Below are 144,179 nucleotides of genomic sequence, written 5' to 3' on the forward strand. Positions count from 1 at the left end.
CGGGACATTGTACGTATTTGATGAAAAACGAAATGAAGAGAAAGGAAACTCTTTGAAATAAAATCACGTCTTACCGATTTAAGAGATTTTGCAATTTTACTTTGGTGCGTGCGAAAATTAGAAATTGAAAATTGAAAATTGTAAGTTTCAACCTTTTTCATTTTTTTGAAAATGGTCGAAAGACGACTCATTTGAATTGCTGTTCCCGGCCCTCTACCGGCCAGTGGGTGAGCAGCATCAATGCGTACGAGACTTCCAGTTTCCGCAACGCATACTCATGATACTTGTTCCCACGTTCACTGCATGTGCTGCGGAAGACTGGCCACCGAAGACGATATAAAGGAAATTGAGGGCACTCTAAACATTGGCCAAACTCTAAACATTGGCCCTACGAGTATGGCGAGAGTGTCCGGCTTTGGCTACGCCGCCTCCCACGGCGTAGCCAAAGCCGGACACTCTCGCCATACTCGTAGGACTACTCCACACATCGGCTCTACCAAGATTGTTCAGTATTACGATGTGGTGAATAAAAGGATCATTGCATTTATTTTGTGTGGAATACATGGCGAGACACCGGTGAATCGGGGTAAGCCTAATTCACGTGCCACGTGCCACGCGCCGCGAGCCATAAGTAGGTGAATTTTCACTCCAATTTAATTCATTAATTCATTTTCATGAACAAATCAACATTCGGGCTTCAACGCCGCCTTCTAAATGCATGAACTGGGGGACCAGCGAATGACCAGCGTGCATATGCAGAAAGGGACTCAAGAGAAATTATAGGGAGGGAGGCCAGTATTTTTCAAAATCACACTGCACGTAAATTTGTAACATTAAAATTGATCAATCAAATTCCGTACATCGATTTTGTCGACCATATGTTAAGGTTGCTATATTGCAAATATCTAGGTCCTATGGTGTCTATCGAACTGTGACTGGTATGGGCGTAAGCCTATTGACAGGTATCAATAAAAACGTTGCAAACAGGTTTATTTTGTGGACAAGTCCACCATCCTGCCAACCTGTATCAATCAAATGTTACCAAAACGCTGTATTTCGCACGCGTACAAGTAAACCACAGTCCCACCACAACACATGGGCTGCGGGCAGGCCTAACGTGACGCGAGAGGCTTACTCGTGTCAGGCCAGGTCAACATTGATTTTTCGAAACACGATACAGTCTTGGCCAGTCTTGGTGTCCTAATCAAGGGCAAAAGACGACTCTCACTTTATACCTCCATGCGTAAACAAATGTACTTCCTGTTAAACACTGTGACGCTTACCAGAGACTCTGCATGTAGAGGTGTCGAAATTGGTCAAACTCTAAAGACTTTATTCCATCTAATCAATTTCAATCCCCGACTTATGTAAGTTTGGCGCAACAAAGGTAGTGTTGAGATGGGTATTGTGGTGTTGCCTGAATATACTACGGGCATGTATAAACTAACGCAATTCCTAGATTCCGTATACTTTTTAATTAGGCCCTCCCTCCGTACAATTTCTCACGAGTCCCTGGCACGCGGCACGTGAATTAGACCCTAGTTATGTGATCTGGGTCCCCGGTAAACCGGTTTGTTGATTGAGTGATTCGTCTTAACGGTGTTTCGGAACCAAAAAGGGGTTCCTTCATCAGTCGCTCTCTTGTTTTGTATCCCCTCCGCTTGGTTGTGTGATGAAGTCATCTTCGTCCTCGAGGAGGAGAAGCCAGATTCGTTATTGAGAGAGTTCAGAGAGTTAGCCACTCTATTGACTGACTATAGTGAGCGATCTATTGACTGACTATAGTGAGCGATCCGGTGTGTGGTGTCATATTATAATTAACATGACCCAGCATCGACCGGAGTTTCTAGACGCTTATAAGGATTTTTGTTTAAGGGCATATTTTGAGCGTTGCTAGTGCTCGTTATGTTAACAGTATATGTTGTACTAATCATTGGTCATTGTTCGGCGTGTGGCGTCGCTTAATTTCATGTATTTCACAAAATCTGCGCACTGATCTCTCGCTTAATCCTGACAGATTATGATCAGGAAACAAGTCTTTCAAAGTACATGCTATCTCGCGGTGTGTTTTACCTTCAAAAACAACAATTTGCCGCATAAACTCTTCAGAAACTAAGGAAGACAACTCCATTATAATTTACCGAAGTTCTTGCGTTGACGGAAGCCGGAAATCTCGCACGCATCGCTGCTCGCCCACTGGCCGGTAGAGGGCCAGGAACAGCAAAGAAATTGAAATAACATGTAAGTCGTTTTTCGACCATTTTCAAAAAATGAAAATGGTTGAAACTTACCATTTTCAATTTTCAATTTTCGCAAGTAACAAAATGAACAGCGAATTCATTTTAAATTAGTTGTACATGATTTAGTATTAACGAGTTTCGATTCTCATCAGTTTTGTTCTCTTTGAATTTTCTCCTTCCTTTATTTTATATTTTACAAAAATCGGAAGAATACCATTTTTGTTATGTTAAGATAGAATAAAGTTGAAGACTTGAAATTATTTTTATGCTTTGTTGAGAATGGCAACATCATTTTTAAAAAATGAATTAAAATCAAAATATGAAACAAGGAACGTTCAATAAAAGTAAACCCGAACTTGTGTCTTCAAATCTTATGAATGAAACAGAATTAATTGATTAAAGCTTAATTTGTGTTTACTGAAAATTGCTTTTCGGATTCAAAATATAAAGAAGGCGAAACAGAATTATGTTTCATTAATAATGAAATAGCAGAAGCTTTATTTAAAACGGGCCGTCAATCCTTTTTTTTTAACGAGATAAAAATGAAAAATAATTTTCGATTTGAAACATTAAATGTTGCTTTCTATGCCAAAAGGCTGTTTAATATTTTTGGGAATTGATTGGCCGCGAAACCGTACCAAAAAATCGGTAAAATAAAAATTTTGTCTGCAAAAACGAATATTAAAAATTGGTTGTTATTTCATTAAAATGAAAATTGCATTTTGAAGGTGATTTCAATTTTCAATTTTCAATAAATTGGTTGGACGCTACGTACACGCATTCCGTAGCTGTCATAAATGCATTTTAAAGGGGAAGTTCACCAAGGATGATTTTTACATATGTGGTAGCTCTGTGGTCATTTACCCCAGAAAAGCTATTTTCACCATTTATAACTCGCCTTTTTTTTTCGAAAATGATAAAAATAGTACAGAAAATGCCCATGTAATTTGAATCATGGGAAAAAAGCCCCAAGCTTGGAGCTTGCATCATGTGATATGGAAGGGACCATCTTCGGATGGTTATGGCCCCCACATTGTCCACTCACAGTAGGACAGTAGTAAACAGCAACACAAAATCTGACAGTGGACAGTTTATTATAAGTGATTCACCGTTTATGCAAGGATACTCAGTATAAACAAAAGTTATGTAAATACGCACAGCCTGGTTTAAGCATGGGTGAGTGGACAATGCCATACCCATGGGAAAATGGTGCCTTCCATATCACATGATGCAAGCTCCAAGCTTGGCGCTTTTTTCCCATGATTCAAATTACATGGGCAACTTCCTGTACTATTTCTATCGGTTTTTGTAAAAAATCGTGCAAGTTATAAATGGCGAAAATAGCTTTTCCGGGGTAAGTGACCACAGAGCTAGCACATATGTAACCAGATATGAACTGAATATGCTCACGTGTTTTACAACAGGTTCATTAATAGTAGTACGCTTCACAGAACAATAAGATATATGTTATCACTAAAAGAAGCAGGTTTTTTTCAACATCGCACAGTACTCTCAGATTTTAATCACTAATTACAAAACTTTATTTAATATGCAAATGAGCTGTTAATTAAAATGACACTGCTTAATGCTTCATGGTAGCACGTTTTATTTAATTTAATGCAGTAATTTTAGAGTAATGTCACTAATTACAAAGTTCATTAAATATGCAAATAATCCCTATATTAACTTGACACTGTTCAATGATTCATAGCACAATTAAATATTTATCAAATCAATATCTGTAGCACGTTTTACAAAATTTGGTGCCGTTATTTCAGAGCTATATACCTAATTACAAGGTTTATTAAATATGCAAATGAACCCTTAATTAACTTTACACTACTAAATGCTTTACAACACAGTTAGATATCTGTCAGATCAGTATATGCAGCAGTTTTCATCACATTTGATGCAGTTATTTCTGAGTTATATGACTAATTATAAAACTTCATGAAATATGCAAATGAGCTAATTATTAACTTGACATTGTTCAATGCTTCTCAGTACATGGATATTTATCAGATCAACATTTGTTGCAAGTTTCATCGAATTTAACGCTGTAATTTTGGAGTAATATCACTAATTACAAAGTTCATTAAATATGCAAATAACCCCTTAAATAACTTCACACAAGTAAATGCTTTACACCACAATTAGATATCTGTCGGATAAGTATCTGCAACAGATTTCATCACATTTGGTGCAGTTATTTTGGAGTTATATCACTAATTACAAAACTTCATAAAATATGCAAATGACCTATTTGTTAACTTGACACTGCCAAATGCTTCTCAGTACAATTAGATATTTATCAAAACAATATCTGTGCCCAATTCAAATACTTTGGTGCCGTAATTTCAGAGTTATATACCTAATTACAAAGTTCATTAAATATGCAAATGAACCCTTAATTAATTTCACACTACTGAATGCTTTACACTACAGTTAGATATCAGTCGGATCAGTATCTGCAGCAGATTTCATCACATTTGGTGAAGTTATATCGGAGTTATATGACTAATTACAAAACTTCATAAAATATGCAAATGACCTATTTATTAACTTGACACTTCCCAATGCTTCTAAGTATAATTAGATATATGTCAGATCAATATTTGTTGCAAGTATCATCAAGTTTTGTGCAGTAATTTCAGAGTTATCTCACTAATAACAAAAGTTCATTAAATATGCAAATGAGAAGGTAATTGACATGACACTCACAGCATCATCATAATGTTCTTAGATTGTCATCCGTGAAAGTTTCATGAAATTTTGTGCAGTATTTCTTGATATATGTCTACACTGTCATTACCGTCTCCATAGGGAAACCATTGTACGTAAAAAACGATATTGCATAACTTCATTAATATGCAAGCCACACTAACCAAAATCTAATCAGTTCTTGCAAGTAGCATATGGTACCTGTGTACCAAATCTGACTTGAATCCGTTCAGGCGTTTTTGAGTTATCGTGTAAACAGACAGACAGACACACAGACACACACACACACACACTAACACACACACACACACACACGGACAGACAGACAGACATCGCTATGACAATAGCCCACGTGTTTACACACGTGAGCTAAAAATCATCCTTGGTGAACTTCCCCTTTAAGCATATTATCTTTTCCAATTTCAGAACATGATTCGTATTTTCATAATATGCTAGGCATTACTCCAAAGTCACTATGCATAGAGATGAACATTTTGACATTTACAATAACGTTATTGGCATTCAATAAATCATGTTAGGCATTTGCAATACGTTTGTACGCATCCAGTTAATCATGCTAGGCATTACTCTTACGGCATTAAGCATTGAGATGGTCATGTAAGGCATTTGCAATGACATTGTTCGCATTCAGTTAATCATGTTAAGCATTTGCAAAAACATCATTCGCATTTAGTTGATTAGTTTTGGCATTTTAAGCAACATCATTTGCATTTAGTTAATCATGATAGGCATTCACAATAGCTTTGTAGGCATTCAGTTATTTATATTGGCATTTTCATAAATGTTACAGAAAATTTAGTTGACTGTTAAATGCATTCAGTTTGTTATTTTAGGCATTTCAAACACTGATATAACCATTTTTAAATATTGTAACAATTTTTATTACTGTTATATCCTTGTGACTGATTTTTGAGGCATTTATTTGGTAATTTTACGAACATTTAACAATTTACCACTTTACAAACGTTGGAGTCATGTAAGGAATGATTTTAAGAATCAGCGAGATATTTAAGGCGTTTCATCTATTATGACAGGTATTTGTAATAATGTAAAAGTTACTATAGACACTTCGCCATTTATCTTAGGCATTAGCAATACAGGCCTTGGCAATAGCTTTGCATACAAGTATGACATCATGGTTGGTATTTTTAACATTCCGTTGAAGTATCTTTTTTCAAGGAGGGATGACCTCTAACCTCAAATGATTCTATTTTTCCGAGTGACCTCTGAACCCAAATGAGTCATTCGCGAAAAATGATCAGATCAACTAACAAAAACGTATGAAATATCTTCTTTTAGGCTTTCACATGGTTGACACTTTACTTTAGCAGTGGAAAAAATGACGTCATATGGTAGAATCGTTCTGCAGGCCGCATTTCACCACGCTTGGTCTCAAAACACCGCCGATTTCTTCAAGATGACGCGAGTAACACATTCATCGGCGTGATTTTTGAGAAAATGGTTAAATTTGTGATCCAACTAGGTATATGGGAGTGTAGTTCTGAATCTTTTGTGCGAGCGCACGGCCAGTTGAAAACCCGGATCGCGTGTTTTTGAGTGATTGTGTTGCACACCTTGTGAGTATTTAGGTTGCAGTGGCGGGCATATCGACTACGGGATCAATAGATCGATCCGAAAATCGATCTACTTAGCAGACTACCCAGCTAAGGAGCGCCTGTGGTTCTGAGTCACGAGTGGTTTGAAAAGGTACCCGTTTTGCACTGGGTAGATTAGAAGCCAAAGGAAGGTTATCAACAGCATCGATGAAATGCCTTTTTTCTCACCGTGTTTTGTCATTTCTCTGTATTTTTTCAGTGATGGCAATTTGAAAATAGTAATTTCATGTCCGCTGATCGTGACGATTTGATAGCTCTCAGAATTCGAAGTACGAAACGTCACTGCCTCCGGGCCATGCCAGGCCGCGGGAGACAAGACAACACATTTTCAAACTTTGGGTCATGCCAAGTTTACTTTCTCGATTGGATACGTTGAGGTCAAAATACAAATTTTGCCATCGATTAACGATTAAAAACTATGGCATTTCAGCATTCTTTGAAATTGATGATATGACTGTCCTTTTCCGTTTTACATTTCTTGAGAAAACTCTACTACATGTATGTACCCACTTTAGTCTGATACCCCCTATGAATAATGACATCATCCGTATGACGCACCCAAATAAATGTGACTGAACAGTGAAGTATGTCTGCTTGTGTCATGTCAAGGCCGAGACTCGTACAGGGTGTACGAGACGACAGCGACTTTGCCTCTAAGCCGAGGTTGTCAGAAATATATCCGAGAAAAAAAGGTCTTCTTCAAAACCACGAAAGCCGTCGATGAAAACTGTAGAGGTTATGGCTGACAGTTGAAGAATGTTTGTACGTGACAAATTCCCGCCACGCCGCGGACCTTACTGTTGGCTAATTAATTTGCGATATAGGGATATTCCCAGCGGTTTCCCTAAGTATATTGGGGCTTGGGCGTACCAACAATTATCGCGATGGCGTAGCTGGAGACCCATTGTGCCAACTCCCAGTCGCATGAGTTGGCCCTCACTCATAGATGGAACAAGCGTTGGATCGATTCGCTCAGCTTCAAAATTCGAAGCCAAAGTACTGAGAGACATTTGTTCGAGGATTCGTTTCATGGCCATGGCGAAAAGTTCGAGCTCAATGCGTACAATATCACGCGAATGCCCGTTGGAGACGATAGCAGTAAAAGTGGGTTAAAAGTGCGCGGAATTCGCGGGAGCGCTCCGTTGATTCGGACCTATTGCGCAGACTCGGAGTTGAGAACAGCGCCCTCACAAATGGGCTCTACAATGATGAAAATGCCTAAGACGATGAGCTGAATGACTTTGACTGTATTGTGCAAGCCTACTATTGACATGGTAATGAGTTGGTCAATCTAAAATAACAGAACATCGCCCGCACAGTACGTTTCAGGGTAATGTGAATGACGAATACTGCAATGTCAGTGGATTTAACGATAAAACCAATATAAAATAAATGATGCTAAATGCTTTCGTGTGAAGATATTGAGCAAATAAGGGACCGTTCAGTTTTTATGGCCGGTGGGGCGGCAAAATCCAGGGGGGTCATCAAAATTTTGGAATCCGCGAAGGGGGGGGGGGGGTCATCGCTTTTTCACTGGTAGGAAAGGGGGGGGGGGGGTCACCACATTTTCAAAAACATAATACCTAAAATAAAGTTCACTTTATGCCATGGCCATGATCGACCCTCTTTACCAGCGGGCCACCTTTGGTGGCCCACTAGAATAAAGTTGACTTTACGTAAGGGCCCATGGCCCTCTTAACCAGAGGGCTGCCTTTGGCGAACCACTACAATAAAGGTTACTTTATACAATGCCCATGGACATAAGTTGTCTATAGAAATGAAGTTAAAAATTGCCTTACAGTCATCCTAATTAACAGGCGTTTGCATGGATGTATCTGAGAAGTTTGTGCACTGGCATCTCTGCTACACAAATAAAGTGCGCCGCGTACCGGAGTTCAAATCCAAACCGTGCGGGTAAATTTGACATATGGTTTTGGTTATTTTTCAGCGGGGGGGAGGGGGGGTCATCAAATTTTTTCGTCTGACAAAGGGGGGTCATCTTTTTTTCACGAAAAATGCAGGGGGGGTCTATATTTTTTTGAACACCGGCGACAAGATTTTGCCGCCCCCCAGGCCGTAAAAACTGAACGGTCCCTAAGCCGTATTTAAGTGCCAAGACAAAACACAAAATTCGCAACTGTTGGAAAATAACCATAATACTATTTGAATTAACTAGCTTATATCAGTTTCGTAAAGACTGATAAATGCCATGAAACAATTAACTAAAATAAGTGACACGATTTATAGAATGAGGAACCCATTATAAAGAATCACTGAAATTATATAACAAGTGCCTGCAAAATAACAAGCACAAAGTCACTAAAAAAACATCAGATTAGTAAATATGAAGAGAATTAAATGACGTCATGTTTGTCTAAATTGATATAATACATGCTTAGAATACTACACAACACTTAAGCCAAATGTGAGTAAAGATTTGCATATACAGATGAATGCCTATGACGATGCCTTTAGTGCCTTGGACTTAAGTGTAATTGGAAATGCAACACATAATCCGCTAAATATCACAGTAAAGTTGCAAACACCTCAAATATTTCATTAAATGCCTATAACAGTATTACAAATGCCGAAAGTGAACAATCGAGTGCCTTCACAATCACCTTAATTGTCGATAACATTGTTTGAAATGCCTAACACGATCATTTAAATGACAGTAATGTTATTGCGAATGCCTAAAATGATAATTTCAATGCCTATAACATTGTTTGAAATGCCTTACACGATCAGTTGAATGTCAGTAATGTTATTGCGAATGCCTAAAATGATAATTTCAATGCCTATAACATTGTTTGAAATGCCTTACACGATCAGTTGAATGTCAGTAATGTTATTGCGAATGCCTAAACTGATAATTTCAATGCCTATAAGATTGTTTGAAATGCCTTACACGATCATTTGAATGTCAGTAATGTTATTGCAAATGCCTAGAATGATAATTTCAATGCCTATAACATTGTTTGAAATGCCTTACACGATCAGTTTAATGTCAGTAATGTTATTGCAAATGCCTAAAATGATAATTTCAATGCCTATAACATTGTTTGAAATGCCTACACGATTAGTTGAATGTCAGTAATGTTATTGCAAATGCCTAAAATGATAATCTCAATGCAGAGTGACGTGAGAGTAATGCCTAACATGTACTAAAAATGCGAAACAAGTTCTGAAAATGGGAAGAGAATATGTTTAAAATGCATTTATGATAGCTACGGCGTTCCATACTTTTCCACAGTAACTCTAGTCGGAGCCATTTAAAATTACAATTCGTTCATGACACCAAATTATCCCCTTTTTGTGTGTTCATTGAATTGATAAATCCCTCTATAGTCCAAGATGATGTAGCAGTTAGTGAAATTCCAACATACAGATATTCCGCACGTCGTCTGCTGCAATTTCCGTAAGCGGCGCTATACTACCTCACGATGTCGAAGGATCATGAATACAGCGGAAAACATAAAACAGTTAAATCGAGACTTGTGATGGATATTTTAGAGTGACTACGGCCAAAAAAATCATACGCTGCAAAGTATCATATTGATGACTTCAAAGGGATATTTCCGGAAGCAGACCCACAATGTATATAAAATTAACGCACAGTCTGGACAACGATGATTGCTGAATAAGAGAAATTACAATTGAGAAGGCTGTCAATATGCTATCCGAAAGGTTGCCGGGGCGATTGCCAATGCATGTAAGATTGCGTAGGTGCGCCTCTGTTCTATACTTAACGTTATAACACACCACATGCTCATTCTGTGTCGCGATTCGCCAGAATACGTCACGTGACGAGAAAATAGATATGTCTAGTCCCCACTGAATCGACAAAAGTGACGTCAGAGGTATTTTTGAAAAACTTTTTCCCCTAGGGAAAGTTTCGACTAAATTTAGAAAAGTGCCCGGTCACGTGACCGTAGTGTCGTCTGCAGCTGTGAAACAATGGCGGGTGACCAGGACGTGATATGCGCCCCGGATGAGCGACAAGACTCTCTCTTAGACAGATAGATTTTCCATTCCAACAGCGTCGGAACTTGAACAGTTAATCACGAAAAGATTCAAGAGCAACCAAAATAATTCAAGGTATATGCTTGGAATATTTTTTTGGAATAAAGTGGTACCATATACCACTGTAACCGCTGTGGAAACATCGCCACGTAAACTTATCACAATGGATTGTTGCAGTGTAAAATATCAAACACATCAAAAACAATAACATCATAAAACATGAGAGTGTTATGTGTTATAAAACACCTATAGCCTGGTCTTCATTCGGGATATAGCGCCCGTTTATACTCCTCATGGCCTTGTGTTACAAAGAAACACATCCCCTCGGCCTACGGCCTCGGGGAATAGCGATGTGTTTCTGGTAAAGCACGACCCCTCAGGTTAATAAACGGGCGCTATAGCCCTCATGACCGATTAATAGGTGTTTATTATCCATGTGTAGGTGTAGATCGCGTCAAGGGTCCTTCAAAATAGTCTATGCTTGGAACTACGTAATCAGACTGACGTGATTCACGAAATACATTGTAACAATATCTCGCTAAGAAGACTGATACATAATTATGAATTCGAGGTAATTTTAGTAAAAGTAAGCCAAATATCAAGTTTGCACCTATCTAATATTATGATTGAGTTGCACATCTTACACAAGTTTGTACGTCTGTAGTGAAGAGGTTACGGTAACACTGCCAGTCGTATTGACAACTAGTCAGTGCGTTCATGCAAAATCCCAGTGGACTAGAGTGACCTTTTTGAAAACATTGAAAGGAAAGCCCATAGTGTGTTTCATTGGAGAGAGAAACAAGAACGCCACACTGTAAAGTTAAGTGTTAAAGGATAGAACACCGATTAAACGCCTTTTTGTAACACTTTTTGAACGCGTCTAGACGTTCAGAAATTAACACTACGTGTTCAACTACGGCGCGCCAAATGTTACAAAATATTTATCGATTCAGTGCAAAATAAACTGTCTTTCTCAATTGAAATAAAAATTCGGTCTCATTAGGAAGGAAAAGTAAGAAAAGTATAATTAAAAAACAAAAGACAAAAGACAGAAATGTCATTTAATACTTCATTTTAACTTGAGAAAAAATCTTTAAGCGTAATTAGGAATAAACAATTTTCAACGATTTGAAAAAGTCATACATCCATACTTATCGACATACATACACGTATAATAGTTCGCGAAAAAGGTGCAATGAGTGCTGATTTTACAAAAAGAAAAAAGAAAAATATGTTATACAGTGATACGTCCACAAAAATTCACAAGAAAATCACTAAAAATCACTACTACCACCCGGAAAAAAATAGTACAAAAAATAAAAACGTGAACCACATACAGAAAATAATTGAAAAGAATCAGACAAAAAAAGCCATGCATACATAAAATTATTTATGTACTTAAGAAAATTAAAAAGCACTACGTCTCATAATAAACGTATTATAGATAATCAAAATATAATATGAATCACCAGCCGCTTTGACAGTAAGAGAGAAAATCGTGAAAAAATTCGGCAGTGATGGCTCTAGACAAAAGTGGATCTCATCTACAAAAAATAAAATTAAATAAAATAAAAACGAAAAAAATAAAAAATGCCATGAACAGAGATACAAAAAAACGCGTGGGCCTGTGGAAAGAAAAAATAAATGAGGACTCGCCACAGCAAAAAAAAAAAAAAAAAAACGAAAAAAAAACGAGCACTCGCCACAGAAAAAACAACAAGCCCGAAATTACAATTATTTTATTCAAAAAACTCATGGTTCACGTTCAGTTTCCTTCGATCGATGAATCCCCAACAGCGGGGAATCCGATCACCACATACTCCAATGTTTGACGAAATATTAATTGAGCATTTCAGTGATAACGTGACATCTTGAAACCTAGCTCTGTTTGGCTGGCCCTGCTCTACTTGAAACCATACTTGATGAAATGAAGTGGGCAATATTTTCTAAAGAACGTCCAAGTTAACAGTGAATAGTTCCAGCGAGTCAAGTTAATTTCAGGCAGTCCACAGGTCAGATCACGAGCGAGACGTACAACCCATGACCCTTCATAGCAACACTGCGAACAAATCGATGCCTTAGGCGCGGTATGGCAGGTAGCCCACTGCAGGCCTTCCACCGAGCCGCACTGTCATCGCCGTTTGGCCTACATGATTTCTACACAGTTTTATACGTATGGTTCGATACATCGGGTTCAAATACCATGATAATAAACCACCTCGTTGTTTGCTAATTCCTCGTCTATCCTCAAAGATCACCCAAATCATGATAAAATGAATAGTTTTGAAGAAATCTGCCGCATGTTGAGAGAACGTCCATCGTTTTCCGTGTTCAACAAGACGAGCGACGCAACTGTACAAGCCTTACGACTACGAGTATGGCGAGAGTGTCCGGCCTTCGCAATGCCAGACACTCTCACTATACTCGCAGGGCTATACACGACATGTCGATCCCAATTGCAGAAATCTTTATATCCACACAGTCCAATATATGGAGCTACGATATTTGTGCAGTAGCCTATACATAGCTCTGGGTGGCAGGGCAGGGCTGTGAGTTACCGGCGTTATACGGCCTGGCCGTATCCGGTAACTCACAGCCCGGCCTTGCTGCGGATCCGTAGCCCTACCACTCCCTTTGCTGGTTGTGTTGAGCTACAGTGTACAGAGAAATAGCGGCTGCTTGATCAGTGTTTGTCAAGTCGGGCGCGTTCGCGTTCTACAGGTACTAGTAGTACTACTATATATAGTGAAAACGTTGCCTCGAATTTAGACGGAGTGTTTCAGCCGATTATTTTTGCCTTTGCCACACTCCGTTTAGAGGCTAAACCCACGGGATACGTGTGTGGCTCAATACATAGCGGCCGCTGCTAGCTTTGCACGGCAGGGCTGTGTACGTGTTACCGGCGTTATACGGGAGGCCGTGTCACGCCGGTAACACACAGCCCTGCCATGCAGAACTAGGCCACAGAGTGCTGCGTAGTATGCAATTTTACTATGCATACCCACACGGCGGCCGCTGTGTATAGAACCACACGTAACTGTGGGCTAGCGGCAAGCCATCGGCAAGCCATCGTTTTGTTGGGGTTGGGCACAGACTGTCTATGATTTGGGAGAGGCGGCATACACTTTACAGCGAGGGGATCGCTGGTTGCCGGCGTGTAGGCCTACTGTACTAGCGACGGGACCGCCGGCCACTGGCTTACCACCTCGAGTGTACATTGGAGCGAGGGGACCGCTGGCAGCCGACGAACCACCAAGAGTGTTTTGTCCATTTTTAACCAAAACTGGTAACTGTTTAATATAGAATGGGACGTGTCGATAGCTTGGACGTCCATGAGATGATATTGAAGACTAGAAGCTGAGAGTTATCGCTGAAATACCCCAAATATCATGTCCAACATCCGAGTGTGATGATCAAAAACCCTCTGGCATTAAACTGTAACAATCATGACGTTGACAATTATTCAATTTTCATGCTGGGCTTTTTCTGCGGGGTGTCCCACTCTGTTTTCTTTTCTCGAACGGGCCTCTTTTTTTTTCTACTGAGTTTTTTTTTTTTTTTTTTTTTGGTAACCTCTTTTTTTTTTGTAACCTCGCTTTGGTTTTTTTCCCAAGCTGACCTCGTTTTGGTTTCTTTACAGCCTCAACGCCGGCGCGATCTCGGTCGACTTTTCAATTGTGATTCTCTTTCTTTTTTTAGTCAGACCTGATGGTGGTTCGTTTTGTTTTTTGGTAGTAGTGCAAGTACTATTTGTGGTTTTGTTTTTAATCATTTCAATATTTTTTTTGTGTGTGTGCTTGATTTTTTTTTCTTTTTTCCTTATAATCAGCATTCATTGCACCTTTATATCAAATACACGTGTACGTGTACGTCAATAAGTATGGGAGTGTGGTATTTCCAAATTTTTGAAAAGTTTATCTTCTCATTACGGTTTAAAGAATATTTTACAATTAAGCATTACATAACATTCTGCCCTTTTTTGCAATAATACTTTTCTCGTTTATTTTCTTCCGTAATTCCATCGAATTTTTATTTCAATCAAGAAAGACGGTTGCACGTAATCTTTATCTGTACAGGCACATTCAAATATTTAATGACACGTATTTCAAATGAATGCTATTTTTATGAAAGGTACATTAATAAAATGCAATGATATGGACGAAAGAACTTTTTTCTTTATTATTCATACACGTTTAAGACTTAAATTTTTAGAAAGAAAATTTGACAGTTTATTTTTACTCTATGACGATAAATATTTTTGAAACATTTGGCGCGCCGTAGTTCAACCAACGTTCAATTTTGAACACACGTGTGCAGATTTTGAACGCTACGTGTTCATCAGATATCATATTGAACACCATGGTGTTCCATATCTGAACACACGTTGCACATGAAATGTGTTCAAAAAATTGAACGCATTTACGCGTTCAAAGGACTGTAACACTTTTTGAACGCATGGACGCCGTTCAACGATAAGTGTGTTAAAGGCTAGAACACATGATGCGCGCTTGTTGAACACCTTTAATTTTGGGCGTTCAGGGGTGTTCAAGCCTTGAAATAACATTACAGACCACTGATATTCAATAAAATTATTTTATTCTAAAAATACACAAAGCATTTCTAGAGTAAAATACAATTACTGTAAAATGGGCAAATAAACATTGGCCAATTTGTATGTAAAGTTTGTCAGAGGAAAATACCAACGGTGTTAACACCCTCCTATCAAAAACATAAGCATTAAAAATCACCATAAAAAATGTAGATCGTTTTAAAAAATATGAACAAAGTAATGACATTACAGGTTTTTCTTAAATATTGGGGATTAGGTTTTAAGGTTCATACTTGTTTAAAATGTACAAAAAATCAACTGAAAAAGCTCAAAATTGTTGTAAGATGGTTTCTTAAAGACATTTCCTCTTGTATAGACAATTGTAAATTTTGAAGAAAAAGAAAGTTAGTCAAGGATTCTCCAGTGCACATGATACATAGTTGTCCACATTAAAGTAAACACAACATGTCAAGTTGTCAAAGTGTCACAGTAAGGCACAACATGCAGAAAGTGGGGAAAGTTGGTCCTTGTTAGGGTAAAACCTATTTCCTTGTCCAACAAAGTCCTTCATGAACAAAAAGCTTTGTTTGTTTGTAATATCTTTAAATAAACAATGACATAAATCGGTGACATTTCAAAAATCTACTTCTCAGAAATTAAAAACATATTCGTAAAGACCTTTCAGATTCTGGTGTACCTTGCTATTAATTTTTATACAAATGTTTTTACCTAAAGTGATAAAAATCACCCTTAAAATAAAAAAATGTAGATTGCATCATAATGTGAATATATCACATTCTGGTAATCCCTCATATCTTAAAATGTCTGAAATGTCTTTAATGTCTTAAAAATACAAAGTTTCAAATTTCTGCATAATTTGAACAATCTGAAAAAGGCTATCAGTAGAGATCTATGTCCTAAATATAAAGCTGTTCAATAAGCAGTTTTGAAAAAGATTTTTCAAGAACTTTCGACCAAAAATGACGAAAATTGCCATGAAATATAAAAAATTGAATATTTCATCACAACTAGCGCAAATTTGACTAGGGTCATTCTTAGCGATATGTTTACCAAATATTGAAGACGTCAGTAAAAGAGAAGATTTTTGCCAAAAATAGCAAAATTAGCCTCAAAAATATAAATTCGCATAGTTCATCATAATTTGAACGTATGTGATTAGGGTAATCCCTGGGGACCTGTAATCCAAATATTAAAGGATTTGTACATGCTATTTTAAAGAAAAACCTTGGGATGTACAAATTTGAGGACAATGCTACACATCCACCTATTTAGCTGACGGCAAAGCTAAAAACCAGTTGCTAAGAACAAGAGACGTGTTAAGGTACAATACAAAATTCTCTAAGGTTTGGTAGCATGCTATGATCAACTAAATTTTATAGGGGCATAAGTTTCCAAAGACGTGAAGTCTCCTTTATCAGATGCAAGGGGGAATGAAAAATTGAAGCAGAAAGTGACAGAAAATTCAGAGTGAAAATTTCAGAAAATTCAGTAATTCAGAGTGGACATTTTTACTCTGAATTTTCCGTCGCTTTCAGCTTTAATTTTTCATTCCACCCTTGCATCTGATAAAGGAGACTACACGTCTGTGAAAGCTTATTCTCCGGCAACATTTAGTTGATCATAGCATGCTACCAAAGCTTAGATTAATTCAGAAAAAAATACAGAAACTTATCAAAATTCAGTTACTGACCCTTGGAAGTTTAAATCTACATTAGAGATGAACTGAGGTTCTCAAGCTCGTTTCAAGACAGCTACCTGTACACTCATCTTCTTCATTATCTGTACCACGTGCACCAGCTTCTGTAACAACTCTTCGATTTTCAGTTAAATCCAACTTCCAACTTTTTACATCCTGGAAATAATGCAACAATAGGTAATATGGCGAGATGAGACTTTAAATGAAAGACAAGAGACTGATTAGGTTAAGGAAGGGAGACTTTCATATACAGTGCCTCTTTCCAAAACTGTTTCAATACTGTTACAAATATTGGTTTCTTCTTGTCATCAATTGATTAAAATAAAAAAGCCAAATTCTCATATGCTGAAACAATACATTGTATACTCTACGATGTTTAATTGATTTTTACATGCGATTGTCTCTACTAAAATACATCAGCTGTGATTACGCTGCGGTACTATCCAAGGCGTATCGATCGCGCTCAGGTCAAGGTTATCGCTTAAGTTGGTGTTGCGATGACCCTTGACCCGAGTGAGATCGATCGATAGGCCATGGCCAAAAGTACAATCGCGTATCACAGCTTGTTGTTGGTATACCAGCCACTGAAAGAAAAAAGGATTCTTCACGTAGTTAAGCTATTTCAAAGTACAATACGATTAATTTCGAAGGATATTAATACAGATGCTTCAAAATCTAATACCTTTTACTATTTTGGAGAGAAAACTTACCCTTTCTGGTCTTGCTTCCGCACGATCACGACTTCAGGGTGCGCTTACAAGAAAAATGTCGCAACTTCCGTTTTGATGCATCATGGGATAGGAAAAAGCACCAAACTTGACACCAAGTGTTTAGAAATAGAACGCCTCTTGCACGCCGATGTTAAAATTAAAACGTTCATGGTGGTTTTCTTATTTTATTTTCAAATTTTCAAAATTTCAACACGTAATAAACGTGTAAAATTATTTTGTATACTTTCGTTTTTAGAAAAAAACATGCTTTAGCAATTGTAGACAGGAAATATTTTTCACTAGTGGGAAATTCGTCACACCAAAATCCGTGTACGTTTGCCAGACAGTGAGGCAACAGTAAAATTAATATAGCCATTGTACAGTAAGAAACACAAAAGATTGTTAATTGTTTCACAGTATTGTAAAATTTCTGTGATGCTGAGTTTTTGAACACTTGAAGGAGATGGTTGTTAACACATCGTGTTCAGGTTAAGAACATCATTGTTAATAATATGAACACTAGTGTTAACAATATGAACACTAGCCGTTCAAATTTGAACACCGACATGTACATTTTGAACGCGTAAAGACGCGTCTAGCGTCCGCTATTTTTACAGTGCAGTATGAAAACTTTCAGAGATAGTTTCACGGTAAAAGCTTTATCGAAGGTTACTTAGGGAGATATCACATAATCGCGCTGTCTGTACGTTAGTGAGACCACAATTTTAACTGAGTTAAATGAATTATTCAGTTTGTCACCTTGCAAAGTCCTTCGGTAAGGACTTATGTGAAATTTTACTAAAAATCCTGATATAATCACCACTATTTTTTTCTATACGACAGTAGTATTTTCGTCTCGCTTCTTCTTCCCTTTCGTCTTTTATTGAAACTAAAATAGTAATTTACGTGACTAGACGATATACCATAATAACGATTAAGTGTGACAAGTAACGTGCTTGTTTCTCTTTTTAAAAAACGTGTTCGCTCTCGTAATTTAGATGAATTCAACTAAGTTAAGTTTAAATCTAACGTAATACATTCGGTTGCGTTAGCACTGCCAGTCGTATTGACAACTAGTCAGTGCGTTCATGCAAAATCCCAGTGGACTAGAGTGACCTTTTTGAAAACATTGAAAGGAAAGCCCATAGTGTGTTTCATTGGAGAGAGAAACAAGAACGCCAGTATGAAAACTTTCAGAGATAGTTTCACGGTAAAAGCTTTATCGAAGGTTACTTAGGGAGATAATCACATAATTAATCACGCTGTCTGTACGTTAGTAAGACCACAATTTTAACTGAGTTAAATGAATTATTCAGTTTGTCACCTTGCAAAGTCCTTCGGTAAGGACTTATGTGAAATTTTACTAAAAATCCTGATATAATCACCACTATTTTTTTCTATACGACAGTAGTATTTTCGTCTCGCTTCTTCTTCCCTTTCGTCTTTTATTGAAACTAAAATAGTAATTTACGTGACGAGACGACATGTCATAGTAACGATTAAGTGTGACAAGTAACGTGCTTTTTTCTCTTTTTATAAAACGTGTTCGCTATCGTAATTTAGATGAATTCAATTAAGTCAAGTTTAAATCTATCGTAATACGTTCGAATATGATCGGTGTTTTAGTGGCATCATTGCTTCTGTAGAAATTGATGGCAACATTGCAATTGATGATTTATTGTTGTGATTACACCTGCCATTTGAAGAGTGTTTCCATATTTTCGCATTGTCTGCTTTTTCCCTGTATACCAGTGATTAATCTTGAGGTGCCACCGTCCAACATTAATTTTCAGTGGCCCTCTTGTTTCGCTGTCGGTCTGATTTTCTTTTTCGCTTGATCGTCGTTTGAGGTGTACTTTTATGTAAAGGAGATTTTGGTATTAAAAGTTCATTTGAAAAATCAAAATCGAATGTTCTTCTGATATTGTGATGAAATAGGAAGTATTAATCCTTCTCAACGCAAGGAATGTTTACAATATGCGTGGTCGTTGTTTATAAGTACTAGTAATTCCAAGTTATGGCGAAGATTATTTATTCGACATCATATATTGTTTTACACCTATGCTGAAAAGATGAACATTCAACATAGTAATTTGAGCAGAACAATAAAGAAACTATAGACAGTATGTAATAAGACGACAAATAGCGGGGAAACTTCGGAAATTACAGTCAAGGGAGCAGGTCATCACGATACTTGAGAAGCTTCATTATCGAAATTTTGTAGGTAACAACTGAATGACAACAAAAACGATACCCTCTCGCCAAGCAAAGGAATCAGCGATCAAAACCGTGCACTCGGTCACGTCCCAAATTCAAAAAAACTTCGTCCGATCAATGGTCAGTATTGTTGAATTTTATGGTGCGGGCTCCTGTGACGAAAAAAAGAACATATTTTATTTTGAAATTACCCATGCATTTCCCTACATTGCAAAGCTACGTCCATGGCCAGTATGATAAAACATAGACGTAGGTACGTTTCCATTTTTGCGAAATCTTTCCTGGCGTCATGAGCTATTGGTCAATCAGAATACATCCATTCGTTTGCCAAAGATTTCATAAAGACTATGTGAAAAGCCAATCTCGACGACTCACGGATTAGTCTGGTACCAATGTACGAGGTAAAGTCGTTTCTATGCGCAGACAGGTATTACATATTGACGTACAGCAGAGAACCTTCACAAACGTAATAAAGTCATAAGCTAAGTATTTTAAGTGGGAAATTAATTAAAAGTAATCACAAGGGACCAATCGGTTTACATGAATCGTAACGAGATCAACGAATACAGCCGATCTCAATGTTCATTAAGTACACATCTATATTTTGTTTTCGGAATGAGACCGACTGTGCAGGAGGCAACACTGTTTTAAGACTGAGGTACGTTCGCTCACCTGTTCATTCAGGCAGCTGACCTCTTTTACCTTGGAGGACGATAAATACATTTGCAATAAAATGTGTTATCTTGACAATATATAGACAATCAGGTAGTAAATTTGTTGTGTATTTGTGCTCTTTGCTAAAAGGCGGTTTGGATATTTCAGTTTGGTACGTGCAGCAGGTCTGGTTGAACTGAATTTCCGAATCATGATTTAGGGCAACTTGAAGAGTTTATGAGGTTAAATTGTGGAAAGGAACAGGAAGACTATTATTTATGTTCACACTAGCAGAACGTTTAATACCGAAATCTCCTTTACAAAAAAGTACATCTCAAAAGACGATCAAGCACAAAATAAAATCGGACTGAAAGCTGATAATGATAAGACGGAAAGGAATGTTTCTTGAACTTGAATAACATTGAATCAAAGTAATGCGAAACAATAGGACTACTGAAAATGAATATTGGACGGTGGCATCTCAGGATTATTCACTCAGTCTGCTATACAACAAAAACTGCTCTTTTGATCTTGAATTTGAGTGGATTCACTTTACTATGCACTGCTTTACCAATGCTCCTTTACCGCGTGATCGACAAATCTCATTCGCCAGGAAATTTTAGTATTATGCATAAAAAAGGATGATTGTAGATTGTCATATTCATGACTGTCGTGATTGGCTCATGCCGTCTTACGGTAGTGCTTTGTAATTGTTGTTCGTGAAAAGTAATTGGTATTCTTTGTAATGTAGCTGTTTTGGTAATCGCGCGTACAGCCATCGAGAAAATATATTAAAATGTAAGCTTTGGTGCATATTCGTCCTAAAAGTTGTTGGTGTAAAAAATAATTTATCTGCAACAGACTGTTACAGGCGTTACTGTTTGCAAACACGGCAGCTCGAGAGACAAAGGTAGTTGTCAGTCTGCAATGTAACATGGCTTGGGATACTTATGATCTTTGATATTTCCAATATTTTGTTGATAAAGGAAAAGCAACGCCACACATCGTTCATATATTGGTTGTTTGCATTTAATGTATTGTTGTGTGTATTTTATGTTTTGCTCTCTTGTGCGTGGAACCATTTAAGCACGGCGAGACACAGCTGTAATGTGCGCGTCAGTGCAGTCTCTACTCCAGAGCGGAGAGAGTGCCTATAACACTACGATCCTTCAGCTCTATGTTTCGAAAATTTCCCAGACTTTCTTCATCAGTTGCCTCAATGCAAGTTCATCTTCAGTGGGTAGAGTGTGTGGAATAATTGGTAACTTGTATGTATTCTTGTTGATGTCCCACCATTTTCTGAAAGTTTTTTATCAATGCCTCCCGAATGACAGGCATTCTATTCTGGGTTTTGGAAGGAGAAATTTAGGTGAATTTGAGGTTGTTGTTTGTTTCGATGTTCATTTTGAGTTTTTCTCGTGTATTGCGACATTTTCATTGACATGATCTTTTTCTGTGTCACCTTATGTTGGCCTCCTATTATTACTTTTACTACGTTGTTGTTGAAGCTTAGCATAGTGTTGACCATACGGTAGCTCTGTTGTATTTCATTTTAAATCATTATGTCTTCAAATACATGAATAACAACTATTCATCCAAGATACGCTCTGGATCGGCCCTGTATGGTCTAATTTCGCAGAAAGTCCCCCCCCCTCTCTCTCTCTCTCCTCTCTCTATCTCTCTCTCTCTCTCTCTCTCTCTCTCTCTCTCTCTCTCCATATCTTGTAGTAGACACAGCAAATATCGCATTAATGTTACCATGTGCCAACATCACCTGAACACAAAATAAGGCGTTCAACACTTGTATGCCAATCTTTTGCAAAACTTCACTTCTTCTTCATTGGGGCCTAAGCGATGAATGCCTATGAAATTAATCAGCTGTGACTATTGTCGAAGAAAAATGAACGAATCAACGAAAAAGGAATGTCAGTTCGAACAAAGGCCTCGATTAGAGCTGTTGCTATGCCGTATAGGCAATATTATAGCATTTGTCGACACTTTAGATACAATTTAACTATTAACAATGAATAATTAATATCCTTTAAGTGATGATACGTAATTATCGTCGAAAAATGAAGTGCGCAGTCATATAGATAAAATCATGTGAAGACCTGAACTTTTGCCCAAACTTTTCTCAAGGAAGTTTTTAATTCACTCCCTTTCAAAAACAAATATACAGGCCACAGGTTACCGTGCAAATTTGGTATGGGAGAAACAAATTACCCAAGGCTAATATTTACAGCTGGGTCTTTGTAGAAAATGTATTTTTTTATTATCACAAAACTACTATGGAAACTGTTTTTACTCTCAGAGCTTCATAATGAATCCCCTCAAATTTATTGACCAGAAAGGAAATGTAAAATTTGAGAGTCCGAATAAGTTCCGTGTGAGCAAATTATCATAAATATTAATAATTAATCAGCAGTTTTGTATTTTATTCAACTATTCATGCATAATGTTGGCTCAGTACTTAAGTACTCAATATTTAATATGCTACCGCTTGCTTTCCGGCTATTTGCCTAATTGCAGTCTTTGAATTCCCCGACCGTTATCACATTAACAAAAGCCCGAGAGATGAGTCTTAAAAATTATAATTAGCAGTTGACTGGCTCATGTCTGTACTCATGGCATGTTGCTTCTTGTTTACTGAACGAGCTCCTTTCAAATTTGTTGATATTGAACCAAAAAACCGAGATATCATGAATTAGGTGCGATGTCGAGAGTGCCTTTCACTTCCATACAGTAACTTTGCCAGAGCGCTTCGATAATCTGATCATCTGCTCATTGTGTTTTGTAAATCAGGTAATTTAAAGGAAAACATGTTTTACAGCTAGGGAAATTATTTCATATGTATTATCGGGTAGAAGATCAGATGTATTCAAATACATGCTTTGGCTCGTCTTTTGCGAGTGACTGTTTATATATCTTCACGGGTTCGAAAACGGCCTGTATATCGAGTGCGACACGTGTTCCTAATTGACCAATGAAAGAGTCTGTCATTGTCGACGTGTATGGCGTGAATTTATAATGAAATAATATAGTTTGACGCGCTGAACCTAAATGTTTACTTATAGCAAGAGTGAGAGGAAGACCAAAACAACGGACAAGGCATTGCCAAACAACTTCGTTTTTCCTCACGCCCTAGTTAATAAATCACGTCGATGGTCAACGTGGATTCCTTCATTTCTGCTACTCTACCAACAAACAAAGGAAAATCAACGTCGTTCACAAAGAAATGTGCTCAAGACAGTACTTGCCATGGAACATGAACAAGCAAATACCAGTATACAAATCATCGATGGAGGTTTTCGTATCCGATATGTTAGCGTGAATAATACTAGATCATATTCAAATCCGTCCGTTCGTCCATTCGTCCGTTCGGATATTTCAATTTTAGCTAATGAAACACCTATAGATATTGACAGGTCATTTAAAAACTTAAAATTGGACAAAATTTTTGTCTTTGTCTCAATCGTCAAGATATCATGTAGCACGTAAAAAAGTGAAAGCACTCTGTTTGGTTCGAAACAACAGGAACTTTGTACAGAGGAGAGCTGATAGGCAATGGTGGAAATACACATTGGAAAAATAATTTAAATGACCCAAATAGATGTATTATGTATCGCCTACATCTATATAAAAGACTGATTAATTCGAATGAATGTTTGAGGTCATTTTCTACAAACATCAATCCAAATCTGCTTTATTATTTATAACGTTAGTTCAAAAAACGCCCAATATGTCAAGTGGGCAAGTACGACCCAATGCAAATATCTCAACTTGTTGACGCGCAGGGCACTCTGTTATACGTTGTAGCAAAGGGGGAAATATACATCTTTTTTCAACCTAAGAATCTTCAATGTAAAGAGCCTCTTCAGAAATTTTCCTTCACTTTCAAAATCAAATTCGTGAAATAAACTGCACCACAAACACGAAATACCAATGGAATGAAAATGGAATCATATATACATGTATACACACTATGAGGTTCAGAACAATGCTGGTCATATTAATGCGTGTTAGAATTAAGGCTGTGATCAAAATTCCCTCCTTTTATTTCTATGTAAGAAGTTAGATCTTATGAGTTTAAAAACAGCAAAAGAATCATATAAGCTATCTTATGTTTTTCATAAGACCAAGAAGGAGAAACCAGTGTGGTTTTGATGCCTCATGGCAAAGATGACTTTAACAACATCTTTTTTTATTATTTTTATTTCTAAATTTCACCATTTTATACACACGACAATAAGTATTAAAAGTAAGTACATAAATAAATACACATAAAAAAGAGCATAGAAAAATATAAATCGAGAAATAAATGGTGGGGACGAGGGAGGTAGTTCTAACAGAACTAATCTAGTCCCTAGCCCCAATGTCAAGCTGAACATGAGGATTGATAGCCCTTGTCAATAGTAAGAAATTAAATACAAACAGACATTTACAAAAAGAAATATAAATATTCACAATAGAAAAGTACTTAAAGTCTCATACAAAACAACCAATCTAAAAGGTGAGTAAACAAAACATTCATATTTCATTCATGATATAGTTTTTCAAACCTTCTTAAACCTCATTCTTGATTTAATCGACTCCTTTCTGTACTCTCTTCCATCCATCCATCCATCAAATCCATCCATCCGCCCTCCGTCTACCACCAATCCATTAATCCATCCATCCAGTCATCCATCCATCCATCCACCCTCCGTCCATCCATCCTTTCATCCATCCATTCATCTATCTATCTATCTATCTATCTATCTATCTATCTATCTATCTATCTATCTATCTATCTATCTATCTATCTATCTATCTATCTATCTATCTATCTATCTATCTATCTATCTATCTATCTATCTATCTATCTATCCATCCATCCATCCATCCATCCATCCATCCATCCATCTATCCATCCATCTATCCATCCATCCATCCATCCATCCATCCATCCATCCATCCATCCATCCATCCATCAAGCTATTTATTCATCAATCCATTCATCCATTCATCCATTCATCCATCCAAACTTCTATCCATATACCAATTATTCTGGCAGGAAAAGGCAAGCACGGTGAGAAAGTTCAGTTACGTTTGAATTTCTGTGTGATGAATCATAAATTAACTCACTATGGTTTACTGTTGCACTGTAATATAATGACAGAGGAACTATCGAAAATACGGTTCACCGCTTATTAGCCGTAAAACAATGATTATCACCGCCTAAAGATGATAGATTATAAACGAAAAATAACGATGAATCGTCGGAGTCAGTCCTGTAAAGGCTTGTGCTGAATGATTACTATGGAAGACAAAAGCCGTCATTGACAGTTAAAAGGTATACTCATATACTTTACAATAAACATGATGCAAATTGGAGCGTGATAGTTTTCATCTATCATTGAAATGCCATCATAATATTTATTTAGAGATCAGTCTCCTACAATTTGTCTATTAACTAAAGCGTGGCAAAACGATCATCAAACATATACATCTGCTGGCACTAAACTCGGCCAGCTATGTAATTTCTTAGGATACAGCTAGCATGCCTTTGAATCCGATTGTATTTCGATATACTGCTTGTCTATCATGACAGGAATATTTCAGGTTTTGCGCATAAGAAATGTACGATTTATTTAGATAGTATGGTTGATTGATTTTACGTTTCCTGTCTGCCGAGACCTATTAATATGTAGAAAGAATGTTCAAATTCTTTACTTCCTTCGAAGCTATGCAGTTTTTCTGAAAATTAAAATCGAGGTTTTGCATAAAAGGGCTTTGTATTATTTATTGCTAGTGCCACTGGCTCTATGATCGCCAAATAATGGAATTTTATGATGTTAAGCACTTATAATGGTAAATTATTATAATGCAGGAATGGAACAAATTAATACGGAGGAGGGCGTCCAGGCGGCGAAACCGCAGATAGGTGACCATCGCATCAGGAACACCTTGGCCGATTTCGGTTCGAATACAACAGCACATGGTTTCGCAAGGCTTGTAGCCGCCGACAGTAAAATCGTGAAATTTCTCTGGATGCTTATCTGTTGCTTGTGTTGGGGTTTATTCATCTGGCAAGCCATCGTCTTTATCGAAAAGTACTATAGGTTCGAAGTTTCCTACTCCATATCCGTTGATTTTCGAGTACTCCCCTTCCCGGCAGTCACTGTGTGTAACATGAACCCGCTGAGGGAGTCTGCCCTGGAGAATATCGCCGACAAATATAAGGAAAGGCTTGCGTTCTTGAAATATGAAGAGCAGTCTGAAGATGATGCAGATGCCGATGAAGAATCTATCTTTACCACAACTTCGGAAAGCGAGGTAAATCTATCAATATGGCCACAGACAAACATATACAGACTTGTAAATAGACAGATTTGTAACGGGTATTGTTTAAGGCGTGGAGCGGCTACGTAACTCATCCATGTTCGCCTCGCCTCAGGTTGCTCTCGGCTCTCTTTTCCGAAGAGTGCCGACCATGCATCCTTCGGTAATATTTCGGATTTTCGCCAATTGTTAAGCGAAAGTATGTTCGACAAAGTTTGTGTTGTTGTTGTCGTGTGGTGCTGAGCGGAATTAACGTGCTGGTGAAAAGGGGAGTGTTTTGAGCTTCAGGAAGGTGAGTTTTACCATAGACCCTCGAGAGAAACATAGACCCTCGAGAAAAACGGGACAGGCAACTCCGATAGAGAACAAAGGGTTGATGGGATTAGCAGCGTACGATCCTACTTGGAATAATTAAGAGGTGTTAATGGGTCGGGGACGGAACGAACCTGGACCCGATCGACTGCACAACGTCCGGTTCATAGACACGTGCTTGCGGTATACGGTAATAATGTTTTCGGATTACAAGTTATTTCCGATTACCCAGCAAGTCCATTTTTAGAAATAAAAGTGTTACAACTATTTGAGAAGAATTCGTCAAATGGTTTTAAAGTACTTTTTACATATTGGTAGCGAGATTCGATGCAACTAGAAGTCTGCAGGGAGTCAGTATGTTGCTGTAAAGTGACAAAGTTTCGAATAGAAATCCGAAACACATACCGCTGCAGTTCCAGACTTAACAGCAGTTTGACATCACAGAGTTGTTTACATTCCGCAATCGTCCGTGTATCTCCGAATTTTCCCTCGTTTTTGCAGTTTTTTAACCGTCGGAATATTTTCTGTGCGAGGAGTGCTCTATGATTCGGTAAAGTATGTATGTTAACTACTGAAATGTTGTTGTTTGAAAACTGTGAATGGCCAAATTTGCGAGGACAGCGTTCAGCTTTGTGTAACCGCTTCTGACTCCATCAACCGATGGATAGTCCCGATTTATCGCGAAGTTTCTCCTGACAGCGAAAGTCAGTGTTACAAATGTATTTTCTAGTACTTTGCGGATGTAAACATGTGTAGCTTATCCGAACTTTGGTGTTTCTTTAGGCTAAAACAGTACCAAAATGTTAGAGGTCGTGTATTTGAGCTCCGATGGAGTAGTCATTTTGTGTTCCCTGATTTTCGTCAAATGTTGCGTGACAGATGAAATAAAGGTCAGATTTTCGTTTCGCAGGACTGGGGAAGTGTAAACCTGTCTAACTTGTAAATGTTTGTTGTTATCGGAGATTTTTATGGTAGGGAATGTAAACTTATATTGTCGATATCTAGCAAGAGTTTTCTGTAGCGTCTATGGCTAAATGTACACTGTTTTTATCGTCTGGTTTTTCCCGTTGGCTTCGGCTTGAATCCAAAATGTGATCTTCATCGTTACCAGACATTCACCATGACTAGTATCAAAAACCCTCAAAATTCTCTGTGTCATTACTCGGAACGTGCCATGCAAGAGCAAAGTGTACATATTCAGAACGTCAGTTTGATCGTTAATGAGATTCAGTGTTAAGTACGAAGTATTGTTGTCGGGACCGCTTGGCAAATAAACGTTAATGTATTCCAAGATAGATCGCACAAAGAAACCTCAGGAGTTGCCTGTCCCGTTTTACTCGAGAGTCTATGGTTTTACCATTTTAAAAATTCCTTATATTTTTATGAATATATAATGAGTGTGTTTGAACATAATTTGAAAGTCTTTTATCGATACTGTCTGGTTTTACTCAATGGTTTACGGTCAGTCATACCGTCTTTTCGGCGTGCGTCAAGGAAGGACATGTTTATGAAACTGCTGGCGTGTGTTTTGATTAGCGTGAAGCAGTGTTTCTGGCCTGAGACCTCACAAAGTAACTATGGTTGCTACGCGACTGGCAGTACGATGCCATCTAGTCGTATTTTTCGCATAATCTCGTGCAATTATCAATCACAAACAAAGCCTCCAGAAAGTTTAACACCTTTGAAGCTCATTTTAATATGAAAAGCCAATAGTCTACCGAGACTACCATGGAGCAAAAGGCATGCTGCGTTACAAGTCTGTCTATATTTGTCTGTGATACGGGTTATAGATTTGACTTCTCCTGTTCTAATATAGTGGCTACAAGCCCAAGGGCAAATCATGTTGATCCAGTTACCCCGACCAACTGTAAGCTTTACCCGCCAACCCTTAAAAGGAGGATATCATCGGAACTGCGCTTCTGCGACTTTCTTGTCGTCATAGAATGTATACCATGCACGATATCTGAATGCATCACGTCAACATAGCTGCAACATTTAAAATTTTTCGATGTGCATATCGTATGATACACGTACTTTTACTTAACTTTCACCATTCGCCAACGCACCTTGGCTACAGTGCTCGGGATTACTTCTAACACATTGGTCGTATGGGCCTGGTTTATGAGTCCCATACGACATTTGAGAGCAGTTCCGACGATCCTTGCAGGGTTCGAAATTAACTTTTAACCCTGGTAGTCCCATATGGCCAAATGACAAGCTTTGGTAGCCCATGCATGAATGAAGAAGTTTTCTTTGTAAAGGATATTTTTAGTTATATCTGGACAATGAAAGATTTATTTTGCATGATTCTATCCAGGAAGTGAATTTTTCTAGTCATTTGACATCAATGCCTGCAGATCATAGCCTTAGGAGAACGGTATAGCATAGCTAGTGGACTGTATCACCCCTATTTGTAACAATCAACCCTATTTGTAACAAAACTTAATTTTCAAAAAAACTTTGCCGTATTTGTTGAAATATTAATAAAATATGCATATTTGTATGTTTTGGGGCAATTTTCTTTTTTTTTCCTTGTCAAAACTCATTTTTACGAAACTGCTTTTGTTACAAATTGGGTTGATTGTTACAAATAGGGGTGACATGTCAACCCTATTTGTAACAATCAACCCTATTTGTAACAAAACCTAATTTTCAAAAAACTTGGCCGTATTTGATGAAATCTTGATGAAATATACATATTTATATGTTTGGGGGCAATTTTCTTTTTTTTTTCCTTGTCGAAACTCATTTTTTCCGAAAATGCTCGTTAGATTAAATTTCGTTGTGCAGGTTCCTAGGGATAAGAGGCCTACTCGTAAGATATAATCCAGTCATGGAGATACATGCCAAAAGTTTGTTTCGGGGCAATTTTCACGAATTTCGGTCAAAAATGTTAAGGAATCTTGTTTTCTGATCGAAATCTTACTAAACCTATATGGGGTTAACTTTTGTTACAAATTTGGTTGATTGTTACAAATAAGGGTGACGTGTCAACCCTATTTGTAACAATCAACCCTATTTGTAACAATCAACCCTATCTGTAACAAAATTTAACCAATTTGTAACAAAACCTAATTTTCAAAAAAACTTGGCCGTATTTGATGAAATCTTGATGAAATACACAGTCATATTAGTATGTTTAGGGGCAACTTTTTTTTTTTCCTTGTCGAAACTCATTTTTTCCGAAAATACTCATTAGATTAAATTAGTTGTGCAAGTTCCTAGGGATAAGAGGCCAACTCGAAAGATTTAATGCAGCCATGAAGATACATGCCAAAAGTTTGTTTCGGGGCAATTTTCATTAATTTCGATCAAAAATGTTAAGGAATCTTGTTTTCTGACCGAAATCTTACTAAACGTATATGGGGTTAACTTTTGTTACAAATTGGTTGATTGTTACAAATAGGGTGACGTGTCAACCCTATTGGTAACAATCAAACCTATTTCTAACAAAATTTAACCATTTCGTAAGATATAATCAAGTCATGCAGATACATGCCAAAAGTTTGTTTCGGGGCAATTTTCACCAATTTCGGTCAAAAATGTTAAAAATCTTGTTTTCTGACCGAAATCACACTAAAACTAAATTGGGTTGATTGTAACAAATAGGGTTGATTGTTACAAATAGGGTTGACACTTTAACCCTATTTGTAACAATCAACCCAATTTGTAACAAAAGTTAAGCCCATATAGGTTTAGTAAGATTTCGTTCAGAAATCAAGATTCCTCAACATTTTTGACCGAAATTCGTCAAAGTTGCCCCGAAACAAACTTTTGGCATGTATCTCCATGACTGGATTATATCTTACGAGTAAGCCTCTTATCCCTAGGAACCTGCACAACGAAATTTTATCTAACGAGCATTTTCGGAAAAAAAAATGAGTTTCAACAAGGAAAAAAAGAAAATTGCCCCCCTCAAACATATAAATATGTATCATCAAGATTTCATCAAATACGGCCAAGTTTTTTTGAAAATTAGGTTTTGTTACAAATAGGGTTGATTGTTACAAATAGGGTTGACATGTCACCCCTATTTGTAACAATCAACCAAATTTGTAACAAAAGCAGTTTCGTAAAAATGAGTTTTGACAAGGAAAAAAAGAAAATTGCCCGAAAACAAACATACAAATATGCATATTTTATTAATATTTCAACAAATACGGCAAAGTTTTTTTTCAAAATTAAGTTTTGTTAAAATAGGATTGATTGTTACAAATAGGGGTGATACAGTGGACAACGGTGACGCCTCAAAGTTTGACGACCTATTCACACATACCCAGAGCTTATATGCAAATTCTAATGTTTTCAATGACAACGACTTTTCACTCAGCACTTGTAAACATAACATGGCTAAAAATAGATTGGCTATGATTTCAGGATGACAACTTGGCACAGTAATGTTCCAATCACTTTCGTGGCAATTTTGGCTATATTTCTCCACCATAGTACACTATCATGGGATGATCTCGTACACTTCGGAAAGCGTAATTTGTGGATGGCCTGACAACTTTTTCTCCGCAGTTCGAATACCTTTGTGTGATTGATACCTAGTGATTAAATAACTATGAAAATGAATTTTATTGGCCATCATTTCCCGAGCCTGTCATCCAAGTACATCAGTTCAGATAATGATATTTTATTGAAAGTTTGTCGCAACAAATTCGACTGCACTGTCACCTTTTAATTTGCATAAGAAACTCATAAGCTTAGTCTTGCCTTTCTGTGTCCAGCTTGATTGTATGAGCGTCCGTCATCTCACAGTGATCAACATCATGTCGCTCTCTAAGTAATTTCATGTCCCAGGCTTTGGTAGTCCATGTGGGCTACCATTTCATGGGTTTTGGTAGCCCCATCGAAAAGTTGGTTGTCTGTGGACGCGGGACTACCGCTAATTTCGAGCCCTGTCCCTCTATTGAACGTTATAGAGTGTCTGCACAATTAAGGGGTTGTAAGCAGCAGATGAGATAATCTCGCTTGCGTGATCTCGGAACAGGGCCTTGGAACCCATGTGCTCTGCACACGAAAAGCGCTACCAGCGGCGAAACCGCGGTCTTCGCGCCGGTGGTAAATCTCAATCTTGTAGTTCGCTCTTTCCGCGCTTTAATGCACTCAATGCGCAAAGCGCAGATGCAGGTTCCAAGGTGCGTGTAAGCGATACAACTATTAATTAAGGGTAAATATGGTCATTTATTCGTACGTAACTTTCTTGTGGATGTACATGCTACAGGATTTATAGACTGTTCTACCAAATCGCATGACAACGTATGGCATAGCAAATGCCCTTAACAAATTCACGTTGCATTTCTTCATGAACGGGTTTTATCTTGGGATTATTATTTTCTGAGCTTTGTGTCACCACCACGAAATTGTACATCGATACAATACATTTAGGCATATGTGAAAATATCGCCTTTCGTAAATAAGTTTGCGCAATATAATTAGAACTCGTCGCCTTGTAATATATATATATATATATATATTATATATATATATATATATATATATATATATATATATATATATATATATATATATATATATATATATATATTATATATATATATATATTTGTGCCGGAAACCCCGTCACCGCTGTCGCTAAAGAAATGGACACCATGTCAAATCAGAAACAGGTGAGCCGTACACTGTGAATTCCTTTCGTAAGAAAGCCGTGAAAGTGTTCAGATGATAGCTTTAAGTCAGCGTCTCGTACAAACATCAGTTATTGATATGGTAGCCAACTTCGTCAGTCATGTTATAATGATACCTCCACAGGCAACAAAATATATTTAACACAGCCGTTTAATTGACAGACTCTATGCAAAAGAAAGTCTACAAAAAACGATGGCTTCGGTACCTGTAAGCCCAAGTCATCACTCATTACTTGCAATCGAAGCGACCTAAGCCGAGCTCTTTCGAGCCAAGCACTTTGCAGACAAAACCCGTCGAAGTAGCTTGCTAGGCTTGCAATAAGGATAAACAGGGAGATGAAAACGTTTTTCTATTTTCTTCGTAGAGTACGATCCCACCTGAGAGGGGCTCTCCAAAAGGGGAATATTACTTGCGTAACCCAAGGTAGAAACTCTCTCGCACAGTATATTGCTTTAGATTTTTCTATAAAAACATATGTAACACATTTCAGATATCTCTTCTTGGATTGGACATAAGGTATCAAATTAGTCAATATATTTTTATCAAAGTTTTCCTAGGACACGGGACACCCCTGCTCACATCCTCCGCATTTGCAGCCTGTAAGGAGCATTTCTCCGCCTGAAGGATAAAAAATCTACTGAAAAATTATAGCCTTGGATTCTCGGTAGCATGCATAATGCGTGACTACAATAAGAAAACCCATCAACCCTGCTCATCATAATTCCGCGTATAAGAAGTCTACTAGCTTCATAAATGAGTTCGCATTCCTTTTGAGTATTGGAATTTGTGTTTGCCATAGGCGGTGCCTGGGAAAAGATTCTTGGTGCTGATCCATATACAATTTAAGGTCGTCGACTGTCAAATAGAAATTCCTCTCTGCCACAGGTTCTTTGCCTTCCGCCTGTTTTTCTGTTTGTTTTGCAATCATAAATGATTCGATGTTATTCAACTTACCCCTTTGGTATTTGCTTGACAATTTTCCACAGATTTATGGTGTAAATGGCATGGAAAAAAACTGTCCACGCATTAATGTTTATAAGAGATGGAATACAGCAGGCCCCGTTCTCAATCTAGATTTAGAAAACGTACTAACTCATATCAATCATGTGAAAGGAAATAAAGTCATATTGATTATGACTTTTTATAGTTATAACATATCAATTCAGGTAGAACATTCCAAAGAAAAGATGAGCACCACTTTGTAGATCTAGACCCGACTTCCGTTTTTTGTTGACCAACTAGTTTTTCTCCCTCTAACAGAGCTTATCTGACTACTCTTTCGGTAAAAGACTATGACTTTGACTTCCGCCAAGGCCTAAATCTATCGATGATGATGTCAAACTTACCTGAAGACGTCAGAAATGCCACTGGTCATCGGAAGGAAGATTTGATACAAGAATGTGTCTTTAATGGTATCACGTGTTCATCAAAGTAGGTTACATAAAGTGTTTGCAACTTCTTAGCATCGGTAGATATATCAACAAACATAACCTGCCAGACTATGAGAGAGAGAGAGAGAGAGAGAGAGAGAGAGAGAGAGAGAGAGAGAGAGAGAGAGAGAGAGAGAGAGAGAGAGAGAGAGAGAGAGAGAGAGAGAGAGAGAGAGAGAGAAAAAAAGAGAGAGAGAGAGAGAGAGAGAGAGAGAGGCAGATTTTTATGGAGATTAACATGGTCTTTATACATATTTATTTTGTATTTATTTAGAGGTTATATACGGCAAGCGAGGGTATTTGGTTGCGGATATAAGACCTCTGGGTGAAAATTAGCATATTTGGCGGGAAATAATCACCGAGCAAAGCGAGGTGATTATTTCACCCAAATATGCTAATTTTCACCCCAGAGGTCTTATATCCGCAACCAAATACCCGAGCGCACCGTTTATAACCTCATTATAATATGCTAAAGTTAAAAACAAGTGGGCAATTTCGTTATTTAGGGCCGAAGTTGGAACGAGAGTTCAGGAGCGCGCAGCCTCATACAAACTCTAAAAAAGAACGTTTCAGAACGCGCGCGCGTGCACAGTTGAATTCATAAAATACGGTTACGCAACGCATCGATATCGCGATTAGACATCGAACTTGAAGAATTTTACTTAAAAAACGCTCAAAAAACTTTTAAAAAAACATGTTGTTGTTACATAGCGTCCGCTCCTTACAGAAATTCTTCATTTGTTGGTTCGTCAAGCTTCACTAGACTAAAATTTAACAAACAGAATCAATCTGAAGCCATAGACTTGTTCGACATTATGGCGCGTTGAGCTCTCAGTTGGCGTTCGAATTTGCACGAGCTCAAAAATGTTACGCGGCTCGCAGGTCTTCTTGTTGAGAATATAAACCCCGGCTCCAAGCCAATCAGATTGCCGGATTCCAGCTAAGCATATTATAATTTGGAATATGTGATCTAAAAACACAATATTAACAGTTTTTTTCATTATGCACGCTTGAATCATCAAGATATTTATTATGTGCCTGTCAAAATATAAAAAAATATTAAGCAGTTTGTCATCAGGCGTGTCAGAATACATCGCACTTCTTACACAGACGGCAAGCTGAGTTACTATCTGTTTGCAGGAATTTCACCCTGGTTCTTAATCCCATGTACGGAAACTGCTACTCGTTCAACACGGGAGCAAATGGCGCCGATATTATTCATACTTCAAAACCTGGCCCTTCAACAGGTAGGGTCACACCAAGACAGTAACTATAAACAACACGATTGGAACTAATTTGGGATAATTGGATTGGCAACATTTCTCAAGAATTTTAGAAATTTGTCTAATATTACACTACATTTTCTTACCATCTTTAAAATTTTATTCAAAATTTACGATGCTGTTGAATTGTTATGAGTAGAATCGTGCATGATAGTATCTAATGCAATATTGTTCAAAACATTTGAACAATATTCATATTTGAATGAAAATATGAGAGTTTGTCTGTAGTAACTTCATTACTGAAACAGTAGTAATAATCTCAGTTTCACTTTTCCTCGACCAAAATGAAGATTTTCGATTGATTTACAGTTAAGTCAGTCAGGGTCAATTAAAATGTGCCCTGACTCAATTTAATGTTTTAATAAGCCTTAAATTCACGAAAAATTCAGGGGCATTTCAAAAGTGCCCTGACTCAAAAGTCGTTAAGTAGAGAAATTTTCAGCATTTTGTCTCATTTCTTTAGTACATTTACATAAAAATGAACTTTTTTCATGAAAATGAATCCGATGAAAGAGGTATGCAATAATCGTTGTGTTTTCGTTGTTTTGTTCGATGAGAACAATATTTCAAATTTTACACTATTCTATCATTTGTAAAATTTGAGCTGTAAAAATTTCGATTTCGTTACATTTTTCTAACAATTACTCTTATCCAATTTTCCCAAATTAGTTCCAATCGTGTTAAACTTATATTACTTAATAAGAAATCCGACGAAACGAATCGGTAGATTTTCCAGCAAGAATGCTTCCAATGCCGAGTTTGATATTGTGATACAGTTTCAAATGTGTGTTTAGGGAGTGACGTCGAATTCTCGGTATCTTAAATGCGATTTTGCCACCTGCGTGAGTCAGGCGGTCTACTGTATTTTCAATATGGCGGATTTCTGCAGGTAAAATACATAAGATTACAGAAGCCAAACTTAACTTTCAGGTATTAGGCCTACAGGAATTTTATACACAAAATGCCTGAAAAGTTGAGAATTGCACGGGTTTGCTTGTTTCATGAAAAAATGAACTTTCTTCTATGAAAACGATCACATTTTCGTTAGAAGTATTTCTTAGATCACTGTCTCAAGCTCTTGCTGTGATGAAAAGACGTGACGTTTAACTCTAAGTGTTTAATACCCTGTAGTTTTCCCCTTAGCACAAGACAAAAGCTTTTTGCAGTAGCGAGAATAGGCAAAGTCGAATAACTTGACGCATATTTAAAAAGTTTTTTAATCCAAATGATGAGCAATCATAGGCAGACAAACATTACAAGAGGACAAAAATTGAAAACAAAAAGAGAAACGAAAGTTCAATTATGGCCTGTTAGCATCCACGAAAAGCTCGACCACTCAAATTTTGAAATTTAAAATAAGACAGTATCAGAAAATGAAATAGTTTGGGATTCCTTTAAAGAAACAAAAAGTAAATATGTCGTCAAAGTAAAGGAAGTAGACTCTCTCTGAAACAAAGTTGAGTGATTTTTCGTTTTATACATTCAGTGTTGTTTATGAAGTCTTGTAAGGGGACACATGACCGAGTCCAGGAAAGATCTGACAGAAGGTTTCCACAGATTCGTAAAAGCGGTTCTGTTTCTGAAGCCACACCTGTAAACTTGATAGGACTTACATATTGTTGAAATGGGAGTTGACAAAACTATCAAAATTACCTAGTGTCTTTAAAAACTTGCATCCTCCTGCAGCTTTTAGATATAGGTGATTGTGCCATGTTGACTTAGAAAAACAGTTATAATATGACACGTTTTCATACTCACATTAAAACGTGACGATTCATATCTTTAAGGAAAAAGATAAATACTAATGATTCGATTCTAAAACATGATGAAGTGAATACTTGTTGATGAAGCAAATTTTTTAAGTAAATCCTCAAAACCTATAATAAACCCTTGCTTTTACAGGTCTTCAATTGACTTTGTTTATAGAGCAAAATGAATACTTAAATGGTAGCACCGAGAATGCTGGAGCAGTCGTTTTGGTGCATCCACCGGATACCGTACCTTTTCCCGAAGAACAGGGGTTAGAGTTGCCACCCGGATTCTCCACATCGCTTGGTGTCCGACTTGTATGTTATTGACTTATTTACTCTTCATAAAATCTTACCTTTCCAGGACAGTAATCAAATAGATTTACCAGCAGTTACTAGGTGAAGACGCACTATATCGCATTATGATATGAAATAGTCCATTATAGGTTTGAGCTATAATTATAGAATGCAGAAATATAACAAATTGTGATATTCTTATGATTCTACAGTTATTATTGACTGTAAAATCGACATAACATACTAGAAATGTGAAATCTTAAAAGATGCGAATAATTTCTACGCCTGGCATTATCTCAGTCTTGTAAACCTCTGACATAGTAATGATATCATTACTCTTTGTATCATCCTTACAGTCTGTTATCGAGCGTATCGGCGGGAAGTACAGCGATTGCATTAAGGCTGGTGAGATGCCTCTCCTGTACAAGGGCTACAACTATTCAGTTGAGGTCAGTCATCTATTTTATATTGAACAATTTTAAAGACCACATTGCAGTCCAGGAAATTCACCAATGTAACAAATAGTGCATCTTTGACACAAACAAGTTCACCTTATCCCCTAAGTTCTAATTCGTATACCTGGAGAAATTTAGAATATTCTCCCCCAGCAGACTAATCATTCCTGGTACAGTCGTGCACGTCAGCGACTATTATAAAAATGACGTTCTATGAAAACTGATAGTGGACAATATACAAATTATTGATTATGCCATACAAGGGGATTAGGAGAGAGACTAGATGACAAAATGATTCTCGGAGAGAGGGACAGTGAGATAATAGTTGGAAATAGGCGACAATATGATGAGAGAGAGAGAGAGAGAGAGAGAGAGAGAGAGAGAGAGAGAGAGAGAGAGAGCTTATTTTAGCGTTGTTCTCACCGGGCACATGAATGTTGTAGAAGTTTAGGCAAGTAGATTGGCTGCTCTATCAGAAGATGATGCCGAATGTATGTTACAGAATCTGAGATTAGCTAGATCTTGCAATTCATGCCTCTAATCTCCTTAATTAACATTACATCTGACTTTGATAGCATGAATTATGAGATGCAGTACATGATATGTGCCGTCATGCCGACAGACAGTCTTAAATATTATGGTCTTACATTCAATAATTGGTCGATGAAGGATTTCGAGTGAGACATCTTAATAGCACTAAAGCCCGAAAGAAAACGATTCTAGTATATTTTTAAATTATTGAAGAAGTTCCACAAAATACGAAAGAGATGTATTAAAATATAATGTGTCTGTTTCTCAAACAACATATGACAGCATTCAAGGCTTTGGCTCACAACAATAATTTGTGGCTTGCGTAATTACACTAAATCTGCCACTATGGATAATTATAACCAGTTAAGTATGAAGGCAGACACTTGGTACAACCACAGTAAGCAGTGGTTCAAGTTTGTCCCAATGTTTGTGTTACTTCTAATCATTTCTTGGACCGGAAAATTTACTTATCGTGAATGCAGCTGATTATTTTACCTGTATTGATGTCATATTGCTGAATTTCACCAAAAGTTGGTTATATGAGCAAGACAAATATAACTCCTTCTTGACCTATATGATAGTTGGATCATTTAGGACACTGTATTTTGATAAAGGAATTCAGTTAAACTTACCCGAGATATCATTATAATTCTTTTCAGGCATGTGTCAAAACTTGCTATCAGAACACGCTCGTTAATGATTGTAAGTGCTTTGACACCACTTTACCAAATGACAAGCCTATCCCTGCATGTGTTGATGGCACAAAGAGAACAAGTAAGTACTATAACATTGCTAAGATTAAAGCTTTCTTGGACCTTTAACAAGCGGGGCACTCGCCGAATATTTTTAATATGACAGAGTTTCTCTGTTCAGTCAATTGGATCATATCGAGGCTCTGCTCATGCCTGCTTACCCTTCCAATGATCAAAGCGTTTATGTTTATCCTTTTCCTTGGCTTGCTTTTGGTTACAACATGAACTGAAAATCAATAAATTTGTAAGAGAAATTGCAACGTGCAATTTTAGATGTGTGTAAACAAATAAAAAGGGCCACCCAACAGTCAGCAGGAAGGATGTTACTACAAGCCTTCTATGGTCAATGTCAAATTTAATATATCGACTTCAAAGTGATACAAATGTTTGCGAAACGTAGCATCTGGAATATGGACTTATATTGTCAGCGAGCCAAACTAACAGTAGCCTGGTTCGTTGTTTGTTGCTTGTATACCCATTCCCTCAGGCTACGGCCATATAAACTCGAATAGGCATAGTCGGCTAATTCTTTACCTCGTTTACTTAGTGGCTATTTTGAATGCATAATCAATACTTGAACCAAACTTTCACGGTAGCAAGATTTAAGAGCAGTTAGCATAAACATGTTTGCAAATATTAGGTCCCAGACAGATACGTTGGACGGAGCCTTAGTTCAAAAATTCTTACTTACTGAAGAAAGTAATTCATATATCTAACACTTTCTATTTGGTCATATACTGCTAGCAATACGATCGATATCTTGTAACTACCCTTGATCGCTTTTTAAAATGGCAATTAAGAAACTTCTGAAGGTTACTAATAATCGCCCTTGTCATATTCCCGTTTTCATGCTAGGAAGGTGCATGTATGGAATGGCTAATAAGCAGAAGACAGATGCCTTGGGTTGTAGAGAAAAGTGCCACCAGCCCTGCAGGTATCGGCTAGGGCGCGTAATCAAGGCTGAAATTGATACATGTATTTTTCAACTTTTGCCCACCCTACTTGTTATTCGAGGTTGCATTTTCAACTTTCAACCGGCCACTTTTAACATGTGAGGTCGTGTTTTAAACATTCACTACAATTTAACCTCACATTCACTCTAACGAGACACCAATTATACTAGTCGGGTAATATGCCGAAAATAAGAAAAGAGCTGTCAAATTCTCGATGTGACCGATCGGTTTCTTATGGTGAGGGCGTTTCGGTACTACCATATGCATCTCCTTCAATTTGCTGGTCCTTTCTCATTGAACGACTGATCGAGTATCTCGTCCAAGTACTATAGATTTCAAAAACATAGAATAGTCATGTCAGCCCTGAATGTATCAGAAATGTTTCTGGGTTATCGGACGCGTTCAGATATACAAAGGCTTAGCAAATTTAACGTGGTGGACTACAGTGAAGTAGCTTGGTCGTGCCTGAAAGTGAATACCGAAGAATGAAGTGATAAACAACAGTGATTTGTGTCCGAAATGTAAGGCGGACTATCAAGATGTGACTTCAACTGATGTTGATAAACGGTGATGAATTGCACCTTCGAGAGTGAAAAACAAGGGAGGTCAAATACTGAAAATGCAACCTCAATATGTTGTTATTTAAAATGCAAATTCTAAGTTGAATATAAGAATCTAAGTTTTTACATACAAGTCAAACTTTAAGGTAAAATTGCGACTTCGTACCGAAAAGGGGAGGTAGGGCGTTGTGAATGCAATTTGTAACAGTGTCAATTATGAGATAAAGTCAAAATGTTACTTTCAATGTCAGAAATTAGAGATCGATGGTCAAACATATGTGTCAGAATTTCGGCCTTAATTATGCACCAAATATCGGCTCTATCGTTTGCTATCTGATTATATATAATACATCACCTGTTAATGGAAGCAATATCGGCTACAATCCATGGCGCCACCTGTAGAGCCAATTTGAAATCAATCAAGTTCGTCAACAGGAAGACTCATGTAATTTAACATTTTGAATATAATCATTTTGGTCATCGAGTGGTTAAGCTAAAGAACTTGTAGAATGATGGCTTCGTTTTCAAAAAAGTTACTTCGACAGTAACTGTAACCACTGTCCGAAAGCCTTGGGGTAATAGCATGGTAGAGAAAGAATTATACTAAACACTATGTAGATTCTTCTTCGTTTGTTTAATGTCAACACACCGAATAAATTAAAATGACGACCCTACGTTGTCAATGATTTTTTCTTAAAGTGGAAGATCATACAAAGAGACGGTGTCGATGTCTCATTGGCCATCCTATGCATTTGATGATAAACTTTATGAACGTCTCAGCAAGAGAAGTTCGAAAATCAAAGAAACATTACTGGATCATAACGAATCGAGGTAAGCCGAGGCTTGTTTGTTTTCCAGTGTGAAAAAAGAAGAAGAACAATGAAATACTCACTAAAATCAACTTGAGAACGCTAAAGGATCAAGTTCAAAGCCGGTGCCACCTGGACAACTGGACAAGTACAAACTTTTATCATTCGTTGAGGATCGTGCCCTGTGTCATGTATGTGTTTTGTGCTGCTTTTTATACTGCTATTTCAATCTCGAATTCATGCTTACAGGCGAAATCTGATCAAGTTGAAAGTCTTCTTTTCGGAACTCAACTTCGAAAGCATAACCGAGAAACCAGCTTTTGATGTAAGTGTAATGCAATCTTACATACAAAGCTTTAAATATTGCTGCTTGAAGGAGATTCTCTATGACATGCAACATTAACACTAACGCCTTCTTCCATCTATATTTGAATATGCACTTGATCGCAGTATTTTCTTTACGTTCAGATATGGCATCGTTTCATGGCTCCTTCCTACCATGCCCCTTTTTGAAATTTGGCAAATCTGTCATTGGTACGATGCAAAATGCACCGGTTAAATAATATTTTACCCATGGCATGCACTCATTCTCGAAGTTTTCTTTAGCTTAGTAAGTATTTTGATTAATCCTCTGCTGACAAACGGTAGCTCTATTGAATGAGACAAACTTTTAGCGCTTATGGATCTTACATCCTAATTTACCCTATGCTAAGGCAGACCTAAAGGTTGCAGACATTCGAAGATTAGAGCATGATCGATAGACTTAAGGCAACGCTAGCCAAATTATCCCTTAACATTTTTATTGTATTGATGCTATTTATCTATTCGTTTGTTTAATTTTCCAGAGCGTCGACCTGCTCAGTAACCTTGGTGGTTTGATGGGTCTGTATATCGGTGCTTCGGTGATATCTTTGTTTGAATTCTTGGAGTTTGTGGGTAAAGTGTGCTGCCTAATCAAAACGAAGTGGAACGTCTCGGATGAAGCTAACATAAGGGTGCAGATGGGCTAGCACGTTTTTGAAAAACTGTTGATGATTGTAAAGATAGTAAATATATTGATGACTAATGCTTTTGTAGAAGAAGTGACAGTCACAAAATGTTAATCGTTTACTTAATAATAGTTATCAAAATACATCTAGTTGTTCTATGTGTATAAGTGGAGGGTTCATTGACAAACCAGTCAAGTGGATGTTTTTAGGTTGTTGTTAGGCTATATCCACGTGAGAGCATTGTCCTGTGCTTCTCTTACTTTTGAATTCAGAGTCTCGGATGCGATTGACGCATTTTTCTTCAATCTTACCCCCGTTTCTTTTTGCATATAAATTCGTTTATTAACGTACACTGATACATATGTTTTGCATACAATCCAACGTGGTCACAAGATAAATTTTCATTATCTTTGAATGTTTTATCCAAAACCATTATGGCCAGAAAAGACGAAAAGAAGTTGTCTCCCTGGTAGCCATTACAGATACTGTCATATACATGAACTAATCTATTTCTTCCATCTAGCCTCCATCCAGCCATTTGTTTTAAGAGCAGTGTTTTTACTGTACATATCTTGAACAACACCATAATAAAAAAATTATGTAACTGCATTAATTTCTGGAGAAAAATCTGCATCATCTTTTCATCAATGTTATACAGATTTAATTTTAAGATTTTTTAAGCGTCTGAAGATTCAGCTTTAATTTTCTGGGAGCTTTATGAAAATGAATGATATATTTACTGTTTATTTGCACTTTGAGTCTATCTTAATTGGTATAGCATGCTAGCAGTGTACGCTTACCCATTGTGGGCATTAACAATGAAAAACATGTTTCATCATAACACATCAAAGTAGGTATCCCTGTGTAAAGATGTTCTGTATGTGAAGGTTTAAAATGTTATCCATTTTTCAGTCTAATGAAATGATGTTCATATCACTGATATGCTGTCGTGTTCTTCTCCCATGACATAACTGTCAGGATATTTTGTTAGTTCCTACTACCGTTAGCTGAACATACTCTAAAGGACACAGAAGAATTGCTGAGCTCTAAGACATGCATTTGGGGGAAAAAAAAACTTCACAGTTTTGTCACAATTTTGCAGAAAAGTCAGTTTGATATGTTTTATTTTATTTAGCATGTAAATACATTAATTTGTAATAAGCATTATTTAATTAAATGTTTACATAAGGGGCAACATCATGGGGTAAACTTTATGGAACTCCAAAATACTTATTCATTTCTTGCACAAGTATCATCACATCCACCACAAATTTTTTTGATGTGTACAATATCATAGTACTAGTTCAGTTTGAATAAAACAATTAGAATAATGTGAGAAGGTTCAACTACAATTATTGACGGATGCTTTACAACAATAGCTTTTCCACCTCCATTATCAGGTTTTGTGAGCGTCTGTAAGAGTTTTGGTTTTGCAAATAAAATATCTCATTATGTAATGTTCAGAAGAGATACGATGTCTGAAATCTCGAGTGCATTTGTAGCAGTTTATGATTTATTTGCTCACGAAATTGATTGGCTAGTAAACATACCTGCGACACATCAACAAACCCTCAAAGTAGCAGGAGAGACCCAATTCTGCATGGAAAACAAGTACTAGTCGTTCCGTGATCGGATTGCACAATGTCTCGCACTGGCTAGAAGAGTAAAGTAGGAGGAGAGTCTTTATCAGATAGCAAAGGATCCTGCACGGGCTACTCACTGGGGCTGTTGCCAGAAAATGGAGCCTGAGGGTTGCCTCGTATTTGAACTCGAAAAATGGAGACACTTTCACACATAATAATCTATCGCAAGCTATAGTACAGACTTGGAGCAGCTTTGAGCCAAGAGCTTTATGGTCTTAGAGACGCAAAAGTTTGCCATAAGAAATTCATATTTCTTTTTTGCTTGATCGTCGTTTGAGATGTACTTTTATGTAAAGGAGATTTTAGTATTAAAAGTTCGTTTGAAAAATAAAAATCGAACCTTCTTCTGAAATTGTGATAAAATAGGAAACATTTAGCTTTCTCAACGCAAGGAATGTTTACATTATGCGTTGTCGTTGTTTATAAGTACTAGTAATTCCTAGTTATGACGAAGATTCTTTATTTAACATTATCATATATTGTTTCGCACCTATGCTAAAAAGATGAATATTGGACGTTGTAATTTGAGCAGAACAACAAAGAAACTATAGTTAGTATGTAATAAGAGGGCAAATGACGGGAAAACTTCGGAAGTTACAGTCAAGGGAACAGATCATTACATTACTTGATAATATTATCGAATTTTGTAGGTTACAACTGAAAGACAACAAAATCTGCTTTCTGGTCTTGAATTTCCCTCGACAATGCATCATTGGAAAGAATTTGTCAGAGGGAAAGTTGGATGGCCGTAAAGTAATAATAATAAGATAATAACAAGAGCAGTATTGCTGAAGGCAATGAGTACTTGGGCCGTGATAGAGTAATTTTGAGGACAAATATATACTACTATTCAAATATTGTCTTGAATTTCCTCACTGTCAATGAGGCATTTGATTAACTGGTTATTAAACGAAGCAATGGCATGACAACGGCAAAATATGTCTAGCAACTTTTGTGGAGTTTGAGGCAGGGGTTCTTTATTTATAGCGGGAATTGCTTAAACTCCTTAAATATTCAAATTACAGCAAATTTCTTTTGTTCTCGATGGTAGATGTCTAATATTTAGATGGGCATATTTAGATTTCTACCCTATAGTTATCCCTATATACCAAAAATCGGACATCCAGCTCTATTGGCTTGCTCAGAATTAGATATGCGCATAATTAATGAGGTACAATATGTGGTGTCATAAGGTGTCCCATCATACCATTTATGAAGGGTGTAGCACTTGTGGTTACTGAGTTGTGGACAAATATATATATTTGAGGTCAAAGGTCATCGAGGTCACGTGACATTTTGTCAAAATAATTGTATGCTAAGTTATTCCTATATACCAAAAATCAGACCTCCAGCTCTATTGGCGCGCTCAAAATTATATATGCGCATAATTAATGAGGTACAATATGTGGTGTCATAAGGTGTCTTATCATACCAAATATGAAGGATGTAGCACTTGTGGTTACTGAGTTGTGGACAAATATATATATTTGAGGTCAAAGGTCATTGAGGTCACGTCACATTTTGTCATAATAATTGTATTGCTAAGTTATTCCTATATACCAAAAATCAGACCTCTAGCTCTATTGGCTCGCTCAAAATAAGATATGCACATAATTAATGAGGTACAATATATGGTGTCATACCAAATATGAAGGGTGTAGCACTTGTGGTTACTGAGTTGTGGACAAATATGTATATTTGAGGTCAAAGGTCATTGAGGTCACGTGAAGTTTTGTCAAACAAATTATATTGTTAACTTATCCCTATATACCAGAAATCAGACCTCTTGCTCTATTGGCTCGCTCATAATTAGATATGCACATAATTAATGGAGTACAATATGTGGCATCATAAGGTGTCCCGTCATACCAAATATGAAAGGTTTAGCACTTGTGGTTACTGAGTCATGGACAATAATGTATATTTGAGGTCAAAGGTCACCAAGGTCACATGATATTTTGTCAAAATGTCTGAGATATCTGTGTGAACCGATGGACTCACTGATGCACTCACTGACGGATATGAGCCAATCTATAAGCCCCCTGGACTTTATCCGTGGGGACAAAAAAACTGTGTCACTGCATCCTTTAGGCAATATGAATACGATGAGAAACTAAATTTTTATTTTTCTTGGCATCATACATGCGAGTCTATGGAGAACTGCCTTATACATGGGAGTCTATGGAGGTGTAAACTAAAAAGTCCTCTAACACGGCCAAATTTGATAGCATTGTGAAACAAATCGACGTGCATCTGTATGGGGTTGGGTACTGTAGGCGTGAACGGACGGACGGACGCACGGACATGACCAAACCTATAAGTCCCCTCGGACTTCGTCCGTGGTGATTAAAACAACGCAACAGTTATTACAGCTACACCGGCGGTAGGTTCATATCCAGAGCCCCGTACGGTCTGCCGCCGTCGCTTGAAAACAATCTCATGCACCCGGCCATATGGGCAGCTGGCCGGATCACAGTCGCTCGAGAGCTATTCAGCTCTGGGACTATTCGCCCCATAGACGAGTATACAGAAGCGAGGTATTTCTCGCTTCTGTATACTCGTCTATGGGGCGAATAGTCCCAGAGCTGAATAGCTCTCGAGCGACTGTGGCCGGATGCATGACTTCCCGGAGAAGGCGAGCTGTCACGTTCAAAGCTCAGGATTATTTGTCGATCAAATTTCAGTAAATTTACCTTACCTAGATGAAATTTTGTCTATAGGCTGAAATTTCGCCGAAGTTTGACAAAATTACATCGATTTTTCAGGTTCATATGCGACATTTTTGAGTTTTGAGTGCAGACAGAAATAAGTTTTGAGGCAACATGGCTGCGACCCCATGTTGACCCCTAGCCCTGCGTACGATGCTATGTGCTACAGCTAACACACAGCATCGTACGCAGGGCCAGCGAGAGAGTTGCCGACATCGACGGTTATTTACGAGAAGTGAATAAAAGACTGTCATTTTTGGAAGCGATCGAGTAGCTGAGGTAGGCTGGGATACGACTTGGGCCCAAGAACGCTGAATTTCGGCAGTAATTTGGCTTTTTACGTCAAGTCCCAAAATGGATTTGAAGTCACCGACCCAACGTACGGGTCTTTGCAGGGCTGTGGTGAGCGGGGCGGTTAGCTGTAGCGGAACACACAGCATCGTACGCAGGGCTAGTTGACCCCCAAGTGAAAATGTGTTCGCGATCAAATCTTCCTATATTTTTTTCAGAATTTTCAACAAAATCATTGCTTCTTACATCTTTTGTAAAATATAAAATACTAAAATAAAACTGCGATGTGCCATGTCTCCAGATTTCTAAAATATCGTTCGTTGACCAGTTCGACACAAACTTGTGACGCAGTTGAAATTCAATACTGACCGCCAAATAAATGAGACGAGATCAGTCTAGACATCCTCCAAATTATCCAACCATTCGCATTGGAGTTCAGCTCGCTTAGAGTATCATAACATTTTTCGGCCTTTTAGATCGACCCTAATATCTCCCATTTAGGAAATAAATACACAAGCTACCTCGACAAAACTTCGTGCACCATCCAGACCAAACGCACGTCATCATCTCCTTACATGTAATCGGCATACCGTATTTTTTAGCAAAGGGGACACAGAATACGTCGGAGTATTCAGTTTCAAAACGTATTACATTGTGTGATGTTGTCAAAAAAAAGTCATGTTACTGCAGTGGTATAAATTACAAAACACAAAAGTTCAAATCAGTTTATTTTGGACTGGCTTTACCCAACATTTCATATTGTTTCTTATGCCAGATTTGACCACGTGCTTACTGGCGACCCCTTTTCATGCAAATTTTGTGTCAAATGATGTGTTCCCCTGGAAAAACAAACGTACGATTTCTATATGAAGGAGGCGAAATTTGCCCTCAAAACTCGAAACCACCCCTTTACGGGGTGTACCTAGCTATTTTGAACGAGCTTCTCGAATCTGCAGCTCTATTTCGAAATGATGGTCTGGTTTTCTCAGCTCAAGGATAAGTGTTCTCCATCGCTGTGGGCGTTACTATTCTCAACCGGGGGTACAGTTTCCAGTCGTAATGTTTTTCATTGTGTCCGGGATATAAAACCTTTCCTTTTCAAACTTTCTCTTTGATTAACACTAATCCACATCTTGTCAGTGATTAAACATGTTTCAAGTTTAAATGTTAAATTCTGGTCTCGAGCCCTCCTGTTCGACCAAACCGAAATTACCCCTCCCACTTTGGCTCGTCCAGTGGGTGTAGCAAGGGTCGTGCCATCGCCTAGTAAACGGAGGGTGCATTAATTGTTGCATTTCGATGCACATTTTGATTATATTCAGAAGATTTTGTGGCAAAAACTCAGATAGAGAAGCATTTATATTCACATCTCACTTATTCAAGACTGGCTGAGAGCAGCACTTCCATTCAGTTAACATCATTACGCCATTTATTATGCCAAGAAAGATGAAGCCAATACATTTTGCCCTCCCTGGTCTCAGCCAGAAATGGTTATACCTTACAGTTTTTTCCCACGGAATGAAAACAAATGTACTTGGGCTGAGGCCCAAGTACAATAATAATAATAATAATAATAATAATAATAATAATAATAATAATAATAATATTTATTTCTTTAAAGCGCACTACACATACGTCTAAGTGCGCTTTACACATTTAAATCGATAAAATACCAGCAACGAATGACAAACTTAAAGTGTAAAAACAATCAAATTATGCTAAAAACGTACATGTTTAAAAATGATGAAAATTTCTGCATAGTGAAAACAGTCAAAATACGAAAAAATTATTAAAATTCTAGAGTAAGTAGAAAAAAAAGTTAAAATAAATCAAGCATCAATGGTTATAGTAAAATGGTGACCCTTCCAAAACATTAGTAATAGTGCTTTACAAAAAGGTGAGTTTTTAAACCGCGCTTAAATCAGTCAACAGAGTTGGCATTTCGACTTTCAGGAGGCAGTGAGTTCCATAGAGAAGGTGCGCAGACAGAGAAAGCTCTCTGCCCATATGCCTTGTGAACATTCCACGCAGTGGCACTACGCGTAACGAATCACTCGATCTGAGATCTCTTACAGGGATGTATATCTCGATCAGATTCATGAGATGAAGTGGAGCATGGAGCCGTCAACAAGATTTTGAATTTAATTCTAGCTTCAACCGGCAGCCAGTGTAGATCAATGAATACAGGTGTGATATTATCAAATTTTCTGCAGCATGCTGAAGTGATTTAAGGCGTCCGAGCTGAAATTTCCCAACACCATACAGAAGACTGAGAAGTGACAAATGCATGGACCATCTTTTCTGTGGTTGGTTTGTCCAACAATTGACGGATCTTGCCAACTGTACGCAGTGCATAAAATCCATTCTTACAGATGTGGCTGATATGGTCTGACATCGAGCCGTCGTGGGTAAGTTTCACACCGAGATTGCGAACTGTAGCAGAAGGGGCAATATCTGACTCGCCAATTTGTTGACTTGAGAGTTTCACTGCATCGGATCTAAGACGAGACGAAAACTGAACAACCTCTGTCTTCTCATCATAAGCATATTGGATTTCATCCAGCAGCGGATTTCGTTGGCGCATACCTCGACAGAAACTCGAACTTCATCAGGTCTGCTACATACCACATAAATCTATGTATCATCCGCATACATCATATGATTAAAACCATGCTGGACGATGATGTCTTCAAGTGGTGATGTGTACAGAGTAAAAAGAATCGGGCCCAGAACTGAGCCCTGAGGAACACCATACTTCATGTGGGCACTAGCTGATGCTGCAGAACCAACTTTGACACAATAATTGCGATGGTTGAGATAAGACTTGAACCACGATAGAGCTGTACCTGTGACACCAAACCAAAATTGAAGTCTATGAAGTAGTATCTCATGATCAACTGTGTCAAAAGCCACCGACAAGTCCAGCATGATGAGGAGAACGTCGTTTTTGTCGTTGAGAGCAAGCATGATGTCATTATGGATACGCAGAAGGGCAGTCTCTGTACTGTGATGAGCGCGATATGCACTCTGGAACTTGGAAAACAGAGAGTGATCACTGAGGTAACTGCTCAACTGCGATGCAACAATGCGCTCAAGAACTTTAGACAAGAATGGTAGATTTGATATCGGTCGATAACTCTTCAGGATGTTTGAGTTGAGGTCCGGTTTTTTGAGCAGTGGTCGGATGACGGCAGATTTATATAAATTGACTGGGAACACTTCCAGATGACAGCGATTAATTGAAAAGATGAGCCACGAATGGCGATAGAACATTGGAAAATTTCTTGATATAATAGTTCGCTGGCAGTACATCAAGATCACATGATTTTGGGGCTGCCCGTTTAATTAGGGTATTAACCTGATCTGCAGACACATCACTGAAAGCCGGAAATGTATGGGATGGTAAAACGCAGTCACTGTCAACATTGACACTGGGTAAACCTTCGTGAAGTTTAGAGATTTTTGTGTTGAAGTAGTTCATGAATTCAGATGGAATTTCCTTCGATAGAATTTGCCAAGGTAGCTCTTTGGCGTGAATTGCCTTCGCATCAGTCAACTCAGCGATGATCTTGAACAGCCTGTTATTATCTGCCTCTCCAATGCGAGTCCTATGGTAGTTAACCTCCAAATCATTACAGCAGTGAAAGCATTCATTCCGTCTTGTCAGGAAAATCTGCGGATCAATCTCAAGGTTTGTGGTGCGATATTTTGTCTCCAGTTGTCGCACAGTTTTCCGTAGCAATAGTAGCTCTTCACAATACCATGGAGCTCTTACTTTATCAGTCACCACTTTATGCTTGATGGGGGCGAGAGTGTCTAATATGTCCGTGACCGTGTCGTGTAGAATTTTGATATAGAGTGGCTTAGCAGAATTTAACGTGGTGGACTACAGTGAAGTAGCTTGGTCGTGCCTGAAAATGAATACTGGAGAGTTAAGTGGTCAACAACAGTAATTTGTGTCCGAAATGTAAGGCAGACTATCAAGATGTGCCTTCAGTTAATGTTCGGCAACAGTGACGAAGTTCGCCTTCGAGAGTACAAAAACAAACAAAAAAAAACACAAAAAAATTAGAGTGCGAATGCTAAAAATGCAACCTCATAGTTGTGAAATGCAGAATCTAAGGTTGTACATAGAAGTCAAACTTTAAGGTAAAATTACAACTTTGTACCAAAACGGGATGTCGGACGTTGTGAATGCAACTTGTAACATTGTCAATTGTTAGTTGAAAGTTTCAAATGCTACTTTAAATTAGAGATCGATTGTTGAAAATATGTCTGAATTTCAGCCTTAATTACGCACCATATATCAGCTTTATCATTTGCTTGAATGACAATTCTGCTGAATGAGATTGTTAACGCGCAATCTGAATATGTTAAGATGACAACTTTTCATTATTTACTTTTTCTTACTCTTCTCATTACCTGTTAGTGGAAGCGATATCGGCTAAAATCAACCCAGCACCAATGTTGCCCCATATAGCCAATTTGAATTCAGTCAACTTGGTCAACAGTCAGGAAGATGCATATAATTTAGTATTCTGATTACAGTCCTTTTTTGATGTTGGTCGCCGAGTATGTGATATGTGGTAAAGCTAAATAACTTTCTAGGATGGCTTGCTTTTTTTCAAAATGTTACGTCGACAGGAACGGTAACTATTCTCCAAAAGCCGTAGGGTGACCACGTGGTAGGAAAAGAATGAAATATTACACTATGTACGATTTTCGTTCGTTTGTTTAATGTCAAAACAAGAAATAAATTTGAAATGACGACACTACGTTGTCCATGAATTGTTTTTGAAGTGGAAGATCATACAAAGAGACGATGTCGATGTCCCATTGGCCATCCGATGCATTTGGTGACAAAGTTTATGAACGTCTCGGCAAGAGAAGCAAGGAAATCAATGAAACGTTACAGGATCGTAACGAATTGAGGTAAGCCGGGCTTTTGTTTTCCAGTGTGACATTAAGAAGTAAAATCAACTAAAGGACGTTAAAGGAGCAAGTTTAAAGTCGATGCCGTCCAAGTACGGAAATGTATAATTCGTCAAGGATCATGCCTTGTTCCAGCTTTTTATACTGCTATCTCAATCTCGTATTTATGCTTACAGGCGAAATCTGATTAAGTTGAAAGTCTTCTTTTTGGAACTGAACTTCGAAAACATAAAGGAGAAACCAGCTTTAGATGTAAGTGTAATGCAATCTTATATGCAAAGCTATAAATCTTGCTGCTTGGAGGATAATGTATATTACATGCAACATTAACACAAGTGCCTACTTCCATATATATTTGAATACTATAAGCATGCACCAGATCACATTGCCATTTTCTTTACGTTAAGATATGACACTGTTTCAGGCTCTATCCTACCATAGCCCTTTTATGAAAGTTTTTTTTTCAAATCTGTCATCCGTACGATACAAAATGCATCGGTTAAATAATATTTTATCCGTAACTTGCTCTCATTCTGATGTTTTCTTAAGATGAGAATTTTAATAAATCCTCTGCTTGAAAACAGTAGCTCTATTAAAAGAGACAAACTTTTTGCGCTTATGATTCTTATATCCCAATTTACACTCTGCTACAGATGACCTAAAGGTTCAGACATTCGAAGATTAGAGCAAGGTCGTTGGACCAAAGGAAACGCTAGCCAAATTATCCCTTAATATTTTTACTGTATTAATGGTATTAAGTTATCGTTTATGTAATTTTGCAGAGCGTCGACCTGCTCAGTAGCCTTGGTGGTTTGATGGGCCTCTATATCGGTGCCTCGGTGATATCTTTGTTTGAATTCTTGGAGTTTGTGGTTAAAGTTTGTTGCCTAATCAAAACGAAATGGAGGGTATCGGATGAAGCTGACGAAAGAGTGCAGATGGGCTGGTGCGTTTTTTACAACCTGTTGATGATTGTAACGATTTTAAAGATATTGATCAATAATGATTTGTGGAAGAAGTGATAGTCACATATAATTGGTCGTTTAGTTTAGAAGTATTATCAAAATACAGTCATTTGTCCGGTGTGTATAAGTGGATGCGTCATTGACAAACCAGTCAAATGAATGTTTTTAGTCGATGTCGTGGGCCATATCCACATGGAAACATTTGCATGTGCTTGCGACCATGCTTCTCCGATTATTGCATTCAGAGCCTTGGATACGGTAGAAAACGTATCTTGTTCAATCTCATTCCCGCTACTTTAAAACCAACGTGGTCACGATATACATTTTCATTATCTTGGAATGTTTACCCACACCATTTTTGCCGGAAAAGACGAAAAAAGTTGGCTCCCTGGTAGCCATTTCAGATACTGCCATATACATGAACTAATCTATTTCTTTCATCTGGCCTCCATCCAGCCATTTGTTTTAAGAGCAGTGCTATTACTGTACATATCTGAATAACACCATACAAACATTTTCAAATTTTTCGAAACGTTGTAATTTAAAAGCAACTTCAAAAAAAGTAAAGAATGAAAAAAATTATGTTACTGCATTAATTTCTAAACAAAAACGTAATTGTAGAAAAATATTTGTGATCATATTTCGTCTTAAAAAGAAGTTGATTGAATTGAAATTAATCTATCATCAATGATATATAGATTTACTTTTACGATTACTAAGTTTCTTAAGATTCCTCCCAGCAATTTTAATTTCTTAGAACTTTATGTGAAAATGATCTATTGATTTACCGTTTATTTGCACTTTGAGTCAATCTTGATTGGTGTAGTATGCTAGCAGTGTGCGCTTACACATTGTGGACATTAACAATGAAAAACATGTTTCATCATAACACAACAAATTGAAATAAAAGCGTATCACTCACTTAAAGGTATTCTGTCACCTGTTCCAATTTTGCTACAGTTACCATAGACAAAGAAAATCTAACCAGTCACAAATTTTAAGCGGGTGGCCGCTTTTTAAAAACATCGCCCTCGCACGGGCAGTTTGAATACCAAGGAACGCCCCTTTGACCATATAGGGGCATATTTATATTACAGGTGACTGTATACCTTTAAATAACCTCCGTACGCCACAGATCACGCTCTGGGGTCATGGGTTCTGTCATATACCTGATCGGGGCTCATCTCATCACTAAGAAATGAATCTGTCCGTACCTCGCATCTTACTTTGCAAAAATGATGGATCAATCTTCATAATAGTTGACAGAAAAAATGATTTTACTCATTATAACTGATGGCGAGGCACATCCTCTAAAGAAAAAACGAGGAAAGATTTAAGTCTAACGGACAGGGGAAATGTAGGGTATCCCTTTGTAAAGCTGTTTTGCCTGTCATGGTTTACATATTACCCATTTTTCAGTCAGTTTAATGAAGTGATGTTCATAATGGTGATATACTGCCATGTTCTTCTCCCATGACAAAATTGTCAGGAAATTGTTTTTAGTTCCTACTACCGTTTGGAGAACATACTTTTTAGGACACAGAAGATCTGCTGCGCTCTTATAAGGCATACAATTAGAAAAAAACTTTGTCATAGTTTCGAAGAAGAGTCAATTTGATACGTATTATTTTACTTAGCATGTAAATACATTAATTTGTTATAAGCAGTTATTTTATTCGATGTTGACACCAGTGGCAACAATATGGGATACACTTTATGGAACTTAGAACACTTATTCATTTCTTGCACAAGAATCATCACAACCATCACAAATTTTTCGGTGAGTACAATATCATAGCACTAGTTCAGTTTGAATAAAACAATTACAATAATGTGAGAAGGTATAGCTACAATTATTGACGGATGCTTTGCAACAATATCTTTCAACTTCTGTAGCCGCACCTCTATTATCAGTTTTTGTTAGGGTCCGTATGAGTTTTGGTTTGCAAATAAAATATCTCATTATGTAATGTTCAGAAGAGATACGATGTCTGAAATATCGAGTGCATTTGTACCGGCACATGATTTATTTGCTCACCAAATTGATTGGCGATTAAAGATACCTGCGACACTTACACAACATCCTAGAACCTCAAAGTGGCAGGAGGGACCCAGCTCTGCATGGAAAGCAATTACTAGTCGTTCCGTGATCGGATAGCACAACGTCTCGCACTGGCTACTCTCTGAGGCTGTTGCCAGGAAATGGAGGTAGAGGGCTGCCTCGTATTTGAACAGGAACAATGGGAAAAAACTTTCAAGCATAATGATATACAGCAAGCAATTATATTGGTGGAGCAGCGGGGGGAGAGAGAGAGACTGAGAGAGAGAGAGAGAGAGAGAGAGAGAGAGAGAGAGAGAGAGAGAGAGAGAGAGAGAGAGAGAGAGAGAGAGAGAGAGAGAGAACAGACAACAGACAGACAGACAGACAGACAGACAGACAGACAGACAGACAGACAGAGACACAGAGAGACAGACAGAGACAGAGACATGTCATGAATGCAACGTTCTATACTGATGGCTCATGTTAGGTCAACCCTTTGATAAATCGTATATTTGCAAGAGTACTTTTGTGCCTGTAAACTATCTTTTTACTACAGCTAAAATTGCAATTAATATGACGAGAAGAAATGCGATAATTGCTAATGATCTGGTGACAAGTAATCTGCTTGTTGATGTTTTTAAGAAAAGCTAGTTAGTTATTGTACCTATGAATCCAGTCACTTGAAGCCGAATTCAAACATAAGATATCATTACTTTTGTAGACATTGATAGCTTACACTTTTATTGATGACTTTATTAGCATTTCTGTAAGCAATTAACAACGTCAACTCGGTACATTTACATCTTACTTGTTCTTACATGTCGATAAAGCTTAGGTTTAGTTTCTTTAATAGTTGTGCACGAAAAAGAAGAACAATTGCTAGGCGTACATACCTCTCCTGTGTGTTTTTCCAATTTTCGCACACATTCTGCCTTTGTTGACATCAAACTCATCAAGGGCACTTGGAATGAAGGAAGGCGGTCTTCTTAACTCGTAATAAATTAAAAGCATTAGCCTTCTCAACAAAAAATTCATATTTCACAATATACGTTGTCGTCGTTTATAAGTACTAGTACTTCTGATTACGACGAATACTATATTTCGATGACATTAATTGATATCAAAACATACAGGCTATGCTAGGAAGCTGAACATAAAGCATTTTGGCATGGAATTTTGAGTAGGTTCCGAACATGAAATTATGTGTACAAGAAGAGGAAAGCTAACGAAAAAACATAACAAATTACTCCTTATAGAGCCTTTGATTACCTAAGAATCTTCCTTATCGAAATTTTGTAGTTCTACAACTGCATTGAAAATGACGAAAAACGTTTGGATCCGGAGTTTGCTGTACTATATGCACTGCTTTGCCAATGCTCGATGTCGCATGGGGGAAAATCTCTCTAGGAAGAGTGACCTCAATAACTTGAAATATTATTCATGATTTATACATCATAAGTAAATGTAATTGTGAATTGAAATTTGTCTACCTACCTTCAGAATATCAGGTAATTTCTTTCTCGATAGAATTCGAATTAACAACCTACGGTACCTTCTCATCAAGCAAAAGAGTCACTGATCATAACCATTCAGTCACAACCTAAACTTGCCACAGCTTCGTCCGATCAATGGTCGAGACGTTTCCATTTTTGCTCTTTCTTTGCCGCGTCATTACTTGTGGACCAATCAGATTGCACCTACGGCGATGGACTTCAAAAGCAAACATTCGAGGACTCATGGAAGGTATTCTGGTACCATAATACAAAGCAAAGTCGTTTCTCTGCGCAACCAGTATTACTTATTGATATACAGCCGAGAACCGGCACAAAGCAAACGAAGTATCAAAAGCTGGAAACGGAATCAAATTTACTAAAAATTATCATAGGGGACCGGTAAGTCTACATAATCGAGATGATATCAAATGCAAAGAATTCATGAAGCGTAATTTCATCGTCATAACCATTTTCATAAAGAAATATGACAGAATCCCATGGCCTGTGAGTGCAAGCGCGCCGTACTAGCGGTATTTGCACGAGTGCTGCGGTGTATTCGGCGGCAGTCCTTTCACGAGCGAAGCGAGTGTAGGGACAGCCGTATACACCGCAGCACGAGTGCAAATACCGCTAGTACGGCGCGCTTGCACTCACAGGCAATGGGGTTCTGTTATTATTACATATGTTCTATCTTTTATTTGCATCATTTGTCGAGAGAATCGACGATTAGTCGTGCGTACTACTTGTCTGTAAAAGCTTCAGGGCGACGCTGTTGAGTTATATAACATTGACATCATTGTAATGCACAGTAAGTGAGGCTACCCACAATTCTCCATGATCTGTATACACGGAGATCATTCACTGAACTGAAGCAAATTTTTTCTGTACACAGAACAACTTGGTACACATTTCAAAATTCTGACATTTTTTCAATAATAATTTTCTTATCATTTCTCACAGTGAATAATGAGAAGATAAACCCCTTTTCCACGGAGGAGATAGCAATTTTGTAATTTTAGCGACATAGATTTTTGACAGCCATACACAATATTTTCAAGGAAACTAGGGGAATGAATTGCATCTGTGTTGGCAAAAGGAAGAGTATTGATTTTATTAAATGTTCGTAACAAAGGAAATTTGCATGTCTGACAGGTGGTATGATGAGACCATCTTAGTTGCTGATAACTTTATCTTGACAAGTGTGCTTATTTTTATATTTAGTACCTCCAAACATCAACTTCTCATTCAATTTACTCTTGAATTTTAAACATAATCAATAATTTTGGAACATAGTTTTAACAAATAATCCTGAACTTAAATTATAAGTTAATAATTGTTAAGAAACTGATAAAATTGAAAAAGCCTTTAGCAAAAATGTCTGAGTGAACAAATCAAGGGGAATTGTTGGTAGCCTCACTTACTGTGTAATGTGGCATCGAATCAGCTTTCACTTTTCATTAGTCAACGCCGTCACATCCTCTATTTTTATTGGCTAAACTATTGTTTACTTGTTTATCTAGGATGATAAGAGGAATTAACGTCGGAGGGCTCGAACTATGCTTGCGATTGCTCACAGATACGTAGCAACATGCCACAGATAGCCAAACGAATGGAACTTTGAACATGGAAAGCTTTTGATTTTTTCACATTTGGAGCTTGAAATTCTTCTAAATGATCGATACAAATAACAGTTCGAAGATTTTTACGAAAAATTTAAGAGTAAGATTCGGAAAACGTAACTTGTCGAACGATCAAATTTCAGTGTTCATCGTGGCACACAAGCATTCAGTCAGTCTCTGTTATCAATAGCGTGTAGGACACACAAGCACAGAATAAACTGCATGCAAAAGTGACTTTCTATTGTAAACAGGGAATGTCCAGTGAGAAGACTACTAGCACAAACGTCTCTGAAAATGTTAACTGTTTAATTCGCTCCGCTGCGCTCGCAGTTACGTGTGTTTCGATGTATGAATGATGGCCGCCGTGGTACGGCGGCCACCGTGTATATCCATGGAGCTAGAAACGGCCGTCGCCCGTTGTCAATGTTTTTGCTTCGCTGACAAACAAACTGCTCTTCCGGATAATAAAAATCATCCTCACACTATAATAAGTACAGACAATTTTCTTTGTCGTAGTTTTTAATCAGTAATGTCATGCATTTTACTATAACTAGCATCGAACCAAAGTGAAACGAAATCTTGTAGACGACATTTTTTGTGTTTACAAACATAAATAGTTCCGGGTCAAAATTGGTAAATACTCATTAACATAAAGAAATGGCATAATTATTTTGGTATTGCACTGCAGTGCAAATACCGGTAGTACGCCCGCGCTTCGATGCAAGTAAACTGTGGTACATATGTAATTATGCTGTGGAGAACTTGACCTGATTAATCATCAGCTATTTACCAAACAAAACCGTACCAGAATCTTAGCCTGCAGCTGTGCAGTGGTATACGTGCGACAGGAATCCGCAAAGTCGAGCGCGTTGACATGCTGCAAATTCAATCTAAAACCCCTTTGCTGGCGACATGTGGAACAGTCTACCTTTTTAATTAGTGGGTATGCTGTCTGATCCTGCTAATGAGAAAGCAGAGAACACTTCGATAATTACATATTCTACTTTGTTTTCAGAAATAGATTGACTGTGCTGGAGAAAACGCTGTTTTAAGACTGAGGTAAGTTCGTGCATTTATTCACTCAGGAAGCTAAGCTATTTTCTTAGGGACAGTCAATACACCAGGGAGAAACTGTGATAGTATATAGTGACGAAATATAGGCAACATAGTAGTAAACCACACTTTGAAAGTTTCGCTGAATTTAGCATGACAAGAGTTTCTCCGGATTATTGTGGAAGGTCAGGCAGAGCACAATTTATGCCCACACAAGCAGTGTTTTGCAGAGCAAAATTCTGATAAAAATTTTTAATTTACCATAGCAAATCTTCCGAAAATTTACTGATTAGCATCTTAGAGGTAATGTTTCAGCAGTGCGAAAGAATTCCACCTTCGTAGAACGATTGAATATTGGTGGTTTGTGCATCAACGCTGTTGTCGAAGTATCATTTGTGTCATTGCATTGTAACCTGTAAGCAACATGCTACTTATCACATGTTATTTATTGAAATACGAATAATATGATGAACGACAGAAAGACATGATTTTCAAACTTATAGTAAGAGCCTTAAACGTATTATGCCTCTTTCATTGAATTGGAAATGCATTGTCAGAAAAGTAAATAATTATGTGTACATGTGGATTATTGATCGCCTAATGGTCGCTCGTACAACCCATTGTCTTTCTATTCCATCCAATGTAAAGTAGGATTGTTTTTTCTTAACTGTACTTCGGTCAAGAAATGTTAATTTTAGAGACAGTATACATTTTTACGTCTCTTTGCGTACTTGTTAAAGTTTCGGAACTGCATCAAAGTGAAACAGTGGCAAAAATCGCATCACTGGTTTCTGATACTGTGACGTCTGCACAAAAAAGGAAAAAAAGACAACAAGGAATTTCTATATCTAGATTCATTCTCTGGTAAATAATAGTGTTTACGTCATAAACAATGAATTGAGACTGTTAAATTCAAAGAATGGCTCTTACATGATATGCTTGGCGTGTGCCGCCTGACAGTAATGCCGTAACATTAAAAAGAGGCTGGAATTGACGACTAGTGATGATGTAGAACTTTAACTTGTTTATTGAATACGGAACCATGGCTAGGCCTCACTGCCCAGCCACTGATACATCAGTCTGTGAGTCTGCCTTTGAGTTTGAGGCCGTGTGAGTCGGTTGTGTGAGTCAGTTGTGCGAGTCAATTTATACAGTATCGCTATGTCGGATACCGACGCCATAAAGAATACAATAAGATGACATAAAATACTTTGATTTCTACGTACAGGAAAGATACAAAAGTACACATTATCACTTGCCCGTGTGTGGCATGCTACAATTCTTTTGTTTCAAATCCACGCCCTGAATAAATTTAAACGGTAATAACAGCTCAATATTACAAGTGGTTGATATACAATAGAACATGGCGGAAGTACTCAGAATATTTCCATGAGAAGAATAAGTTACTGGATGAATTTTTAAATGTGTGACCGACTAAGGCCATGTTTTCGATACCGTGCCCTATTTCGTGGCGCCAGTGTTGTTATAGTTCAAACCGAATGGAATTGCAGCTTCCTGTATCACGTCGAAGGACGCCTATGTATCGAAAGCGTGATATGTTAATTAATTTCCTTGCGTCAATTTGGAAGATTACAGTAGCGTTCTTTGATGTGTTGCCCATGCAATGCCGTTGATATTGTTTTATAATGTACATGTACTGTCATAGCGCAAACGACCATCGAGAAAATACCCTCAAATTTTAGCTTCAGTGCATATTCGTCCTATGAAGGGGTTTATGTCAAAATTTACTTCTCTGCAACAGATCGCTACAGGCTACAGATTGCTACAGGCTACAGATTGCTACAGGCGTTACTGTGTGCAAACACGTCAACACGAGAGATAAAGTTTGTCATCATTCCGTGATTTGACATGACTTGGGATACCTATGATCTTTAGATATTTTTTCATGACAAGGATGGTAGACTGGAATATCTTGTTTATTTAAATTTGGTGATGACATGGCTCTTGCTTGGTTACTTACAAAGGAAGATTGTCTACCGAATACTTTCATAATGTTGGAATTTTAAACAATGAGCTTCTTAGATAATATATTAAAAGCTTTTGAATATGGTAAAACAAAAGAGTTTGTAAATGGTCGTGAAGTTTGCCCGGATTTTACTCCTGTCAGTATTAAGAATGGATCTGTAGAAGTCGTTTCATGTTTCACATACCTGGTGTATTTTCTTGATTGAAAATTCACCTTCAGTGGAAATACTGACCATATCACGAAAATCACAACAAAGGTTATAGCTAATCAGTAAACTCAAATAGTTCGATGTGAGTCAAAACGTTTACAAATGTTTTACAGCTACCTCATTGAGAGTGCTTGTACCTTTAATGTCATATTATGGTATGGACATTTGACTGTCAGAAACGGAAGTAAGCTTTTCTCGCATTGTATGAATGGCAGAAAAATTATCGAATCTCATCAAAATTCCATTGGAAACCCTAACCATCATTAACAGTAAAAAGAAAAGCGTTAAACGTTGTCATTGATTCTGAACACATTATTAGTTACTGACAGAAGCTCCCGTCAGGGAAGCGTTATAGGGTCCCTTGCGCAATGAAAAAGTCTTACAAAAATCTTCTATGCCGATAGTAGTTTCAATCTCACCCAGACTCGAAAAATGTACTTGTTTAAAATTTCAAGTAGGTCTGTGTGTGTTTTAACCTTTTTCATTGTAAAAGAGTGTCTCATTTTATAGAATGCTCTTGCGATTTAAACCAGGAGAGATACTGATAAATTAAGAAATCTGAATGAATCCGTGAAAGGCCAAGCATCTTTTTGCATATCATCTGAGCTAACTCTAACTTACACTAAATTATATCTATTTAGTATGTAAGTCTTAAAAGTCCTCAAAGAGTGAAATATGTACCTACAAACGGTATTTTAACAGTGCCCTCATCGGAACTACCGTGGTGTCATTGCATGATAGCTACTGAACACAATATCGTATTTTGAATTGTCAGACCCATGTATTTTTTAGCCGGAAGAAGAGTTAAAGACACAAACAACATTTCCATTTCTTTCACCAATGCAGAATTTGTAAAGCAGTGTAATAAGTGGGTACCTTGACTACATGTGTTAAAACTAGAAACGCTCTTGATCGATCCTATGTATGATCTTAATTTCGCCGAAAGCTTACAATTTATTTTGATGTACTATGTGGAGTTATATTTTTCCACGTGATTGCGATGCTTTGCAGACACTGCAAAAATCGCTTTAATATCCTCACATGCCAATATTTAACAAACCGTCCATGCGATATCGGACGTAACATGTAAGAAATCCGAGATGTTCAATACCTGTATTGCCATCCCTTGTCATACTTCATTTCTTTTTCTTTTGGCCATAAGTGTTTGAATGAAATAATTTTAATCAGGCGTGTTACCATGTACCAGTGAAAACTCAATAATGAAAAACTCAACAGATGAAGATGTCATTTCGAACAAAGGTTTCCATTAGTTTGGTCACTGTGCCATACTGCAATTGTGACAGTCACCAGTAGAAATCGAATATTGTGTCACTTGTTCCAAACGGAGATAGGTAGAGCGCGCTGAACATTCGTATGCGTACGTACGTACGCGTGTACTGTAAGTGTAAGTGAGCACATGTCTAGCAAGTGAGCACATGTCTGGGATGGTAGATGATCAAATACGCAAGTAGTCCTTCTTTCCGTTGTTGAGATAATTTCAAAAATGTCAAAAAATGTAGCACTAGTATGTTTTGAACGTTAATAAAAAATGGAAAGTAAAGGAGAAGTTCCGCATTGCACGCAGTTGAAACAAGCAGAGGTCGTAGTTCAGGTCATGTGCCCCGGAAGTTTTACAACATGTCAACCTTCAGTCACGGACCTCGAGTCATCGGATATGTACGGAATGGCATGGCCTTTTGGCATGGACTGAATAGGTACGTATATTTAATCAGTTAATAGTTATTTGCAACAGCCAACAATAAACTGAAAACAAGACCGGGTGAAATTCAGGTAGCCTTTGCTGAAACACGTTCTCGATTATCGAGTCGATATGTTCGATTCACGTAATTGATTTTGTAAAAGCTGAGCCACTTTCCAAGATCAATTGCCGTCAAACACATGTAATCATGTCTCTTACGGAACACAAATTTAATGAACACAAATTTAATATATTGTTGACTTCAAGGAAGAAAATGAGCGAGATTTGGCTGAGTTCTCGCATCATGGTCATACAGCTATCGAACCCACACGTCAAAGGAAGGTGACAGCAGTATTGAACAGTCCGACACACATTCGCTCGGCTCGGATTTTTTGTGTACATCATACATGTAATATGTGAAGACGTCCCAAATCATGTTTAAAACTGGTTGAAGGCTGATATCGTTATGAATTATTTTTTCAGTATGTCGAGTACCTAGCTATGAAATTCATAACTTTGAAATAGACCGATTTCACTTCATTTTGACGACATGCAGACTCGGTGCTTGGCGCGCCCATTGACTACTCGCTTGGATGATTGACATTCGATGCGTGTCGACCCAATTTATTTTCGATAATTTGTATCACTATGTGTTTTCGTTTCGCTTTGTTTCTTTCAGGTTAGATAATGGTTGCCATGGGATGATCCAGTCCGAGAGTATATAGACCAGTGTCCCTCTATTTGCAGTTTGTGTTGTCAAGATGATGCTGACGTGATTTAACAGACCATCACTGTAGTCTATAACGTGAGTATACTTGTCTGTGTTTGTACAGCTGATAATATTATTGGGGGCTAGAGTTTTGTTTCAACTAGTAGTACTTCTCATTATTCAGACTTAAAAAAAATCTGTTTGTATTGGCTATTGCCTTGGCATTCAGTTCATAAAGACAGCCTGGGTTTATGTGTATGTTGTTTGCAGTTAATTCATAAAAGTGACTTGATCAGAAAGTGAACTAAAATAATAGAAAGATTTTGAAACACTAAAAATGTAAAATCAATTATGTCACTGTTTGTTTTGATAACTGGCATGCAGATAAGTTCTGTTGTGGTAGAGCATGTGTTCAGATTTTCTGTGGATGATGAAAATATTTATTAGATTTTGGTCATGTTCCTTTTTTTACTGTCAGAAAACCTTGTTCAAAATTTCTACTTTATGAATTGATTGACTGCATTCTAGAACATTTATGCCAGCTTGGACTTACAACAGTAATTTGATAGCTAGCTGAATTACTGTACAATTACCTCATCACTTTAGTTCAATCTTGACAGTTGTAGCATGCTAGCAGGCTACACCTACCTATTTTGCATAAAAAAATTCTCATCAAGATTTGATTGCAAAACCTTTGACTGTTCTTAAATCCTAAAAACTTATTGTTATTTACTAATCAATTTTCTTTTCATTCTTTCAGGTTTAAGTGCCATGTGTATAAATTGAAATTAATTATTCTGATGCCAACATAGTTTTCCATGGCTGCCTGAAATCCTTGCTGTCCACATTTAAAGTAAGTGTCGTTGTTGTATATAAATGTCATGTCACAAAGGTCTGCATTGTTGATTATTATATACCACAATTCGTACACCTGCATAAACCTATGGGAATAAGTGCCCTCACATCTGCAGTTTCTTCCACATCACACCTGGCATGTTGCTCATATTTGGATGTACAAGTACTGTTTTTAGCTCATATTTGGTTTTATATATAAATACCAAAAAGAGCTTATATGATGAGTCGGTGGCATCTGTATGTCTGTATATTTGTGGGTATGTATGTGCGGATGTATGTCCGTCACACACAAAGGCTCCCATACCGCCAAAGCTACCGTCTCAGTATTTGGTGTACAGGTAGATGTAGGGGTTGAGATGTGAATTTGTTCAAATGAACACGTCAATGTCAAAAATGTGCAAATGAGGTAAGAAAAAGGGAAATCCTGCAAATATGCAGGAGTGGTGGCAGTGAACTGAATTAGCCCTCACATCTGAATAAGAGGATTTTGACCTTTAACCTATTTGTATGCAGGGTACCTATTATGTTTGGGAGTGGTAGCAGTAACTCAAACAGCTAATTAGTCATTTCCTGTCATTGTTTATAGACTGTTACATATTAACAGATCTGCTGAAACCATGGATGTCTATTTTTGTACATCCATGGTTGAAAGATTCTCTGCTATGCATGTTGCTAAAGTTGACCTTCAGACCTAAAGTTTTAGACCTTATTTACTTTTGTCATTCTTAATTTTCTGGTTTAAGTATTTCTAGATGTTTTTCTGGTTGTACTGTGCAGAAATTGTCATAACATCAACGTATAATTTTCCTGCACTGAACAGATAGAAATAACACTTATTGTTGATCTTTGGTATGTACCAATTCTGATCAAATTTGAGCGACACCGTATAATTTCGGTATTGTTAATTTATTTAACAATGCTGAATCACATGCAGCCAAATCTATTTCAAAACACAGCGGGCACAGTCCTTGGATCACAGAAATTAATCAGAAAAGTTTATTGTGGTGATAACATTAATTAATCATCCAAATATGAAAGTGCAAGGATTAATGAGGAATTAAAAGCATATTACAATGTACCTGTATCTTCTCGAATTTTTAATATGATTTCAAATAAAAGTCACTCAAGCCAAAGTTCTTTCCAGTTTGGCCACAGAAAGTTTTCAAATATTGGTAAAGAACATACAATTTAGGTTTTTAACAATAAAATAATTTTTGGCTTGCAAGCCAAATATGACCGCCATCAGTGAGAATACATAATTATGCTCTTGAATTTGATAGACCAAGTCAATTGCTCAGGAATGATTAAGTAACATTTTAGATATAATATGACTTACTGACATTAATGCAAAAACATATCGTCAAAAAATGGACGATGTATTTTGGCAAGAAAAGTACAAATTACAGAAAATTTCAAACAAAATGTAGTTGTATTTCTATCAGTTTGAAATGAGATTTGATGCAGAACACACATTTTAGGTTAGTTTTGACACAGCGGACCATTTTCAGCCAATTCTGTATTTCTAATATGAGCCACACTGAAACGGTAATGCTGCTATAAGAAAAGACCTTTGTACTTGCTATCTGCCATTATGCTGTGTACTTCTTCCATTTATGTCTATAGTAGTTTCAGTGACAATTGTCCCTTTTTAGGGTCTATGGCTAGACCAAGTCTGTTGTCAATGAATGATAAAGTAGCATTTTAGATATACATGTGATAGGACAGGGAATGCAAAACATATCTTCAGTGGAGACAAATTACTGAAAATTTTGAACCTAAGTGCATGACAAGATACAGCTGGATATCGCTTACTCACTTATTAATTAGGTGTAATTAAGTTGTAATATTTTATTCCCAAATTTACCTTTTAGTCATAAACGTTGTATACATTTTAATCCCTAGGGATGTTGACACAATTTTTTTTACTCAAACTATCCACAAACTTTTGGGGCAATTTTTTACCTGTCACCTTAAATAACCTATAGTATATATGGACCATGAATGTGTTTTGAGACAGTATTGAAGATTGTGATCATAATGTAGTTGAATTTCCTGTCAGATGGTAATAAAATATGATATAGAAAATATATTTCAAGTTATTTTTGACATAGCAGACCATTTTCAGCAAATATTTCCAATATGAGCCACACTGACAAGGTTATGCTGCCAAAAGAACAGCCCTTGCACTTGATATCTGGTGTTATACTGTGTATCTCCTGCACATATCTGTAGTGTTTAGTATTATCATAACTGTGAGTTAACACGAACCCGGAATGGCCTGCCATACCCCTTGGGCTCCAAAATACATATCAGGGCCATACATATTATGTGTACTGTGTGTGTGTTAATCCAATGCATCTTTGGATCATGGTTCCAAACACAATGACAGGGGCAAGCACAGAACCTTTTACTTGATGTTTACACTTCAGTAGTGTAATTTCATTCAGGAGATTGGTGTGATACATTGAATGACACCAGACATTTGGTAAACAGATTTATACACCTGGACAATACTTATCTCTCATAGAGTCAAATTGGACACAATTCCAGATTAGCATTTCTGTAACAGGGTATCATCTAGTGATTGAAGTTTTCACTGTACATAATGTTTATTTGAAGAGATGTCAACTAACTGAACCAACACTAGCTAATGAACTGATCAACTTAGGCAGCTAATCATTGCATACTTTATTTGTCAGTTTGATATTTCCAATACAGCTGAAAAAAATGATTTTATTTTGTTCTTATATTTCAGTATGTCACAAGAAGAATCCCAGTGCTCCAGCTACAAGAGTTCACAAGATTCAGACCATGTCTGTGTTCACTCCATAAATTGCAGAAAAATAGTTTCCATGGAAATGTAAATTATTATAGAGTTTCATTGAAAAGTTTATCCACTAGCATGGGATGTATACAGTGACTGTCTTCACATGTGGACTTGTGATAATATGAAGGCATTGGGCTTTTTGACATGAACCCATATCTGTATTCGCTCTATGGATACTGTTGCAGTAAAATAGTTTCCATGGCAATGTAAAATTGTTTCCATGGAAATGTAAAATTATAAGAGATAAGTTGTAAGTTTGTCCACTGATATGGGATGTATACAGTGACTGTCTTTTTCACATGTGGACTTGTGATAATGATATGAAAGCATTGGACATTTTGACCTGAACCCATGTCTGTATTCGCTTCACGGATGATGTTGCAGAAAATTGGTTTCCATGGAAATGTAAAATTGTCATGAAGCTCAGTTGAAAAATTTGTCCACTAGTCTCTAGTATAATAATAAAGCATTGTATGTTTTTAACCTGAACCCATGACAGTGGTGCATAATTATTTAATTTTCAAGGCTGTTTTTGCTGCAATGCCATATGTACTGTTGCGGAAAATTAGTTTCCATTTTGAAATCTCAAAGAAGTCTCTTAAGAATATAAGACCGGTAAAATTGAAAGTGTTGTCATTTCTCTAAATTGTTGAGTTTCAGATTCTTCTTTGAAAATATTATCAAATGCGTAATAATACATGAGGGTCATTGCGCTTGTTTGTTTAGATACAAGACCATGAATTTCAACATTTATGAGAAAAAATGCTGAGTGATCATTTTTTCACCCATGCTTTTTCTATGGACAAAATCATTCAATGCTGTTTATCTCAAGCTTAAGTGCGATGACCATGCAATTTTATTTTATCACTATTATTTATTTCTTGTGACTGACCTTTTCTGCAAATTTTCATGAAAATGACAATAGTGCAAGTTTATTAAACCAGCAATTCTAAATGTAATCATGTGAGAAGGGGTACATTCCACACATGCTCAATGCTCGTACATCAACTCTTTTCTTATTCCCATTTGAAAATGGTTACCATGGAAACCAATTCTAAATAGAAATCCATCAATCTTAATTTTTTGTGTCAGTACAAGTAAAACATTCTTTGTGTTATAGTAATTCTATAACTGTAAATGCAACTTTGCCATTGCCAATCAATTTACATGTCTCTCAGTGCAGAATGTGTGGCTGAAATGTACCGGTACTGTACAGTGTAGTGATGTGAATGTAAATGCTTCTGTATGGCTTTTTCAATGGCAAATTTTATGTGGAAGTTAATGGAATAAAACTCTGAAACTTTGCACAAACAATATTTGGTTAGTGTTCTTTCCATTTATGTTAAAAACTCTATTTTGAAAAAAGTGACATAACATTTGATTTCTACTGGTGACTGTCACAATTATTGTACTTTTCTAGCAGTATTTGTCGAAAGATACAGTTTAATTAATAATAATGAATATTTAATAATAATTATCCCCTAGTGGAGGTACATAATTAGCGTCGAAAAATGAACTGCGCAGCCATGGAGAAAATCAACTTAAAATAATTTTAAAGAATGACGTTCATGGGCTACCGTGCAAATTTTGGTATTGGAGTAACAAATTACTTAGACTGACATTTACCGATATGTAATGGCCGCTAGCCCTGTTTAAACCTAAACTAAAACTGCGAAAGTTTATTTACGCAAAGAGCTTCAGAATTTATCCTCTCAAACGGTTGATCAGAAAGTAAATATTTAAGAGTCCTCCTACCTGTCGCGTAGGAGCAACCTCATTGATGTCAATAACTAATTATCAATTGGAATTTATTCAACTCCATTACCATTATGACCAATCATGTGGGCTCATAATTAATTAAAACTAAATCAATACCTAATATTCTACCTTCAATTTGACTAATTGCAATCTTTTAATTCCCCGATCGTAATCATTTTAACATAGAACCGGATATTGAAACTCCAAACATAATAAGCATTTGACTGGCTCTTTGCTCTTCTCGTGGTATCTTGCAACTTGTCTACAAGCCCACGAACTGATCGCATTTTCTTACAAAATGTAAATATTGAACAAGTTGTGCGATATCATGAATTAAGTGCGATGCCTACAGTGTTTTCTTCCATACAGTCACTTTGCAAAGCACAGCGCCGATGTCGTCTGCCTTGTGTGTTGTATAAATTAGCTCAGCTAAACGAATGTATTACATGTCCTTCGGGTAGAAGATTAAATTCATCCAAGAAGATGCATGCTTTGGCTCGTCCTTTGAAAACATTTGATCGTAACTGAGTATTATTACACATGTTCAAGGGCTTGAAAACGACCTGTATATTGAGACCTGTATTTCACACACGTGTTCCTAATTGACCAATGAAAGAGTCTAAAATCGTCAACGCGTATGGCGTGGTATTATAATAAAACAAAATGGTCAACGTGGATCCCTTCAGTGCTGCTGCTCTACCAACAAACCAAGGAAAATCCACGTTGTTCATCAAGAAATGTGCTCAAGAGAGTGCTTGCCATGGAACATGGACAAGCAAATAGTAATATACAATCAACGATATAGGCGTTCGCATCCGATATGTGGGCGTGAATAATACGAGGTCATCTTCAGATCCGTTGACTGTGATTCTCTATTTGCACAAGTAGGTACCTAATGAAACGCCTAGACATTTTCAAAACTGTTAAAGTTGAAAAAAATATTTGTCTTAATCGTCAAGAAATAATTAGCACGTACAAAATGCAAAACGCTCTGTTCACTTCGAAACAAGAGTCAGTGCTCAAAGAAGAGTACTGATATGCTCGTGTGCGTCGTAGGCTGCGTGTCAATTAATTTTAGTTGAAATACACATTTTTGAAAAATATTTCAATATACCTTAATATTCAAATTACATTTCTGAGAATTATACCACTCTAGTCATGTGACCTATTGTTCGTGCACCGCATTTATTCTCAAACGGTTCCTCTTGTATTTATGCTGATTATATTATCGGCCACTCTTTTTCGTATGTTGATAAGATATCACCACACTTTTATGAATAGAGATTAACATATCAAACAAGAGTGGCGATAACTTATCAACATATGAATGACAGGGTGGCTGACAACAAAATCTGCATACAAGTAGAAACCACCTGAAAATTCAGGATTCCAACCATTCATACGCATACTGAATGAACACAAAAAAGCCACGTTATATATTCATCTTTACGAACCATGTTCAACGTGAATCAGAATACAACCTGTAGATGACATATTTTGGCCCTCTGACATAATTCTGTGCCTTATCAAGAATCCGGTTGTTCAGGGTAGTCTTTTACTGGTTTTGGTATCTCTGTCAGCTTCGCTGGGGGACGGTGGTTGCAAGGCATCCGATATTTTCACTTGCAGGAAAGTACTGGTGCGTTTGTAAGCGCGTAATGCTTCGTCGGATCTATGCACTGTCCGCTCTTTTATCAACTGTTCATCAAAGCCTTGGCAGTAAAGAGAGGTTGCTGCAGTCACCGGAAAGAGTAATCAAATAGCCTATTGAAAGCAAACTATATTGAAAACGAAAGCCACTTTGGCAATTCATCAAATATCGCCTATTGAGCCATTTTGTCGACGAGCATATGCATTTCCAAATTGTGAATTTTATTGTTTACAAAACTATCTCAGAAAGAATATGGCGCATTTCCGTAAAAGAAAACTTACCTTGCCTGAATGCCCAGTGTGATATCCCTCTATACCAGCCATGGTGCACATTTGCTTGGTATACTGGCATAGTGTGTTCACCCCAACTTTCTGCGAAGAGAACTTGATATTCTCATTTTTAGCATTTGGCAATGCACGTAGATAGAATGGCTCACTTGGCGGTATTTGCGACAGGTATTTCTTTATAAGTTTCACCACGCAACGCGGATTTGATGAATTGCCATAGTGGCGGATATTCTTGTACGGGGTTTTACGTGAATAAGTGCCTCCTTGGTTATTCTTACATGGTCTTCCATGGAACTCTACAAAGCAGCCATCACTGTCAGATCCGAGAATGAACTGTTCCACTTGTAAAGAGGAGTGTTCGTCTGTAGCTCTCAAAGCAAAGACTTTAGACACGTAGAAATAAACAGCGTAACTTATACACATGGGAGTATTGACTGAGAAAACTTTCTCCCACAACTAACATTCTTCTTCTCGTGTGAACGGCTGTGCTTGTTATTTGTCAACCCCGATACCACGTCTATCAATGTTTTTCCTAATTCAATCAATTGTATAGATGGAAATCCTGAAAAATGTGCGTTTGGTGTTCATAAAATTCAGGTCTGGCCGATAACATTCGTCACGCAAAGACCGATGAATGCTGCAACACAGAGCTCTCAAACTTTGCGATGAATATTCTGTCCCATCTACTCGACGAACTTCAACCACGAAAGCCAGACAAAGCCAGACATTGAGTTCCCTCGCTTCGATATCAGACGATAGTGCAGGCACAAATGTGAACACTTCACTACTTTGACAGCCTGATTTACTGATACGTTCATTTCTCATCCGACCCAAGGTATCCCAGACTGTAACACCCCAGTTGGTCGCTCTCCTTGTATTCTGGGGCACACGTGAATGTTGAATTTTAGTGACATCTTCCACGCTGACTGGAGCTGCAAAACGTGACCGCTCTTGTGTTTTTGTGAGGGTGAATGCTGCCTCAACCGCTATTTCCTCGTTAGTATCTGCTTTATCATACTGTGACACAAAACGTTCAATATCGCTGTCATAGTCGGAAATATCGGAATATTGAGCAGCATCCATGTCTACACTCGAGGAGCCAAGTAAAAAATGGAAATGTTTGCAAGGGCAGTGCACGTGGTGAGAACTTCATGAACAATTAAAGGTATACAGTCACCTGTAATCTAAATATGCCCATATATGGTCAAAGGGGCGTTCCTTAGTATTCAAAATGCCCATGTGAGGGCGCTGTTTTTTAAAAGCGGCCACCCGCTTAAAATCTGTGATTGGGTAGATTTTCTCTTTCCATGGTAACTGTGGCAAAATTGGAACAGGTGACAGTATACCTTTAATTGATTTGAGCCAATCACACGAGTCTCTGACGTGTGAGCATATGAAACTTAAATAAGCCAATCAGAATAAGTAGCCCTTTCAGCACCATCTGCGCTTGCCAGGGACGATTAGAAAAAAGAAGGGAACGTGTATAGGCGAACCAATCAGAAAACAGTTTCCTCCCACACAGATGCTCTGTTCAGTAGTTGGTTCTAATTCACATGTAAATGAACGGTCGTCATTCAAGTGACATTCAAAATGATGCACAGTAAGTGAGGCTACCCACAATTCTCCATGATCCGTATACACGGAGATCACTCACTGAACTAGAGCAAATTTCTTCTGTACACAGAACAGCTCGGTCCATATTTCAAAATTCTGGGACCATAGTTTTGATAATCATAATTCTCTAATTTCTCACTGTGAATAATGAGAAGATCAACCCCTTTTTCGCAGAGGAGATAGCAATTTTGTGATTTTGTCGACATAGATTTTTGACAGCCATATGCATTATTTTCAAGGAAACTAAGGGAATAAGTTGCATCTGTGTTGGCAAAAGAAAGGGTATTGATTTTTTTAATGTTTGTAACAAAGGAAATTTGCATGTCTGACAGGTGGTATGATGAAACCATCTTAATTGCTGATAACTTTACCTTGATAAGTGTACAATTTTTAGCAGCTCCAAACATCGACTTCTCATTCAATTTACTCCTGAATTTTAAACATGATCAATAATTTTGGAACATAGTTTTAACCAATAATCCTTAAATTGAATTCTAAGTTTCAAATTGTTCAGAAACTGATAAAATTGAAGAAGCCTTTAACAAATAATGTCTGAGCACACAAATCAAGGGGAATTGTGGGTAGCCACACTTACTGTGTGATGGCAAAGGCAACCAACCATCGCAATTCTGGCCAAATTTGTGTGTTTGTCGTGGTATAAGTCGGTTATCACAACTCGTAACAGTGCGTTTACGGTTGTTATCACGACACTTTTGGTCATCAGTTTGTAAAAGTCACGAGGCCTGCGGCCTCGTGACTTTTACAAACTGATGACCTGCGGCCTCATGACTTTTACAAACTGATGACCTGCGGCCTCATGACTTTTACAAACTGATGACCAAAAGTGTCGTGATAACAACCGTAAACGCACCGTTACTCGTGCGATAACCTATACTTATTAATATGTTGTTAAGTGAGAAAAAGAGTTCGCAAATTTTAAATGCTCAGTGTACTAATGTTCAATGCATCGAATGGTGATGACTCGCGGTTCCGACGACAGTTCACGGAAGGACAAAGTATCTGGATCTGAAACTTCAGGACCTGCATAGAGTTCCGTTGATGTAGAGCTTTCCTTTTTTGAATACGACACTCTTTTTGTCTTGGTAAGCTTTACGCATTACATCGCCTACTGCTTTCTTTGCCTGGTAATAAGCTGCTATCATGTCCCGCGTTACGTAGACTGCTTTCTTTGCCTGGTAGTCAGCTGCTATCATGTCCCGCGTTACGTAGACTGGAGAAGACTGTAAGGCAGACCGTAAATTCTTCAGAATTTTACTAAATTCGCGACTGGAATTAAGCGATAATGTGTCGGTGGCCGCTGTCTCTTTTTCTACCAACTCGGTGGGCAATTTGAGTTTTCAATACGCAGATGTTGGAGATCTAGCTCTTTAATTATTTTATTCTGGTCTTCATTTTCGATTTTAGCAAGTCTCCCAAAGTGCAAGTTATATTCACGCGAGTGCCTTTCCAGATCATTCATTTTCAATTCGAGACTAGTATTCTTTGCGAATTCATCTGTTAACATCTTTTCTGTTTTGTTCAGTTTCTCTTTCAGAATTTTATTTTCCTTTTTCAGCTCTGCAATGGATTCAGAGATGAATTGTATAGCAGATTCAAGGTCTTTCTGTTTCTGTGACAAAGATACGTGGTCTTCTTTCACAGACAACGTTGTTATTTCGAGGTCTCTCTGTTTAGCTTCCACATCTAATACCTTCTGCAATAATGCACAGTAAGTGTGGCTACCCACAATTCCCCTTGATTTGTGTGCTCAGACATTATTTGCTAAAGCCTCTTCAATTTTATCAGTTTCTGAATATTTGAAACTTAGAATTTAATTTAAGGATTATTGGTTAAAACTATGTTCCAAAATTATTGATCATGTTTAAAATTCAGGAGTAAATTGAATGAGAAGTCGATGTTTGGAGCTGCTAAAAATTGTACACTTATCAAGGTAAAGTTATCAGCAATTAAGATGGTTTCATCATACCACCTGTCAGACATGCAAATTTCCTTTGTTACAAACATTAAAAAAATCAATACCCTTTCTTTTGCCAACACAGATGCAACTTATTCCCTTAGTTTCCTTGAAAATAATGCATATGGCTGTCAAAAATCTATGTCGACAAAATCACAAAATTGCTATCTCCTCTGCGGAAAAGGGGTTGATCTTTTCATTATCCACAGTGAGAAATTAGAGAATTATGATTATCAAAACCATGGTCCCAGAATTTTGAAATATGGACCGAGCTGTCCTGTGTACAAAAGAAATTTGCTCTAGTTCAGTGAGTGATCTCCGTGTATACGGATCATAGAGAATTGTGGGTAGCCTCACTTACTGTGTAATGTTTCGAGGTCAGTTAGTACACGGTCTGACTTTTTCTCTATGTTTTGGAGAGTTTCTATGATGTACTGTTTGAAAGCGGAGTCTACGCGACCTTGTTTCACACTCATGAGTGTCTTTCGGGATTCCAGTTTCTTCTTCACCTGTAGCTTGTAAAACAGAAGAAATGTCTCTCTGGCGCTGAGTCGTCTCTGTCTTTTTAGAAGCAGTGCTGCTGGTGTTCACTCCTTTGCTGGTCATCCTTGAATGGCTGCTTTGAGGCATAGGCCACCACGAGGTGTAACGTTGAGAATTACTCAAGCAGGTGTGAAGACGTGGCGTTTAGACAATTGAATTTGAATAGCAAGTTCGCTCTCTCGTACATGCAGCGCTGACAAAATTTAGCAATCAAAAGGTCTCGCTGATATCAAGTAATTTCCCTTAAAATTTCCTCCAGAGATACATTTTGTGCAATACTGTTTGCATAGCTCTTGAAGTTTTGGCGTCTAGGTGAAAGTAAGTACATATTTAGGACCGGTTGACAGGAGCGACTGGAAATCAGTGCAGCATGGTCACAGGCCGACCTCGATCCGTGATCTCTTTATCACATAGATAAATATTTAAGGACCAATTCTTCAATTGCGATGATGATTACATATATGGTTTATAGGTATCATATTTACTGGTATTTTTATTACATTTATTACAATTATTGTTGATTTTTGTTTGTTTAATATTTTGATTTCACCAAAATAAGATGGTTATAAATTCATTTGCTCCACAAGCTTCAAATGAGCCAACACAAGCTGATGGTTTGAAAATAAGTATGAGGCGCATTCAACCTTAAGGGGCGCTGCACCCAACGCATATTTTGCTCAAAAATCACGTTTTTGCAAATATTCATTCAATTTTAATTAATATTTTAACCCAAGATGAAAATGTTAGTGGGGTTTACTTGTTAGCTTGTCAAGCAGTCGTAAGTTTCGTGATAAAGAAGTGTTAATTTATGCAAGTGAATGCAAATCACCTGATTTCCTGGCTTCTGTGTCGTCCCAATTTCAAAATTTCCAAAGAATTTAACTGTACTCTGGCTGAATCAAATTTTCTGAAATTTTCACATTATGTTCTTCAAATGCTCTTAAAACGACTATTTTGTTTGGCAATAACGTTCTTACATTTTCAATAAGAGGCATTTGAATTATACTAATCATGATTTTAATCACTTTTTCTGAGTGTCAGTTTTTGAACCCTTGCCATTTTGAACGAGGATAGATTATGCAAAATAAAATAGTCGATTTTTTCTACATATATACTCTTCTTTCAAGTTAAATATTATATTTCAGAAAATAGTGTCAAGTTTTTGACTTAAATTAATTTTTATCATCAATACCAAAATTGAGGTTTTTATACCCCAAATATACACCCACTTCATCTTTCGAGTAAACTACTGCTACCATACTAAACTTTGGAGTCTCTGATTTTTGAAAACATATAGTATGAGGGAGTTTCCTTGTCATTTTTGATGAGAAATATTGCTCTGAAAAAAAACTGTTTTGGCAACATGCAGCTCCACCTTAAATTGCTTTTCCCACAGTAACTCTAGTCGGAGCCATTTAAAATTACAATTCGTTCATGACACCAAATTATCCCCTTTTTGTGTGTTCATGGAATTGATAAATCCCTCTATAGTCCAAGATGATGTAGCAGTTAGTGAAATTCCAACATACAGATATTCCGCACGTCGTCTGCTGCAATTTCCGTAAGCGGCGCTATACTACCTCACGATGTCGAAGGATCATGAATACAGCGGAAAACATAGAACAGTTAAATCGAGACTTGTGATGGATATATTTTAGAGTGACTACGGCCAAAAAAAATCATACGCTGCAAAGTATCATATTTATGATTTCAAAGGGATATTTCCGGAAGCAGACCCACAATGTATATAAAATTAACGCACAGTCTTGACATTGATGATTGCTGAATAAGAGAAATTACAATTGAGAAGGCTGTCAATATGCTATCCGAAAGGTTGCCGGGGCGATTGCCAATGGCATGTAAGATTGCGTAGGTGCGCCTCTGTTCTATACTTAACGTTATAACACACCACATGCTCATTCCGTGTCGCGATTCGCCAGAATACGTCACGTGACGAGAAAATAGATATGTCTAGTCCCCACTGAATCGACAAAAGTGACGTCAGAGGGTATTTTTGAAAAACTTTTTCCCTAGGGAAAGTTTCGACTAAATTTGGAAAAGTGCCCGGTCACGTGACCGTAGTGTCGTCTGCAGCTTTGAAACAATGGCGGGTGACCAGGACGTGATATGCGCCCCGGATGAGCGACAAGACTCTCTCTTAGACAGATAGATTTTCCATTCCAACAGCGTCGGAACTTGAACAGTTAATCAACGAAAAAGATTCAAGAGCAACCAAGAATAATTCAAGGTATATGCTTAGAATATTTTTTTGGAATAAAGTGGTACCATATACCACTGTAACCGCTGTGGAAACATCGCCACGTAAACTTATCACAATGGATTGTTGCAGTGTAAAATATCAAACACATCAAAAACAATAACATCATAAAACATGAGAGTGTTATGTGTTATAAAACACCTATAACCTGGTCTTCATTCGGGATATAGCGCCCGTTTATACTCCTCATGGCCTTGTGTTACAAAGAAACACATCCCCTCGGCCTACGGCCTCGGGGAATAGCGATGTGTTTCTGGTAAAGCACGGCCCCTCGGGTTAATAAACGGGCGCTATAGCCCTCATGACCGATTAATAGGTGTTTATTATCCATGTGTAGGTGTAGATCGCGTCAAGGGTCCTTCAAAATAGTCTATGCTTGGAACTACGTAATCAGACTGACGTGATTCACGAAATACATTGTAACAATATCTCGCTAAGAAGACTGATACATAATTATGAATTCGAGGTAATTTTAGTAAAAGTAAGCCAAATATCAAGTTTGCACCTATCTAATATTATGATTGAGTTGCACATCTTACACAAGTTTGTACGTCTGTAGTGAAGAGGTTACGGTAACACTGCCAGTCGTATTGACAACTAGTCAGTGCGTTCATGCAAAATCCCAGTGGACTAGAGTGACCTTTTTGAAAACATTGAAAGGAAAGCCCATAGTGTGTTTCATTGGAGAGAGAAACAAGAACGCCTGATATGAAAACTTTCAGAGATAGTTTCACGGTAAAAGCTTTATCGAAGGTTACTTAGGGAGATAATCACATAATTAATCACGCTGTCTGTACGTTAGTAAGACCACAATTTTAACTGAGTTAAATGAATTATTCAGTTTGTCACCTTGCAAAGTCCTTCGGTAAGGACTTATGTGAAATTTTACTTAAATCCTGTCAGGATAAAAGCACCACTATTTTTTTCTATACGACAGAAGTATTTTCCTCTGGCTTCTCTTCCCTTTCGTCTTTTATTGAAACTAAAATGTATAGTAATTTACGTGACGATATGCCATAATAACGATTATGTGTGACGAGTAACGTGCTTGTTTCTCTTTTTTAAAAACGTGTTCGCTCTCGTAGTTCAGATGAATTCAAGTAAGTCAAGTTTAAATCTAACGTAATACGTTCAAATATGTTCGGCGTTTTAGTGGCATCATTGCTTCAATAGAAATTGATGGCAATATTGTAATTGATGATATATTGTTCGTGATTATATCTGCCATTTTAAGAGTGTTTCCATATTTTCGCATTCTCTGCTTTTTCCCTGTATACCAGTGATTAATCTTGAGATGCCACCGTCCAAAATTCATTTTCAGTGGCCCTCCTGTTTCGCTTTCGGTCTGATTTTCTTTTTCGCTTGATCGTCGTTTGAGCTGTACTTTTATGTAAAGGAGATTTTTGTATTAAAACTTTATTTGAAAAAATTAAATTCGAATCTTCTTGATATTGTAATGAAATAGGAAGTATTTAGCCTTCTCAACGCAAGGAATATTATCAATATGCGTTGTCGTTGTTTATAAGTACTAGTTATCCCTTGTTGTGGCGAAGATTCTTTATTCGACATTATCATATATTGTTTCACACCTATGGTAAAAGATGAACATTCGACATGATAATTTGAGCAGAACAATAAACAAACTATTATTTAGTATGTAATAAGAGGACAAATAACTGGAAAACTTCGGAAGTTACAGTCCAGGAAGCAGGTCATTATGGTACTTCAGAAGCTTCATTATCGAAATTTTGAAGGTAACAACTGAATGACAACAAAAACGGCTTTTTGATCTGAATTCGCTGTACCGTGCACTGCCTTGCCAATGCTCGATTATCCCTTGACGACAATATCTCCCAAAGCAGAGTGAAACGAGAGAGGGTCAAAGTGAACGCATGCGACCTCAACAACCTGACAAAGTTCTCTTAGTAATCATGATTTACACTTCATAAAGCAAACGTCATTTTGAAATCTAATTGGTCTACCTACCTTCGCAATATCAGTAATTGATTTCTCTACCGGATTCAAATTCACAACTCACGGTACCCTCTTGCCAAGCAAAGGAATCAGCGATCAAAACCGTGCACTCGGTCACGTCCCAAATTCAAAAAAACTTCGTCCGATCAATGGTCAGTATTGTTGAATTTTATGGTGCGGGCTCCTGTGACGAAAAAAAGAACATATTTTATTTTGAAATTACCCATGCATTTCCCTACATTGCAAAGCTACGTCCATGGCCAGTATGATAAAACATAGACGTAGGTACGTTTCCATTTTTGCGAAATCTTTCTTGGCGTCATGAGCTATTGGTCAATCAAAATACGTCCACGGCGTTTGCCAAAGATTTCATAAAGACTATGCGAAAAGCCAATCTCGAGGACTCACGGATTAGTTTGGTACCAATGTACTAGGTAAAGTCGTTTCTATGCGCAGTCAGGTATTACATATTGACATACAGCAGAGAATCGTCACAAACGTAATGAAGTGATAAGCAAAGCATTTAAAGCGGAAATTAATTAAAAGTGATCATAAGGGACCAATCGGTTTACATGAATCGTAACGAGATCAACGAATACAGCCGATCTCAATGTTCATTAAGTACACATCTAATTTTGTTTTCGGAATGAGACCGACTGTGCAGGAGGCAACACTGTTTTCAGACTGAGGTACGTTCGCTCACCTGTTCATTCAGGCAGCTGACCTTTTTTACCTTGAAGGACGATAAATACATTTGAAATAAAATGTGTTATCTTGACAATATATGGGCAACCAGGTAGTAAACATCACTTAAAATTTTTGTTTGTATTTGTGCTCTTTGCTAAAAGGCAGTTTGGATATTTCAGTTTGGTACGTGCACCAGGTCTGGTTGAACTGAATTTCCGAATCATGATTTAGGGCAACTTGAAGAGTTTATGAGGTTAAATTGTGGAAAGGAACAGGAAGACTATTATTTATGTTCACACTAGCAGAACGTTTAATACCGAAATCTCCTTTACAAAAAAGTACATCTCAAAAGACGATCAAGCACAAAATAAAATCGGACTGAAAGCTGATAATGATAAGACGGAAAGGAATGTTTCTTGAACTTGAATAACATTGAATCAAAGTAATGCGAAACAATAGGACTACTGAAAATGAATATTGGACGGTGGCATCTCAGGATTATTCACTCAGTCTGCTAAACAACAAAAACTGCTCTTTTGATCTTGAATTTGAGTGGATTCACTGTACTATGCACTGCTTTACCAATGCTCCTTTACCGCTTGACGACAAAATCTCTCAAGGCAGAGTGAACGCAAGAGGGTCAAATTGAACGCATGCGACCTCAACAATCTGACAAAGATCTCTTCGTAATCATGATTTACACTTCATAAATCAAACGTCAATTTGAAATCTAATTGGTCTACCTACCTTCGTAATATCCTTTCAGTAATTAATTTCTCGATCGGATTCGAATTCACAACCCACGGTATCCTCTCGCCAAGCAGCGATCAAAACCGTGCACTCGGTCACGTCAAAACTCACAATAACTTCGTCCGATCAATGATCGGTATTGTTGAATTTTATGGTGCGGGTTCCTGAAATCTAATTGGTCTACTTACCTTCAGAATATCAGTAATTTATTTTTCGATCGGATTAAGATATATGGACCTCTGAAAGTTAGTTTGGTAATATAGCACGAAGTCTCTTCTATGCGCAGCCAGGTATTACATATTGACATACAGCGGAGAACTGTCAAGACACAATGAAGTCATAAACCAAGTATTGAAAGCATGACAGACATCCAGTTTGTTGAAAGTGGTCTTGAGGGACCCTTAGGTCTACATGAAAATGCAAAGAATTCACGAAACCTTATTTCCTTTTCAGAGCTCTGTTCTTAAAGAAACAAATAATTGCACTTGTGCCATAAAGAAGTTGTCTGATTAATCATCCGATATATGCCAGAGCAAAACCTGATCAGTAGTTCGGCTTGCAACTGTGCAGTCGTCACAATCCGCAAAGTCGAGGGCGTTAACTTATTGCAGTATCAATTGAACACCCCTTTGGTGGAAAGATATGGAACAGTCTAATTCTTTTATTAGTGGGCATACACTTCCATCCTGCTAATGAAAGAGTCGATCTAACTGTTCGATAAGTACTCATATATATATATTTTGTTTTCAGAATGAGACTGACTGTGCAGGAGACAAGGCTGTTTTCATACTGAGGTAAGTTCTTGCATTCATTCATTAAGACAGCTAAGCATTCTTTCCTTCCAGGAGAGAAATCATGACATCCTTACAAAATATTGGCAAGTAGTAAACCTCACTTTAAGAGTTTTATTGTATATTTGGGCAATTTGCTAAAGGAAACGGTTAGGATATTTCAATTTTGCCGGTGCAACAGGTCTGGTTTACGCTGAATTTAGAATGGTTTAGGGCAGGAGTTTCTGCGGATAAATTGTGAAAAGGAAAGCGCAGAATATATGTCTTGCAAAGTCAAACTCTGATAACAATATTTATATTACCATTGCACATATTCCGAAAAAATACTCATGAACATTTTAGAAGAAATATTCTAGCAGTACTAAACAATTTCAGCTTAATAGGACTATGTCAAGTGCCATTTGTGTCGTGGAGCGGAACAACGTATCCTAAATACACCTTTGCAGCATGCCAGCAACACGTCAGTTATCGTCTTGAAGGTACGACGTACATGATTAGCGATTGTAAGAAACGATTTCCAAAGATATGATGAGGGTCTTAAATGCATTACTACCTCTTTCATTGTACTTGAAATGGATATCCACAGGGTAAATAAATACTGAAATATGTAAATGTTGATTTTTGATAACCAAAGGGTCGATTCGTAAAACATTCATTGTCTTTTCTCCTCCAGCCTCTGTAAAGTGGGGTACATTGGTTAAGAAATATTAATTTTAGTGACTTCACATTTTTATGTTCCTTGCGTATTTTAAAAGTTTCGGAATTACGTCATAGAAGTGAAAGAGAGGCAAAAGGGCTTACATTGGTTTCTCATTGTGTAATGTCTAAACAAACAGAAGAAAAGATAAACCAAAGCTAATTTCTCTGTATCAGCACAGAGAAACAGAGTCGCAACGGGTATTGTTTAAGGCGTGAAGCGGTTACGTAACCCATCCATGTTCGCCTCGCCTCAGGTTGCTCTCGCCTCTCTTTTCCGAAGAGTGCCGACCATGCATCCTTCGGTAATTTTCGGATTTTCGCCAATTGTTAAGCGAAAGTATGTTCGGCAAAGTTTGTGTTGTTGTTGTCGTGTGGTGCTGAGCGGAATTGACGTGCTGGCGAAAACGGGAGTGTTTTGAGCTTCAGGAAAGTGAGTTTTACCGTTTTAAAAATTCCTCTCATATTTTGATGAATATATAATGAGTGTGTTTGAACCAAATTTGAAAGTCTTTTATCGATACTGTCTTGTTTTTCTCAAGGTTTACGGTCAGTCATACCGTCTTTTACACGTGCTTCAAGGAAGGACATGTTTATGAAACTGCTGGCGTGTTATGTTTGATTGGCGTGAAGCAGTGTTTCTGGCCTGAGAGCTCACAAAGTAACTATGGTTGCTACGCGACTGGCAGTACGATGCCATCTCGGCGTATTTTGTGCATAATCTCGTGTAATTATCAACCACAAACAAAGCCTCCAAAAAGTTTAACACCTTTGAAGCTCATTTTAATATGAAAAGCCAATAGTCTACCGAGACGACCATGGAACAAAAGGCATGCACGCTTGGCGACTCTGTCTATGTTTTTCTGTGGTATCAGTGATTTAGATTCTTTCGGTAGGAAATTTTAGTGGTTTTGCCATAAAAAAGGATGTAGACTGTCATATTCATGACTGTCGTGATTGGCTCATTGGCTCATTGGCAAAAGAGACATAGACAGTTGTTGTCAGTCTGCGATGTAACACGGCTTGGGATACATTATGATCTTTGATATTTGAAATCTTTTGTTGATAAAGGGAGAGAAACGCCACACATCATTCATATATTGGTTGCTTGCATTTAATGTATGGTTCCGTGTATTTTGTTTCGCTGTATTGTGCATAGAACCAATTAAGCACGGCGAGACTCAGCTGTAATGTGCGCGTCAGTGCAGTCTCTACTCCAGAGCGGAGAGAGTGCCTATAACATCGTACGATCCTTCAGCGCTATGTTTCGAAAGTTTCCCCGACGTTCTTTATCAGTCGCCTCATGCAAGTTCATCTTCAGTGGGTAAATTGTGTTGAATAATTGGTAACTTGTATTTATTCTTATGATGTCCCACTTGAAATTTGTTCTTTCATTCAGGAAGTTGTGAATGTTTAATTTTATTCTACTGTGTGGTCTTGTTCGCATTGTGTTTACTAGATTGAAAGAGAGGTGTTTCTGTTAAAAGGTTGTATATTTTCTGTTGTTAGTTGTGTGTTGTAAACTTTGTGTTGTATCACTTGTTGACGAGATATAATTTCTTCTTTATTATGTAATCATTCCTCTACTTTTATCTAACGGTTACCACACCATCTGAAAGTGTTCTCAATGCCTCCGGCATGACAGGCATTTTTCTGAGTTTTTGAAGGAGAAATTTAGATAAATTTGAGGTTGTTTTTGTATCGATGTTCATTTGAGTTTTTCTCTTGTATGGCGATTTTTTTGTTGACACGATATTCATTGTGTTTCCTTTTTATGTGTCACCTTATTTGGCCTCCTATATTTGTACTACTGTTGTTTTTGTTTGAAAAGGCAGAGTTATTCATTTTGTTACATTGTTGTTGAAGCTTAACATAGTGTTGATCATACGGTAACTTTCCCTTTGAGTATGTGTTGGCCTCAGAAAGACCGTTTTGTATTGTTGTCGTTGTTAGGCCCATGGCAACCAGTTAAGTGTATGTACGCTGTTCACAAAGTTTGCTGTTCTGGATTGTTGTGCCTTTTTGACGATACACTATAGGACTTTGTCTTGTTGCTTTGCTCACCTATGTTCAGGACGTTTTCCATCTCTATTACAAATCATTTACTGTTCATTTTCGTACAGATTTGAGTGGGGTTACCGTCAGTATCGCTTACTATGAAATGCTAGTCGTTGCTTTCCTGCTATCTTTTTGTATTTGTATTTTATTTTAAATCATGTCTTCAATTACATGAATAACACTATTCATCCATGATACGCTCTGCATTGGCCGTATATGGTCTAATTTCGCAAAAAGTGTTTTTTTTCTCTCTCTCCATATCTTGTAGTAGACACTGCAAATATCGCATTAATGTCACCATATGCCAACATCACCTAAACACCACATGAGGCTTTCAACACCCGTATGCCAATCGTTCGTAATACTTCTCTTCTCGTTCATCGGGGCCTAAGCAATAAATGTCTATAAAATTAACCAGCTGTGGCCATCGACGAAGAAAAATGAAAGGAATGTCAATTCGAACAAAGGCCTCGATTAGTTCTGTTGCTATGCCTTATAGGAAATATGATTATAGCATTTGTCGACACTTTAGATACAATTTAACTATTCACAATGAATAATTAATATCCTTTAAGTGGAGATACGTAATTATCGTCGAAAAATGAAGTGCGCAGTCATATGGAAAATCATCTGAACACCTGAACTTTTGCACAAACTTTCCTCAAGGAAGTTTTAATTCACTTCCTCTCAAAATGAAAATACAGGCCATAGGTTACCGCGCAAATTTTGTATGGGAGAAACAAATTACTTAAGGCTAATATTTACCGCTATGTCATTATTGATTCTATTGGGAAAATGTAATTTCTTTATTATCACAAAACTAATACTATGGAAACATGTTTTTACTCTCACAGCTTCAGAATGAACCCCCCTCAAATTGTTGACCAGAAAGGAATTGTAAAATTTGAGAGTCCGAATAAGTCCAGTGTGAGCAAACTATCATAAATATTAATGATTAATCAGCAGTTTTGGTATTTTATTCAACTATTCATGCATAATGTTGGCTCAGTACTTAAGTACTCAATATTTAATATGCTACCGCTTGCTTTCCGTCTATTTGCCTAATTGCAGTCTTTGAATTCCCCGACCGTTATCACATTAACGAAAGCCTGAGAGATTGGTCTTAAAAATTATAACTAGCATTTGACTGGCTCATGTCTGTTCTCACAGTATGTTGCTTCTTGTTTACTGAACGATGTGTTGATATTGAACCAAAAAGCGAGATATCATGAATTAAGTGCGATGTCGAAAGTTCCTGTTCATTTCCATACAGTCACTTAACCAGAGCACTTCGATCGTCTGCTCATTGTATTTTGTAAATCAGGTAATTTAAAGGAAACAAGTTTTCAGATTATTTCAGATGTATTATCGGGTTTTAAGATCAGATGCATTCCAAAACATGCTTTGGCTTCGTTTTTTGCGAGTGACTGTTTATTATTATATATCTTCATGGGTTCGAGTGTATCGAGTGCGACACGTGTTCCTAATTGACCAATGAAAGAATCTGTAATTGTCGATGCGCATGACGTGAATTTATAATGAAGTGATAGAGTTTAACGCGCTGAACCTGAATATTTATTTATGCCAAGAGTGAGAGGAAGACCTAAAAAACGGACAAGGCATATCCAAACAATTTCGATTATCCTCACTCCCGAGTTAATAAATCACGTCGATGGTCAACGTAGATCCCTTTATTGCTGCTAATCTGCCAACAAACAAAAGAAATCCACGTCGTTCACTAAGAAATGTGCTCAAGACAGTACTTGCCATGGAACATGAACAAGCAAATAACTGTATATAAATCAACGATGGAGGTTTTTGCATCCATTTTAAGCGTGAATAATACTAGATCATATTCAAATCCGTCCATTCTGATTTTCAATTGTAGCCAATGAAACACCTAGATATTGACAGGTCGTGTCAAAACTGTTAAAATTGGACAACATTTCTGTCTTTTGTCTCAATCGTCAAGATATCATGTAACACGTAAAAAGTGAAAGCGCTCTGTTTGGGTCGAAACAAGTGTCACTTTGTACAGAGGAGAGCTGATAGGTCAATATGCGTCGTCGATCGCGGAAATACGTATTGGGAAAATAATTTAAATGGACCCAAATAGATGTATTATGTATCACCTAGAAGATTGATTAAGTCGAATGTATGCTTGAGGTCGTTTTCTACAAACACCAATCAAAATCTGCTTTATTATTTATCACGTTAGTTTAAAAACGCCTAATACATCAAGTGCGCAAGTATAACCAAATGCAAGTATATCAACTTGTTGACGCGCAGAGCATTCTATTATACGTTGTAGCAGAGGGGAAATAGACAACTTTTTTCAACGTCAGAATCTTCAATGTATTGACCTCTTCAGAAGTTTTCCTTCACTTTTCAAAGTCAAATTCGTGAAAATAAACTGCACCGTTCAAGCACACAAATACCAATGGAATGTAAATGGAATATACATGTACGCACTATGAGGTTCAGGACAATGCGTTGGTCATATTAGTGCTTATTAGTATTAAGACTGTGATCAAAATTCCCTCCATTTATTTTTTTGTAAGAAGTTAGATCTTGTGAGTTTAAAAAAGCAAAAGAATGATATAGGTTATCTTATGTTTTTCATAAGACCCAGGAGAGAGAAACAAACCAGTGTGGTTTGATGGCTCTTGGCAAAGATGACTTTAACAAATCTTATGACTGTTTTTCTGTCCTCTCTTCCCATCCATCCATCCACCATCCATCCATCCGTCCATCCATTCGTCCGTCCGTCCGTCCGTCCGTCCGTCCGTCCGTCCATCCATCCATCCATCCATCCATCCATCCATCCATCCATCCATCATCCATCCATCCATCCATCCATCCATCCATCCATCCATCCATCCATCCACCCATCCAATAATGGTGAAACGTCTGAGTCAGTCCAGTAAAGGCTTGTGCTGAACGATTACTATGGGAGACAAAAGCCGTCATTGACAGTTAAAAGGTATACTCATATACCTTAAATAAACATGATGCAAACAGGAGCGTGATAGTTTTCATCTATCATCGAAATGCCACCATAATATTTATTTACAGATCAGTCTCCTACAATTTGTCTATTAACTAAAGCGTGGCTAAAAGATTATCAAACCTACGTACATCTGCTGGCACTAAACTCGGCCAGCTATGTAATTTCTTAGGATACAGCTAGCATGCCTTTGAATCCGATTTTGTTTCGAATATGCTGTTTGTCTATCATGACAGGAATATTTCAGGTTTTGCGCATAAGAAATGTACGATTTATTTAGATAGTATGGTTGATTAATTTTACGTTTCCTGTCTGCCAAGACCTATTAATGTGTAGAAAGTATGTTCAAATTCTTAACTTCCCTTCGGAACCTATGCAGTTTGTCTGAAAATTAAAATCGAGGTTTTGCATAAAAGGGCTTTGTATTATTTATTGCTAGTGCCACTGGCTCTATAAGTGCTAATAGGGGGATTTTATGATATTAAGCACTTACATTTGTTTATTACAATAATGCAGGAATGGAACAACTAAACACCGAAGAGGGGGTCCAAGCGGCGAAACCGCAGAAAGGCGACCATCGCATCAGGAACACCCTGGCCGATTTCGGTTCGAACACAACGGCACATGGTTTCGCCAGGATTGTAGCCGCCGATAGTAAGATCGTGAAATTTCTCTGGATGCTTATCTGTTGCTTGTGTTGGGGTTTATTCATCTGGCAAGCCATCGTCTTTATCGAAAAGTACTATAGGTTCGAAGTTTCCTACTCCATATCCGTGGATTTTCGAGTACTCCCCTTCCCGGCAGTCACTGTGTGTAACATGAACCCGCTGAGGGAGTCTGCCCTGGAGAATATCGCCGACAAATATAAGGAAATGCTTGCGTTCTTGAAAAATGAAGAGCACTTTGAAGATGATGCCGATGCCGATGAAGAATACAGCTTTCACCACCACTCCGGAAAGCGAGGTAAATCTATCAATATGGCCACAGACAAACATATACAGACTTGTAAATAGACAGATTTGTAACGGGTATTGTTTAAGGCGTGGAGCGGCTACGTAACTCATCCGTGTTCGCCTCGCCTCAGGTTGCTCTCGCCTCTCTTTTCCGAAGAGTGCCGACCATGCATCCTTCGGTAATTTTTTCGGATTTTCGCCAATTGTTAAGCGAAAGTATGTTCGGCAAAGTTTGTGTTGTTGTTGTCGTGTGGTGCTGAGCGGAATTGAAGTGCTGGCGAAAAGGGGAGTGTTTTGAGCTTCAGGAAAGTGAGTTTTACCGTTTTAAAAATTCCTCTCATATGTTTATGAATATATAATGAGTGTGTTTGAACATAATTTGAAAGTCTTTTATCGATACTGTCTGGTTTTACTCAATGGTTTACGGTCAGTCATACCGTCTTTTACACATGCGTCAAGGAAGGACATGTTTATGAAACTGCTGGCGTGTTATGTTTTGATTAGCGTGAAGCAGTGTTTCTGGCCTGAGAGCTCACAAAGTAACTATGGTTGCTACGCGACTGGCAGTACGATGCCATCTAGTCGTATTTTTCGCATAATCTCGAGCAATTATCAATCACAAACAAAGCCTCCAGAAAGTTTAACACCTTTGAAGCTCATTTTAATATGAAAAGCCAATAGTCTATCGAGACGACCATGGTACAAAAGACATGCTGCGTTACAAGTCTGTCTATATTTGTCTGTGATACGGGTTATAGATTTGACTTCTCCTGTTCTAATATAGTGGCTACAAGCCCAAGGGCAAATCATGTTGATCCAGTTACCCCGACCAACTGTAAGCTTTACCCGCCAACCCTTAAAAGGAGGATATCATCGGAACTGCGCTTCTGCGACTTTCTTGTCGTCATAGAATGTATACCATGCACGATATCTGAATGCATCACGTCAACATAGCTGCAACATTTAAAATTTTTCGATGTGCATATCGTATGATACACGTACTTTTACTTAACTTTCACCATTCGCCAACTCACCTTGGCTACAGTGCTCGGGATTACTTCTAACACATTGGTCGTATGGGCCTGGTTTATGAGTCCCATACGACATTTGAGAGCAGTTCCGACGATCCTTGCAGGGTTCGAAATTAACTTTTAACCCTGGTAGTCCCATTGGGCTACCATTTTCTGTAGTTGTAGCCAAGTGACAAGCTTTGGTAGCCCATGCATGAATGAAGAAGTTTTCTTTGTAAAGGATATTTTTAGTTATATCTGGACAATGAAAGATTTATTTTGCATGATTCTATCCAGGAAGTGAATTTTTCTAGTCATTTGACATCAATGCCTGCAGATCATAGCCTTAGGAGAACGGTATAGCATAGGTAGTGGACAACGGAGACGCCTCAAAGTTTGACGACCTATTCACACATACCCAGAGCTTATATGCAAATTCTAATGTTTTCAATGACAACGACTTTTCACTCAGCACTTGTAAACATAACATGGCTAAAAATAGATTGGCTATGAATTTCAGGATGACAACTTGGCACAGTAATGTTCCAATCATTTTCGTGGCAATTTTGGCTATATTTCTCCACCATAGTACACTATCATGGGATGATCTCGTACACTTCGGAAAGCGTAATTTGTGGATGGCCTGACAACTTTTTCTCCGCAGTTCGAATACCTTTGTGTTTAACTGTGATTGATACCTAGTGATTAAATAACTATGAAAATGAATTTTATTGGCCATCATTTCCCGAGCCTGTCATCCAAGTACATCAGTTCAGGTAATGATATTTTATTGAAAGTTTGTCGCAACAAATCCGACTGCACTGTCACCTTTAATTTGCATAAGAAACTCATAAGCTTAGTCTTACCTTTCTGTGTCAGCTGGATTTTATGAGCGTCCGTCATATCACAGTGATCAACATCATGTCGCTCTCTAAGTAATTTCATGTCCCAGGCTTTGGTAGTCCATGTGGGCTACCATTTCATGGGTTTTGGTAGCCCCATGGAAAAGTTGGTTGTCTGTGGACGCGGGACTACCGCTAATTTCGAGCCCTGTCCCTCTATTGAACGTTATAGAGTGTCTGCGCGTCATCACAATTAAGGGGTTGTAAGCAGCAGACGAGATAATCTCGCTTGCCTGATCTCGGAACAGGGCCTTGGAACCCATGTGCTCTGCACACGAAAAGCGCTACCAGCGGCGAAACCGCGGTAAATCTCAATCTTGTAGTTCGCTCTTTCTGCGCTTTAATGCACTCAATGCGCAAAGCGCAGATGCAGGTTCCAAGGTGCGTGTAAGCGATACAACTATTAATTAAGGGTAAATATGGTCATTTATTCGTACGTAACTTTCTTGTGGATGTACATGCTACAGGATTTATAGACTGTTATGACAACGTATGGCATAGCAAATGCCCTTAACAAATTCACGTTGCATTTCTTCGTGAACGGGTTTTATCTTGGGATTATTATTTTCTGAGCTTTGTGTCACCACCACGAAATTGTACATCGATACAATACATTTAGGCATATGTGAAAATATCGCCTTTCGTAAATAAGTTTGCGCAATATAATTAGGACTCGTCGCCTTGCAATATATATATATATATATATATATATATATATATATATATATATATATAATATAATATATATATATATATATATATATATATATATATATATATTCGCTAAAGAAATGGACACCATGTCAAATCAGAACAGGTGAGCCGTACACTGTGAATTCCTTTTGTAAGAAAGCCGTGAAAGTTGTCAGATGATAGCTTTAAGTCAGCGGCTTGTAGAAACATCAGTTATTGATATGGCAGCCAACCTTCGTCAGTCATGTTATATTGATACCTCCACAGGCAACAAAATATCGTAACACAGCCGTTTAATTGGCCGACTCTATGCAAAAGAAAAGTCTATAAAAAACGATGGCTTCGGTAGCTGTAAGCCCAAGTCATCACTCATTACTTGCAATCGAAGCGACCTCAGCCGAGCACTTTCGAGCCAAGCACTTTATAGATGAAAACCCGTCAAAGTAGCTTGCTAGGCTTGCAATAAGGATAAACAGGGAGATCAAAACGTTGTTGTATTTTCTTCGTAGAGTACGATCCACCTGAAAGGGGCTCTCCAAAAGGGGGAACATTACTTGCATAATTCAAGGTAGAAACTCTCACACAGTACTCTTGTTTTAGATTTTTCAATAAAAACATATGTAACACATTTCAGATATCTCTTCTTGGATTTGACATAAGGTATCAAATAGTCAATATATTTTTATCAAAGGTTTTCCTAGGACACGGGGACACCCCTGCTCACATCCTCCGCATTTGCAGCCTGTAAGGAGCATTTCTCCGCCTGAAGGGTAAAAAAATCTACTGAAAAATTATAGCCTTGGATTCTCGGTAGCATTGCATTATGCGTGACTACAATAGGAAAACTCATCAACCCTGCTCATCATAATTCCGCGTATAAGAAGTCTACTAGCTACATAAATGAGTTCGCATTCCTTTTAAGTATTTGAATTCGTGTTTGCCATAGGCGGTGCCTGGGAGAGATTCTTGGTGCTGATCCATATACAATTTAAGGTCGTCGACTGTCAAATAGAAATTCCTCTCTGCCACAGGTTTTTTGCCTTCCGCCTATTTTCTGTTTGTTTTGCAATCATAAATGATTTGATGTTATTCAACTTACCCCTTTGGTATTTGCCTGAAAATTTTCCACAGATTTATGGTGTAAATGACATGGAAAAAACTGTCCACGCATTAATGTTTATTAAGAGAGGGAATACAGCAGGCCCCGTTCTCAATCTAGATTTAGAAAACGTACTAACTCATATCAATCATGTGAAAGGAAATAAAGTAATATTGATTATGACTTTTTTAAAGCTATAACATATCAATTCAGGTAGAACATTCCAAAGAAAAGATGAGCAAAACTTTATTTTAGACCCGACTTCCGTTTTTTTGCTGACCAACTAGTTTTTCTCCCTTTAACAGAGCTTATCTGAGTACTCTTTGGAAGAGAACTATGACTTTGACTTCCGCCAAGGCCTAAATCTATCGATGATGATGTCAAACTTACCTGAAGACGTCAGAAATGCCACTGGTCATCGGAAGGAAGATTTGATACAAGAATGTGTCTTTAATGGTATCACGTGTTCATCAAAGTAGGTTACACGAGACATAAAGTGTTTGCAACTTCTTGGCATCGGTAGATATATCAACAAACATAACTTGCCAGACTATGAGAGAGAGAGAGAGAGAGAGAGAGAGAGAGAGAGAGAGAGAGAGAGAGAGAGAGAGAGAGAGAGAGAGAGAGAGAGAGAGAGAGAGAGGCAGATTGTTATGGAGATTAACATGGTCTTATACATATTTATTTTGTATTTATTTTGGAATATGTGATCTAAAAACACAATATATACAGTTTTTTTCATTATGCACGCTTGAATCATCAAGATATTTATTATGTGCCTGTCAAAATATTACAAAAAATATTCAGCAGTTTATCATTGGGCGTGTCAGAATACATCGCACTTCTTACACAGACGGCAAGCTGAGTTACTATCTGTTTGCAGGAATTTCACCCTGGTTCTTAATCCCATGTACGGAAACTGCTACTCGTTCAACACGGGAGCAAATGGCGCCGATATTATTCATACTTCAAAACCTGGCCCTTCAACAGGTAGGGTCATACCAAGACAGTAACTATAAACTTATATTACTTAATAAGAAATCCGACGAAATGAATCGGTAGATTTTTCTGCAAGAATGCTTCCAATGCCGAGTTTGATATTGTGATATAGTCACAAATGTGTGTTTAGGGAGTGACGTCGAATTCTCGGTATCTTAAATGCGATTTTGCCACCTGCGTGAGTCAGGCGGTCTACTGTATTTTCAATATGGCGGATTTCTGCAGGTAAAATACATAAGATTACAGAAGCTAAAGTTAACTTTTGGGTATTACAGGAATTTTATACACAAAATGCCTGAAAAGTTGAGAATTGCACGGGTTTGCTTGTTTCATGAAAAAATGAACTTTCTTCTATGAAAACGATCACATTTTCGTTAGAAGTATTTCTTAGATCACTGTCTCAAGCTCTTGCTGTGATGAAAAGACGTGACGTTTAACTCTAAGTGTTTTAATACCCTGTAGTTTGCCCCTTAGCACAAGACAAAAGCTTTTTGCAGTAGCGAGAATAGGCAAGGTCGAATAACTTGACGCATATTTAAACGTTTAATCCAAATGATGGGCATGTCTGCACAATCATAGGCAGACAAACATTACAAGAGGACAAAAAGTGAAAACAAAAAGAGAAACGAAAGTTCAATTATAGGCCTGTTAGCATCCACGAAAAGCTCGACCACTCAAATTTTGAAATTTAAAATAAGACAGTATCAGAAAATGAAATAGTTTGCGATTCCTTGAAAGAAACAAAAAGTAAATATGTCGTCAAAGTAAAGGTAGTAGACTCTCTCTGAAACAAAGTTGAGTGATTTTTCGTTTTATACATTCAGTGTTGTTTATGAAGTCTTGTAAGGGGACACGTGACCGAGTCCAGGAAAGATCAGACAGAAGATTTACACAGATTCGTAAAAGCGGTTCTGTTTCTGAAGCTAATCTGTAAACTTGATATGACTTACATATCACAAGACCGAGTCCAGGAAAGATCTGACAGAAGGTTTCCACAGATTCGTAAAAGCGGTTCTGTTTCTAAAGCCACACCTGTAAACTTGATAGGACTTACATATTGTTGAAATGGGAGTTGACAAAACTATCAAAATTACCTAGTGTCTTAAAAACTTGCATCCTTCTGCAGCTTTTAGATATAGGTGATTGTGCCATGTTTACTTAGAAAAAAGTTATAATATGACACGTTTTCATACTCACATTAAAACGTGACGATTCATATCTTTAAGGAAAAAGATAAATATCGGAAATGTAGAAACCAATGATTCGATTCTAAAATATGATGAAGTGAATAATTGTTGATGAAGCAAATTTTTTAAGTAAATCCTCAAAACCTATAATAAACCCTTGCTTTTACAGGTCTTCAATTGACGTTGTTTATTGAGCAAAATGAATACTTAAATGGTAGCACCGAGAATGCTGGAGCAGTCGTTTTGGTGCATCCACCGGATACCGTACCTTTTCCCGAAGAACAGGGGTTAGAGTTGCCACCCGGATTCTCCACATCCCTTGGTGTCCGACTTGTATGTTATTGACTTATTTACTCTTCATAAAATCTTACCTTTCCAGGACAGTAAATCAAATAGATTTACCAGCAGTTACTAGGTGAAGACGCACTATATCGAATTATGATATGAAATAGTCCATTATAGGTTTGAGCTATTATAGAATGCAGAAATATAACAAAGTGTGATATTCTTATGATTCTACAGTTATTATTGACTGTAAAATCGACATGAGACATACTAGAAATATGAAATTTGTAAAGATGCGAATAATTTCTACGCCTGTCATTATCTCAGTCTTGTAAACCTCTGACATAGTAATGATATCATTACTCTTTTGTATCATCCTTACAGTCTGTTATCGAGCGTATCGGCGGGAAGTACAGCGATTGCATTAAGGCTGGTGAGATGCCTCTCCTGTACAAGGGCTACAACTATTCAGTTGAGGTCAGTCTTATCTATTTTATATTGAACAATTTTAAAGACCACATTGCAGTCCAGGAAATTCACCAATGTAACAAATAGTGCATCTTTGACACAAACAACTTCACCTTATCCACTAAAGTTCTAATTCTTATACCTGGAGAAATTTAGAATATTCTCCCTAGCAGACTAAACATTCCTGGTACAGTCGTGCACGTCAGCGACTATTATAAAAATAATGTTCTATGAAAACTGATAGTGGACAATATACAAATTGTTGATTATGCCACACAAGGGGATTAGGAGAGAGACTAGAGACGGACAAAATGATTCTCGGAGAGAGGGACAGTGAGATAATAGTTGGAAATAGGCGACAATATGATGAGAGAGAGAGAGAGAGAGAGAGAGAGAGAGAGAGAGAGAGAGAGAGAGAGAGAGAGAGAGAGAGAGAGAGAGAGAGAGAGAGAGAGAGAGAGAGAGAGAGCTTATTTAGCGTTGTTCTCACCGCGCACATGAATGTTGTAGAAGTTTAGGCAAGTAGATTGGCTGCTCTATCAGAAGATGATGCCGAATGTATGTTACAGAATCTGAGATTAGCTAGATCTTGCAATTCATGCCTCTAATCTCCTTAATTAACATTACATCTGACTTTGATAGCATGAATTATGAGATGCAGTACATGATATGTGCCGTCATGCCGACAGACAGTCTTAAATATTATGGTCTTACATTCAATAATTGGTCGATGAAGGATTTCGAGTGAGACATCTTAATAGCACTAAAGCCCGAAAGAAAACGATTCTAGTATATTTTTAAATAATATTCCACAAAAAAGAAAGAGATGTATTAAAATATAATGTGTCTGTTTCTCAAACAACATATGACAGCATTCAAGGCTTTGGCTCACAACAATAATTTGTGGCTTGCGTAATTACACAAAATCTGCCACTATGGATAATTATAACCAGTTAAGTATGAAGGCAGACACTTGGTACAACCACAGTAAGCAGTGGTTCAAGTTTGTCCCAATGTTTGTGTTACTTCTAATCATTTCTTGGACCGGAAAATTTACTTATCGTGAATGCAGCTGATTATTTTACCTGTATTGATGTCATATTGCTGAATTTCACCAAAAGTTGGCTATATGAGCAAGACAAATATAACTCCTTCTTGACCTATATGATAGTTGGATCATTTAGGATACTGTATTTTGATAAAGAATTCATTTAAACTTACCCGAGATATCATTATAATTCTTTTCAGGCATGTGTCAAAACTTGCTATCAGAACACGCTCGTTAATGATTGTAAGTGCTTTGACACCACTTTACCAAATGACAAGCCTATCCCTGCATGTGTTAATGGCACAAAGAGAACAAGTAAGTACTATAACATTGCTAAGATTAAAGCTTTCTTGGACCTTTCAAGCGGGGCATTCGCCGAATATTTTAAATATGACAGATTTTCTCTTTTCAGTCAATTGGATCATATCGAGGCTCTGCTCATGCCTGCTTACCCTTCCAATGATCAAAGCGTTTATGTTTATCCTTTTCCTTGGCTTGCTTTTGGTTACAACATGAACTGAAAATCAATAAATTTGTAAGAGAAATTGCAAAGTGCAATTTTAGATGTGTGTAAACAAATAAAAAGGGCCACCCAACAGTCAGCAGGAAGGATGTTACTACAAGCCTTCTATGGGCAATGTCAAAATTTAATATATCGACTTCAAGGTGATACAAATGTTTGCGAAACGTAGCATCTGGAATATGGACTTAACTCTATTGTCAGGGAGCAAAACTAACAGTAGCCTGGTACGTTGTTTGTTGCTCGTATACCCATTCCCTCAGGCTACGGCCATATAAACTCGAACAGGCATAGTTTGGCTATTCTTTATACCATCATCCCCATCATCATCATCGAGCAATATACCATCATCCCCAGCTTATGGTGTGTATATTTCACAACTTCTTAGATACAGTAGAGCATGCAATTCATATGAAGACTTTCGAGTTAGACACAGCCTATTAGCACAAAAGTTAGTGAGGCAAGGGTTCTCAGAAAGTCGATTAGTGAAATCATTTAAGAAGTTCTACGGTAGATACGGAGATGTTGTATCAAAATATGACCTGTCTGTTACTCAAATGATGAGTGACAGCATACCAATTTTTGACTCACAAAAGTAATTGGTGAATTCACCAAATAACAATGGATTTGTCGCTTTGGGTCAATCTTGACGGGTGCGGCTAGCTGGCAGGGTACGCTTACCCATTCCGGACACCTGGTACCACCACTACTTTGTGGTTCAAGATGACCCCATTGCCTTTGTCATTTTCAATATGTTCCTTGGACCTGGTAACTTTCTTAGTTACCTTGAATGATAACGATTATTGGACCTGATTTGATGTCTATTACCTAGTTTACTTAGTGGCTATTTTGAATGCATAATCAATACTAGAACCAAGAGTTCACGGTAGCAATATTTAAGAGCAGTTGTTTTCTTTAAAGTTTCAGTAAAAACATGTTTGCAAATATTAGGTCCCAGACAGATACATTGGACGGAGCCTTAGTTCAAACGATTCTTATATACACAAGAAAGTAATTCATATATCTAACACTTTCTATTTGGTCATATACTGCTAGCAATACGATCGATATCTTGTAACTACCCTTGACCGTTTTTAAAATGGCAGTTAAGAAACTTCTGAAGGTTACTAATAATCGCCCTGCTCATATTCCCGTTTTCATGCTAGGAAGGTGCATGTATGGAATGGCTAATAAACAGAAGACAGATGCCTTTGGTTGTAGAGAAAAGTGCCACCAGCCCTGCAGGTATCGGCTAGGGCGCGTAATCAAGGCTGAAATTGAGACATGTATTTTTCAACTTTTGCCCATCCTACTTGTTATTCGAGGTTGCATTTTCAACTTTCAACCGGCCACTTTTAACATGTGAGGTCGTGTTTTAAACATTCACTACAACTAAACCTCACATTCACTCTAACGAGACACCAATTATACTAGTCGGGTAATATGCCGAAAATAAGAAAAGAGCTGTCAAATTCTCGATGTGACCGATCGGTTTCTTATGGTGAGGGCGTTTCGGTACTACCATATGCATCTCCTTAAATTTGCTTGTCCTTTCTCATTGAACGACTGATCGAGTATCTCGTCCAAGTACTATAGATTTCAAAAACATAGAATAGTCATGTCAGCCCTGAATGTATCAGAAATGTTTCTGGGTTATCGGACGCGTTCAGATATACAGAGGCTTAGCAGAATTTAACGTGGTGGACTACAGTGAAGTAGCTTGGTCGTGCCTGAAAGTGAATACCGAAGAATGAAGTGATAAACAACAGTGATTTGTGTCCGAAATGTAAGGCGGACTATCAAGATGTGACTTCAACTGATGTTGATAAACGGTGATGAATTGCACCTTCGAGAGTGAAAAACAAAGGGAGGTCAAATACTGAAAATGCAACCTCAATATGTTGTTATTTAAAATGCAAATTCTAAAGTTGAATATACGAATCTAAGTTTTTACATAGAAGTCTAACTTTAAGGTAAAATTGCGACTTCGTACCGAAAAGGGAAGGTAGGGCGTTGTGAATGCAATTTGTAACAGTGTCAATTATGAGATAAAGTCAAAATGTTACTTTCAATGTCAGAAATTAGAGATCGATGGTCAAACATATGTGTCAGAATTTCGGCCTTAATTATGCACCAAATATCGGCTCTATCGTTTGCTATCTGATTATATTATAATACATCACCTGTTAATGGAAGCAATATCGGCTAGAATCCATGGCGCCACCTGTAGAGCCAATTTGAAATCAATCAAGTTCGTCAACAGGAAGATTTATGTAATTTAACATTTTGAATATAATCCTTTTTGGTCATCGAGTGGTTAAGCTAAAGAACTTGTAGAATAATAGCTTCATTTTCAAAAATGTTACTTCGACAGTAACTGCAACCACTGTCCGAAAGCCTTGCGGTAATAGCATGGCAGAGAAAGAATTATATATACACTATGTAGATTCTTCTTCGTTTGTTTAATGTCAACACACCGAATAAATTAAAATGACGACCCTACGTTGTCAATGATTTTTTCTTAAAGTGGAAGATCATACAAAGAGACGGTGTCGATGTCTCATTGGCCATCCTATGCATTTGATGATAAACTTTATGAACGTCTCAGCAAGAGAAGTTCGAAAATCAACGAAACATTACTGGATCATAACGAATCGAGGTAAGCCGAGGCTTGTTTGTTTTCCAGTGTGAAAAAAGAAGAAGAACAATGAAATACTCACTAAAAGCAACTTGAGAACGCTAAAGGATCAAGTTACAAGCCGGTGCCACCTGGACAACTGGACAAGTACAAACTTTTATCATTCGTTGAGGATCGTGCCCTGTGTCATGTATGTGTTTTGTGCTGCTTTTTATACTGCTATTTCAATCTCGAATTCATGCTTACAGGCGAAATCTGATCAAGTTGAAAGTCTTCTTTTCGGAACTCAACTTCGAAAGCATAACCGAGAAACCAGCTTTTGATGTAAGTGTAATGCAATCTTACATACAAAGCTTTAAATATTGCTGCTTGAAGGAGATTCTATATGACATGCAACATTAACACTAACGCCTTCTTCCATCTATATTTGAGTATGCACTTGATCATAGTATTTTCTTTACGTTCGGATATGGCATTGTTTCATGGCTCCTACCTACCATGGCCCTTTTTTGAAATTTTGGAAATCAGTCATCCGTACGACGCAAAATCCATCGGTTAAATGATATTTTACCCATGACATGCACTCATTCTCGAAGTTTTCTTTAGCTGAGTAAGTATTTTGATTAATCCTCTGCTGACAAACGGTAGCTCTATTGAAAGAGACAAACTTTTAGGCTTATGGATCTTACATCCTTATTTACCCTATGCTAAGGCAGACCTAAAGGTTGCAGACATTCGAAGATTGGAGCACAATCGACGGACTTAAGGCAAAGCTAGCCAAATTACCTCTTAATTTTTTTATTGTATTGATGCTATTTATCTATTCGTTTGTGTAATTTTCCAGAGCGTCGACCTGCTCAGTAACCTTGGTGGTTTGATGGGTCTGTATATCGGTGCTTCGGTGATATCTTTGTTTGAATTCTTGGAGTTTGTGGGTAAAGTCTGTTGCCTAATCAAAACGAAGTGGAACGTATCGGATGGAGCTGACGAAAGAGTGCAGATGGGCTAGCACGTTTTTTGAAAAACTGTTGATGATTGTAAAAACAGTAAAGATATTGACTAATGATTTTGTGGAAGAAGTGATAGTCACATATTGTTAATCGGTCAGTTCATAATAATTACCAAAATATATTTATTTGTCCTATGTGTATAAGTGGAGACTTCATTGACAAACCAGCCAATGGATGTTTTAGTCGTTGTCGTAGGCTATGTCCACATGAGATCATTTGCCTATGCTTCTCTGATTTTTGCATTCAGAGTCTTGGAAACGATTGAACACATTTTTTTCCATCTTACCCTCGTTTCCTTTTGCATATCAAGTCGTTCATTAACGTACACTGGTACATATGTTTTGCATAAAACCACACGTGGTCACCAGATAAATTTTCATTATCTTGAATGTTTATCCAAACCATTGTGGCCAGAAAAGACGAAAAAAAGTTGTCTCCCTGTAGCCATTTTCAGATAATATCATGTACATGAACTAATTTATTTCTTTCATCCGGTCTCCATCCGGCCATTTGTTTGAAGTGCAGTTCTGTTACTGTACATGTCTGAATAACACCATAAAAACATTTTCCAATTTTCCGAAACGTTGAGATTTAAAAGTAACTTCATAAAAAATAAAGAATAAAAACAGTTATGTTACTGCATTAATTTCTGTAGAAAATCTGCATCATCTTTTCATCAATGTTATATAGATTTAATTTCAAGATTTTTAAGTTTCAGAAGATTCAGCTTTAAATTTTTTGGGGAACTTAATGAAAATGATTTATTTATTTAGTGATCATTTGCACTTTGAGTCAATCTTGATTGATGTAGCATGCTAGCAGTGTATGCTTACCCATTGTAGACATTAGCAACGAAAAAAACATGTTTCATAATAACACGTCAAAGAAGAATAAAAGCGTACGCCACAGATTACGCACTTGGGTCATGGGTTCTGTCATATACCTTATTAGGGGCCGTCTCGTCACGAAGGAAAGGAATATGTCCGTACCACGCATCTTACTTTGCTGAAAATATGGACCAATCTGCATTAGATGCGAGAAATACTGATTTTACTTACAAATACTAAAAGCTAGGCACATCCACTAGAGAAAACGTGGAAAGACATAGTCTACGGACTAGGGAAAATCTGGGTATCCATTTTTAAAGATGTTTTGTCTGTCATGATTAAAAATGTTAACCTTTTTCAGTCAGTTTAATGAAGTGATGTTCATAATGGTGATATGCTGTCATGTTGTTCTCCGATAACATAATTGTCAGGAATTTTTTTTAGTTCCTAATACCGTTTGCAGAACATACTCTTTAGGACACAGAAGAACTGCTGAGTACTAAAATAAGGCATGCATTTATAAAAAAAAAACTTTGTCACAGTTTTATAGAAGAGTCAGTTTGATATGTGTTATTGTACTTAGCATGTAAATGCATTAATTTGTTATAAGCAGTTATTTAATTCGATGTGACACCAGTGGCACAATGGGATACACTTTATGGAATTTCAAAACACATTCATTTGTCGCACAAGTATCATCACAACCTCAAAAATAATTTTGGTGAATACAATATCATAGCATTTGCTCAGTTTGAATAAAACAAGTACAATAATGTAACATTGTGCAGCTTCAATTATTGACGAATGCTTCACAACAATAGCTGTCAACTTCTGTAGTGCGCACCTCCGTTTTAAGGTTTTGTAGGCGTCTGTATGAGTTTTGGTTTTGCAAATAAAATATCTCGTTATCTAATGTTCAGAAGTGATACGTTATTGTCTGAAATATCGAGCGCATTTGTCGCAATACATGATTTATTTGCTCACCAAATTTATTGGAATGGCTAGTAAACATACCTGCGGCACTTTTTCTACACAACATCCCAAAACCTAAAAGTAGAAGGAGAGACCCAACACTCTGCTGAAAAGCAAGTACTAGTCGTTCCGTGATCGGATAGCACAATGTCTCGCACTGGCTAGAAGAGTAAAGTAGGAGCGGGGGTCTCTATCAGATAGCAAGGATCCTTCACGGGCTAGAGGATTGCCTCGTATTTGAACTCGAGAAAATGAAAAACTTAATAATAATCATAAATAATAATAATAATATAATAATAATAATAATTTATTGTTTTAAAGACCACTACAACACTTGTCTCAGTGGTCTGTACATTACAGAAAATTACTGGAAGAACTAAAATAAACGCAGAAAATACAAAATAAGTCACAGAGGAAAGAGTGTAATTAAAAACAATCGATAAAATCAAGCAAGCTAAAATCTAGACTAAAGGATCCTATCTAAAAACAGCAAAGAAAGTAGTTTAAAAATTTCACTAAAAATGATAAAAAAATAAATAAACTATAAAACATGCAGGTAAAAATTATATCCAAGTCAACAGTAGCATTGACGAAAAATAATGGTTTTAAGAGACTTCTTAAAAAGAGCGAATTTCTTTATCATCCGAAGTTCGGGTGGCAAACTATTCCACAGTTTAGGGGCATACACGCTAAAGCTCTGTCACCATATGTTCTATAAAGTTGTTTCCCGTGATCTTTGACAGAAAAGGGATTCAATCTTACACCGACACTCCTTCTGGTATTATGTACTGGGATATCAATTGTTACTAGTTCTGATAAGTAATTTGGAACGAATTCATCTTGATGGACAATTTTAAAAACCAAACAAAGAATTTTAAAACGGATTCGTTCCTCTACTGGGAGCCAATGTAACTCCTTGAGTATAGATGTCATAACAATGTGACGGCCCATCTTCCATCCAGTTACCAAACGAGCAGCAGAGTTCTTTCACACATAATAATAATAATATATCGCATGGAATATATCGACTTTGGGCAGCTTTGAGCCAAGAGCTTTATGGTCAAAGAGTCTAAGAGACGCAAAAGGTTGCCGCAATAAATTCATATTTCTTTTTTGCTTGATCGTCGTTTCAGATGTATTTTTATGTAAAGGAGATTTTGGTATTAAAAGTTCGTTTGAAAAACCAAAATCGAACCTTCTTCTGAAATTGTGGTGAATAGGAAGCATTTAGCTTTCTCAACGCAAGGAATGTTTACAATAGGCGTTGTCGTTGTTTAAAGGTACTAGTAATTACTAGTTATGGCGAAGATTCTTTATTTGACATTATCATATATTGTTTAATACCTATGCCAAAAAGAACATTCGACGTGGTAATTTGAGCAGAACAATAAAGAAACTATTGTTAGTATGTTATAAGAGGGCAAACAAATGGAAGTTACAGTCAAGGGAGCAGGTTATTACATAACTTTAAAAATTTCCCTCGACAATGCATTGTTGGAAAGAATATTGTCAGAGAGAAATTTGGATGGCCCCAAAGTGCCATATCAGAGCAGTAAATATATATTTCCTTTATTTAAATCTCAGGTCAAATATTTTAATTTTAAAATAAGCGTTAAAGTTAATAATCGAGATGATAAAACCATTTGAAAAGTGAAAATTACCTCCATTTCGATTTTCTTTTTTGAAGATACAAATAGGTTTATTGGTTGGCCAAAATGTGCCACGGATTCGTTTGCCACAAACTTTCATAAATACTATGCGAAAAGCCAATTTCGAGGACTCACAGATTAGTCTAGATCTAGTACCATTGTACGAAGTAAAGTCGCTTCTATGCGCAGCCAGGTATTACATATTGAGACAAAGCAGAGAACTGTCACAAACATAATAAAGTGATAAACAAAGTATTCAAAGCGGGAAATTAATTAAAAGATATCATAAGACCTATAGGTTTACAGGAATCGTGACAAGAGCAAAGAATAGAGCCGATTTTCAGTACACATCTAAATTTGGTTTTCAGAATTTGGTAACTATCCATGCCTTCCCCTACATTGCAAAGCTAGGTCCATGGACAGTATGATAACAAATAGACATGGGACATTCCAATTTTTGCTAATGGTTTGCTGGCGTCATTAACTATAAGTCAGTCAGAATGAGTCCGCTGCATACCATGCGGACAGCCATTTCGAGGATTCATAGAAGGTAGTTTGGTACCATAGCACAAAGTCTCTTCTATGCGATGCTAGGTATAACATGTTGATATACAGCGGAGAACTGTCAAGACACAATGAAGTCATAAATAAAGTATTGAAAGCATGACAGACATCCAGTTTGTTGAAAGTGGTATTAAGGGACAGTCAGGTCTACGTGAAAATGCAAAGAATTCGAGAAACGTAATATCATTTTCATAACTATGTTCTCATTAAGAACAAATAATTGTTCTTATGCCGTGAAGAAGTTGCCCTGATTAATCATCCGATATATGCCAGAGCAAAACTTGATCAGTTGTTCGACCTGAAGCTGTGCAATTGCTATCCGTAAAGTCGAGGGCGTTGATATATTGCAATATCAATCGAACACCCCTTTGGTGGCAAGATATGGAATAGTCGTATTCTTTCATCAGTTGGTATACATTTCCATTCTGCTAATGATAGAGCCGATCTCACCGTTCGATAAGTACTCATATGTATTTTGTTTTAAGAATGAGACTGACTGTGCAGAAGACAAGGCTGTTTTCAGACTGAGGTACGTTCGTGCATTCATTCATTCAGACAGCTAAGCACTCTTTCCTTCCAGGAGAGAAATCGTGACATCTTTACAAAATATGGGCGATTAGTAAACCTTACTTGAAGTGTTTACTGTATATTTGAGCAATTTGCTAAAGGAAGCGGTTAGGATCTTTCAGTTTTGCAGGTGCAACAGGTCTGGTTTACGCTGAATTTAGAAGTGTTTCTGCGGCTAAATTTTGGAAAGGAGGCGCAGAATTTTATGTCTTGCAAAGCGAAATTCTGATAACAGTATTTATATTACCATTGCACATAATCCGAAATAGTAATTATGAATATTTCAGAAGAAATAACCTAGCAGTGCGAAACAATTCCAGCTTGGTAGAACTATTGAATAATTGTATAGTTAAACGCAACTTGGTGATTTTGTGTATCAGCGGTCATGTCATAGTGCCGTTTGTGTTTTAGGGGCGAACAACCTATCCCAAATACACCAACGATTTGCAACATGCCAGCAACACGTCACTTATCACCTTGACGTACGATGTACTTGATTAGCGACTGAAAGAAACAGTTTTCGAAGCTATGATAAGGGTCTTAAATATATTACTATTTCTTTCATTTTGCTTGAAATGGATATTCACAGGGTAAATACATACCGAAATATGTAAACGTTGGTTTTTGACCCCAAAGTCGATTTGTAAAACATTCGTTGTCTTTTCTCCTCCAGCCACGGCAAAGTTGGGTTGTTTTCCAACAGTACTTTGGTTCCTTGCGTTTTTGTAAAAGTTTCGGGATTACATCATAGAAGTGAAACAGAGGCAAAAAGGTATACATCGGTTTCTCATAGTATGACGTCTAAACAAAACAGAAGGAAAGATAGCTTAAAAAAGCTAATTTCTCTGTATCAGTGATTAGATTCATTCGCTAGAAAATTTTAGTGGTTTCGCCATAAAAAGGAATGTAGTCATATTCATGACTGTCGTGATTGGCCCATACCGTCTTACTGTAGTTTTTTTTACTTATTGTCCATGATCAGTCGTTGGTATTCTGGGTAATAGCCCGCACTGCAAATTGAGAAAATAAATTAAAATTTAAGCTTTGGTGTATTTTCATCCTGGGAAGGAGTTGGTCTCAAAAATTAAATTTCTCTGCAACAGATTGCTACAGGTGTTAATGTTTGCAAACACAGCAGCCCGAGAGACAAAGTTTGCCGTCAGCTTGCATGTAATACGGCTGGGGATACTTATTATCTTTGATATTTCAAATATCTGGTTGATAAAGGGAAAGCAACACCGCACATTGTTCATATATTGGTTGTTTGCATTTTATGTATGGTTGTGTGTATTTTACGTTTCGCTGTCTTGTGTATAGAACCAATTAGGCACGGCGAGACAAGGCTGCAATAAACGTGTCAGTGCAGTCTCTACTCCAGAGTTAAGAGAGTGCCTATACAACTACGATCCTTCAGCGCTATAGGCTTAGAAAGTCTGCCAAACTTTCTTCATCAGTCGCCTCATGCAAGTTCATCTTCAGTGGGTAAATTGTGTGGAATAATTGGTACCTTGCATGTTTCCTATGATGTCCCACTTGAAATTTGTTCTTTTATTCGGGAAGCTGTGAATGTTAAATTTTATTCTACTGTGTGGTCTTGTTCGTATTGTGATTACTACACTGAAAGAGAGGTGTTTCTGTTAATAGGTTGTATACTTTCTCTTTTGTTAGTTCTCTGTTATAAAATTTGTGTTGTATAACTTGTTGACGAGATATTTGATTATGCCTCTTTATTATGTAATGGTTTGATTGGTACCGCACCGTTTTTCGATAGTGTTCTCAATGCCACCGACATGACAAGTATTTTACTCTAAGTTTTAGAAGGCGAAATTCAGATATTTCAGGTTGCTATTTGTATTGATATTCAGTTTGAGATTTCTCGTGTATTACGACATTTTTGTTGACATGGTGTCCATTGCGTTCACTGTTTCTGTGACAGCTTATGTTGGCCTCTTAAATTTGTATTAAATTTTGTTATGTTTGAAATGGTAGACTTATTACTTTGTTAAGTTGTTGTTGAGATTTAGCATGGTGTTAATCATACGGTAACTCTCCCTTTGAGTATGTGTTGGCCCTAAAAAAGGCCGTTTGGTATTGTTGTTGTTCTTGTTCGCCCATAGCATGCCCATGGCATCCAATTACATGTATGTAAATTGTTCACAGTGTATGCTGTTCTGGAGTGTTGTGTCTTTTGCCGAGATACACTAGGACTTTGTCTTGTTGCTTTTCTCACCTACGTTCAGGGCGTATTCAATCCCTATTACAGATATTTTACTGTTCGTCTTCGTATACAGACTTGCGTTCAGTTCGTCCTCGGAGATAGTGCGGTTACTGTCAGTATCGCTTATCATGAAATACTAGTCGTTACTTTCGTTCTATCTGTGTTGTACTGGTATTTCATTCTAAATCATTATGTCTTCAATTGCATGAATTACAACTTTTCATCCTAGATAGGCTTTGGATCGGGCCTATATGTTCTTTATTCCACAGAACGCACACACACACATTCTCTCTCTCTCTCTCTCTCTCCTCTCTCTCTCTCTCTCCTCTCTCTCTCCTCTCTCTCTCGCTCTCTCTCTCTCTCTCCCTCTCTCTCTCTCTCTCTCTCTCTCTCTCTCTCTCTCTCTCTCTCTCTCTCTCTCTCTCTCTCTCCTCCTCTCATCTCTCCTCTCTCTCTCTCTCTCTCTCTCTCCAGATCTTGTAGTAGAAACTGCGACAATCGATTAATGTTACCACATGCCGACATCACCTTAACACAAAAGTCCATGCGATATCTGCCTTAACATGTAAGAATATGTCAATCAGTGTCATAGCCGTGTGACCAGTTCGAGGTGTTCAACACTCGTATGCTAAAATAAGCTTGATATCCCTTGAGCCAAATTGAATGTTTTTAAAAACACATGGTCAGTACAGGGAGCTGTGGAATGGAATAAGTTAAAAACAGATGTCAAATCTTCTGAGACACTTGTCTCTTTTAAAAGCAATTTTTTAAAAATAATATTAGGCAGAATTTTAACGTTTTCAAGTTTTTCCTGTTAAATGTGACAGTAATTACACGTGGTTATTTGTTTTTTCACTTTTGAAAATTGTGTTTGTGGTTTTGTATATATTTGTTGTAAAGTCAAGGGCCCTGCAGGAGATAAACTTTCTAAAAATAAAAATAAATTCGAGGTGTTCAACACTCGTATGCTAACCTTTTGTAATATTTCACTTCTCTTTCATTGAGGCCTATGAAAGTATACAAAAGCGATGGAAGTCTTTAAATTAATCAGCTATGGATATTGACGAAGAAAAATGAATCAGTCAACTGCCTCAATTAGTGTTGTTGCTATGCCGTATAGCAAAAGGAATGGCATTTATCGACACTTTAGATACAATTTAACTATTAACAATGAATAATTAATATCCCGCTGCGCCTTTGTTGAGGTACGAAAAATGAAGTGTGCAATCATATGGAGAAAATCAACTGAAGACCTGAACTTTTGTCCAAATTTTTCCCGAGAAACATCTTTCAAAATCAAAATACAAGCCTTAGGTAACCGTACAAATTTGGTATGGGAGAAACATTTACCGAGGGCTAATATTTACTGCTAGCTAATTATTAATTGTATGGGGAAAATTTGATTTTTGATTTTAACAAAACTACTCTCAGAGCCTCAGAATGAACCCCCTCAAATGGTTGACCAGAAAGAATTTTTAAAAAATTTCAGAGTCCGAATAATGTCCCTTACGAGCAAACTATAATAATATTAATAGATAATCAGCAGTTAGGTATTCTATTCAACTAAAGTACCGATGATCAATCATGGCTCAGTGCATAATGAAAGTAAATCAATACTTAATATGTTACTGCTTGCTTTCCGGCTATTTGCCTAATTGCAGCTGCAGTCCGTCATCGCATTAACAAAAGCCGAGAGATTAGTCTCCAGAATATAATTAGCATTTGGCGGGCTCATGTCGGTGCTCGTGGTATGTTGCGACTTGTTTCCAAGCACACGAACTGAACGCATTCCTTTTGAATTTGTTAATATTGAACAGAGAGAAAAATACGAGGTATCATGAACTAAGTGCGATGTCGAAAGTGCTCTGTTCGTTTCAATACAGTCACTTTGCAAAGCAGGGCGCTGATGTCATCTGCTCATTGTCTTTTGTAAATCAGGTGATTTAAAGGAAAACACGTTTTAAAGCTAGGAAAATTATTTCAGATGTATTATATTGTGGCAGATTATTAGATGAATCCAAATACATGCTTTGGCTCGTCTTTTACAAGTATTCATTTGTAACTGTTCATTGTTACACATGTTTACGAGTTTGAAAACAGCTTGTTTATCGAGTGCCAGTTTTAAGACACGTGTTCCTAATTGGCCAATGAAAGAGTCTAAAAATGTCGACGCGTATGGCGTGGCTTTATAATAAAGTAATAAAAGTTGAGGCAGTGAATCCAAAAGTTTATATGTGGCAAGAGTTAGAGGAAGACAAAAACAAGGCATAGCCAAACAACTTTGGTTTTCTTCTATCCCAAGTTCATATATAACGTCCATGGTCAACGTTGACATTGCTGTTGCTCTACCAACAAACCAAGGAAAATCCAAGTTGTTCACCAAGAAATGTGCTCAAGAAAGTACTTGCCATGGAACATTGACAAGCAAATAGTAGAATAGAATCAACGATGGAGATGTTCTCATCCGATACGTGAACGTGAATAACACAAGGCCATATTCAAATCTGCCAATTCGGATTTTCATTTGTAGCCAATGAAACACCTAGATATTGTCAGATGATTTAAAAATCTTTAAAATTAGACAAAATTTTGACTTTTGTCTCAATCTTCAAGACAGCATGTGGCACTTAAAATGTGAAAGCACTCTGTTCGGTTCGAAAAAAGAGTAACTTTGTACAGATGAGAGCTGATAAGCCAATATGCGTCGTAGATCGTGGAAATACATATTGGAAAAATAATTTAAATGGACCCAAATAGATGTATTATATATCGCCTACGTCTAAATAGAAAATTGATAAATTCAAATGTATGCGTGAAGTCTTTTCTTCAAACACCAATCAAAATCTGCTTTATTATTTATATCGTTAGCTCAAAAACGTCCAATATATCAAGTGTTGACGCAAGTATGACCAATGCAAATATCTCAACCGCAGGACACTCTATTATACATTGCAGCAGAAGGCAAAAATACAAATTTTTCAACCTCGAGCTCTTCAATGTAAGAAGCCTCTTCAGAATTTTTCCTTCACTTTGCAAAATGGAATTCGTGAACATTGACTGCAACGCTCACACACGAAAATACCAATGCAGTGTAGATGGAATCTTATATACATGTACACACTATTAGGTTGAGCATAATGTCTTCATCATCTTAGTGCGTGTTGGAATTAAGGTTGTGATCAAAATTCCCTTCTTTTATTTTCATTTAAGGAGTTAGATCTTTTGAGTTTAAAAACAGCAAAAGAATGATATAAGCTAACCTATGTTTTTCATAAGACCCAGAAGGAGAAGCGAACCAGTGTGGTTTTGATGCCTCATGGCAAATATGACTTTAACAATATCTTATGTCGGTCTGTCTGTCCTCTCTTCCATCCATCCACCATCCATCCATCCATCTATCCGTCCATCCATCCATCCACCATCCATCCATCTATCCATCCATCCATCCATCCATCCATCTATCCATCCATCCGTCCGTCAATCGGTCCATCCGTCCTTCCATCGATCTGTCCCTCCATCCTCCATCCATCCATCCATCCATCCATCCATCCATACATAACAGCCTATAAAACGTGAAATAACATTGAATTATCAGAGTCTGGCTTGCGCTGAACAATTACTGGGGGCGATAAAAGCGTACAATAAATATCATGCAGATTGAAGCGTGACAGTTTTCAACTATCATTGAAATTTCATCATAATATTTTAAGAGACCAATCTTTGACATTTGTCTATTTAGTAAAGCGTGACAAAATGATTATAAACCTACGTACATCTGCTGGCACTAAACTCAGTCAGGTATGTTATTTCTTAGGATACAGCTAGCTGGCCTTTGCATCCGATTGTGTTTGGATATACTGCTTGTTAATCATGATACGAAAACTTCAGTTTTTGCACCTAAATAATGTGCAATTTATTTAGTAAGCTGTATATGATAGATTAATTTCAACTTTTTGGTCTGGCAAGAGCTCTTAATGTGTAGGAAGTATGTTCGAATTCTTAACTATACTTCGAACCTGTGCAGTTTGTCGCAAAATTAAAATCGAGGTTTTGCAAAAAACGGCTTTGTATCATATTGCTAGTGCCATTGGCTCTATAATCGCCAAATAATGGAATTTTATGATATTAAGCACTTACAATGGTACATTATTATAATGCAGGAATGGAACAAATTAATACGGAGGAGGGCGTCCAGGTGGCGAAACCACAGAAAGGTAACCATCGCATCAGGAACACCCTGGCCGATTTCGGTTCGAATACAACGGCACATGGTTTCGCAAGGCTTGTAGCCGCCGACAGTAAGATCGTCAAATTTCTTTGGATGCTTATCTGTTGCTTGTGTTGGGGTGTATTCATCTGGCAAGCCATCGTCTTTATCGAAAAGTACTATAGGTTCGAAGTGTCCTACTCCATATCCGTTGATTTTCGAGTACTCCCCTTCCCGGCAGTCACTGTGTGTAACATGAACCCGCTGAGGGATTCTGCCCTGGAGATTATCGACGACGAATATAAGGAAAGGCTTGCGTTCTTGAAATATGAAGAGCAGTCTGAAGATAATGCCGATGCCGATGAAGAATCTATCTTTACCACCACTTCGGAAAGCGAGGTAAATCTCTCAATGCTGGTAAAAGATTTGACTTCTCCTCTTCTATTATAGTGGCTACAAGCCCAAGGGCAAATCGTGTTGACCCGGATACCTCGACCAACCTACGTTATACCCGCCAACACTTAAAAGGGAGGATATCGTCGGAACTGCGACTTTCTTGTCGTCACAGAGTGTATTTCATGCACGATATCTGAATGCATTAAGTCAACATAGGTGCAACATTTAAATTTTCCGATGTGCATATCGTATGATAACGTGCTTTTACTTAACTTTCACCAATCTCCAACGCACCTTGGCTACAGAGCTCAGGCCTACTTCTATCCATTGGTCGTATGGGCCTGGCTCATTGGTCCCTTACGATATTTGGGTGCAGTTCCGACGATCCTTCCGCCTGTTTTGCTGTGTTTTTGTAAACATTAATGATTTGCTGTTGTTCAACTTACCCTTTCGGTATCTTCCTGAAAGATTTCCACAGATGTATGGTGTAAATGACAAGGAAAAGACTGTTCACGCAGATATTTGAAGAGAAGGAATACAGCAGGCCTCGCTAATACTGTGGATTTACAAAACGTACTAGCTCATATCAATTATATTAAAGGAAATAAAGTCATATTGATTATGACTTTTTTAAGGTTATGACACATTAATTCAGGTAGAACATTCCAAAGAAAAGATGAGCACCACTTTATTAGACCCGACCCGTTTTTTGCTGACCAATTAGTTTTGCTCCCTCAAACAGGACCTAGCTGACTACTCTTCAGTAGAGAACTATGATTTTGACTTCCGCCAAGGCCTCAATCTATCGATGATGATGTCAAACTTACCTGTAGACATCAGACATGCCACTGGGCATCAGAAGGAAGATTTGATACAAGAATGTGTGTTTAATGGTATCACGTGTTCATCAAAGTAAGTTACACGAGGCATAAAGTATTTGTATTTATTTCTTGACATCACTAGATAATATATCAACAAACATAACTTGCCAGACTATGAGAGAGAGAGAGAGAGAGAGAGAGAGAGAGAGAGAGAGAGAGAGAGAGAGAGAGAGAGAGAGAGAGAGAGAGAGAGAGATTATTTGGAATGTGTGATCTACAAATGCAATATATTAAGTTTTCTTCATGGTGCACGCTTGAATCATCAAGAAAGTTATCATGTACTTGTCAAAATATAAAAATATTTAGCAGTTTGCCATTAGGCGTGTCAAAATACACCAATGTTATTGCACAGATGGGAAACTGAGTTACTATATGTTTGCAGGAATTTCACCCTGGTCCTGAATCCCAAGTACGGAAACTGCTACAAGTTCAACACAGGGGCAAACACCTCGAAACCAGGCCCTCCAACAGGTAAGGTCATACCAAGACGATAACTTAAACTTATATTACATTAACAGGATATCCGACGAGATAATTGGTAGATTATTCCGCAAGAATGCTTCCAATGCCGCGTGAGATATTGCAATGCAGTCACAAACGTGTTTTTAGGCTGTGGCGTCGAATTCTTAAATGCGATTTTGCCACCTGCGTGAGTCAGGCGGTCGACTGTATTTTCGATATGGCGGATTTCTACAGGTAAAATTTCACACAAGATTAAAGAAGCCAAAGTAAACTTTTAGGTATTACAGGAATTAAAAAAAATGCCTGAAAAGTTGAGAGATGCACAGGTTTTGCCTTTTTTCATGAACAGCTGAACTGTCTGCCATGAAAACAATCACATTTGCGTCAAAAGTATTTATTAGATCACTATCTCAAACTCTTGCCGTGACGAAAAGATTAGACGTTTTACTTAGTGCTTTTCAAGACCCCTGTTGTTTGACCCCTTAGCAGAAGAAAAAAGCTTTTGCAGTAGCGATAATAGGCGAGGATGAACAACTGGACGCATAAGGAGTTTTTGAATTCAAAAGGATGAGCATGTCAGCAAACAATAGACATAGGCAGACGACCATTACAAGATGACAAAAAGTGTAAACAAAAAGAGAAACGAAAGTTGAATGATAGGCCTGTTAGCATACCACTAAAAGCTCGACCACTCAAATTTTGAAATTCTTTCACTCAATTTAACACAAGTGAGTTTAAGAAAATGAACACATTTGCGATTCCTTGGAAGAAATAAAGAGTAAAAATGTAGTCAAAGTTCAAGGAAGCAGAGTCTCTCTGAAACAAAGTTGAGTGATTTTTCAATTAACACATTCAATGTTGTTTATGACGTCTTGTAAGAGGACACATGGCCGAATCCAGGAAAGATCTGACACAAGATATACACAGATTCTTAAAAGCGGTTCGTTTACTGAAGTAAACTTGACAAAACTTATCTATTGTTAAGATGTTTTACAACCTAGTTAAAATTCTATTAGGAGTTGTTCTATACTGTTGTATCTAATACTATTAGTATTTTTTGTATTGTCCTTACAGTCTGTTATCGAGCGTATCGGCGGGAAGTACAGCGATTGCATTACGGCTGGTGAGATGCCTCTCCTGTACAAGGGCTACAACTATTCAGTTGAGGTCAGTCTTGCACATTTTGATTTAAACAGATTTAGAGCCCAAACTGCATTCCAGTAAATTCACTACTGTAACAAACAGAATTACATCGTTTACTCAACACAATTCCATTAATCACCAAATTTCTAATTCGTTTATCTGAAGAAATTTAGAATTTTCTGCTTCGGCAGACAATAGAACCAAACATTCCCGGCGTAGGTATACACGTCAGCAACTAAGAAAACAAATGACGTTCTATGACAACTGATGGTAGATAATGTAAAAAGTATTGATTATACTGTACAGGGGATGTGGAGAGACAGGCAGAGGGCAACATTGAGGGAGAGAACAAGATGGATAGACACAGACAGAGTGAGATAATACAGCAAAAGAAAGCCAGCCGTGCAGAATGCCCAGTCGTGACGCCTGTAATTGTTCCAAGTTATTATGTCTACTAGTGGACGATCCAGTAAACAAATCAACTTGAAAGGCGCCGCATGATTTCACTGTTTTTGGTAGTGACTGAGTAATTACACGTGAAAGTGGTCAGGGCGATTTTTAATCAGGGGTGGTCGAGTCACTTAACTTTTAAAGGTCCTCTTTGTTGAGATGAACAGCTTTTCAGAAATGAATACATTTACTGTATGTCAGTCAGTAAATACTAATTTTATGCAAAGTTGTGCAAAGTCATCAATAAACTTCATCTAAAATTTACGAGCCTCCATGGTGACTGACAGCCCCTTCCTTGGTACTTCATAGTATTCTACGCTTTGATACATTTTACCCAATAAAAACCCACTTGCGTAGAATCATACACAACTTTTGAAATCGTAACGGAAACGCTGTTAATAACGTCTCTCTTCATAAACAAGCATGCAAACAAACGCTCGCCAAAGAAGGTACAAAAACGGTAAAGCTTTGAGTGAGGACATTTGCAAAGTCATCGTAGACGATTTGCAACGGCTTGGTTCAAATTCAGCCAACGGTGTTGTACCGAGGGGTTGACTGAAGCAAATAGAGAGAAATACCGACTGTCGGACTCTGGTGTACGAAAGATATGGTGGAGGTACTGCACAACCGGTGATTACACTGCCAAACAGCGACGCGTGAATCAAAGGGCACTATTGCATCAAGACATAGCTTTCCTCGAAGTTATGAAACGTCAAAGGCCATCAGCAACCTACGGTGAAATGCGTGATGAGCTCAGTTAAGTTTCTCCAACTCAAGTAACTGTACGGACAATAAGTAATTACGTACGGAAACGTTTCTCTGGCAGAGAGTGGACACGTAAAAAGATCACTAGAGTTGCCACAGAACAACTAACCGAAGATAATTTAATGTACACTCAGGCATTTATGGATTTGCTGCATGAAGTCGAACCACATCGATTAAAGTTTATGGATGAATCTGGATTCAAGACTCCAAACGATGGTAATCCTAAAGTACGGTACTAGCCCTCGAGGAGATCGCTGTGTTATTCGCTACCATCAAAGACCCAATTCGACACTCAATTTGCTGGTAGGTTTGAACGGCGTCGTGCACAGCCAGGTAATTGATGGTGCCTCGGATTCAGCCACGTTCACAAACTTCATAGAGCAATGTGTTAACACAGTTTCTCAAGATGGTTACCTGGCGTTACAAGTTGGCGATTACCTAGTAATTGACAATTCCCTGTTTCATCATAGTGATATGGCGATGACACTTGCTGAATGGTTGAACATACAAGGAATAGAGTATATTTTACCCCAAAGTACTCACCAGAATTTAGCCCGGCTGAATTTTGCTTCAGCAAAATAAAACAATCTCTGCTCGCGCCAGATCGTAGAACACTTGTCTATGAAAACATGGCATTCGCCATACACGACGCGATCCACGATATCACACCAGCAGATACAGCTGGCTATTTCCAAGCAACCGGATACATCCGAAATTTTTAGGCGAAAATCACCCTTGAAGTAACAAGTGAACTTCACTCTAGAGGCGTGTTTATTTTCTCTAATTAATCAATGTGCCTACCAACGGATGAATCACTGTGTCGAGGATAATGCGTAATATAAACAGAACTTCCGTATATTCGGGTTATTTTGTAATAATTGTACTGACAATTGAGGTCTCATTCTTTTTTGGATTGTTTTCAAGACTTAGTATTCTAACGATACATTTCAACGATTTTAGAAATTTGCTGCGATTAAATATAATGAAGACAGTTTTATGAAACCTACGTATCCACTGGTTCTCTCCATTGATTTTTGTTGTCATAAAGTGTTCAAAGTCTCTGCAGATCCCTCTAGACTACACACAGAGACACGCAAGCAGAATGACAAACACATATCTGAACATACACCTTTGAAAATAAATTACTACAGGCATCTCATAAATTTTCATAACATTTAATGCATGGAACGATAAATCCATAAAAAAGTGAAATCCACCCAGGGAGTTCAAGTTCCAACCACATAAGTTCGCGTAAATCGGGCTGGAGAAAAAAACTTAGACTCTAGAGTTCGTTCATGATCAAATATGCTCCAAACACGTTTTCGCATAAACTCATTTACGGGAAAAAAGATTCAGAAACAAGAAACACCAAACTGACGTGCTCAAATGTTGAACAAATACGAACATTAGATATTTTTTCAAAACAACTTGAATGACAAGCGAGTTCACAGAGATGCATAGTTCCATAGACAGTGATGCGATGAAGCAAATGTACACTTGTAATGCACTCCCCGTTGGCTGCACGTTTTATTTCCTTGGAGAAGTGCCTTTACGAAAATACTTGTTTGAGCTTGTTACGGTGGCAGCGGTGGTTGCTGTGATGCTTGTCGCTCAGGTGGTAGAGAAGGAACAAACGTGTTGGTTTCTGGTAAACTTGCATCCATACGGTAACAATCTGGAGTGAACACTAAGCTTGCCTGTGGCTGCTCTGTTGCTGCCGGTACATGGGGATAGTAGTACTGTTGTATTGGAGTCGAGGAAAGTGATGTTGTATCATAGTAATAATATGGCAGCGGATACATCCATTGTGGATAGTGTTGATAGGCCATCATAGTATTAGTAGCTGCAATGGGCATTGGTGTTGATCGATTCGGTGTCACTTCGTCGCGTGGAGTTTCTGTACATACAGTTTCTGCTGTTGGTTTCCCAATTGTACTGTCTTCTGGATCGTTTCCTAATCTGGGCGACGATGTTGGAAATCGAACATTATATTTGGTGTTGTTTTCCAATAGCTCCCGCACAGGATTATGTCGCTTTTTCTGGTGCCTTTGACGGTAACTTTGCAGAATCGTCTGGAATTTCATTTTCTCCTTCGTAAGATTTTCTGGGACCTTACCATGAAAATGAGCTTTCAGGATGCTTATATCTTCTTTATCAGAGGTAGCGGCGCGGCTGGCTTCCAATTGACGTCATCACCAAGTAGCTGTTCTTGTCTGAATTAATCAAACTGGCCTCAATCTGCCGTTCGAAACTGGAGTTTACAGCGTCAAATAACTTCTTACGCGTGTCATCCACAGGGTACTCAGTAGCCATTAATGTTAATAAAGAAATATGAAAAATATTATTATTAATAAAGAAATATTAAAAATATGAAATTATTATTAATGATAAAGAATATGAAAATATGAAAATTGTAATCATCGTCATCATCATCATCATCATCATCATCATCATCATCATCATCATTCAGCATCATTGGCAGTGTTGAATTCTTAACAAAGTTCGCCCGCCTCAACTAAAGTACTCTTCCTTATAAAGACGATCTGCCATAATAACTCAAGGAATGCAAATGCTGATCCGTTGAAAGTCAGCTTTACTCGCCAAAAAAGTAACTAAATCAGCATCTGAATGGCGAAATTCCCACCTGAGGCAAGCTCCCATTTGGCATATTACACTTTTCTGGCCCATACTTTACCTGGTAACATTTGCAAAACAAGAAAATCGGTAGTTTCCGCGATGCATTCACCATTATTCGTAGTAAAATTCTTGTGGCACCTCGGGCGAGTACCAACGTCAGCAAGCATTTGAATCTGACCAATCACGTAGCCTGTATCCTGCGCTCTGGCTCAACATTACGTCATGATTTCGAACACATGTTCGGTACACGGCCCGTGTGTCCCAACAGTTCTTTTTAGTCCCCACGGACACCGTCCGGGGGACTTATAGGTTTGGTCATGTCCGTGCGTGCGTCCGTGCGTGCGTCCGTGCGTCCGTCCGTTCACGCAGATATCTCAGAGATGCCTGGAGCGATTTCATTCAAACTTAGTACAAGGATTACTTCATATGACATACATATGCACGCCGATTTGTTTTGTGATACGATCCAATATGGCCGCCAGGCGGCCATTTTATTACGATTTTTTCATCTACAGAGCCATAACTCAGACATGTTTCAACCGATTTTATTCAAAGTTGGTACAAGGACATTGACCAATGTCATAGATATGCACATCAATTTGTTTTGTGATACGATCCAATATGGCTGCCGTGCGGCCATTTTGTTACAATTTTTTCATGTACAAAGCCATAACTCGGGCATATCTCAACCGATTTTATTCAAAGTTGGTACAAGGACATTGACCTATGTCATACATATGCACGTCGATTTGTTTTGTGATACAATCCAATATGGCTGCCAGGCGGCCATTTTGTTACGATTTTTTCATGTACAGAGCCATAACTCAGGCATATCTAAACCGATTTTATTCAAAGTTGGTACAAGGACATTGACCTATGTCATACATATGCACGTCAATTTGTTTTGTGATACGATCCAATGATCCAATGAACTTTTGTTTTTAGGGTGAATGTCCAGAAGCACTGCATCAAACTTTATAAAATATGATACCAGTGATAATCTATCAGTGTTATGATAGGATGCAAAAATGTTTTGCAACATCCTGTTTATTGATTCCTAGTTGACTCATTTAATGACCTTTAGGATGGTGGCCTACATTGGTTTTATGTTTTCATCACCATGGAACTCATTCTTGGCCATTGAGCGCCATCTGTATCAAAGTATTTTTATCACAGACCTAATTAATGAAGAGGACTCTATCCTCTCTGAGGACTTGTAATCAAAGTACCCATTAACAAGTGGGGACTGTGTCATCAACGATGACTTGTTGTACAAGTTTTTGCGAAAGTTTCGTAAAAGACATAAACATCGTAATTACTTACCAGAATCTGGTACGTAAAGATTGGTAATAAGCCATTGCTAGGTAATATTCGCTTTGGTTCTGTGGGGACAGCTCGAGCTCTTCCGGGTATCCAATGTTTTCAAATTTCAAAAACTGGCTTGTACGATCTTTAGATACATGTATATATTGAGAATGAATTTAACCATATCGGCACTTTATTCTACGCAGTTGTTTCCTTCAATACTATCATCGGCTGATGAACATTTTACGACAAAGGTGTTTTTGCAGAATCGATGTCGACGAGATGGAAAATGGTTGGCGTAGTAGTGTCATAAATTCTATCTTAGGGCGAGGCTGGCTTGGCGTGCTCGAAATCATGACGTAATGTTGAGCCAGAGCGCAGGATACAGGCTACGTGATTGGTCAGATTCAAATGCTTGCTGACGTTGGTACTCGCCCGAGGTGCCACAAGAATTTTACTACGAAAAATGGTGAATGCATCGCAGAAACTACCGATTTTTCTTGTTTTGCAAATGTTACCAGGTAAAGTATGGGCCAGAAAAGTGTAATGTGCCAAATGGGAGCTTGCCTCAGGTGGGAATTTCGCCATTCAGATGCTGATTTAGTTACTTTTTTGGCGAGTAAAACTGACTTGAACGGATCAGCATTTGCACCCCTTGAGTTATTATAAGGAAGAGTACTTTAGTTGAGGCGGGCGAACTTTGTTAAGAATTCAACACTGCCAATGATGCTGAATGATGATGATGATGATGATGATGATGATGATGATGATGATTACAATTTTCATATTTTCATATTCTTTATTATTAATAATAATTTCATATTTTTTAATATTTCTTTATTAATAATAATATTTTTCATATTTCTTTATTAACATTAATGGCTACTGAGTACCCTGTGGTCAATCTCTGCCAACTTTTTGTCAATCTGTTTTTGTAAATCATCACGTTGTTTTCCAAGCTTATTTAATTCTGTTCGTTCATCAATATGATCTCTATGGTTTACGTCACCGTACACTTTCGCTGATACACAACGGCCGTTCGGACATTTATCACGTGTATGGTTTGATTGCATGTGACACAGTTCACAATCGTCTTCGAGTAGGATCTCTCTGTACCTGAGGAATATCTGTCTGAATCGCGTCGATAGCTTTCTGTACACATTCTAGTTCAACCTTTAACTCGTCCATCTCTCTTGTCTTAAGCTGTATGTCAAGTTCTTGAGGAGAGACATAACCAGGGATAGTTTCCAGAATGTTTGACTCAACTTGTGTCTCAGCCGCCGTTCCGTCACTTTTATTTACCCGCGTTTCATCGAACCTGAGTCTTTTCAGCTCCAGTGTATGCTCACCTTTGTCCTCACTTCCTTTCCTGGCACAGATTGTGGCCGGTGAACAACCCTCGACAATTCCAATTTTTATCCTCAGATATTCAGCATTGGACACCGAAGCAGCGCACCGGTACATGTCACTCATGTCAAACTCGTCTGATAAAGTTATCTGTGATCCCTCATCGTTTGTGTACAGAACTTGGAAGTCTTCGTCACACAACGATGGGACGTTGGATCGCAAACATGAATAAAACTCTGCATATCCGACTTGTTTACTCAGGTAGAACTGCCGAATTTTGTTACGGTATCAGACTTGAATTTGGTATGCCATCTTCGATGAGAACAGTACGGAAAGCTGGTGATTTCCCGCCGTACAATTCGTGCAGCGCGGTGAGAAAGTTTGGATTGGCTATGCCGAAAAATGTGGAGGGGTTGTCAGCAACTATAATAAACTTTACACTTCATGACTGATGACTGAAGTTTACTGATAACTTTGCAAAACTTGGCTTGATATTACTACTATTCACTGACTGAATGAAATACAGTGGTTTTATTCATCACTGAAGTTGTTCGTTTTCACGAAAATAATAGATCTGTAAATTTATGTGGCCTGACCACCCCTAATTAAAATTACTCTGGCCACTTCTCCATGTAATTACTCAGTCACTGCCAAAAACAGTGAAATCATGCGGCGCCTCTCATGTTGATTTGTGTACTGGATCGTCCACTAGTAGACATAATAACTTGCAACAATTACAGGCGTCACGACTGGCATTCTGCCGGCTGGCTTTCTTTCGCTGTACTTCCTTGAAGGGCGGCAGAGAGAGAGAGAGAGAGAGAGAGAGAGAGAGAGAGAGAGAGAGAGAGAGAGAGAGAGAGAGAGAGCGAGAGAGAGAGAGAGAGAGAGAGAGAGAGAGAGAGAGAGAGAGAGAGAGAGAGAGAGAGAGAGAGAAGAAGAAGTTCGACAAATACCAAAGAGTAGTATCAAAATTTGAAGTGTGTGTTGCTCAAAAAATATGACAGCATTCATTGCTTTGGCTCACAACAGTGATTTGGTGGCTTGCGTAATTTCACTAGGCCAGTCACTATGGATCATTGTTTTCGATGATGTAGCATGAAAGCAGCGCATGGATACTCATTCCAGACACTTGGAACAAACACAGTAAGCAGTGGTTAAAGTTTGCCCCATAGTTTGTGTAATTTTGTATTACTTCTTGAACCAAGTAATGTACTTATAGTGAATGCAACTGAGTATTTTACCTATACTAATGTGATTTTGCTGAATTTCACCAAAAGTATCAATTAAATGAGTAAGTGTACCTATAAGTACAACTCCCTCGTGGTCTACTTAAATGTTCTTGGATTGTATTAAATAGATATATGATACTTTGATCATTTAGGCTACTGTACTTTGATAAAGGAATTCAGCTAAACTCACCCGAGACATCATTATAATTCTCTTCAGGCATGTGTCAAAACTTGCTATCAGAACAAGCTCGTTAATGAGTGTAAGTGCTATGATACCACTTTACCAAACAAAGAGCCTGTCCCTGCATGTGTTGATGACACAAAGAAAGCAAGTAAGTACTATATCATTGCGAAGATTAAAACTTTCACGGACCTTTACCAGTCGGGGCATTTGCCGAATGTTGTAAATGTGACTGATTTTCCTTTCAGTCAATTGGATCATATCGAAGCTCTGCTCTTACCTGCTTACCCTTCCAATGATCAAAGATTTTGGTGAATACATGTACTGAAAACCAATAAATTTGCAAGAGAAGTTAAAACGTGCAATTTTAGATATTTGAAAACAAGTAAAATGGGCCTCCCAAAAGCCGGCAGTAAGGATTTTACCACAAGCCTTCCATGGTAAATATCCAAATTGAATATAATCAATTTCAAAGTGATACAAATATTTGCGAAACGTAGCATTTGGTATAGTGGACCTAACTATACTGTTAACGAGCCAAACTAACAGTCGTCTGGTAGTTGTGTGTTGCTTGTATACCAATCCCCTAAGGCTACTACCATACAAATTCGAACACGCACTGCTAATTCTTTACTTCGTTTACTTAATGGCCATTTTGAATGCATAATCAATACTTAAATCAAACGTAGCAAGATAAAAGAGCAGTTCTTTTCTGTAAAGTGATTTAGCAATAAGATTTTTGCAAGTATTAGGTCCCAGACAGATACTTTACGGGGAAATAAGTTAAAAAAAATCGAATTTACAGACAAAAAGTAATTCACAATATCTAACATTTTCTATTTGAACATATACTACTAACGAACGATATCTTGTAAATACTCTTGATACCTTTTAAATGACATTGAAGAAACGTCCGAGAGTTACGAATAATCTCCCTTGTCATATCCACGTTATCATGCTAGGAAGGTGCATGTATGGAATGGCTTATAAGCAGAAGAGAGATGCCTTGGGTTGTAGAAAAAACTGTCACCAACCCTGCAAGTATCGGCTAGAGTGCATAATCATGGCTAAAATTGAGACACGTATATTTTCAACTTTTGCCAGTCTACTTGTTATTCTAGGTTGCATTTTCAACTTTCTATCTGCCACTTTTAACATATCAGGTCGTGTTTTAAACATTGACTCCAGTTATAGCCCACAATCACTTGAAACAAGCTCGACACACCTATAATATTAGTCGGTAAATATGCCGCAAATAAGAAAATGGCTGTCAAATTCTCAATGTTTGTTATTGGGAGGGCGTTTCGGTACTAACATATGCATCTCCTTCATTCTGCTGGTCCTTTAACATTGGACGACTGATCGAGTGTCTCACACAAGTAAATAGATTTGAACAAAAATAGAAGTAGCCATGATAGCCCTGAATGTATCACAAATGTTTCTGGATCATCGGACGCGTTCGGATATAGAGTGGCTTAGCAGAATTTAACGTGGTGGACTACAGTGAAGTAGCTTGGTCGTGCCTGAAAGTGAATACTGAAGAGTGAAGTTGTCAACAACAGTAATTTGTGTCCGAAATGAAAGGCAGACTATCAAGATGTGCCTTCAGCTAGTGTTGGGCAACAGTGACGAAGTTCGCCTTCGAGAGTACAAAAACAAACAAAAAAACAAAGAAAAAAATTAGAGTGCGAATGCTAAAATGCAACCTCATATGTTGTGAAATGCAGAATCTAAGGTTGTACATAGAAGTCAAACTTTAAGGTAAAATTACAACTTTGTTCCAAAACGGGATGTCGGACGTTGTGAATGCAACTTGTAACATTGTCAATTGTTAGTTAAAGTTTCAAATGCTACTTTAAATTAGAGCTCGATTGTTGAAATATGTCTGAATTTCAGCCTTAATTACGCACCTTATATCAGTTTTATCATTTGCTTGAATGACAATTCTGCTGAATGAGATTGTTAACGCGCAATCTGAATATGTTAAGTTGACAACTTTTCATTATTTACTTTTTCTTACTCTTCTCATTACCTGCTAGTGGAAGCGATATCGGCTAAAATCAACCCAGCACCAATGTTGCCCCATGTATAGCCATTTGAATTCAGTCAACTTGGTCAACAGTCAGGAAGATGCATATAATTTAGTATTCTGATTACAGTCCTTTTTTGATGTTGGTCGCCGAGTATATGATATGTGGTAAAGCTAAATAATTTTCTAGGATGGCTTGCTTTTTCAAAAATGTTACGTCGACAGTAACGGTAACTATTCTCCGTAGCCGTAGCCGATGTTTGTTATTGGGAGAGCGTAGCCGTAGGGTGACCACGTGGTAGGGAAAGAATGATATATTACACTATATACGATTTTCGTTCGTTTGTTTAATGTCAAAACAAGAAATGATTTTGAAATGACGACACTACGTTGTCCATGAATTGTTTTTGAAGTGGAAGATCATACAAAGAGACGGTGTCGATGTCCCATTGGCCATCCGATGCATTTGGTGACAAAGTTTATGAACGTCTCGGCAAGAGAAGCAAGGAAATCAATGAAACGTTACAGGATCGTAACGAATTGAGGTAAGCCGGGGCTTTTGTTTTCCAGTGTGACATGAAGAAGAACGAAGAACACTATTAATAAAATCAACTAAAGGACGTTAAAGGAGCAAGTTTAAAGTCGATGCCGTCCAAGTACGGAAATGTATAATTCGTCAAGGATCATGCCTTGTTCCAGCTTTTTATACTGCTATCTCAATCTCGTATTTATGCTTACAGGCGAAATCTGATTAAGTTGAAAGTCTTCTTTTTGGAACTGAACTTCGAAAACATAAAGGAGAAACCAGCCTTCGATGTAAGTGTAATGCAATCTTATATGCAAAGCTATAAATCTTGCTACTTGGAGGATAATGGATATAACATGCAATATTAACACAAGTGCCTTCTTCTATATATATTTGAATACTATAAGCATGCACCAGATCACATTGCCATATTCTTTACGTTAAGATATGACATTGTTTCAGGGCTCTATCCTACCATAGCCCTTTTATGAAAGTTTTTTTTTTTTTCAAATCTGTCATCCGTACGATACAAAATGCATCGGTTAAATAATATTTTATCCGTAACTTGCTCTCATTCTGATGTTTTCTTAAGATGAGAATTTTAATAAATCCTCTGCTTGAAAACAGTAGCTCTATTAAAAGAGACAAACTTTTTGCGCTTATGATTCTTATATCCCAATTTACACTCTGCTACAGATGACCTAAAGGTTCAGACATTCGAAGATTATAGCTAGGTCGTTGGACCAAAGGAAACGCTAGCCAAATTATCCCTTAATATTTTTACTGTATTAATGGTATTAAGTTATCGTTTATGTAATTTTGCAGAGCGTCGACCTTCTCAGTAGCCTTGGTGGTTTGATGGGCCTCTATATCGGTGCCTCGGTGATATCTTTGTTTGAATTCTTGGAGTTTGTGGTTAAAGTTTGTTGCCTAATCAAAACGAAATGGAGGGTATCGGATGAAACTGACGAAAGAGTGCAGATGGGCTAGTGCGTTTTTTAAAACCTGTTGATGATTGTAACGATTTTAAAGATATTGATCAATAATGATTTTGTGGAAGGAGTGATAGTCACAAAGAATTGGTCGTTTAGTTTAGGAGTATTATCAAAATACAGTCATTTGTCCGGTGTGTATAAGTGGATGCTTCATTGACAAACCAGTCAAATGAATGTTTTTAGTCGATGTCGTAGGCCATATCCACATTGAAACATTTGCATGTGCTTGCGACCGTACTTCTCCGATTATTGCATTCAGAGTCTTGGATACGGTAGAAAACGTATCTTGTTCAATCTCATTCCCGCTACTTTGAAACCAACGTGGTCACAACATACATTTTCATTATCTTAGAATGTTTACCCAAACCATTTTTGCCAGAAAAGACGAAAAACGTTGGCTCCCTGGTAGCCATTTCAGACGAAACTGTCATATATATGAACTAATCTATTTCTTTCATCTGGCCTCCTTCCAGCCATTTGTTTAAAGAGCAGTGCTATAACTGTAAATATCTGAATAACACCATACAAACATTTTCAAATTATTCGAAACGTTGTAATTTAAAAGCAACTTCAAAAAAGTAGCATTAATTTCTAAAGAAATACGTAATTGTAGAAAAATATTTGTGATCATATTTAGTCTTTAAAAAGAAGTTGATTGAATTTAATTGAAAATTAACCTATCATCAATGATTACTTTTACGATTTTTAAGTTTCTTAAGATTCCTCCTAGTAATTTTAATTTTCTGAGAACTTTATGAAAATGATCTATTGATTTACCGTTTATTTGCACTTTGAGTCAATCTTGATTGGTGTAGTATGCTAGCAGAAACATGTTTCATTATAACGCAACAAAGTGAAATAAAAGCGTATCACTCACTTAAAGGTATTCTGTCGCCTGTTCCAATTTTGCTACATTTACCATAGACAAAAGAAAATCTAACCAGTCACAAATTTTAAGCGTGTGGCCGCTTTTTAAAAAAAAGCCCTCGCACGGGCAGTTTGAATGCTAAGGAACGCCCCTTTGACCATATTGGGGCATATTTATATTACAGGTGACTGTATACCTTTAAATAACCTCCGTACGCCACAGATCGCGCTCTGGGGTCATGGGTTCTGTCATATACCTCATCGGGCCCATCTCATCACTAAGAAAATGAATCTGTCCGTACCTCGCATCTTACTTTGCAAAAAATTGATCAGGTTGATCAATCTTCATAATAGATGGCAGAAAAAATGATTTTACTCATTATAACTGATGGCGAGGCACATCCTCTAAAGAAAAAACGAGGAAAGATTTAAGTCTAACGGACAGGGGAAATGTAGGGTATCCCTTTGTAAAGTTGTTTTGCCTGTCATGGTTTACGATATTAACCATTTTTCAGTCAGTTTAATGAAGTGATGTTCATAATTGTGATATACTGCCATGTTCTTCTCCCATGACAAAATTGTCAGGAAATTGTTTTTAGTTCCTACTACCGTTTGGAGAACATACTTTTTAGGACACAGAAGATCTGCTGCGCTCTTATAAGGCATACAATTAGAAAAAAACTTTGTCATAGTTTCGAAGAAGAGTCAGTTTGATACGTATTATTTTACTTAGCATGTAGATACATTAATTTGTTATAAGCAGTTATTTTATTCGATGTTGACACCAGTGGCAACAACATGGGATACACTTTATGGAACTTCAGAACACTTATTCATTTCTTGCACAAGAATCATCACAACCACCACAAATTTTTCGGTGAGTACAATATCATAGCACTAGTTCAGTTTGAATAAAACAATTAGAATTATGTGAGAAAGTATAGCTACAATTATTGACGGATGCTTTGCAACAATATCTTTCAACTTCTGTAGCCGCACCTCTATTATCAGTTTTTGTTAGAGTCTGTATGAGTTTTGGTTTGCAAATAAAATATCTCATTATGTAATGTTCAGAAGAGATACGATGTCTGAAATATCGAGTGCATTTGTACTGGCACATGATTTATTTGCTCACCAAATTGATTGGCGATTAAAGATACCTGCGACACTTACACAACATCCTAGAACCTCAAAGTGGCAGGAGGGACCCAGCTCTGCATGGAAAGCAATTACTAGTCTTTCCGTGATCGGACAACGTCTCGCACTGGCTACTCACTGAGGCTGTTGCTAGGAAATGGAGGTAGAGGGCTGCCTCGTATTTGAACAGGAACAATGGGAAAAAACTTTCAAGCATAATGATATACAGCAAGCAATTATATTGGTGGAGCAGCGGGAGAGAGAGAGAGAGAGAGAGAGAGAGAGAGAGAGAGAGAGAGAGAGAGAGAGAGAGAGAGAGAGAGAGAGAGAGAAAGAGAGAGAGAGACAGAGAGATGTCATGAATGCAACGTTCTATACTGGTGGTTCATGTTAGGTCAACCCTTTGATAAATCGTATATTTGCAAGTACTTGTGCCTGTGAACAATCTTTTTACTACAGCTAAAATTGCAATTAATATGACGAGAGGAAATGCGATAATTGCTAATGATCTGGTGACAAGTAATCTGCTTGTTGATGTTTTTAAGAAAAGCGAGTTAGTTATTGTACCTTAGATGAATCCAGTCACTTGAAGCCGAATTCAAACATAAGACATAATTACTTTTGTAGACATTGATAGCTTACACTTTTATCGATGACTTTATTAGCATTTCTGTAAGCATATTAACAACGTCAACTCGGTACATTTACATCTTACTTGTTCTTACATGTCGATAAAGCTTAGGTTTAGTTTCTTTTATAGTGGTGCACGAAAAAGAAGAACAATTGCTAGGCGTACATACCTGTCCTGTGTGTTATTCCAAATTTTCGCACACATTCTGCCTTTTGTTGACATCAAACTCATCAAGGGCACTTGGAATGAAGGAAGGCGGTCTTCTTAACTCGTAATAAATTCGAAGCATTAGCCTTCTCAACAAAAAATTCATATTTCACAATATACATTGTCGTCGTTTATAAGTACTAGTACTTCTGGTTACGACGAATACTATTTTTCGATGACATTACTTGATATCAAAACATACAGGTTATGCTAGGTAGCTGAATATACAGCATTTTGGCATGGGATTTTAAGTAGATTCTGAACATGAAATTATGTGTACAAGAAGAGGAAAGCTAACGAAAAAACTTAAAATGTTACTCCTTATAGAGCCTTTGATTACCTAAGAATCTTCCTTATCGAAATTTTGTAGTTCTACAACTGCATTGAAAACGACAGAAAAACGTTTTGGATCCGGAGTTTGCTGTACTATATGCACTGCTTTGCCAATGCTCGGATGTCGCATGGGGGGAAATCTCTCCAGGAAGAGTGACATCAATAACTTGACAAATTATTCATGATTTATACATCATAAAGTAAATGTAATTGTGAATTGAAATGTGTCTACCTACCTTCAGAATATCAGGTATTTTCTTTCTCGATATAATTCGAATTAATAACCTACGGTACCTTCTCATCAAGCAAAGGAGTCACTCTTTCTTTTCCGGATCATAACCATTCAGTCACAACCTAAACTTGCCACAGCTTCGTCCGATCAATGGTCGAGACGTTTCCATTTTTGCTCTTTCTTTTCCGCGTCATTACCTTTGGACCAATCAGATTGCACCTACGGCGATGGACTTCATAAAAGCTATTCAAAAAGCAAACTTCGAGGACTTATGGAAGGTATTCTGGTACCATAATACAAAGTAAAGACGTTTCTGTGCGAAACCAGGTATTACTTATTGACATACAGCCGAGAACCGGTGCATATATCATAAAGCAAACGAAGTATTAAAAGCTGGAAATGGAATCAAATTTACTAAAAGTTATCATAGGGGACCGGTAAGTCTACATAATCGAGATGATATCAAATGCAAAGAATTCAAGAAACGTAATTTTATCTTCATAACCATTTTCATAAAGAAAGGAGTAAATGCTATGGAGAACTTGACCAAATTAATCATCAGATATTTACCAAAGCAAAACCGTATCAGAATCTTAGCTTGCAGCTGTGCAGTGGTATACGTGCGACAGGAATCCGCAATACCATTGAGATACTGCATTATTAATCTAAAACCCCTTTGCTGGCGACATGTGGAACAGTCTAAATTTTTAATTAGTGGGTATGCTGTCTAATCCTGCTAATGAGAAAGCAGAACACACTTCGATAATTACACATTCTACTGTGTTTTAAGAACTAGATTGTCTGTGCAGGAGAAAACGCTATTTTCAGACTGAGGTAAGTTCGTGCATTTATTCACTCAGGAAGCTAAGCTATTTTTCTTAGGGACAGTCAATACACCAGGGAGAAACTGTGATAGTATAGTGACGAAATATACACTGTAAAAATAGCGGACGCTAGACGCGTCTTTACGCGTTCAAAATGTACATGTCGGTGTTCAAATTTCAACACGTAGTGTTCATATTGTTAACACCAGTGTTCATAATACGTACACGGATTTTGGTGTAACGAATTTCACACCAAGTGGAAAATATTTCCGGCATACAATTGCTGAAAGCATGTTTTTTCTAAAAAAGGAAGTATACAAAATAATTTTACACGTTTATTACGGTTTGAAAGTTTAAAAATTAGAAAAGAAAATCAGAAAACCACCATGAACGTTTTAATTTTAACATCGGCGTGCAAGAGGCGTTCTACTTATAAACACTTGGTGTTCAAGTTTGGTGTCTTTTCCTATCCCATGATGCATCAAAACGGAAGTTGCGACATTTTTCTTGTAAGCGCACCCTGAAGTCGTGATCGTGCGGAAGCAAGGCCAGAAAGGGTAAGTTTCCTCTCCAAAATAGTAAAAGGTATTAGATTTTTGAAGCATCTATATTATCGTCCTTTGAAATTAATTGTATGGTACCTTGAAATAGCTTAACTACGTGAAGAAACCTTTTTTTCTTTCGTGGCTGCTATACCAACAACTAGCTGTGACTACACAGTGGTACTTTTGGCCATAGCCTATCGATCGATCTCACTCGGGTCAAGGGTCATCAAAACACAACTGTTAAACATCGTAGAGTATACAATGTATTGTTTCAGCATATGAGAGTTTGGCTTTTTTATTTTAATCATTTGATGACAAGAAGAATCAAATATTTTGTAACAGTATTGAAGAGAGGCACTGTATATGAAAGTCTCCCCTTTTCCTTAACCTAATCACCCCCTTCTCTTTCATTTAAAGTTTCATCTCGCCATATTACCAATTGCTGCATTTTTTTCAGGATGTAAAAAGTTGGATCAAACTGAAAATCGAAGAGTTTTTATAGAAGCTGGTGGTACAGATAACGAAGAAGATGAGTGTACAGGTAGCTGTCTGGAAACAAGCTTGAGAACCTCAGTTCATCTCTAATGTAGATTTAAACTTCCAAGGGTCAGTAACTGAATTTTGATAAATTTCTGTATTTTTGTTCTGAAATAATTCAAGCTTAGGTAGCATGCTATGATCAACTAAATGTTGTCGGAGAATAAGCTTTCACAGACGTGTAGTCTCCCTTATTTAAATTAAAGCTGAAAGCGACAGACCATTCAGAGAAAATGTCCACTCTGAATTACTGATTTTTCTGAAATTTTCACTCTGAATTTTCTGTCACTTTCTGCTTCAATTTTTCATCATCCCCCTTGCATCTGATGAAGGAGACTTCACGTCTTTGAAAGCTTATGCCCTTGTAACATTTAGTTGATCATAGCCTGCTAACAAACCTAAGATTATTTTGTATTGTAGCTCAACACGTCTCTTGTACCTAGCAACTGGTTTTTAGCTTTGCTGTCAGCTAAGTAGGTGGATGTGTAGCATTGTCCTTAAATTTTACATCCAAAGTTTTTTCTTCAAAACAGCCTGTACGAATCCTTTAATATTTGGATTACAGGTCCCAAGGGATTACACTAATCAGATATGTTCAAATTATGATGAAATATGCAAATTTATATTTTTGAGGCTAATTTTGCTATTCTTTGGCAAAAATCTTCTTCTCTTTTACTGCCGTCTTCAATATTTGATAAACATGTCCCTAACAATGACCTTAGTCAAATTTGTGCTAGTTGTGATGAAATATTCAAATTTTTATATTTCATGGCAATTTTTGTCATTTTTTGGTCAAAAAATCTTTAAAAAATCTATTTCAAAACTGCTAATCGAATAGCTTTGATATTTAGGACATAGATCTCTACTGATAGTCTTTTTCAGATTGTTCAAATTATGCAGAAATTTGCAACTTTGTATTTTTAGGACATTAAAGACATTTCAGACATTTTTAAGACATTAGGGATTACCAGAATGTGATATATTCAAGTTATGATGAAATGTACATTTTTTTCATTTTAAGGGTGATTTTTACCATTTTTGTAAAACAAATTGTATAAAAATTGATAGCAGGGTACACCAGAATTTGAAAGGTCTTTATGAATATGTTTTAAATTTCTGAGAAGTATATTTTTGAAATGTCACCCATTTATTTCAGGGTTTATTTAAAGATATTACAAACAAACAAACCTTTTTGTTTATGAAGGACTTTTTTGGACAAGGAAATAGGTATACCCTGCCAAGGACCCACTTTCCCCACTTTCTGCATGTTGTGCCTTACTGTGACACTTTGACAACTTGACATGTTGTGTTTACTTTAGTGTGGACAACTCTATACCATGTGCACCAGAGAAGCCTTGACTAACTTCTTTTTTCTTCAAAATTTACAATTGTCTATACAAGAGGAAATGTCTTTACGAAACCATCTTACAAAAATGGAGTATGCATTTCATACATATACGTCTTTTCAACACAATAAATATGCCAAATTTTGAGCTTTTTCAGATGATTTTTGTACATTTTAAACAAGTATGAACATAAAACGTCATCCACAATATGATGATTTTTATTGCTTATATTTTTGATAGGAAGGTGTTAACACTATTGGTTTTTTCCTCAGACAAACTTTACATACAAAGTTGCAATGTTTATTTTCCCATTTTACAGTAAATTATTGTATTTTACTCTAGAAATATTTCATGTATTTTTAGAATAAAATAATTTTACTGGATATCATTGGTCTGTAATGTTATTTCAAGGCTTGAACACCCCGTGAACGCCCAAAATTAAAGGTGTTCAACAAGCGCGCATCATGTGTTCTAGCCTTTAACACACTTATCGTTGAACGGCGTCCATGCGTTCAAAAAGTGTTACAGCCCTTTGAACGCGTAAAAGCGTTCAATTTTTTGAACATATTTCCCGTGCAACGTGAGTTCAGATATGGAACACTATGGTGTTCAATATAATGTCTGATGAACACGTAGCGTTCAAAATCTGCACACGTATGTTCAAAAATTGAACGTTGGTTGAACACGTAGTGTTAAATTTCTGAACGTCTAGAGGCGTTCAAAAAGTGTTACAAAAAGGCGTTTAATTGGTGTTCTATCCTTGAACACTTAACTTTACAGTGTAGGCAACACAGTAGTAAACCACACTTTGAAAGTTTCGCTGAATTTAGCATGGTTAAGGACAAGAGTTTATTATTGTGGAAAGGTCAGGCAGAGCACAATTTATGCCCACACGAGCAGTGCTTTGCAGAGCGAAATTCTGATAAAAAAATTTAATTTACCATTGCAAATCTTCCGAAAATTTACTCATTAGCATCTCAGAGGTAATGTTTCAGCAGTGCGAAACAATTCCACCTTTGTAGAACGATTGAATATTGGTGGTTTGTGCATCAACGCTGTTGTCGAAGTGCCATTTGTGTCATTGCTTTGTAACCTGTAAGCAACATGCTACTTATCACATGTTACTTATTGAAATACGAATAATATGATGAGCGACAGAAAGACATGATTTTCAAAGTTATAGTAAGAGCCTTAAACGTATTACTGCTTCTTTCATTGTATTGGAAATGCATTCTCAGAAAAGTTAATAATTATATGTACATGTGGATTATTGATCGCCTAATGATCGGCTCGTACAACCCGTTGTCTTTCTATTCCATCCAAGGTAAATTAGGATTGTTTTTTCTTAACTGTACTTCGGTCAAGAAATGTTAATTTAAATGACAGTATTTTTTACGTCTCTTTGCGTATTTGTAAAAGTTTCGGGACTGCATCAAAGTGAAACAGTGGCAAAAATCGCATCACTGGATTTTGATAGTGTGACGTCTGCACAAAAAAGGAAGAAAAGACTCATCAAAGAATTTCTCTTTATCTATGGTTAGATTAATTCTCTGATAAATAATAATGTTTACGTCATAACATTGAATTGAGATTGTTACATTCAAAGAAAGGCTTTTACATGATATGCTTGGCGTATGCCGCCTGACAGTAATGTCGTAATATTAAAAAGAAGCTAGAATTGACGACGAGTGATGATGTAGAGCTTGAACTTGTTTAATGAATACGGAACCATGGTTAGGCCTCACGGCGCAGCCACTGATACATCAGTCTGTGAGTCTGCTTTTGAGTTTAAGGCTGTGTGAGTCGGTTGTGCGAGTTGGTTGTACGAGTCAATTTATACAGTATCGCGGCTAGGTCTGATACCGACGCCATAAAGAATACGATAAGATGACATACAACACTTTCATTTCTACGTACAGGAAAGATACAAAATGCACATTATCACTTGCCGTTCATGAGATACCGTGCAAATTTTGGTATGGGAGAAACAAATTACCTGAGGCTGACATTTTTAGCTCACGTGTGTAAACACGTGGGCAATTGTCATAGCGATGTCTGTCTGTCTGTCCGTGTGTGTGTGTGTGTGTGTGTGTGTGTGTGTGTGTGTGTAGGTGTGTGTGTGTCTGTCTGTCTGTCTGTCTGTCTGTTTACACGATAACTCAAAAACGCCTGTAAGAAATTCAAGTCAGATTTGGTACACAGGTACCATATGCTACTTGCAAGAACTGATTAGATTTTGGTTGGTGTGGCTTGCATATTAATGAAGTTATGCAATATCGTTTTTTTCCGTACAATGGGTTAAGCAATAACCCCCGCCGCAGGAGGGTATACACGAGATTTTGGTACAATGCGCGACATATAGCACGAGCCGATAGGCGAGTGCAATATGGAGCAAATTGTACAAAATCGAGTGTATATCCGACTGCGAAGGGGGTTATTGCTATTATATTATATCAACTTGCGTGTATTTGTTGTCTTACTTGGGTATTTTCATTAATCTAAGCGTGAAATGCAGAAAACGGACGTCTGAGAGATCGAACGTCGGAAATTCTGCGCCCGAGACCGAGCATTTTTATAAGTTGGGATTCCGTACAGGCACACAGTATCCTACGATAAATACGCATTACGTCCATATCGACATTGCATTTTATTTGCATGCAACACGATCACGAACGATACTTGTCAAAATACCTGCTGCACTCACACAGAAAAAGGGTCAAGAGTTCAAATCAAAAGAAAAAAGTAACAATTTTTTTCGTAAATTTACATAAGAACAATAGTCCTGGCTTTTTTTGGCATACTAAAAATAGATTTGTCTCATTCTGTACCGCATACCGTCGCGACATTCAGTGGTGGCACAGTGAAGTTACAGGATCTATTTTTGATGGATAATTTGGACGTTAATTGTACCAGAAAACAAGCAGTTTTAAATAATCCAGACTTGCGATGACTGCAACTGTGATGAACAGTTGTGCAGATTCTGAGTGTGTTGCCCGATGCAGGGAGAGCTGGACGCTGACACTGCTCGTTGCATTTGATGTCAAATATCGTCGCAGTCGCCAGGAGTCATCCCATTGTTATTTTGAACTTCTTGGTCTACATCGTTAGGACATCCCGATCTGTTATAGCCCAAACTTTGGTAAATAATATCTGACATACTGTTACTGTGAGGAAGTGTCAATTTATTTGTATATGAACAAATACTATCTTCATTTTAAAGAGCGGTACTAGGATATATCGCGTCTCGACTCCCGCAAAGTGCATGGTGCGCTGTCGCCCTAATATTTGTGTGCATCATACCCCAAACGTGCTGCTTCAGAGATGTCTTTCATCATCGATCCCAACTTATTTACACCAAGAGGTGAGTTACAGACCCACACTTTATCTGTGTATCAAAATTCGGTCTTCGGTCTTTGAAACAAAGTGGACTGTTTCGGTCTTTCTCGAGGGTCTATGGTTTAGATAGGTACGTTCAAATGCACCGACCGGGCAATTTTCGAAAATGCTGGTTTAGGGGCCCGTTTTAGCACTGCTATCAGTGCTAAAACAGTATTTTAGCATCGATGGAATGAGCTCTCGTCCAATCAGAATGCCGCATGGTAGCATGATATAATATAATTCCCTATTGAGACGGTAATGACAGTGTAGACATATATCAGAAATACTGCACAAAATTTCATGAAACTTTTCACAGATGACAATCTAAGAACATTGGTACTGTGAGTGTCATGTCAATTGCCTTCTCATTTGCATATTTAATGAACTTTTGTTATTAGTGAGGTAACTCTGAAATTCACTATGTGAAAAGCCAGAATCCATCAAGCATTGTTGTGGATTCCTCCGTGGATTCAATCAGAATCCAAGGGAATCCAGAGATATCCATTGTGGGTACTCAGGGAATCCTAAGGTATCCAATATGGATTCTTCTATATACGGAACACTTTTAGAATCCACATCAGAATCCATTACAGCATTTTAATGGATTCCATAAGACAGTCTCCTGAATAATCCTGTGCAGGATTTCAATGGATTCTGCGTGAAATTAGTGATCATGGGAATCCACCCTCTTGCCTTAAATTTTCCCATGGTACCTTGCGTAAAATCGAATAAAATATCACTGCTCTGCTGTCATTCCTTTTAATTTTTGAATTTCTCATTAATCGATATTTACTTGAAACAGTAACCTGTACCTTTTGCATCATTTTATTTTCATAATTGTATACCAAAATAACCTTGTATTCTGCTTCTAAACATGGCCTCTGTATCCTTTATGTTATTTTTGACAGATCCATTTCAAAAGGCCTTACTTCAGTGCAATTATCAACAGTTACACTGGTAATGATGCATAGACATGCTTAGAAAATAGATATGGGGCAGTTAGTTCTATTATGGGGAAACAAACAGGACCAAGTTGATATATATGTACAGCGCGGATATTTAATATCTTTTCTGCATTCTTCCATTTTGTGTTTACAGAATTATGTGCAGGCATATTGCCATAGGATGGTATGCACAATATCTACCATTATTGATTAAAATGTATTACCGGTATTCTCATGATATACTAGTATTCTTTCATTTTACTCATACTCACATGTTACACTACACACATCAACAATTTAAGTTCATACAACTGTTATGCAATTAAAAAAATAATGTCCTTTTTATTCACTGAATAATACTAATCCAATGAAATATTTACAATAATTGACACATGTGTTAAACAAAAGCTGCGGTTTCTGAAAAAAAATCACAAACAATAATATAACCAGACTTTTTGAAACCAATATTTCAAGTCATTCATTGAACGTCTGTACAATTGTAGCAGCGATTTAAAAAAAAAAGACTTGGCAAAAGACAATGGTAAAAATTTTGCCAAATATACAATTATGCAAACTTCACCACAAGTTTGAAACAGTCTTACTGAGCTGTACCCTAAAAACCTCCACACCAACTTTCAAATCAATTGGAGTTGTGGTCTCAGAGAAGATTTCTTGACCAAGAATAGAAAAAATTCCCAAAAAATACAATTATACAAATAATCACTGTTTATGACTCGTCGGTGTAATAACATGAGTACAGCCTGTATCTAGTCAATAAAATTCAAAAGTTGAGTGGTCTTTGTTCAAAACTAAAAATGCATCATTGAGCTTTTAGCAGAATCAAGAAAATGCAAAAACATATGCTTATACATTAAACATTGTCCTGTAATGAGTTGTCAGCGCTATTGATATTGTCATTTGTCTGTATAACGGCTCATGCCCACAGTACAATCAATTACCCACAATGCTGTTCGATTTGTACCAACGACGTTAGTTTTCTTGTAACTTTTTCAGTTCTGCATAAAAGCAATAATGTGAAGTCTCACGATAATTGATTAATTATATTTATTAAAAGTACGTTGAAATATTGCAGTATAAATTTCAAAGAAACCATTAAATAACCATAAAAGTCACATTCTTCAGGTACTACAAATGTCACAGTTTTGGGAAGCAAGTTATTACCAACTGAAGGGGTCATTCTCTGAAAATAGTTAGCATGTAAATTTCTTTTGTCTTTTCTATTTGGAAAAATCAATATCCTTTTGTTTCATAAAACAGGTGCAACAATTCTCCCTACTTTCCATCACTTTATTCTGTATGGCTGAGGACACAATCAGTGGAAAATTTACAAAAATCCTTTCTCTTCTCTCAATCAAGCACAATTTTCTTAATCCTTTACAATGGGAATTGAGAAGAAAGGTGTTTTTAAAAGTACGTTCTCAGATTTCTACACATGGTCCAGGAATTTGTCTACACATGGGAGACATGGTAGACTTCACAGGGGAATCTACATTGGTACAAATCATGATGTATTGTGGGAAATCTCTAGTACTGTGTGGCCCACCATCCTCATCCTCAGGCTCTGGTCTGATTGGGCCTGTATACTGTGCATATCTGCACTGAAATCTTCACACAAACTGCACAAAGCAGTCCAATGTAATGCACAGAGCATTGTGCAATTCATGCGATAAAATGTTGAATGGCCCTTACTTCATCATTTGATGGGCCACTCAGGGCGCAACATTCTCTGAATTGTTTGGTCACACAGAGTTCATACTAATGCATGTAGTTCATACATTCCCGCAGTGAAGTTGGGCTCACCTCAGTCATACGGTAGTGTGAAATGTTAAACAATTTCAATACCCAACACTGTAGCTAACAGAGGTGGAGGTCTGAAGTTTAGTGGAAAGAGATGATTGATTATGTTAACTAAGATTTCTGCTAAAATATCAAGCGACCAGGATGACATTTGACCCAGCCAATATGGCTATAGGTTTGATTTTTGCTGGACGGCCATCATGGGAGGAAAGTGTACAGCAAAAATATCAAGTAACCAGGATGACCTCTGACCTGAATTTAACTTATTTGCCAGTATTAGTGCAATAGCCTTCATATTTGGTGGGATGAGGCGTCACATCATGAATTACTTAAGATCTGTCAAATAAAATATTATTGACGTTGACTATAGCACGTACAGGGACAGCATAACGATTGGGGAGAGTCACTTTTCTCAGCATCGTTTTGAAAAATTCGCCCTCCCTCCCTATAAATTTTTTCCAGTCCCTTACCGGCCAGCACAGGTTGAATTCGTGAACACACATATCACCACTTTATGCACATACAAGGCCTCATTAAATGTGATTTAACAGTGAAGATTAATCGATAAAGTGAATTAGAGTGAAAATTCACCTATTTCTACTAGCTTAAAATGCTAATCATGCAAACTGAACTTTGGCTCGCGGCACGTGAATTAGCCTTATCCGTGGTCGTACAGGTAACTCTCTTGTGCTGCAGTGTATGAGTAATTGTCTATGTTTGCAAAGCAGGGGCACTCTCGGAGAAATCCTACCGGTGCGCACAGTAAAAATCACAGTCCTTAGCAATTTGTAGAGTTGTGCAAGTCCAACATATCAATAATTTGTCACATAAGTTACATAAACAATACTATAGGGTAGAATTCAGAGAAAACCAGGACAAAATCGGGAGATACATGTATTTTGAGGTAAACAAATTTCAAGACTTACAGCTAGTGGGTCTTTAACCCTTTGAACCCGGCTCAGACATAAATGTCTGATGACGTCATAGAGTACCAGGGGGTCAGGGTGCAAAGGGTTAAACATGCTAGTCGTCATGTACATGTAACTTTGCATTATTTATAACCTTCTAAATTAATACTATTATTGTGACAAAGGAAATAAATTGACAACATAAATCATTAAATGTAATGTCTCCTATGACTATAGAAAAAAAGGTCAAAAAAATCAATGGGCCCTATTCTGTCCTAGAGCCATTGTACATACATAAATTTGAGCTTGAATAAGTGGACTTGTGGGATTGAATTAAAAATCGGCCAACATTCAACTGATTACAGTTTCAAAAGAAAATAAAGGATAGCAAATCTTCATTATCTTATTATTAACCTTCATGCACAGCCATTTTGAGTAGAGGTTCAACAAACAATAGAGCGTATAAATCATGTGTTCCTTGGATTACTTTTCATGGAGACTGAACAGAAATTACAGGGGTAAGGCTTTTTTGGGGTCCATTTTTAAAAATACCGTCAAGGACACTATGTGCTCACATTCGGTTTGAATTGGTCCATTCGAGAAATATTTAAACCAGGAAAAACAAGAATGACAAAAGCAAATAAGGTCTCCAACTTAGGTACTGGAGGTCATCTTTAGGAACATGCATATCAACTTCTATAGCAATGGGAGAAGCAGATCCTAAATACATAAGCAAATGTCAATAACAAAAAAAAAAGAAGGCTTGATAAAAAGAAAAGGTGGGAGTGGGCAAAAATGCACAAGGGATCTGGTAAAAAAGTAATGCTACACCATTGATCTTCTAAACCCTACCCCCTCCTGCATATCAAATGTTCCACCCCTTGGTATTACATAAGACCAAATGACAGGAAGTACATTTACAACCTTAGAGATTTTAAATTAATGCCATGAGTGTTATCATTCTAATGTAAACAGCACTTAGGTTAGTTACAGATAGTGAAATGCCTTCCACTGTGGGTGGTGATTACAACATCTGGAATCATCCTGGATCCAAATTTCTCATCAGTTTTTGTATGTCTTACATAGAAAAGTTGCAAAAATTGGTCCAAAATGAAAAATATCACCTCAGCTTTGTTTTCTGGATCAAATTTTCCTACAAATTGGTATCAAATATGACAAAATTATGTTCACAGCCTTCAAAATTGTCTCACTACATATCCTGGGTTAGTATAGGTCATTTAAGGTCACAAACTGAGAAAAGTACCTAAAATATACAAATTTTGGGGTTTCCCAACACTTTGAGCAGAAAATTTATCTAATAACATCTTTCGGGACTTTATACCAAATTACAAAGCTATCAAACAAGGGACTTTATACCAAATTACAAAGCTATCAAACAAGTAATGTTGAGATAAAGTTTTCTTGACCAAAAATGACAATATTGTCTTTAAATACAATTTTTTATATTTCAGGACAATTTCCACATATCTAACTATTGTCATCTCTGTACGTCTGTGTACGAAATATGAAAGCTGTCTGTCCAGGGGTTTTAAAAAGGAAACACTGTCTAAGATTTTTTGACCAAAAATGACAAAATTGCACTGATATAGTAATTTTCCCAATTTTGTCATAATTTCAACAAATTAGAAGAGTAACACCCTTGCAAAGAGACAAACCAAATTTGAGAGCGATCGGGCTGGTGGTTTCAGAGAAGAAGAATTTTTACTGAAAATGAGAAAAATCACAAAAAAAATTCAGCAAAAATACAAAATTAAGGATATCTTCACAATATTCATAAAACTGTATAAGGTTAAGCTAAGGTACTTGCACACAAATTTTCAGAGCAATCAAAAAAGCGGTTCTTGAGTTATTAATTCTTAACCATTTTCACATTTTGTAAGCTCATTTGCATAATTTTGGCAATGCAGACTTCATTTGAACAAAATCCCATCTATAGCCCAGGATGCATCCACACACCAAATACCAAGCTGAAACGTGCAGCGGTTTGCGTGTTTTTGATGTTGACGGACATACTGTACGTACATACATACATACATACATACATACATACATACATACATACATACACACATACATACAGACGCCATCGACTTCAGCCTATACGATAAACTCACATTGGTAAAACCAAATGTGAGCTAAAAAAGCATTTTGAATTGTCATGCATGCCTTTGGGGCAGGGTTTTCATTTTTGCGCAACTATTGAAACTATTTGAAAACAAGATGTGGCCAATACAGTGCTTTACCAAAAAAATATCAAATTTAATACATTGGAATCTGTTAGGCAAAATATGACAGTTTTCCCCTATGCAACATGCATTATATGTACATTTATCCATGTTTGATGATTTCTGTAATTCTAGTAGTTGGAATTTGGATGCAAAATACATCTGTGTACAAAAAATTTGATTTTTGGATTATTCAATATACATTGTAGTCCATGAGGAAACCATGATTTTTTGCAATAAATCAATAGCTATATCTGTGTGTTTATAGATGCTTAATTATTGATATTAATGCCAGTGTTCGAAATTTGTGGAAAAAATCAACCAGTCACCAGGACTGGTAACTTCAAAAAGTTGCCTGTCGTGCCAAAACTTACCAGTCCTGATACTGCGATTGCTTTTTGTGGTTAAGTATTTTTGTTATGCGCTGTTGAGTAGGATGAATTTACGGGAAAGAAAACTGTCTTGCCATAAAATTTGAATGGGAGCCCAGAGAAAAAATAGCAGACATAGTTTTAAAGAAGACTCCCCACGCTAAAGTCAACCTGTGTGCCAGACTGGTAACTTTTTTATTTTACAAGTCCTGCAGAAAAACAACCAGTCTCGGACTGCCGGACAGGTGTTATTTTGAACACTGTTAATGCACTTGATTAGATTGAGCTGGTTACTAGTGAATGTGTGTGCAAGAAATTTGATTTTGGAATTTCACCGGAATGTTGATTCACTAAACATGTACATTCTGGTCTCTGAAGAAAATATGAAAAGGTATTTTGAAATACAACACAAGCTAAATCTGTGCTTATATAAATGTTTGGCAATTGAAAATGTGCACAATGAGAATATTGGTTGAAAGAACAGATGTGAACAACAAATGTGATATTGGACTTTCACCCTAGTGATTTTTTGTAAAGGTTAAAAGTATTCTTTAACAGTTCAAAGTTAACTTATATGTCAATTATTAAGATATCATTTATACAGACTGTGACTCACAGGGCACATGAAAATTTTGGAGGGACAATCTTTTCCTTGCTAACACTTTTTGAAGGGTCATTATTTTCCATTTTATAAGGCACTTTTGCTGATCCCTGGAATTGCCTTTGTTTAAGTATGTAGGAGGACTACCTTTTGTTTTCCATTGAAACTGTAATCTGGTTGGTAAATTTTCTGGTGAGACAATCTGGTGCCAACACAGGCCTCTAAAAACACCAATCAATCCCCCCGCCCGTAATTTTTGTCCAGTCCCTGACAGGTATCAACACTCATTAGCATAAAGTGACCCGGAAATTCGATGTTCATTATTCGTTTGAAATTATCAGGAATATCGATGATTTAAAACAAACAAACGTTTGATACTTTGCCAGATATAGATTTTGCTGGACACGTTTATACCAGAAGGAGTAGCCGTATCCCAGACACTTTGGCTGGTCAAGAATAAGTGAATAGCTATACATACTGTACATACATACCTGGTAAATTGTAAGCTTACACGAGAACCGTTCAGCTGATGCAGGACTCTTTGGCGATCACCACACTGGCACTAGATTCAAACGTACCGCATAGTCGTCGAGACGGTCCAGAATTTCAAGATTAGAGTCTTTAGTGGACATTCCTAGACACCGGCGGGACGTGTCAGTACTAAAATATAGACGACGCAACGTTGAGTAGGCGACGCGACGCTATCCATAACAATGGCGTCTTCTGAGTATGGCTCCCCAAGTGCTCAAATATTCACGAAACGAACTTTGCAAAGAATTTGATAACTATCACTTTTCACTCAATCTTGAAGAAATGTTATTAGGGGCCAAGCCGACCGGCTGGGACCCTATTGTTATTGCTCAAGTTCTACTGACTTCCTCTTCTTCTTCTTCTGCCGTTTCTTTGCTCATCTAGATCTCTCGAACGGCTGAACGAAAACTTCTCAAACTTGCAGGGCTTATAGGAGCCAATTAGTACTCGTGCACCTGACCCTTGAAATGGCTTCTCCAAAAGACCTAGGGGGTCTAGTCGATTTGAAATTTTTTGTATAGCAAGCATGACCTAAGGTCTTTGGAATTTGCAAATAAAATCGCATGCGGTCACGTGACCTTGGCCGCCATATTGGATATTCTAAAATACTCATTTAATCTTTAAAAATCTTCTTCTCCAGAACCAAAACACCAATTGAGCTCAAATTTTACTCATGTCATCCTTACAGTGATCTCTTTCAAGTTTGCAAAAACCATTTTGATCGGTCACGTGGTTTGGCCGCCATATTGGATTTTGTGAAATCACAATTTAATCTTTAAAAATCTTCTTCTCAAGAACCGATTCACCGATTGAACTTAAATTTTACATCTAATATCTGAAGTATGATCTCTTTCAAGTTTGCAAAAGGCGTTTGGATCGGTCACATGGTTTGACCGCCATATT

The 144,179-nt window shown here is 37.5% G+C and overlaps 3 protein-coding genes and 1 long non-coding RNA gene across 4 annotated transcripts; all 4 read left to right on the forward strand.

Moving 5' to 3' along the window:
- Window positions 1-396: 396 nt before the first annotated feature.
- Window positions 397-97,683, forward strand: LOC139122254 (amiloride-sensitive sodium channel subunit gamma-like). The gene is made up of 8 exons (XM_070687684.1): window positions 397-586; window positions 26,338-26,783; window positions 92,621-92,790; window positions 93,199-93,305; window positions 94,671-94,834; window positions 95,171-95,263; window positions 96,503-96,617; window positions 97,655-97,683. The coding sequence occupies exons 1-8, from the start codon at window positions 397-399 to the stop codon at window positions 97,681-97,683; spliced, it is 1,314 nt and encodes a 437-aa protein (XP_070543785.1).
- On the forward strand, window positions 35,223-43,407 carry LOC139121741 (amiloride-sensitive sodium channel subunit beta-like). The gene is made up of 8 exons (XM_070686865.1): window positions 35,223-35,429; window positions 37,368-37,531; window positions 37,867-37,959; window positions 39,156-39,270; window positions 40,104-40,182; window positions 41,461-41,592; window positions 41,820-41,895; window positions 42,416-43,407. The coding sequence occupies exons 1-8, from the start codon at window positions 35,348-35,350 to the stop codon at window positions 42,578-42,580; spliced, it is 906 nt and encodes a 301-aa protein (XP_070542966.1). The 5' UTR covers window positions 35,223-35,347; the 3' UTR covers window positions 42,581-43,407.
- On the forward strand, window positions 63,129-68,903 carry LOC139121740 (uncharacterized). Its single transcript, XR_011549347.1, has 4 exons — window positions 63,129-63,214; window positions 63,878-64,003; window positions 64,668-64,760; window positions 67,518-68,903. It is a non-coding gene; the product is annotated as an uncharacterized lncRNA (long non-coding RNA).
- A 99-nt stretch (window positions 97,684-97,782) lies between the features above and the next one.
- LOC139120991 (amiloride-sensitive sodium channel subunit beta-like) lies at window positions 97,783-101,036 on the forward strand. The gene is made up of 4 exons (XM_070685573.1): window positions 97,783-98,067; window positions 99,350-99,481; window positions 99,709-99,784; window positions 100,305-101,036. Exons 1-4 carry the CDS (start codon window positions 97,922-97,924, stop codon window positions 100,467-100,469), a joined length of 519 nt encoding a protein of 172 aa, XP_070541674.1. The 5' UTR covers window positions 97,783-97,921; the 3' UTR covers window positions 100,470-101,036.
- The last annotated feature ends 43,143 nt before the right edge of the window (window positions 101,037-144,179 follow it).

This window comes from Ptychodera flava, chromosome 21, assembly GCF_041260155.1.
Source record: "Ptychodera flava strain L36383 chromosome 21, AS_Pfla_20210202, whole genome shotgun sequence".
Lineage (NCBI taxonomy): Eukaryota > Metazoa > Hemichordata > Enteropneusta > Ptychoderidae > Ptychodera > Ptychodera flava.

Bases quoted from the DNA above. Each gene is read 5' to 3' on its own strand.
- LOC139122254 (XM_070687684.1), top strand. From the start codon at position 397: ATGGCGAGAGTGTCCGGCTTTGGCTACGCCGCCTCCCACGGCGTAGCC. The intron at 26,784-92,620 runs GTAAATCTATCA...TCCCTTTAACAG, and splicing joins CCACAACTTCGGAAAGCGAG to AGCTTATCTGAGTACTCTTT. The intron at 93,306-94,670 runs GTAGGGTCATAC...TTGCTTTTACAG, and splicing joins AAAACCTGGCCCTTCAACAG to GTCTTCAATTGACGTTGTTT.
- LOC139121741 (XM_070686865.1), top strand. From the start codon at position 35,348: ATGTACGGAAACTGCTACTCGTTCAACACGGGAGCAAATGGCGCCGAT. The intron at 35,430-37,367 runs GTAGGGTCACAC...TTGCTTTTACAG, and splicing joins AAAACCTGGCCCTTCAACAG to GTCTTCAATTGACTTTGTTT. The intron at 41,896-42,415 runs GTAAGTGTAATG...TTAATTTTCCAG, and splicing joins CCGAGAAACCAGCTTTTGAT to AGCGTCGACCTGCTCAGTAA.
- LOC139120991 (XM_070685573.1), top strand. From the start codon at position 97,922: ATGGCAGTTAAGAAACTTCTGAAGGTTACTAATAATCGCCCTGCTCAT. The intron at 98,068-99,349 runs GTATCGGCTAGG...TTTTTCTTAAAG, and splicing joins AAGTGCCACCAGCCCTGCAG to TGGAAGATCATACAAAGAGA. The intron at 99,482-99,708 runs GTAAGCCGAGGC...TCATGCTTACAG, and splicing joins CTGGATCATAACGAATCGAG to GCGAAATCTGATCAAGTTGA.